Source organism: Leopardus geoffroyi, chromosome A1 (assembly GCF_018350155.1).
Source record: "Leopardus geoffroyi isolate Oge1 chromosome A1, O.geoffroyi_Oge1_pat1.0, whole genome shotgun sequence".
Classification (NCBI taxonomy): Eukaryota; Metazoa; Chordata; class Mammalia; order Carnivora; family Felidae; genus Leopardus; species Leopardus geoffroyi.
The window spans coordinates 162,872,951-163,005,711 of NC_059326.1; the positions used below are offsets into that span (position 1 = coordinate 162,872,951).

General features: G+C 35.5%; 1 protein-coding gene and 1 non-coding gene across 5 annotated transcripts; both read right to left on the minus strand.

Moving 5' to 3' along the window:
- Positions 1-25,364: 25,364 nt before the first annotated feature.
- Positions 25,365-110,278, minus strand: SLCO4C1 (solute carrier organic anion transporter family member 4C1). 4 transcript variants are annotated; one of them, XM_045499435.1, is made up of 13 exons: positions 109,820-110,278; positions 106,143-106,406; positions 66,654-66,836; positions 55,724-55,820; positions 53,571-53,692; positions 50,508-50,626; positions 48,349-48,493; positions 47,797-47,992; positions 41,832-41,985; positions 38,074-38,264; positions 36,426-36,490; positions 34,798-34,935; positions 25,365-25,669 (listed from the first exon to the last, which is right to left on the minus strand). In XM_045499435.1, the coding sequence occupies exons 1-13, from the start codon at positions 110,163-110,165 to the stop codon at positions 25,512-25,514; spliced, it is 2,178 nt and encodes a 725-aa protein (XP_045355391.1). In that variant the 5' UTR covers positions 110,166-110,278; the 3' UTR covers positions 25,365-25,511. The 4 variants fall into 4 exon arrangements, with proteins under 4 accessions (XP_045355391.1, XP_045355401.1, XP_045355412.1 ...); XM_045499445.1 differs by lacking the exon at positions 109,820-110,278 and adding an exon at positions 109,086-109,232; XM_045499456.1 differs by lacking the exon at positions 109,820-110,278 and adding an exon at positions 107,611-107,723.
- Positions 86,015-86,121, minus strand: LOC123581527. Its single transcript, XR_006703788.1, has one exon. It is a non-coding gene; the product is annotated as a U6 spliceosomal RNA (small nuclear RNA).
- Positions 110,279-132,761: the final 22,483 nt, after the last annotated feature.

Sequence of the window (132,761 nt, forward strand, 5' to 3'; positions counted from 1 at the left end):
AATTGTTCCTCTACTCCAAAATGGTGTGGTACTGTTGGAGTTGACAGATAGAAACAGACATAGAATAAATATATATATATCCAAATGTGTGAATAATGGAAAGAAAAGATCTTACAGAACTCCATGTGTGGTAGAAATAGTCTGAGCATTCCACATGGTTTCTCATATCACAGTATTATTCTTAAAGTGTCTTTCTTATTTTTCACTTATTGTATTATTATTCACTTATTCTATTATTATTCACTTATTCTATTATTCACTTATTCTAGATCATTCATTTTCATGATGTTTCACTTAATTTATTTGAGAAAAAGAGAACGAATATTTACATGAATCTTTTAGCATTACTGGGAAAAACAAAGTAACAATCTACTCTTAGAAGTGCCTATTTATTAGCATTTATTTATGCAAATAGGAAAATAAAGGCAGGTCATGTGTAAGAAGTGCCTCGTTTGTTAAATACCTCCTGATTTATATTTTTCTCTTCATAAACTTCTTTCTCCTTTCAATCACTATATACCACTAGGATCTCAAGAAAGGAAATAGATAAATATCATTACAGAAAGGAAACACTGATTTAAGGAAGATCCTGACAGAAGACATCTTGGAAAACAGCTGGGGATGACAAAAAAAAAAAAAAAAAAAAAAAAAATTGACATGTTGAACAATCCCAAAGAGAATACATTACCAAGTTATCAGAATTAAAATTGTTTGAGTTGCTGAATTTGAATGAGTTTACTGTATTATAAATTCATATAGAGAGGTTGGCATGGAAGGACATGAGAACTGTGCTAGCCTACAAGGTCATAGCATTGTAAGAAAAAGCAGATAAATTATAGGAAGTAAACACTATTATTTGAATACATAAATATCAAAACATAAATATTTAGCCCTAATACATGATTTCACATAATGGGTTTATTATTCCTAGAAAATTTATTTTGTGAGGAAAGGATGTTAGTCCAATGCCTTACCTCATAATTCTTCACCCTTTCTACATATTAATATGGGGGGGGGGGAGGGATGCAACTTTTCCCCTTTAAAACAAAGGTTGATGTTAGCATAATACGAGCCTCTCTACTTCCAAATTTCAAATGATGAAATGCAAATTTTGGAATACCAGGAATGACCAAAAGGATTTTTGAAGCATGTGACTTCAATTAAAGCTAGATGATACGTTAGGCTGGGAGAGAAAATTTGATTTGGTAAAAGCAGCTTCTCCACCCTCAGTAAGCTTGTCCTTGCTTTTATGACACTTAGTAAGAAGGCACTTTACCTTTGTTTTTAGATTAAGTACGATTTGTCCGTGTTCCTGATGGCTCTCCGGTGTCATCTTTGTACTGTAGCGATGTTATAGAAGAAAACACAGAGCTGATCCATATCATTTTGAAGGCAATCTTTTTCTACCTATTGATGGGCCAGTTTCTAAAATAGTATAACTGAAGATGGAGATTAAGCTCCATTTTCCTAGATGACTCTCATAAAATATCAATGACAGAGACAAATAGCAAGAATCTGAAAGTATGGCAGTATTTTACAACTAGAATTTTTTTTGCTTTTTTTTTTTTTTAATTCTGAAGTTTTTCTATTAGGATGTTCCTTTAAAGGCTGAATCAATGATGTCAAGAACTTTTCAGAAACCCCATGCTCTGGATTTTGTGATTACAATAAAGCTTTTGCACAGATGCCTGCTATTTATTTACTTATTTGTTTTGCGACACAAAGAAAAGTCTCATTCCTGAAAGCAGAGATGCTGACTTGATTTCTCTAAACTTAGAGAATTAGAATATTGTGAAAATGGAAAAAAAAAAAGATCTCTGGATCCCCAAAGTTACAGGTAACAAATAGCGTATGAAAGAACAGGGCCAAATAGTCAAAACTAAGAATGAATAGCATATTAGTATTACAGTAATTATTACAAAGAATAATATATAATTATGATTAATTAATACCATATTTAATTACATAAACCCATATTTCTTCTCATAATTTCATTCTAATCGAAGGAAAGGCAAGTGGTATGCAAGTATCCAGGCTCCGATCTATGGATACCCCTAACAAATCCTTTAAATCTCACCATTAAATAAAAAATAGTAACTGCATTTAAGAGCTCCTTTTATTTATGGACATAGTTAATTAAAAATAAAAGAGTACCCTTAATTGAGAACTCCATTTCCTAATATTTATTCCTTTGAACCACCTAATTCCACAGAGGATAATGTGTATAATCATGAGAGAAAAAAACGACAAATCATCAGACCTTTATTTTTAAGTTTGGTAATTTTCATGAAACTTTGTTCTCAGGCATAAGGAAAAACAAGTGAGAATATTTGTATTCTCTGTAGTTTACCCTTTTCCAATTTCAAGGCTTTAACCGGATCTTTAATTTTTTTTTTTTTTTTTTTTTTTTTTTTTTTTTTTTTTTTTTGCTAAAAGAGTTTTGCAGGGTAGGAAAACAAAATCTGCTTGAAGCCAAATCTTTGCTCTGTTTTTTGAAAAACATCAGTCTAGTGAAAACATTATTTTAAGTGTGATGGGGAGTGGGGGGAGAGGAAGAGACAAATCTTCTAGAGGGTTATGACCATTCATATTGGGAAGTAAGCCAAAGGAAAAAGAAGTCAAATTAATGCAGTTTTCTTCCCTCTGAGAAGACAGCAATCCTGAAGAGTATTTTAATCCTTTTTTCAACATTTTCCCACCTCTTCATATTTGCCAGCAGTGATAAAAGCCAAGAGAATGCATTGAAAGGGTGGTAAAAAGGTCAATTGAAGATTAGAGGAAGATAAAGAGGCATCTGGGGATAAAGTAGCATTTCTATTTCTCTTCTAAATTCTCTGACAGTGGCAATGCTGGGCCAGTAAACTTTGATGTGATATAACTTTATTTCTGATTTATTTTGTGAAGAGAAGTAAAAGTTATAAAAGGTAAATAGTGATTACAACTGATTTATTTATACTGCTGTTTCTTTCGTTTTATTTATCAGTGGGAAAAAAGTCAAATGTTGTCAAACAATGTAGATGATTTCCTATGGTCTTCTACTTACCCAGGGCTTCTGTTAGTATTCAGTAAATTTTATGATGCATGTTATTATTTCTAAGTATTGAAACCCATTTCCTGGACTACGTTTAGTTATAGGTTGTTCAGAACAATCATTTACTGCATCTAAACCTGCCTCAAAAAGATATTTTGTGTGTGTGTTGTTTGCAGGGAGGAGAATGAGGTTTCATGTTACTGTACCTAAAGTGTATTCTTTCATCATTTTATAGTGGTTAATTTGAATAACAAAGTCATTTAATCTTCTCAAATCTCCATTTCCTCATCTATTAAACTCACCTGAAAAGGTTGTGTGGACTCAAGAATTTAACATAGGTGAAGACATTTGGACTGGTTTTAGGAACATAACAGGTTCTGAATATATCTGATCTGTATTGATTTCGTTAAGTGCCAAATATGAGATAATTTGAATGCATGTAAGGATATATATGGCGTGTTCTGTACTCTACTTTTTTTTCATTTTTTAAATTTATTTACTTATTTTGAGAGACAGAGAGAGCATGAGCAGGGGAGGGGCAGAGAGAAGGAGAAAGAGAATCCCAAGCAGGCTCCGCACTGTCAGCATAGAGCCCAATGTGGGGCTCAGTGCAGGGCTCAAACTCTGGAACCTTGAGATCATGACCTGAACCGAAATCAAGAGTTGGATGCTTAACCACTGAGCCATCCAGGTGCCCCTGTACTCCATTTTGGAGGCACTTTTTATACCTAGGCCAGTAGCAGACCAATAAGATATAACCAATAAACTTTTTACATTTTAGCATTATGTTTCTGACGATGATTTGGGAGAGGTCCCTTACGTTAATTCCTGTCTGAACCATCGGGAACCTTTCTACCAACTGTTTCAGCACTGACTGAATGGTCAGCAACACCAGCACTATTGACAATACCGGAAGACTCAAAGTTAATTGGGCTAGCAGTCTGCTTTTGTCCCATGGATCGACTTCCCCCATGCTTCTCTTCTCCCCAGTTGTGGCACTCCATCATGATTTTAGTCATGACCTTTTTTTTATTGCTTAGGAAAAAATTACTAACAGGTCATGGATAAGCCACATAGAAAATAGCAAGCTCATAATAAATACGCCATGGAACAAAATGACTGGCAGATAATGCCCTGGTATAGGAACTAGGTGGATAGAGGACACATTTACTAGATTTGTGTGACAAGGAATGTAATTTTTATGATTTGTTTAAGGCAGAGATTTCCACATCTTCTTTAAAAAAATAGACAATATGATAAAAGAAATGTATGTTTTATGCTAGCACTATGAGGACACTTTGACATTTCTTTCCATTTTCTGACAGCTGTTTTTGCAAGTTTCTCTATAATATTTCCATAAATCAGTAGCTGAGTATATAAAATTATGCAGTCTCCATAAAATCACAGAAAACCTTCCTTAGGTAACTAACTTCAATATTTTCAAAGTCTTTGTTTTATATATTTTAAATGTTAGCTTAAAATGTTGGTTTAAATTATAAGCAATCAACTTCCTGGCACTTTCAGCAGGTTCCATATATGGGTGAAACCTGCTCCCATGACTAGAAAATTCCCTCAGGATGCCAGCAAGTAGGGCAAAGGTCTGTGAATAAGCTCCCTAGGATGTGCTGAGGGAATGTGGTTGGGCATTGACAGTATCTTAGTTTAGTAAGAAATTCTAGAGTCCAAAGATTTATGATTTGAATCTGTGTGACCTTGAGGCAAGTAATGGAATAAGTATAGTCAACAAGAAGAGCAATGTGTAAATCCAGTTTTGGTAGCGCTGAGTATGTGATTCTATTCGGAGAATCAGAAACGCATGTCTTGGACTTGAGAACTGACTCAGGCAACTTATATACAATATAAACAAGAAGACAGTTGGGAACAGGAGAAAAAAATGACATCCAGGAGGCAAGAGAAAAAAAAAAAAAAAGAACAAGCTTAAAGTTTAAAGAACCAGATATTTAACAAAATGTCATTTGTATTGGCATTAAACTAACAGCATTATGCTAGTTTTGCAATATTGGAATTTTTTATCCAAGATATTTTGCCTTTCACATTGATTTGGAGATGTACCAAAGTTCATGGAATATTTGGTTTTGCAATATTAAATTTTCACCTATCACTGATCTAAGGGTGGCTATATGAGGAAATGTACAAACTAATATTTACAAAAGTAGATATAGTTCCCCAAGACCTTAGTTTTCAAATGTTGAAGAATAAATTATTCTTTGACTTTCAGAAACAATACCCTCAGGAAAGCCTGAGAACAAATGTAAAAAAACTGAAGTCAAAACTAAGTTCAGGGCGCCTGAGTGACTCACTTGGTTAAGCATGTGAGTCTTGATTTCAACTCAAGTCATGATCTCTTTGTTCCTGGGATTAAGCCCTGCATCTGGCTCTGCACTGACAGTGTAGAGCCTGCTTGGGATACCCTCCCCCCCCCCCCCCGCTCTCTCTCTCTCTCTCTCTCTCTCTCTCAAGTAAACTTTGAAAAAAAAAATTAAAAAAAAAAACACAAGTTTTATCTTAGTTAATTCTGAGTGATTAAAAACAAGATACTTCATTGAAAACTAGTCTGTAATCTTACTTATTTGTACACACTATCATATACCCCAGATTTTCCCTTGCCTTTGTTCAATATTAATGCTGTTTTAATATTCACAAATTCATAAATAACATAAAATAACACTATCACTGTAAAGTTAGCCATTGTTGGGATTGCACATGTTACTGTTCCAGGCAGGGTCATAGTTCAGGTCCAAGAGCCTCGTATTTGTGACTAGAGAAAATATGATGGAATACAAGCATGTCAGAAAGGTACTAGTAGGAGGGAAGAGAAAAAAGACTGCGGGGTCCTTTTTGGGAGATCCTTCAGGCTTGTTATTTCTCGTGGTAGCATCTTAGCAACATTATGAACTTTTTCTTTTATTAGTTTAATTTTAAAGCTTCTGATATATAGATATTCAGTGAATTCAGTACATGATTTCTCATTTTCTCAATCTTAAAGCTTCAGACTTGATAAAATGAAGGAAATTTTCAACTTTTAATGTTTGTGGGCCCACCCTGCTCAAAAGGGTCTCAGAGGAACCATACTTTAACAGTCACCCAAATCAACAAAACCTCAAAGCACGGACTCAGTTTCTGCCCAGAGTACACATTGAACATCTGCTTCATTAACAAATAACCTTGGAGGAAACATTCTAAAGATAGGAGTAAAACCTCCCTAGTTCCCACAGGATTGGAATCATGCAGTCCTGCATATATTAAAAGCTTAAGATAAGGTCTGTTACTTTCTGCAATGCCTTTTGATTTGTAACTCTTTATGTAAAAAGTATATATAACCCTGAATGGTCCTTCCGTGGAGCACTTTCTTCTTTGTGAATGAAGATCGTGTATCACGGGCAGCGGTCCTAACTTGGACTTGAATAAAACTCTTTTACTTTACCTTTAATTTTTTTTTAAAAAGGTGTATTCATTTGTATTGACAGACTGCTTATCAGTAATGGAGAAATAATGATTACTTTGATTTTCAGAGTACTTTATTGTTGTTTGTACACAGACCTTTTTAATTCACAAAGCTCTGTGGAGCACATAACTCTTAAGGCACACATTGACCTAAAATTTATTCCATGTGAATGACTCACAGAGTCTGCCTTTCTGACCAACTCCTGATTGTTTTAATGCCATAAGCTGCCTGTATTTAGTTTTCAACAAAATAATGTGCTTCTGAGCATAAAAATGAAGTATTCTGTTCCCAGAATACTTCTACTACTGTGGTCAAAAAAAAAAAAAAAAACTTTACCTAAAACTCAAGGTTTGATTTCCTCTATGAGAAAAAAAAAAAAAAAAAGAAAGAAAGAAAGAAAGAATATGTGTGTGGGTGTGTGGACACTGAAAACTTGGAGTTATATTTAACCATTCATAGCAAATGAATCTAAAACACTTTTTTTTTAAATAAATGCTGGCAAGCATTGAGCCTGTATCCATACAAGGTAGAAAAAACTTGGCAATGAATCAAGACTTTTTGCATTCCCTTGTCTGATTACATTCTTCATTGTTTAGCTAATTATTCTGGCATCATGTGCAGACACAGAGTCCGTGTACATTCCATATTTTCAGATAAATCCCAAATCTCAGAAATCAGGACTTTGAACAAAGTCTTCAAACAATGGGCTTCCCTTTGAGATATATCAATTCCTGTGCATCTTTTTCATAAATACATGCATGAAATAGAGTGAAAGATGATATGCTATCAAAGGTGTATCAAAGTTTAAGAAATTGTAACTGAAGGGGGGCGCCTGGGTGGTTCAGTCAAGTGTCTGGCTCTTGATTTTGGCTTAGGTCATGATCTCATGGTTTGTGAGTTCAAACCCCACATTCAACTCTGCACTGACAGGACAGAGCCTGCTTGGGATTCTCCCCTCTCTCTGCCCCTCCCAAACTCACTCTCTCTGCTTTTCTGTCTCTCTCTCAAAATAAAGAAATTGTAATTGAAGGAAAATTTTAGTCATTCCACTAAAACACCCACAAAACCCTTTGTAAGTCTATGTTATTCTCCATGAAAATAGTTTCCCTGAATAAATCAAAAGGTTTTAACTTTAATCTTTATATAAGTAATACATACATAGAGTTTGAAATGTCAAACAGTGCTGAGATCTTAATAAAAATAAGTTCCACTAACACTGACCTCTTCACCCCACTCCCCCACACATATACCAACCTACTGACTAGAGATAACTATTTTCAAGTTTGTTTTCTGTTCCTTATTATTTACTAGTTACTAAATAATATTATTTGTTGTTAATTCATTGTCAGTTTTAGATAGTATCCACTAATTTCTTATTAAGACAGGTGAAAATATATTTTTTATTGAAGTAACATTAACACACAATGTTATATTAGTTTTAGATGTACAACATAATGATTCAACAAATCTATCCTTATGCTAAGCTCTCCACAAGTATGGCTACCATCTGTCACCACACCACACTATTACAATACTATTGACTATATTCTTCATACCATACCTTTCTTCCTCATAACTTAATTCGTTCCACAACTTGAAGCCTTTACCTTGCACTCCGCTTCATCCATTTTGCCAATCACCCTCCAAAATATCATATTTCTTACGTATTGCCCTCCATTCATTACCTATTGTAATAATTTTTATCCAACCTGTATTCAGTCATTTATTACTTGTATTATCACATGCTTCTAAAATAAGTATTATAATTATGCTTCTATTTATATCAATCTTGGTGGTGGTGGTGTTTTCTGGCAATCTGTCCCTTCCCTTCCCTTCCCTTCCTTTCCCTTTCCTTTTTATTTGTATGTTACTTATTTTTGAACCTTGGGCTGTTTTATCCAATATTGTGGCCATCAGTGTCTAAAACACATTATTAGATTCTATTTGCCAGGCTCATGTTTTCAGTTCCAGCCTCATAAGTAACTATGCTAAATTTTGTATGTTTGTATCCTTCAGCTCAGCTCCTCATCTCTTCCTTCCTCTTTGACTAGTTATGGTCTTCACTGGTTAAATTTTGCTGGAGAATTTATTTCCCTTATTCCGATTATTTTTGAAATATCCAGTTGAGGCTATTAGAACCTATTGTAACAAAGAATTTTGAAACAACTCAGGAAATGTAAACAATTCAATTAATCAATTTATCAATAAATATTGATATTTAATCAATATCAAAAACCTCCTTGATATTCTGTGGGAGAGAATGGGAGAAATTTGTTGGACATGTTCAGGTGTATAAAATAATAAGAATAATAGAATCTTTCTCTTTAATTATTAAAACATACTATCAGATGCCATGGGAAGCATTTTTCATAGAGAAGCATTGGGTAAAAAAGCTGTCAGTTCTGAATAAACATTAGGATTCTTATTTAAATCGACATGTTTAGGGGTAAGCCTCAGACATAGCATTATATAAATCATTAGGCAAATCTAATGTGTGAGCCAGGTATGGAACTTGAGACAAGAACCTGGGTTTGGAGATCAGTTATACTACTCAATTGTTATTTGACATTCTTAAATTGGTTTAGTTTCTTCATCCCTAAGAAAACTGTATTATCTATATCTTATAGTTATGTAAAAATCATATATGAAATCTAAAATAATGATCACTTTTTCTTGAGAATAAACATGTACCAGGCGCTAAACTAAGTAGTTTTACATATAGCTTTTAATAGGCATTCTAACAGTACATGGCAGATATCTACTTGATCTAAATATAAAAAGTAGAAGCTTAGAGATGTTGAAAGTGTCACTCAAGGTCACACAAACAGTATTTTAGGAAATGGTTTTCAAACACTGCTATGGTCACTGAAGAACTTAAACTCTTAGATACTATATTGGCAATAATAGGCCCTTAAGAAGTACTGGCTATTTTAATTTTATTTGGAGAGGCCAGCTGGGTTATTGGCATTCTTGGCTAAACTTATCACCCTCATAGACTGTGAAAAACTCTCTGGAAATGCCCTCTATTCCAGACAAATAAAGGGCCCTCATGTTACACTAGCAGTGTTTCCTCAGAGGACCTCTCTGCCAACCATTGAATCTGAATGAATCTGAATCTGTTCCAATTCAGAAGGACAAGCTCCTCGGTCAAGTTCTTAACTGTAAAACAATAGAAATGATCTGAATCACTCCTAATGGGGCAAGTCATCTAAACTCTCTGAGCCTTAATTTAATAGAAAATTTAAAAATGAGGTGTGTCTAAATGATTTTACTTACTCAAAAATTCCATCTAGTTTCATGATTTTCCATCATTTTTATCACATTATTTTTTCTTTTCTGTCTTACTATTAAGAAAAAGTATGCCTCACAGAAATTTTAGAAGTTATATCAGAGATCCCTTGGTACCTACGTGTTGACATTCAATTGATGCATTTAGGTACAACATTGTCTTATCAACCCTCAGGCTGACACACTTCATGAATGATAGAATGAGTCATACACTTATTATTTCACTATTCTTCAGTGTGATTTAAAAATATTTTTTAACTTTTATATTGCACAAAATAATTTCTCATGGAAGTGTGATTGAAAGAAGAAAGTTCTAAATGAAAATAATAATTTCGTAACTCAAAATTGGAATCACACCTGCATTAAAAAAAAAAACACAAAACACCTGCAATACTTCCAAGTGTTGATAAACAATTCTACATTATTTCTGTTTCTAAAATTAATTGGGAAGTAAGACATCTGAGATTAAAAAATACAGTATTTTTGAGTAGCATAGTTCAAGAGTAACCCAATGTGAAAAAAAAAGCTAGTTTTTCTGTTCTGATTTCTACACCACACCTCCTTATAACTGAATTTTCATATTGTATTTCAATAAAAACAGAATATGGAACTGAATTGGTTAGTCTTCCTGACATAAGTACTTATTACAATATTTACTCGATAAGAAAACTTAATAATATAGTATTGCCGGAGTCCAGAACCTACTTTGCAAATTAATTCCTACCTATTATAAACTTGAAAAACCCAGTCTTGGGGCGCCTGGGTGGCGCAGTCGGTTAAGCGTCCGACTTCAGCCAGGTCACGATCTCGCGGTCCGTGAGTTCAAGCCCCGCGTCGGGCTCTGGGCTGATGGCTCAGAGCCTGGAGCCTGTTTCCGATTCTGTGTCTCCCTCTCTCTCTACCCCTCCCCCGTTCATGCTCTGTCTCTCTCTGTCCCAAAAATAAATAAACGTTAAAAAAAAATTAAAAAAAAAAAAAAAAAGAAAAAGAAAAACCCAGTCTTTTTTCTCATATAATTTATAAAAGACATGAAAATTATGTGCACTTTTTTAAAATCTTAGAATTTTGTTGGGGCGCCTGGGTGGCGCAGTCGGTTAAGCGTCCGACTTCAGCCAGGTCACGATCTCGCGGTCTGTGAGTTCGAGCCCCGCGTCGGGCTCTGGGCTGATGGCTCGGAGCCTGGAGCCTGTTTCCGATTCTGTGTCTCCCTCTCTCTCTGCCCCTCCCCCGTTCATGCTCTGTCTCTCCCTGTCCCAAAAAATAAATAAACGTTGAAAAAAAAATTAAAAAAAAAAAAAAATCTTAGAATTTTGCATGTCATATTTGGATGTAATTTAACATTTTAAAATATTTTATTTTATTTTCAATTTTGTAAAGATACATCATTTGAAGTTGTATAATTTCCTTCAAAATTTCATTTGTCTAAGAGATCTTGTTCTTTTCCCTATCTTAACCTCATATACTTCCATTGGTATTCCATGTATGTTATTTTTTGTTATTTTTTTAATGCTCTGTAATCATAATTTGTCAAACAGTCCTGCAAAGAGAGTATCTTTCATACTTTTTAAAATTATTATGTTCTTCCACGATTACTACTGGATGATTTACAATGTCACTCTAATCTATCTTTCTTTTTTTTTGTTTGTTTTTCAATCTATTTCACCCCTCCTCCACACCTTCTCTCTGGAAACCACCTGTTTGTTCTCTGTATTTAAGAGTCTGAGTTCGTCTTTTTTATTTGTTTTGTTTCTTAAATTTCATGTATAAGTGAAATCATATGGTATTAGTCTTTCTCTGGCTTATTTCACTTAACATTATATCCTCTAGGTCCATCAATGTTGTTGTAAATGGCAAGATCTAATTCTTTTTTGATAGTTGAGTAAGATTCCATTATATATATATATATATATACACATACACATATACATATATATATATATATATATATACACACACATATATATATATGTATATATATGATATTCCATGATGTCATATAATTTTATATACATATATATATATATATACATACCACATCTTCTTTTCTATTCATCTATCAGTGGACACTTGGGTTGCTTCTATTTCTTGGCTATTTTAAATAATGCTGAAATAAACATAGAAGTACACATATCTTTTTGAATTAGTATTTTCATTTTCTTTGGGTAAATAGCCAGTAGTGGAATTACTCAATCATACACTAATTCTATTATTAATTTTTTGAGGAACCTCCACAAGTTTTTCACTGTGACTGCACCAATTTACATTCCCACCAACAATGCATGGGGATTCCTTTTTTTTCCACATCATCATTAGCACTTGTTATATCTAGTCTTTTTGATTCTAGCCCTTCTGACAGGTGTGAGATGATATCTCATTGTGAATTTGAGTGGCATTTCCGTAATGATTAGTGATGTTGAGGATGTTTTCATGTGTCTGTTGGCTATCTGTATGTCATCTTTGGATAAATGTCTACTCAGTTCCTTTGTCCTTTTTTTAATGGGATTGTGTGTGTGTGTGTGTGTGTGTGTGTGTGTATGCATGTGTGTTGAGTTGTATAAATACTTTATATATTTTTGATATTAACTTATTGCACATATCATTTGCAAATATCTTCTCCCACTGCATAGGTTGCCTTTTTGTTTTGTTAACATTTCCTTGTTCTTTCCTTTTCCGTGCAAAATCCTTTTTATTTTGGGTGTAGTTCTGATAGATTAAATTTTCTTTTGTTTCCCTTGATTGAGGAAACCATGTCATTATTATACTGGACTAAAGATTAAATCCATTTTGGATTTGTTATGTGTGTGGTATAAGAAAGTGGTCCAGTTTCATTCTTTTGCATGTTGCCGTCCAGTTTTCCCAACACCATTTGTTGAAGAGGTTGTCTTCCCTAGTGTATATTCTTGCCTCTTTTGTCATAGATTAATTGGCCATATAAATTTAATCTTGTCCTCTTCATGTTCTATTCAAAATTTGTTACTCCTTTGAAATATTTCTAAGATACCAATCTCAGATCTATGAAGTTGAATGACATGGTTTCAAAAATACTGACAAAGAAAACTTTACCTTCTTTCAATTTCCTTCTAAGATCACTCTATGTCCTGAAATAACAAATCTATCAGAAAGACTATATTATATACCACCATGTAAGATTGTCTAGTCTTGGTAACTGATAGACTCATCAAATTCGCCTCCTGTCTGACCAGAATTGCATTCAAACCTAATTAAACGTAGTGGACTGCCATATTATTTTTTTAAATTAAGGAAAGGAATAGTAACTAATCATTATATTCATACACTGGAAATCTATGAGGTTGCTTGAACAGTGGGTTAGATATACCTAGAGAGTTATTGACTATGTCCATGAGATTATAAATGAAAGGTGGAGGGAGGGGGGTGAAGTAGAGCAACGTTCCTTGTAACACAATCGCATTTTCCAGTTTTATAAAATTAAATAGACAAAGATTGAGAAAGGACTAAAGGGATAATAGGATTATTTAATTTGTTTCAACACTCCTATAACAATATTGTAATTTTAAGTAATATGGAAAAATATCAATAAAGTATAATCTCCTGAAAAGAAAGTTCCAGAACCTGACTTGAACACGATTTCTTATATCTTACAAATTTTAAAACTTTAATTATAAAGACTTTTTCTCATAATTCAACCATATGTCTTCTTTGTCAGTCATTTAAAAAAAATTCTTTCATAACACTATGGAAAGTAGAATGAGATATTAAAATTTAGATGCTGAATTTGACTCTCTGGAAAGCCACATGCTCTAAATTTGTTAAAATAATGTGAAAAAATAGGTATCATACTTACCCTAGGCACTAACCTTGTCATTTTTCTGGCATGCCACATAATCCCTGTTAGATTGCTCTTCATCTCTAAAATCAATTTTTAAAAAATAAGTTTCATACCTGCCTTCTAACTTTTAGAACATTGTGGTAATGTTATAGAATACAAATCATTTCTTCAACATATAAAAAAAGTGAAAATGTCTATAAGTATAAATCTATAATGATCATAATCTGTAATGTTTGAATAGGTCAAAACTTGGAGGAGAATTCTGTCTAGGATCATACTCTAAAACAAAGGCCAAAACCTCAGGAAATATAATAAAAAACAGAATCTCCTCCCAACAGAAGGAGACAGAAAGAAACTACAACCGCAAGTTTTCTAAAGTAACCGCTCTAAGAAAACAGAGAGAGAAGAAATATTTTCCCCAGGGAAAATTAAGCCTCTTATTTTCTATTTGTATTTGCCTTTTCTATTTGTATTTTTAAATATTTTTAAATATTTATTTATTTATTAGTGATCTCTACAATGTGATACTCAAACTCACAATTCTGAGATTAAGAGTGAAACACAGCAGGGGTGCCTGGGTGGTTCAGTTGGTTGAGCGCCCGACTTCGGCTCAGGTCATGATCTCATGGTTCTTGAATTCAAGCCCCGCATCAGGCTCTGTGCTGACAGTTCAGCGCATGGAGCCTGCTTTGGATTCTGTGTCTCCCTGTCTCTCTGCTCCTTCCCTGCTCACACTTTGTCTCTCTCTCAAAAATAAATAAAGATTAAAAAAATAAAAGTGAAACACAGCAATATTCGACATCTATTATAGTCCATACAGACTGCTAGCTTGAGGAATTCAAAATCTTAACATTTGAACGCACTATATTCCTTGAGATGATGCCATATCTTTGCAAAGCTAGGTTTTCAGCAGTCACTATGATAAACAGCAAGTACTCATAAAAACCAATGTGGGATAGGAAAAGAGGATGGCAGTGTCAAATCTGATTACAGGTTTGAGAAGTTGCACTGTGTCCAAAACATGCATACATTAACAATTGTGATTAAGAATGAAATAATAATATAAGTTTTCTTTCAATGTGCATGTGGTTTCTGTCAAATAACAAACTTTTAGGTAATAAATATTTATTAAATTCTTGGACCCATTTAGAGATCAAATATAATTGTTAGTCACTTTTTTTTTTAAATTTAGGAGGGGAGGGGCAGAAGGAGAGAGAGACAGAGACAGAGACAGAGACATAGAGAATTCTAAGCAGGCTCCACACTCAGAGTGGAGCCCAAAGCGGGGCTTGATCCCATGACCCTGGGATCATGATCTGAGCTGAAATCAACAGTCAAATGCTCACCCAACTAAGCCAGCCTGCTCCCCCTTAGCCACTTCTTTGGGTGGAGATGCACCATGGAAAAATGACAGACACAGCTAGTTCCTTGTGAACTAAGAAACTATGGGACCCCTGGATCAATACTTAATCTCTGCAAAACTACTGTGCAAGAGAGGAATACAGTACACTCATCTCAATCTTGTGGCTCTTACCTTCATAACTTTAATGAGAGAAAGATATGTGCTGCCACCCACCCATGGAGAGTTAAGTGCAGACTCATTTGAATGAGAATGATTCTGAGACAGACTTTTGATTTAGGATACATCTGGGATGGCACAAAATTTAGGTTTTGTTTACTCTCCCTATCACCAGAATCCAGTGATGTCTTGTCATTAGAATAATAGAAATTATTATTATAATGGGAATAAGCATATGATTCACCTTTATGTGAGCATGAAAATGAATTCATGAAAAAATTACTTATCATCCAAAATGGAAGCATCCACTCCACAGAGGGCCAGACTCCCTGGGCCTAGCAATTCACTGAAAATTGGGGAAGTTCTGACAACACATCCTTCATCAGTTAAACAATTATTAATGTGTTAAGTCTAGCAAATTTGTGACTGGAGAAGACAGTACACTGGAAAAGGCCTGTCTTCAGTTAGACAAGTATAGCCCATTGCATCTCCATTCTTTTAAGGTTTCATGTGTATAGATTGTGTATCTGCAGTATAGCTAATTATCTAGGCATTAAAGAGAAAAGGAGAAGAAAAAGGCAAAAAGGAATTAACCTGTATGCCATTGTATGCATCTGTGTTCTCCTATAAATGCTGGATTCATGAACCATTGCCAATGAAGGTCATTCACTTTAACTGGAATGAAACACAATAGCAATGTAATTTTCTTAATCTCCTGTATGACTTTCCTTCCATGCATTACATTTCCATCCCTCATTTCTTTTGTCTCATTTCATGTCTTCTATTATAGTGGCTTTAATATGCTTACTCCCCAATCTCTTATTGGCCCACATTCAAACCATTTACTGTAGGTAATTAGCTTTACTGTGTCTGAGCCTGTGTTATCTCTGCCTGTTCGGTTCACAGCAGCCTTTTTATGAGTATTCTTCTTATATCAGAATTTAAAAGAGTCAAAATAGGATATGTCTGTTGAGGACATTGTGGCTTAGTTTTTCAGTTTCAAGCAACCAAATGTGATGTTATGCTTTTTTGAGTAAGAACACAAATCATTGACCGATGTGTTGTTTAATTAAAAAATAATAGCTTAAGTCAGACCAAATTTAACAAGGGCTACTATATTACAGAGTCTCTAAATCTAAAATCAAATACCAAGCAACCACAAGGATATGCTATATAAAATATGCTTAGAGAGACTCCAGGGAAAATTGAAATGAAATCAAAGAATTTGCATCCCCTTGACCAAGGCAGCCTTAACATTTTTCTCAGCCTAACTAACCATTAGACAAGCTTCTTTCTGACTCTAGGTCCCTGCCCTTACTTTTCTGAGAACATTTCCTTTAGAAAACTGGTCAGTAAATCCTTTCCCAGCCCCTTTGAAATGTAAGTATTTTTAAAAGCTTGCCTATTTTACAACCTAAGGATGTCTTTCTCAAGACCTGGGAGCCATCTTTTTGAAATGTAGTTATCAAGAAAAAGAGCACCCTTATCCTCATTTCCCCCCATTTTTGTGGAAGGACAGAAGCCTAACTTCCGTGGACTCCTTGATCTCAGTTGTAAAACTTCCTGTGATGAAGTTATTATTTTACTTATATTTGGAATCTAAAAACAAAACAAGTGCACAAACCACAAAAACCCAGAAACAGAATCATAAATACAGAGAATAAACTAGTGGCTGGTGGGGGGAGAGAAGGAGAGATGGGTAAAATAGGTGAAAGGAATTAAGAGGTCCAAACTTCCAATTATAAAATAAATAAATCATAGGGATGAAAAGCAGAGCATGGGGAATATAGTCAAAAATACTGTAATAACATTGTAGGGTGACAGATGATAACTATACTTATCCCAGTGAGCATAACTTAATATATAAAATTGTTGAATCACTATGTCATACATATGAAGCTGGTATAATATCGTATGTCAACTATACTTCAATTAAAAAAAGAGAGAGAAATGTTTACTTTTCCTTTTGTAAAAGCCAGTTGCCAAACACAGATGGTCTATGATCTTTGTCTCACCCCCACCTTTTATTTTTATTTTTTCAATTTAAATTCAAGTTAGTTAACATATAGTATGTCCAAGTATTGCTTTCAGGATTATTGGTTTCAGGAAAATTTAGTGATTCATCACTGGCATATAACACCCAGTGCTCATCTCAACAAGTGCCCTCTTTAATGCCCATCATTCATCCCAAGAAGTGCCCTCCTTAATGCCTATCACCCGTTTAGCCCATCCCCCCACCAACTTCCCCTCTAACAACCCTCAGTTTATTCTCTGTATTTAAAAGTCTCTTATCATTTGCTTCCTTCTGTTTTTATATTATTTTATTTTCCTTCCCTTCCACTATGTTCATCTGTTTCGTTCCTTAAATTCTACATGAGTGAATTCCTCTGACTTATTTTGCTGAGCATATACACTCTATCTCCATCCACGCTGTTGCAAATGGCGAGATTTCATTCTTTTTGATTGCCAAGTAATATTCTTCTTTATCCATTCATCAGTTTATGGACATTTGTGCTCTTTCCATAGTTTGGCTATTACTGCTATAAACACTGGGGAGCATGTGCCCCTTTGCATCAGCATTTTTGTATCCTTTGGATAAACCCCAACTTTTCAAAACCATACTGCCTTTTGTTTCTGCAAAGTTGCATTCAGACTGAGTTCTAATCTCTCTTCCTTATTATAACAACCTGAACAAAGTCTTCCTTTCCTGTTTAACTTCACTCAGTGCAATTTTTGCTTTGACACATTAATGCCTGATAATATTGTTTTTAAAAATATTCAAAACCATCAGTTTTATCTCATAGCTTTTCCCCAAGGCTTGCTCTGGTCAATGAACTGGGTGTTGCAGAGTTGGAAAGTGAGAATTCAAGAAAATAAGCATTTTCATTTCCAGTTTATATTAACAAGTTATTCATTTCAAATTATTATATTATCATTGATTCATGAGAGAAATGTTTGAAAATAAAAAGTAAGCCAGGAAATGAAACTTAATATTTGATCATTCTTGATTTTTCCTTAATTATCTCTTGACAATACACAAAGGTAATGGAGAAATAAAAACATGGTCTAAATCTAGACCTGGCATTCTATTTTATTCTGCTCTCATAGTACAACCCAATACATATTTACTGAAGAAATTTAAAACTGTTTATATGTTATCCTTTCCTTTAAATTACAACCATTGTATGCAATATTTCTTGTTGGTCTATGGTGAATTGTTAAGATGAGGATTGTTTATGGGTTTGGAGTAGGATAGGTGGCGAGTTTAGAATGCAAAGGCAGGGGAGTCTAGGAGTCAACTGGGTATAGCCACTCATCAAAATGGAGAAAACAAGAGAAGGAAGAAAGGAGGTGGAGGAGGGTGGGAAAACAAGGTATTTGGTGAGTTCAGTTACTGACAAATTGAGTTTTGATGCCTGTGATTTAGCCCAAGAAAGATGTCCACTATAAACCCGTATATGGAGAGGCAGATCAGGGCTGGCATTTGGCATTTTGAAGGCATGAGGGGAGAGAAAGGATTTCCTACAGAAGGGAGAACCTTGAACTCTTCAGATGTGAAAGGGATGAAAGAGAGCAGAGATTAATATTCTACAGAACAGAGGGAAATTGATTGAGCAAAGTCCTGAGAAAGAAGTTCAGGGGGATTCAGAATGGATGAAGGAACGAGGTTGGTAGTTTACCTTGAAAAATGAAGATGTCTTTTCCACTGAGCTGAGATGAAAGACAGATACATGTTAATCTGAAAGCAGGATGTAAAGAGATGTGAATAGAAACTGAGAATAGTCCTATTTAATAGTCTCTCTCTTCTCTACAAAGTAAAAAGCAGTATTACCTATGGAAAAGAAGGTTAGATGCTTCTAATCAGGGCTTCTAAATGTCTGTTCCATTAGGGAGATAGCTCTAACTAAACCAGTTTGGGCACAGAGCTGTGCAAGTCACTTGTGATCAGGTATTGCTTTGTAATATCACATCAATCCATCACTTGCTAAACCATTAACACAGCTGTCACCCTCCTGCATTAAAATCCCAGACAGAGTTGTTGAATCGCTTCCATTGTGTGTTCTGGAACCCATTTGAACCCGCCATATTATATTTCTTTGTAGATTTACTGACTGTAAGCACTGGCTTGAGAAGGGGACAGGAGAAAAGGGACTATATTTCTGTATTAATTATCAGTGCTATGCCTGACACCAACTCTTCTACAAAAAAAAATGCCTGGTGATAAAAACAAACTGTATTTTAATATGATTGATTAAATACAGTTCTATTTACAAATGTCCCTGAGTACCCGAAAAATAAATATAGACAAAGTGCCTCTCTGTCTCTGTCTCTGTCTCAATCCCCCCTACCCCCACCCCCGGCATCTTCCCCAATTTTTGGAGCTCAAAACAGCCTGACATTAAGTAAAGGATCAATAAATGTTTCTGGAAGCTGAATGCTTTGACTTTTGGCTTAAATCTTGAATTGCTTTACTTGTTAACTTTTTATATACTTATGCTTTACTTTGCCATTTGGATGTTAAGTTTTTGAGGAGAGAAACTCTAATCACAACACAACATGTTAAAGCCCCAACTAGCAAAAAAAGAAAACTTTGAGAGAGGCAGTTTTATAATAAAACTATATACATAATACATTTGGCTAGCCAAAAGGGTTTGGGAATATAAACACACTTGAAATCTCCTTTCAACAGCAAGTACATAATAAGTACAAGAACACATTTTCAGATTCATTGTTTTCAGATTCATTTTTAAAATTCTAGTTTGAAGTGGTCTTATAGAAATCGATGGGAGGAAACCCCAGTATAATAGTAGGAAATGTTAATAATTTTAATATGTAAAAAATTCATGCTTAGCAATGGAAAGACAGCCTCATCAAAATATTGATTTTTTTTGGCATTTCTTTTCTAAGTTTTTTAAGGATTAATTCTAAAAAGAATTAGAAGATAATTTAAATAGCTATTTGCTATTTAAAAATAAAATATAGATTAATATCAAAAATTCACTCTTGGTCTATATCTAGAGAGAAAAACTGTTAAATTGGAAATATGTATCATTCTATTTCTAAATGAGAAAAGAAGTCAAAATAGCAAAAGTTGAATCCACCAATGATTCTCATTATTTACCAGTTTCTCTTCTAACTGGAAATCCTTCCAATGATTTGTAATGAGAAAACAATTCTGGAAAAGTTACTAAAAGGATATGAACAATGATAATGAAAAAAATGCAAATGAAATTTTTACCAAAGAGCCAGAAATACTCCAACAACAAAAAGGTTCCTAAAGCAAAACACTTTTTTTTACTATTATAGTAAAAACAACACCGCCACCTTCTGGTAAAAATATAAATTGCAACCTCGGAAGGGATTTTTTTGTTTAGTGCTCAAATTTGCTTATTTACTAACTATAACTTCAGAAAATACAATATTTAGAATTGACAGATATTGGATAATTCCCATAAATAAAAGTTGTGTTTGGGGTTTAAAAAAATATCTACGTAGTTAACCTCAGCATACCAACAATAAAAACAAAAGCATGAGACTTGGAGCCACAGATACCCAGATTCAAGTTCTAGTGCTGACACTTACTAACCTTTTGGCCTTGAAAACTTAATTTCCCTGGGCTTTAGCTGTCTCACCTAAGAAGAAATTGATAAGACTGTAGTGAGTCAAAATGTGTAATACATCTAATGCATTTCCTCATATCCAACAGATCCACAGTAAGTAATATTTTCACTAGAACTATCTGGTCTTTTCTTTTTTCAGTTTAAAGTGTTTTGTAAGCAGTATTACCCAAATGGCTTTGCTGTTTATAATTTTCCGACTTTCAAACTGCTTATCAAAGACATATGGTAATTATCTTTACACCATTCACTCATATAAAAGGAAAGCCAATAATAGATCTATTTAATCAATTGAAAAGCAGGACATATATACCACAAAGAAAATAAGGAAGAAAGTTCGTAAAGTGATTCATTTTTTCCTTTTCTTGGGCAAGCTTCTACTTTGCTGACAACTAGCAAAAAGATATGCCAGAGTTTCTGTAATTGGGAAGCCAGATGAATCAGCTGTTTCCACATTCTTTGGAAGAATATAGCTAAGAATATAGCTATATTCTATATATATTAGAATATAGCTAATAGAATGTATTTTCAAGAATATAGCTAAGGGGCATGTACCAGGAAGTCTTTGTTTTATGTCGGTCAGTGCCTTTACCATCTCCATTGAGCTATATCAATTCTCTATTTTCCTTATCAGAATTTATCCCATTACATCACCATATGCTGCCATGCACTCAACCCAACTACTCTTGGATCTCTCCATGAAATAATCCCGTAGTAGGTGTTATGTCCACATTATTACTGAAATAGTTCACTAATGCAGGAAAATAAGGAATCTAGTGATGTTCTCTGATTTTTTTATTTCTAAAATCAAGAGCCTTTAGAAAAATTTAAAAACAAGTAACTCTCTCCATTGCTTTCCAACTTTCTACCACCCTTTCTTCCCCAACTCACTCTACCCCATCCCAGAGAGCACATGCTTCTAGAAAAAGCCTCAGTAGGGGCGCCTGGGTGGCGCAGTCGGTTAAGCGTCCGACTTCAGCCAGGTCACGATCTCGCGGTCTGTGAGTTCGAGCCCCGTGTCAGGCTCAGGGCTGATGGCTCGGAGCCTGGAGCCTGAAGCCTGTTTCCGATTCTGTGTCTCCCTCTCTCTCTGCCCCTCCCCCGTTCATGCTCTGTCTCTCTCTGTCCCAAAAAAAAAAAAAGAAAAGAAAAAGCCTCCGTAGTATCTCAACTCTCAGCAGTTTCCAGCACTGATTACACTTTAGAATAAACTAGGAATTTTTAAAAATTATTTTGAAAGATGCAGAGGGAGAGAGAGAGAGGGAGAGGGAGAGAGAAAGAAGGGATAAGCAGGGGAGGGGCAGACAGAGAGAGAGAGAGAGGGAGAGAGAGAGAATCCCAAGCAGGCTCTGGGCTGTCAGCACAAAGCCCAACTCAGGGCTGGAACTCACCAGTGGTGAGATCATGACCTGAGCCAATATCAAGAGTTGGATGCTCAACTGACTGAGCCACCCACATGCCCCAGAATAACCTAGGAAATTTTTAACAAAGCAAACTTAATCAGACCTGGATGGCACTTGAGATTGTTAATTATTAAAGTTCCACAGGCAACTTCCATTTTAGTCATTGCCAACCACTCAATCCAAACTCTAGTCAGAGACTGAGTTGACACAGAATCTGAAGCAGGCTCCGCGCTATAGGCTGTCAGCACAGAGCCTGATGCGGGATTCAAACTCACAAACCAGAAAATCATGACCTGAGCCGAAGTCAGATATTTAACCAACTGAGCCACCCAGGTGCCCCCCATAGATTTGGAAATTCTTACCTTCAGATGTTATGAGTGCAGCTATTCTGCCGAGGCTTCTGCTCTGTGTATTTTGGTCCCTAGGCTTAAGCCAGGAATTTCTAACTTTGTTCCTTTCCTCCCTCACCATATTGGGATACATACTCCATTCTGATTGGACTGAACTAAGAAAACATCCAAATAGGCAGGAGACACTAGCAAGATCCTCTTAGGGAATTCTCTATAGACTTGGAAAGACACAACAATAGTTGGCTTTTCAACACTGTTTCTAGTATCAATTCTTTTTGCAAATCAAATATATAGTAAAATGCACCATTTTAATATGTACAGTTCAACAATTAAAAAATATATATATACTACCATAACAGAGAATAGTTCTACCATGCCCTTTTGCAGATGTGGTACTAATTATTTCTTTAATGCTAATTTGCTGGTTTACATCATCATTCTATGGATAGTTAATATGTTAACATAAGATAAGCTGGGTAAAGCTTATAGGAGAATTGTTTGTACTATTTTTACAGCTTTTCCTAAGTCTAAAATTATTACAAAATAAAGCATCAAAAAAAGAAAGTCAAATTAAATCTGAAAAGAAAAATTTAAATGCCAATTATTTGAGGACGATTTGTATAAGCTGTTCATTTTAGCAAAAACACTAAAATGTTTTGATACCATTTACCCATGCAGTTTTTAAAAACAAATTCTTTTATTTATTTTTGATCACTCACATGTAATGTGTAAGTTAATGTTTATTGTTTTGGGTACAAAAAAAGGCCGAAAAATACTGACATATGCTGCAGTGCAGGAAAAGGACATTACCTCTAAAATTAATGTCCAATCTGATTTCTTTAAAAAAATAGTACTGAGTGTTTTGATAACCCAAGAGGACTTACATATAAAACCTTCACACATTACTTTTGCAGTTTCAGATAACTGACAAGCAGCCATCTGCAACTGTATACTACTAACGTAAATCTTATGTGTCCATCTGTCATCCATGAAAACTGTAATATGGAACAATATTTTAGCGTGTATTTCATAGTGAATGCGGTTTATATTGAATTAAATACATCTCTTGAGATACCAGAAATCACTGAATTAAATTACATTCACCAAGTTCAAAAGTACACTTATTTTCCCTTTCCCAACCATCAAATGTGTGTATTCATAAACAGATATAAGACATACTGCAAAATCTATGCCAATTAATAAGGTTAAATACTTAACAACCTAATACAAATATTCTCATTTTTAAAGAGATACATATATACATTTTACATAATTAAAGAAAATATTCAAAGAAAATATACAATTTTACTTATATTTTTCTCCAATTTACAAAGCTAGATCAATTGTATACATTCTTTCCATACATAAGAGTGTCTGGAAAGTTACATTTTTATGTCCTACAATTAAGGAAATCTAAATATTAAAAATAAGTTTTAAGACATATATCCAATTATGTACAAAAATAACCACAGGTCAACTTATAGTTTCAAGTTCACTTTAAAAATCATACAAACTGTGAAAAAACAATACTATGAAAAAATTTTGTTCTTAAAGTAGCATACCAACACATATAATCTAGTTGATCCAAAAGTATAAATAATGGTTATAAATTACAGTAGTGTCTAAACTGCCCTGTCATAAAAGGAGGTATTCTTTGTAAATATGTGTAAGAGTCTGACTTCATTAAAGTGCCAAAATTATTTTCACTTTACCCATTTTCATTAAAAAGTTTATAAAAATGTATCATCTTATAAAATTGAGCACACTGAATGCAATGTAACCCTTGATAACTAAAAATCATTATGAATGCCAATTATTAAGTGACTTGTTCATCAAATATATGCATATATAGGGTGATTTCTTCTTCTTCCTAAATTAAGTATTAACTTCAACATTTTTCTTAATCTGTTATTCACAGATCTATTTCCTCCATATTCTGAGTAGACAAAGTTGGCTTCAATCTGAGCTAAAACAAATGGAGTTTATAATGTTATATGTGAAATACTTTATCTTTCAAATAAATGATCAGTAGAAAAGTGGAGTTTAATGTATTAATCAAACAACATTAATACAGGCCCACTATCAGCAAAGTACTATTTTAGGTGCTGTAAATAATATACTAGGTGATAAGTTTTTAAAATGAGAAAAATTAAATTACTGAGTATGTAAATACTGATCAACAGTTTATTAAGAAGTCTTTTCAAAGAAAGCCAATAAAATGTACCTAAGTCATTAAAAAAAAAAAAATCTTTTCACATATAATTGGCACTTTACTGAAGTTGGTATTTCTCCCGGAAGACATATAATTGGATAATACTATTATGGAATCACAAAAGGAATAAAAATAAGAAAAATAAAAATAAGAAATAGTAGCAAATTACTTCCTGCAATTCTTGAGTTAAAATGAAAATATGTAAATATAACGCTATTCCTGGATTCACTGTATACTGGGATACAAAGAAGATAATCAACCTATGTTCTAATAGTTCAGTAACCTTTTGTGGGACAGACTAGTGTATATAAATTTAAAAACAAAGTAGCTGGTTTTAAATTCATGAGTTTTCAAGAATAGTTCTCAAAAATCATCACATGAACTTGGTTAGTTTAAATTTTTATACCATAAATTTTGTAAATAAGCCCCAACTACTGGTAATGATAATTAAACTAAAACAAGTTGCAAGAAGAACAGAAATATCACTTTGTTTTTAAGATATAAACTTTTAACTAATCACTGGATTTTTTTCTAGTTTAGTTTATTAGTTTTTTATTTCACACCCGTACAATGGGAAGTGTGTGTGTGTGTGTGTGTGTTCTGAGGTTTTTGGTGGGTTCTGAAGGCACAAGTCTGTTTCTTATATTAAAACAAAAACAAACACGTTCATAAATATACAGGAAATGCATTTAATTATAAAATACCAACTTTTAAAATATGATTGTCCATATCGGGTGGATAATGCTGCAATGGCAATGTGAATTCTTACAAATGAAGGCCAATTTTCCGGTTGTAAAATGGTCTCCTTTTGCTATTTCACCCTTCATTTCCTGCATTGCTGAGATCACATTCTACTGAAACAGTCACAACTGCATTCTGACTCTGAAATGATACATCTGTGTCTAATGGTGGCGGCTTATACAAAAAGATTGCGCACCCATTGAAGAAAATGGTGATAATTTTACAAGTAACACCTAAATATAAAAACAAAAATTAATCATGCATTTGGGTCTTTAAGTATTACAAAAAATTAATTCTCACTGAAAAATTCCTCATGAATAAAACTACTTTAAAGAAGAGCATTATTTACATTTCTATATTTTAAATTTTAAAAGTTTTACAAAGAAAGGTGATATTCTTCAGTAAAACATTTCTATACAACTCAATGAACTAGTCTTTATTTTCTCTTTTTTTTTTAAGTTTATTTATTCTGAGAGAGAGACAGAGAGCACACATGCAAGTGGGGGAGGGGCAGAGAGAGAGATGGAGAGAGAATAGCAAGCAGGTCCCCCACTGTCAGTGCAGAGCCTGACGTGGGACTCAATCTCACAAAACAGGAGATCATGACCTGAGCCGAAATCAAGAGCTGGATGCTTAATCGACTGAGCCTCTACTTTCTTTTTAAACAGTAAAATGTACGATAACTGTTCTTTTCTTGGTTATGCTTGTACATTCTTATAAAATAAGTATTACAGAGAATTAAATAAATCCATGTTTCATTTCTAATTTTATTAACATTGTATGTATAAAAAATTACAAGGAATGAAGCCAGTGACAAAATATAATAGCTTACTATATCCTTGAACCTAAGTAAGTTGTAGAATTTTCATGTCCATGAAGGAAAACAATTCTTAAAATAAAAAGCCTCTGGGCCTCTTAGGAGAAAGCTTCCATGAAATAGATCACATTGAATACTCGCCCAAATTTAAGTATCAACTAAAAATATGAAACAGATTCACTTCACAAATTTTGTTCTCAAAGAACTCTGATTCTGAACTTGGCTACATGAAGAGAAACTATTTCTGGCCAGAGTATAAGCATTTAAGTCACGGTTGAATAAATTAAATGACCTCATAATGTAGTTTTTACAATACCTAAATGTATTAGCCACTAGTATTTTATTCAAAACGCATATATGAAAAATAGGAATTTTCGCTGAACTATGCATTTATAGAATTACATGTAGGAAGAATAATTACATAGGTATTATTGTCACAATGTTTTTAGAAAATTTAAAGGTATGTATGTTTTGGGGAAAAATTCTCATATTCATCATAGAGTAGGAAAAGGAACAAATTCATTATCTGTACCTTTTGGTTAAAAAATACAAGCATAACAAATTACATAATTTTTTAAGCATAAAAACACAGGGAATAAAAATGTTTAACAAGTAAAAGTGGTGGAAAGATTAATTTTGCCTAGTTAATATTTATTCTCCTATTATATTTTTGAATTTATGTATTTATTTCTTCAGTGGGCATTTTATTATTCTGTCATTATAAATTCAGACATCATTCTTTAGGTTTAAACACATTGAAGCTTAATAAGCTATCCTGATACATATACCAAAATAAAATCACAGTCACAACAAACTGCACAATATGTAAATATATACGTGTGTGTGTATTGTATCTAGGACTTCTGAATTTTTTTATTGAATTATACTGGCATAAGATTTGTATTAGTTTCAAGTATATAAGAATACTTTGATATTTTTAAACATTATGAAATGATAACTACCGTAGGTCCAGTTACTGTCACCACATAAAGTCATTACAGTATTATTGAACATAGATCCTATGCTGTACATTACAACCTGTGACCTATTTTATAACTGGAAATTTGTACCTTTTATTCCCCTTCACCTATTTTGCCTGTCCACTCCTTCCCTCGCCTGTGTCAACTACCAGTTTGTTCTCTGTATCTACCAATCTGTTTCTGGCTTGTTTTGTTTCTTTTACTTGTTTGGCTTTTTTTAGATTCCACATATAAACAAGATCATATGTGATTTGTCTTTATCTGACTTATGTCATTTAGCATAATACCACCTAGGTCCATTCATGCTGTCACAAATAACAAGATTTCATCCTTTTTATTCCTGTGTAATGTTCCACTATATATATAGACCACATTTTCTTTATCCATTCATCTATCAATGGACACTTAGGTTACTTTCATATCTTACCTACTATAAATAATGTTGCAATGAACATAGGAGTACATATATTCATCAGATTAGTATTTTCATTTTCTTCAAACAAATACCCAGAAACACTCAGAAGTAGAATTACTAGATCATATTTAGTTTAGAATTAATAGATATATTTTTAATTTTTTGAGGAACCCCCACACTATTTTACATAGCGGCTGCACCAGTTTGTATTCCTACCGACAGTGCATGAGAGCTCCCTTTTCTCCACATCCTCACCAACACTTGTTATTTCTTCTTTTTGATAATAGCCATTCTGATAGGTGTGAGGTGATAGCTCACTGTGTTTTTGATTTGCATCTCCCTTATGATTAGTGATGTAAAGTATCTTTTCATGTGCCTGTTGGCCATGTGAATGTCTTCTTTGGAAAAACGTCTATCAGATCCTCTGCCTATCTTTTAATCAGGTTGGTTGTTTGCTTTTTTGTTGTTGTTATTGAGTTGTATGATTTCTGTATATAGTTTGAATATCGACCCCTTATTGGACATCTCATCTCCAAGCATCTTCTCCCATTAAGTTGCCTTTTCATCTGTTTATAGTTTCCTTCACTGTACAAAAAAAGTTTTTTAGTTGAATGTGACTACATTCCCTTTATTTATTTTTGCCTTAGTTTCCCTTGCCTGAACTCAGAGATCCAAAAAACTACTGTTAAGGCTGCTGTCAAAGAGCTTACTATGTTTTCTTCTAGGAATTTTATGGTTTCAGCCCTTACACTGAAGCCTTTAATACATTTTGACTTTATTGTTGTGTATGGTGTAACAAAGAGGTCCAATTTCATTCTTTTGCATGTAGCTGTCCAGTTTTCCCAGCACCATTTATTGAAGAGACTGTCTTTTCTCCACTGTATGTTCTTGCCTGCTTTATTGTAGGTTAATTGAGCATATAAATATGGGTTTACTTTTGGGATTTCCTTAGTGCAATTGAAAAAGTTGTTTTCTTGATTTCTCTTTCTCATAGTTTGCTATTAGTGTAGAGAAATGTGACAGATTTCTGTATACTAATTTTGTATCCTGCAACTTTACCTAATTCACTTATTATTTCCAATAGTTTTTATGGTGGACTTCCAATACTATGTTGAATAAAAGTGGTGAGAGTAAGCATTCTTATCATGTTCCTTACCATAGAAGAAAAGCTTTTATCTTTTTACTGTGGAGTAAAATGTTAGCTGTGGGTTTGTCATATGTGTCCTTTATTTATTGAGGTATGTTCCCTCTTTACCTACTTTGTTTAGAGTTTTTATCACAAATGGATGTTGAATTCTGTCAAATGCTTTTCCTTCAATTATGGAAATGATCAGGTTTTTTATCCTTAATTTTGTCAATGTCATGTGTCACACTGATTGGTTTATGGGTACTGATGAACTCTGCATCCCTGAAACAAGTCCCACTTAGTCATGGTTTATGATCCTTTTAATATACTGCTGAATTAAGTTTGATACTTTGTTGAGGACTTCTTCATTTATGTTCATTAAGGATATTTGCCTGTAATTTTCTTCTTTGCAGTGTCTTTGGTTTTAATACAAGGATAATGCTGGGCTGAAAAGGATTAAGTATTAACTCTTTAAATGTTTGGTAGAATTCACCTGTGAAGCCATCTGGACCTGGACCTTTGTCTGTTGGGTATTTTTTGATTACTGATTCAATTTCATTACTAGCAATTGGTCTTATTCAGATTTTCTATTTCTTCAAGATTCAGTCTTGGAAGACTATTTTTCTAGGAACTTATTCATTTCTTCTAGGTTATCTAATTTGATGGTGTATTATTGTTCATAATATTCTCTTATGATCCTTTGTATTTCTGTGGTGTCCACTGTAATTTCTCTTCTATCATTTCTGATTTTATTTGTTTGGGCTCTCTTTGTTTCTTGATGAGTTTAGTTAAAAGTGTTGATTTTTGTTGATGTTTTCAAATAACCAACTCTTCATTTCATTGATCATTTTTATTTATTTGTTTGTTTATTTATTTATCTCTTATTTCACTTACTTTTTCTCCTGGTCTTTATTATTTCCTTCCTTCTATGAACTTTGGGCTTTGTTTTCTTTTTCTAGTTTCTTTAAATGTAAACTTAGATTGTTTGAGATTTTTATTGTTTCCTAAGGCCTGTATAACAATGAACTTCCTTCCCTTTTACAACTGTTTTTTGCTGCATCCCCCAAATTCTAGAACATTGTGTTTCCATTTTTATTTATCTCAAGGTATTTTTTTAGTTTCTCTTTTGATTTCTTCTTTGATCCACTGGTTGTTCAGTAGCATGTTTTTATTATTTTTATTATTTTATTATTTTATTTTAATTAATTTATTTTTAAATTTATATCCAAGTTAATTAACATATAGTGCAACAATGATTTCAGGAGTAGATTCCTTAATGCCCCTTACCCATTTAGCCCACCTTCCCTCCCACAACCCCTCTAGCAGCCCTCTGTTTGTTTTCTATATTTAAGAGTCTCCTATGTTTTGTCCCCCTCCCTGATTTTATATTATTTTTGCTTCACTTCCCTTATGTTCATCTGTTTTGTATCTTAAATTCCTCATATGAGTGAAGTCATATGGTATGTGTCTTTCTCTAATTTCGCTTAGCAAAATGCTAATTCCATACATATAGTTGCAAGTGGCAATATTTCATTCTTTTTGATTGCTAGGTAATACCACATCTTCTTTATCCATTCATCCATCAATGGACATTTGAGCTCTTTTCATACTTTGGCTATTGTCAATAGCATTGCTATAAACATTGGGGTGCATGTGACCCTTCAAAACAGCACACCTGTATCCCTTAGATAAATACCTAGTAGTGCAATTGCTGGGTCATACAGTAGTTCTATTTTTAATTTTTTGAGGAACCTAAATACTGTTTTCCAGACTTGCTATACCAGTTTAGTAGCATTTTTTTTTAAATCTTCACATATTTTGGAGTGACTGGGTGGCTCAGTCAATTAAGTATCTGACTTTGGTTCAGGTCATGATCTTACAGTTTGAGTGTTCGAGCCTGATGTCAGGCTCTGTGCTGACAGCTCAGAGCCTGGAGCCTGTTTCAGATTGTGTGTCCCTCTCTGTCTGCCCCTCCCCAGCTCACTCTCTCTCTCAAAAATAAATAAACATTAAAAAAAATTTTAATAGAAAAATAAATAAATAAATCTTGACATATTTTGTGAATTTTCCAGTTTTCTTCTTGTAACTGATTTCCAATGTAATACTTTTGTGGTGAGAAAACATACCTGATATGATTTCAGTCTTCTCAAATTTATTGCAACTTGTTTTGTGACCCTGCATGTAATCTATTCTGGAGAATGTCCCATGTGCACTTGAAAAGAATGTGTATTCTGCTGTTTTGGCATGGAATGCTCTGTAAATATCTTTTAGGTTCATTTGATATATTTAAGGCCATACTTACATTATTGATTGTCTATCTGGATGATCTATCCACTAATGTGAGTGGGGTATTAAAGTCCCCTACTATTATTGCATTACTATTTCTCCCATTAATACTGGTGATATTTGCTTTACATATTTAGGTACTGCTATGTTAGGTACAGAAATGTTTACAAATGCTATTGGATTGATACCTTTACCATTATGTAATGCCTTTGTCTCCTGTTCCGGTCTTTGTTTTAAAATTTATTTTGTTGGAGGGGCATCTGGGTGGCTCAGTCAGGTAAGTGTCTTGACTCTTGATTTTGGCTCAGGTCATGACCCCACAGTCCATGAGATTAACCCCCACTCTGGACTCAGCATGGAGCACAGAGACTTTGGATTCTCTCTCTTTCTCTGCCCCTCCCCTGCTCATGCTTGCTCTCACTCTCTCTCTCTCCAAATAAATAAATAAGTAAATAAATAAAGTCTATTTTGTCTGAAGTAAGTATTGCTATTCCAGCTTTCTTTCTATTTTTATGGAATGTCTTTTCTATCCCTTCACTTTCAGTCTGGGAGCTTATAGTAGCATATACAAGGGTCTTGTTTTTTATCCATTCAGCCACTATATGTCTTTTGATTATAGAATTTAATTCATTTACATTTAAAGCAATTACTCATAGGTACGTACTTACTGCCATTTTGTTAACTGCTTTCTGGCTATATTTGTAATCTGTTTCTGATCCTTTCTTCTTCTCTTTTTCTATTCTCCTGTGGCTTATTTTCTTTTATTTGTTTAGATTCCTTTCTCTTTTCCTTTGTGCATTTACTATAAATTTTTTTACATGTGTGGTAACCATAAATTTCACATATAACATCTTATGTATATAAGTCCCTTTCAAGTTGATGGTAACTTAATTTTGAACACATTTCAAAACTTTATACTTATACTCACATTCTCCACATTTTAGATTTTTGATAACACATTTTACATCTTTTTACTTCATGTTTCCTTAACTAATTACACATTTTAAATGAACTTTACTATTTTTATCTTTTACCCTTAACACTTACTTTATTAGAGGTTGATCTACTATCTTTATTATTTATTTACATTTACTGGTGAGATTTTTATTCTCATGTTTTCTCATTCATTAGTGTCTTTTCTTTTTAGCTTAAGAGAAGTGCCTTTAATATTTCTTGTAAGGCCGGGTTAGTGGTGATGAACTTCCTTTAGTTTTTGCTTATATGGAAAACTCTTTATATCTCCTTTAATTCTAAATGATAACCTTGCTGGCTAGAGTACTCTTGCTTGACAGTTTTGTTTTTTTTTTTCCTTTAAGGTTTTGAATATGTCATGCCACTCCTTTCCGTCCTGTGCAGTTTCTGCTGAAAAACCTGCTGATAGGCTTATTGGGTTTACCTTATAGGTAATATATTTCATTCCCTTGCTGCTTTTAAGATTCTCTTTTATCTTTAACCTTTATCATTTTAATTATAATTTGTCTTGGCGTGTCTCTTTGGGTTCATCTTATTTGGAACTTTCTGGGATATTTGGATGTTGATGATCCAGATGAACATCCAGATGATCCAGATGTTGATGAATCTTCCCTTTTCTAGATTAGGGAAGTTTTCGGCCATTATTTCTTCAAATAACTTTTCTGGCCCTTTTCTCCCCTCTTCTCCTTCTGGGGCCCCTAAAATGCAAATGTTACTCCACTTAATGTTCTTCCAGAGGTCCCTTAAGGTATCACTTCTTTTAATTCTATTTTCATTTTGCTCCTCTGAGTGTTTTCCATTGCTGTCTTCCAGATCACTGATTCATTCCATTATTTTGTCCATTCTGCTGCTGAAACCCTTAGAATATTTTTTAGTTCAGTTATAAGTTATGTCTCATACCTTCTTATATTTTCTACATTTTTCTTGAAGTTCTCGCTATTCATCCATTCTTTTCCCAAAATTGGTGAGCATCTTTATGATCATTGCTTTGAACTCTTTATCAGTAGGCTGCTTATCTCTATTTCCCTAAAGTCTTTTTTTCTGAGAGTTGCTTTGTTCTTTGGTTTGGAATATATTCCTCTGTCTTCTCATTTTGCTTATCTCTCTGTTATTAGTCTATATGTTTTAGGTACAATGACTACCTTTTTCAGTCTTGAAGTCGTGGGCTTGTGTAAGAGCTGTTTCATGTGGCCCCAAAACACAATCTCCCCTGGCTACAGACACAGGCCCCCAATGGATATCTTTTTGTGGGCACTAAGTGCCAGCTGGCTACAATAGGGACACAGCTGCTTTATGGGGTAGGTAGGGCTCCAGGTGCTTGGCCAATCCAGTTTTGGCTTGGCAGCCATATGGATAGGGCAGTGGTTAAGGTGTTTGCCTGATCCAGTTGGAGCTTGTCTGCTACATTGGGAGGGTGACGCTCAGGAAGTTTATCTTTCTAGTTGTGGCTAGATCTCTACAGTGGGTGAGTAGAGTACTGGGAATTTTCTCAGCCTGGTTACAGTGCAGGGTGCACAAACATGACCTCTGGTGCTAGTAGACGAGAGGGCACAGAAAATGACATTCAAAGACTGTCACCACCAAGTTGGGATGAAATTACAAAAATGGCACCTACCAGGGCTTCTGTCCCTGGATAATGTCACCGCAGGTTCCTGCCTCTCTAGCAGCCACCTTAAATTTAGTAAGTGGGTCTTCTGTGCTTATAGTCTGGGTGTTTTTCAATCTGTTGCTTTTGTGCTGGATCTCAGGATGAGTGGGTCTGCACATAAGTCCTTTAAGAGTGGGATTTCTGTTCCCTATAGTTCTGTGATTTCTTGACCTTAATCTCATTTATTTTCACAACCAGATGTTTTGAGATCTTGTCTTTCCAGTGCCAGTCCTCAGGGTCAGGGTGCCTACTGTGCAGCACAATCCATTCACTAGTTGAGGAACTGCTCTTTATTTTGGGGATCCCTCCCAATTGTGGAGTTACTGTGTCTGGGGTGAGATCCTCAACAAGGCCATGTCTCTGCCTTTCCTACCCTACTTAATGCATCTCTTTTGTCTTTTGTTATGGAGTGCTGTGTCGAATGCTAAGATCCTTTTTAGAAAATTATTCTACATGTAGCTATAAATTTATTGTGTCCATGGGAGGAGATGAGTTCAGGGTCTTCCTATGCCACCATCTTGAAACCTCAACCTCTATTTTTAATTTAAATATTTTAATATTTTAGGTTGTTTTTAAATTTTTAAATTTTAACTCTTGCAAAACACATGCATTGGCGTAATCAATCTTCTGCAATCTTAAATGTCATTTATTGCTTAACCAAGACTATCCAAGATGGGCTACCAAAGGCAAAAAGGGTTAAACATCATAGCTGACCTTTTAAACTATAAAAACATTTCTTAAAACATGCCTCCGAGCCAAAAGATACTTCCCTACCTCAGCTCTAAGTACTTTCCAAAGAGCAGGTATCTAGATGACAATCATTCCAGAGTTTTTCAGAATTGTCTTTTATCTTTTTGTCAGACTTTCAAAAAAATTTTTGACAGAAGTTGTTTTAAAAAATTACATGTGATTTCATGAAAGGTAAAATGTTATTCTCTTCTGAGACTGAGCCTAACAGACTCATTAAAACCTTTCATCACATGCTGTGTTAACTGATCTCTATAGGATACCCCAGTATCATGGACTAATAAACATTATAAAACTTAAGTAACAATAAGATTTTTTTTCTTTTGACATTACCAATTTAACCTAAAGTTATCAAGAAATCACCACTTACTTATGGCTACTAGCATGTAGGCCATCTTGATGTTATCATAAATCCAGCAAGCGCCTCTAGTTCCACATTCATTAATATCCCACAGAATACATGTGCTGTCTATTGTGATACCAAATATAATTGGTCCAGGTATTGTGCCTAGAAGAATTGTATGTGAAATACACATCAGTAAAGATTATAGCCTACAGTTAGAGATTTTTATATACATGGTTATACATATATTTTATGTAAATAAGACTAGGAATTAATCTGCACATATATAAATCAATCAGTTCATGTACAAGTAATAGGGGTATAAAGAAACAAATAAAACATTCTAAAATAATTATATAATTATTATATACTTCTAATCAATTCAAAAATTCATTTTAATAAGAATATCTGGCATGCATTAGGCTAACATTTAGCTAAGTAAATATTTTAATTCACTGCTTTCCTAATTTAACGAATATGTTTGAAATTAGCTATTTTAATTTTAAAAAATCAAAATTATTGATGCACAAGTGCTAAACTACAGTATATGTGTTATGTGCATGTGCATGCATGAAGAGTGCACATGTGTATGCACACACATGCACATACATATACATTCATACTAACATGCTTAGGAATACTATCCCAAAAACACCCCCTCCCTCGCATGAAGTCACGAGGCTCTAAGCTGCCACATCTTTAGGAAGTTTCCAACTGTTGCAAATCAAATACATGAAGTGGTATTTCTTAGACAAAGATTTCAGTTACATCCAGTCTGTTTTTTCATGACCTGAAGCCTGACAGAGTCAAAATAGCACTGGATTGAGAATAAAGTTATCACTTTCCTATTCTCATTTTCACCACAAATTGTGTAACCCCGGGCAAATCCCTGAATCTCCCAGAACCTTAATTTATTCACCTGAAGATGGGAAAGTTGGTTCAGGGGATTTCTAATGCTCCTAACTTTTGGTTTTTAGTTTTAAAAATGATCTTTACATTATGGGTATAATATTGTGGGAATAATCATACACACATATAATTATATGTATAATACAGTATTTCTGTCCTTCTGTTTCTTCCTACATCTGGAAACTTATGAAATTTTCTATAAAATCTTTCTTCCATCAATTCTTAACTAGCCACAATATGTATGCCAAATTTTAATTGAAATTTGTTAACTCATTATTTTTCATTGTTAATACGATATAATTATGCCCCAAATGGAGATCAATGCTGGGAGAAAAGGAATTGCAATAGTTATAAATATGATTCTATCATAATTTATGTTGATAATAGGTTTTTACATGAATAGGAAAAATTTATGTATTTTACTGTGCTCAATTAAAAATGTGTTGATGATCCTATGTTATATTTATAATAAATATGATACACTCTTTAAAGTTATATTTGTAACAGAACTGGAAATGACAGTTAACCAATCAGGTAGGTTAAAGAGTAAAGTCATTATTTTCTTATGTGATCTGTAAACAATACTACATTTCAAATATTAGAAAACAACTTTCTTCAATGACAATTACATAGTTTTCCATGGCATTTAAATTATTTTCTTGGCATATCCCTTAAGTTAATTAATCAATAACGCTAATCAACAAAAATAACCAACAGTCACCAATGAATTAAGAAAAATGGCATACCAACTAATCGAAGCAGCATTAACTGTATTCCCAATGCTAGGGACCGTTGCCTCTGATTAACACACCTAAAGATATCAAATACGTAATCGTTAACTAAAAGTGGTCATATAGTATATTTGCTCTTAAAGCCAATTTATTTTTCTACCAGTTTAGCATTTCTAGATTAAGTAAATGTTATGTGCATGAAATAAACAAACTATTTGTAACAGCTTATACAGAGTTGAACTTTTCTGGAATTATAAAAGAAGAAAAATGTTACATGAACTAAAACACTACAAAACACCAAAAAGAATCAAAGTTTGACAAATATATCGAATATGTATGCATTGAAACAAATGTAAAAAAGAAAGCACATGCATTGATAAGACTTGTTTTTTACTATCCCTTAAGTCACAAGTCACATGACTTAAGTCACAAACAAATAAATATTACTCTAATTCTTACTAAGTTTTGAGACAGAAACCATACATAGGGGATAAAGTACTAATTCAGGTTTTGTAAAACAGTTGTTGAGGCTCGATCTGATTCAACAATGATTCTTTAAGTAATGACTATCAAACATGAAATGAGACATGATACTGGCACACAAGAGACAGGAGATAAAAGAGATCAACTAGTTTTTAAAAACAAACATGTAGTTGAAAAGTTTTATAGATAATGTTCCAAAAATGAAGTTTTAAAAAATCGTTTTCTCGGTTCTCTAAATAACTCCAATTTCCACATAGGATAATGTTATCAGACTATTTAATATTTGCAGACAGAATCTCCAAAATTTCCATTGGACAAAAAGTATGTGAAAAAGTAATGAGTATCAGGGAACAAAAACTGAAGAGTAAAAAAACTAGAGGTTGTTAGGAAAGACATAGAAAGACTGATGAACTTATGAAAGGGCAGATTTTTTTATCAAAAAAAATTGATAAGTATTTTTATCAAGTGTTGTGAAGGAAAAAGAGCAAATTGAAAGCTCAAAACACTGCCAAGAGCCATGTGGCATCTAGCTTCTCATCTAGTAGAGCATTGTTTAGAGAAGGTTGAATATCACTGCACCTACTATATGAGGTAGAATTCAGGTCATTCTGATTCTGACATATGCGGGATACTCTATATTTCCATCATACTCAAACACGGTTGAATAGCTTAAACTGAAGCCTGATGAAAGAGTCAGAGAAGCTAAAGTCAAGTATATTCCAGATAGGCAATATTAAGACACTTTCACATACATGATCACATTTAAACCTCATATATCTGGGGTTCAATGAAGTAGCTTTTCCAATGTCATAGAAGTAACAATGTTATAAGAACTGAATTAGTTTTAGAACCAGTGGTCAATATATGAACCAAATGAACCTGAGTCTATTTTCTTTACACTCAAATTGTCTTGGGGCGCCTGGGTGGCGCAGTCGGTTAAGCGTCCGACTTCAGCCAGGTCACGATCTCGCGGTCCGTGAGTTCGAGCCCCGCGTCGGGCTCTGGGCTGATGGCTCAGAGCCTGGAGCCTGTTTCGATTCTGTGTCTCCCTCTCTCTCTGCCCCTCCCCCGTTCATGCTCTGTCTCTCTCTGTCCCAAAAATAAATAAACGTTGAAAAAAAAAAAAAATTTTTTTAAAAAATTGTCTTAGGGATGGCAAATTTCACAATATAATACATACCTTAGGATGGACACAGTTATAGGAGTACCAGCCATAAATGTAAAGATAATTGTAGCAAAGAAAATGCCAAGGAATATGGGCAAATTTGCACATCGACTTTCACATTTTCCAGCTTTAGCTTCAGAAATAAAACTTGCCGAAGTAGGAGTTATTTCTGTATTCCTTGCAATACAGGAACAATTGTAATATTCCTACAAATATTAGACATGATGATATTGCACGTGCTTATCTTGAAAACATATTTTATCATTATATGTTAGGTGATTTACAGACATGGCAATCATTTTACACAATCTTAATCTTTGAACAACAAATAATGCTACAAAAGAGTAATTAACTCTTAAGAGATTAAGTAAGTGAAAATAAAGGACCACATTTATGAAGTAGAATCATCTGTATTTGAGTTGTGTTCACTGCTTCAACTTGTAAGCTATTACTGACTCTTAACTTATAAAATAAATGGACAAGGATATACCAATTATCTGACCTCACCTTCCAGACTACTTTTAATAAATCATATTTGTTCAAATTATTTTCTTGCTTTCTTTTCCATTATAGAAGGTAAAGAAGCACACTATCTACAATAGTTTGAAAGGACAAACACTATAATTTTAACAAATGTCACCGCAAAATTAACTAATATATCACAAGTCTCTAGGAAAAAAAGATGTTGCTTTCAAGTAAACAACTTTACTATCATCTTCTGAACTTTCTGTAATTGCTTTACTAAAAGCAAGTTCTATCCCTTCTAAGATGACATATTTATGACAATGATAAGCTAGAAGTTATTGTTTCATTATCCTAAAGGCTATTTTATATATAAATATATAAGACTAACTATTTAATATATACTTACATATAAATTAATAATACGAACTGTTGGAAGGTAACATGTTAAAAGATTACAATTATTACTTTTGTAGGAAAGAAATTCAGAGTTTAGGGGTGCCTGGATGGCTCAATTGGTTAAGCTTCCGACTTCAGCCTAAGTCATGATCTTGCCATTCCCAAGTTCAAGCCCCGCATCGGGGTCTGTGCTGGCAGCTCTGAGCCTGGAACCTGCTTCAAATTCTGTGTCTCCTTCTTTCTCTCTTCCCCTCCCCCATCCTCACTCTGTCTCTCTCTCTCTCAACAATAAATAAACATTAGGAAAAAAAAATTCAGAGTTTAAGAAGTTTGTTAGGCATAATTACTTTTTAAATGTTTTTTTTACAGCTCAATTGCATTCTTACTATAAATCTTTTTCCAAGTTTAAGCCTCAATAAAGTCATAACAGAGCCATAGAAGTCAAAGGGAAATAGTACTTTTTTTATTCTAAAGGCCAGAGACCTTTTTTGAGTGCTAAAGCTAATCTAAGGCCAGTGGTACTGACACAGGATATCCAAATATGCAGATGACACTCCCAAAATGGAATATTACATACTCAGCACCTGGATATATCAAATAACGAAGAAATGTAGCCTTTAAAATTTTAAGAGAAAAGTATTTTCTATCTTGATGAAACTGTATACCTCTCTTAAATAAAAAAGTATACAATTTTACCTGCAATATACCTAGCTCTTACTCAACATTTGCCTTGTTGTTTGGGTCAGTGTAAAAATATAAGACTAATATTTCTGTGAACAAATGTGCATAGGTATTTACTGTATTATTATCAATGCACTTTGCCTATCTGAAATATTCCATAAGAAAAAAAAAATCCTGTGAAAAAATGAGTTGTGACATGGACCAGATAGACATGAAAAGCCAGAACAAATAGAAAATTTGTAAGTCAAAATAACTTGCTTTATCTAAACAGTCACTAGAAGACAATTTGCTATTTAAGATGGAAATTACAGTACTTGGGGAAAAATATAAACATCAAATTAATCATATCAAAATAACCAATACCACTTCAAGTATGTTCTGGGTATTAAAGTTTTTTTTTTTTCTTTTTTTGGTTTCCTTATGCAGGATAATATTTGTGTCTAACATTTTTAGTTATGGGAGTAAAAATCTACAAATATCTTTTTGTTGTAATCTACTGATTAGAGTTATTCAATAGCCCTTAGCAATCATATTTTATACACAAGAAAATGTTACCTACATACCTACCTCTGAAAGTAATAGTTACCTATCATTCAGATACTTCTGATTCTGTAACATGCATCATGCTCATTTGTGGAATTTGATCCCTTATAAGTAACACAAACACCTAATTTTCTCAATCTGTTTTAAAACTAAAGGAAGCCCAGATGTCTACTAGTTTGAAGGCATGATAACCCTGAGACCTGAGATCTTAAAAATCTTCTGGAGGCCATTTATTTTTCATAGGTACTTTATGGTAATGATGTAGTTTTATCCCATGGATTAAAATTGCACATATGGTACCCCAGTCTGTTAGGTCTACTATGATTCACCACAGATATTTTTTTGACACATTTTTCAATGTTCTTAGATGATCGTTTTAAAATCTATAAGCTAGGTAATATGGAAAAAAAATGTACATTGTTCCTCACATTCTCACACACCCTGCAGGAAGATCAAATCCTAGTATGTTCAGATAAATTTCTAATGTATTTATTACACACAAAATCATTAAAGACATGTGTACATGTATATGCACACATATATTTATGTGTGTGTTTATGAACATATAAATGCATACAACCACACACATACACACGCAAACACATCCAAGTTGGCTTTAGAAGAAATCTGAAGTAATTTTATAGATTCTTTCAATTAGCTTTTTCTACTTATTTATGTATAAATATTTTCTTACAATCTTAAACTTATCTTTAGATGGTAAAAGAAATGCCATTTCACTAGTCTACATTTCAAATATTCAAGATTGTACTGTTTTGTCATAATTGTTATGTATCTTACTCATTGTGGTCTCTTATTTCACAGTATATATTTCTCTCAGATCTTTTTAAAGTTATCACATTACGTATTAATCCATAACATATTATGTACTACTAATAATCTGAATGCTATTTTTCCCCAAACTCTTAAATTTAGCTAAGATGAAATCTTTAGATTATAGATATAGTATAATAAAATTCTATTGTATCTTCTTAAACTATTTAGCTGTTTAAAAAAATCATATCTAGGTAAAGTAATATGCATTCTAACCTAGAATTAAAAGTAAATTTGTATTTGAGAATTAATGATTTGGGGCATTTTAAAATGAATCTGTGGTGCATCAAATAAGAATAATAAATATTCTGTTTCTAATATATACACTGTAATTAGTAAGAATAGAAGTTCCCTGACTTCTAGGGGCATAAAGCATGGTTGAGAAAATAACACAATGTAAAAAGGTAAATAATATTTCATTACTATAATAGAAGTGATGTAACAAGATGTAGGTGATTAACTGCCAAATTTATTTTTCAACATTTAATGCACCTGAAATATAAAGGAAGAAGAGTCTTTTCCAGCAGGAGTGCTTAGGGTCTTTAAAAACAAAAAAAATGTATATATGCATACACACACACACAATTAAGAACACTGTGCATGAGCTCTACCCTCTTAACAAATTTAAAGTGTGTAATACATTGTTGTTGACAATACATACAATGTTGTATAGCAGATCCCTAAAGTTTATCTATCTAACTTGACTGAAACTTTATGCTGGCTTCTGAATGAAGGAGGTGGGCCAGCAAAGGAAGAACAGACAGGTACTACATAACTCCACTAGAAGGACAAAGAAGGTCATCCATAAATGTACAAACACACTACCTCATTAAGGTAAAGCAGAAGACCCAAATTACCTTTGGCTGTCTTTTTAAAAGAGAATTTTTACAACCTGCAAAGCAGGGAGAGAAATACTGGACCCCATCTCCTCCACAGACAGGATAATAATATGACTGAAGGCAGTTACAATCGGCATTACAAGGAGCAGTCAAGTTTCCCAGTTCTCCTGTCCTGTCATCAAGAAATGAAATGAGGCAAATTATCTATATTGTAACTTTTAATGAACAGTTCAGAAGCATTGTTAGATCTTGCCCTTCAGTCATTTATTTACTCACTCAACACATACTTAATTACTGAATGAATAAAACAAATCAAATGTCTGCTTTTTCACACAAAATTTAATTTCTTGTGGGAGAGAGAGTCAGCATAAACAATACTTATATAATACAATGTGTCTCAGTGATAAGAAAAACAGGCAGAGTAAGCAAATAAAGCAGGGTTTCTCATTAGGTACTACATTATTCTTTGAAGGGGTAGCAGGGAGGGAGTGCTGCCTTTGTGGATTATAGGATGCCTAGCAGCATCCCTGGCCTCTACCCATTAGATGCCAGTAGTATGCCTCAGTTATGACAACAAAAATGTCTCCAGACATTGCTAAATTTCCCTAGAGTGTGGAAAATTTTACATCTACAAGGATGAATAAAATAATGGTATTCAAAATACTCATACTCATTTTATCAGTGGGAAAACTAGGGCCCAGAGAAATTAAGCTTTCTATCTTCACCAAATATTCCTGGTTCCCAGGCTCAGTTTTGTTCCATGCTGCCTTTTAATAGGATGCAATATCTTTGATAACATCGTTATGTTATCGTTAGGGTTACCCTAACCAAAGATACTTCTCCAATCCCTGTTTGTTCATTCATTCAACCAATAAACATTGAGCAAATGCTAGGCCCTATGCTAGGTATCAGGAATACAAAGCTGAGTAAAGTAGTTGCTGTCCTCAAAGATTTCACAGTCTAGGAGTAGAGATAGATACAGAAAATTATACACTAATATGGTGAACATGGTTACAGGTATTTGCAAAGTGTACTTTAGAAGCACTGAAGGACAGGGGCGCCTGGGTGGCTCAGTCGGTTGAGCATCCGACTTCGGCTCAGGTCACGATCTCGCGGTCCGTGAGTTCGAGCCCCGCGTCGGGCTCTGGGCTGATGGCTCAGAGCCTGGAGCCTACCTCCGATTCTGCGTCTCCCTCTCTCTCTGCCCCTCCCCCGTTCATGGTCTGTCTCTCTCTGTCTCAAAAATAAATAAATGTTAAAAAAAAAAATTAAAAAAAAAAAAAAAAGAAGCACTGAAGGACAAGCTGAAGTTTAGGTGAGAGTCTTTAGGAGCTACTACCTGAGAAAGTCTTAAAGGATGAGTAAGAGTTAGCTGGATACATGGGGAATGTGAAGGGCACTTCAGAAAAGCTGGTACAAAAGCATAAAGGTGAGATATAGCTTCCTATATGGACAAATATGAATGATGTCTGAGGCAGTGAGTGATCAGAAACATAGTTGAAGAGGGGTCAGAGACCAGATAATTGAGGGCCTTATCGACCTGTTAAAAAAACAATGGGTTTTAACCTATTTTTGAAAAGGTAATCAAAGTATTTTTACACTGGAAAGTGACACTGTCAAAAGCACATCTTAGAGAAATAATGCTAGGAGTGATGCAGAGTATAAATGTGAAGGAAGGAGACCAGTTATAATATGCCAAACAGTAATTTATGACAATCGACAATATATAGGAGAACCAAAATAGGACATTTGATTAAAGGAGACAGATTTGGGAAATATTTTGGCTGATTCTGGATGTAGAATCATCTAAAATATTGGGGGTAAGATTTGGTGTTTGAAGATGGGTATAGGACAAAAGAGTCAAGAAACTATTATTAGAAAAATAGTCAATGCTTGAAAAGTTTATTAAATGCTCTTAATATATACATATTGTTTTTAAAATACATAACACATTTTAAATTTCCTGAATATTTAAAATATACACGTATATAAACACACACACCCATACCACATACTGTCTAACTTGGTGTTTTGGTAGAAAAAGAGAACTAGTTTGGGGAGGACATGATGAATGAGGTTTTATACATACTGAAGTTTAAGAGTGTCAGAATTTGGTGAAGAAATATGGCCTGGAGCTAGATATCTAATATCGTTTGCATATAAATGTGGCTGAAACCATGATAATGATAAGATTAGCCATATAAGGAGCATAGAGCAAGAGAGTAGAGGTCTCAAGTGTCCATTTATTTCATGAATACATAGTAAGCTCCAATATTGTGCTAGACTCTACTCAAAGTGATGGAAACATATCTAAAAGAAATAAATAGAAGAAGGGAGGGAGGAAAGAAGGAAATGGAAAAGGAAGGCAGGCAGGTAGGGCAGAAAGAAAAGGATAATAAAATCCCTCCTCATCACCATGAAGCTAACTTCCTTGCTTTCCACTGCAGGTCAAAATCAGTAAATGAGTGATTTATCTAAGGATTATAAGAGAATAACTGCTATGTTGGAAAATGATATTTAAGGGGTAGGTGGAGAATAAGGAGTCAAGAAAGAGTAAAGGAGAGAAAACAAATTGGAAACAAATCAGTGGAAGTTGGAAGAAAAGGTGATCAAAGAGTGAATTGTAAATAATTCATTACTCTGCCTGGAGTCTCTTCCTCTAATCAATTCCATAGCTAGATTTCTTTATCAAGCACTATTTTACCCACAAAAGGAACCATTATAGTCTATCTACAACTAGCTTACAATATAGATACAGAAGTAAGGTGACTACAGAAATACTACCCCTTCAATTCTAGAAATGGCGTCTACACATTTTTAAACTTAACTTTTCCAACGTAAAATTCTCACACTATCAATATGTGATTACTAAGAACATGAAGGTGTATGACAGTATGATGCAAACTTAAGTAGAAACAGAGAAATGTAGCATATATTCCTTTTAGTTAAGTGTATATAAACTACTTAAGCCTATATATTTTATAAAGGTTAATTTCATGAGGTAAAGGGGAAACTATTATTAGAAAAATAGTCAATGCTTGAAAAGTTTCTTAAATGCTCTTAATATATACATAGTTTTTAAAATACATAACATATTTTAAATTTCCTGAATATTTAAAATATACACGTGTATAAACACACACACCCATATATGTGAGCAACACATTTATCACAAATAATAGAATTTAAATGTCAATTTCTTATTTGAATCCCAACTATTCTATAATTATGTCTCTACTGTAAGGAAAGATTTCCCTAAACCTATCATAACATCTTAATAGGTATGCATCTTTAAGGTGCTGCAGATAAGTAAAGCAATTCTCGCTATAGACCAGATAGAGAAAAAATACTGTGTGTACTAACTACAGTATTTCATATTTCACAAGGTTCTAAGTAGAAAGTAAAACACAAATCACAATTATCAACACTGATTACCAGAACAAACCCAGAGTCAAGGCAATATGAGAACAGTAGGAAGCTTTAATAACTAATATATTTCTAGAAATGACAGTCTGCTTTCAATTGTTGTGTCCACATTAAACATTTAATAATAAATTAATGTAAAATATTACAAATATTAAAAATATCCTCTGAAATGATTAGTATTGTTAATCTTAAGGTTTTTTTTTTAAGTTTCATTCATTTTTGAGAGAGAGAAAGCATGTGCGCATGCACAAGTTGGGGAGGGGCAGAGAGAGGGAGACACAGAATCCAAAGCAGGCTTCAGGTTCTGGGCTGTCAGTGCAAAACCCTAATGCAGGGCTCGAACCCACAAACGGTGAGATCATGAACTGAGCTGAAGTCAGATGCATAACTGACTGAACCACCGAGGTACCCCAATCTTAGGTTTTTAATATATATTATTTAACAGGATTTTAAATGAACCTATCAATAAGCCTAATTCATTAATTCATAGTTACAAAGCTGTGTTTAACAACCATAACTTCTTTTTCCTCCTAACTAACAAGGTATGTTTTGTGCTTCTTAGTCTGTTTCTCTTTCCATATACTACTTTTTTTTTTTTTAATATATGTGTTTGTTGGATGAGGCTATAGTGAGTAAACTATCTACGGTATGGACATTTTAATGTGCAGTGTACAGAGCTAACATGAAGAATTTGAGGGGCACCTGAGTGGCTCAGTTAAGCGTCTAACTCTTGATTTCTGCTCAGATAATGACTTCACAGTTCCCGCGTTGGAGCCCCATGTCAGGCTCTGCACTGACAGTGTGGAGCTTGTTTGGGATTCTCTCTCTCCCTCTCTCTCTGCCCCTTCCCCACTCAAGCACATGGGTGCACACTCTCTCTCAAAATAAATAAATGAACTTAAAAAAAAAATAATTTGAAGCCACAGAGGAAAAAAAATTGACAATGTCTCACCTATTCTGCGACATTAAACTCCATCTCCATCTCCATTTATATCTAAATAAATACACACAACTCAAACTGACACCTTCCCTCTTGTCTTCCCTTCTGATTAGGCAAAGGACAGCTTATCTGGTAGGAACTCTTGTTTAAGGTAGAAAATAGCAAATAGATTCACATCCACATCATTCATCTTTCAAGGTAATTAAACTAGTGGTAAACTATCCAGAACTTTCTGTTCTAAAAGGAATATACAAAAAAACAAGTGGTTTCTCAGGATACGTTTGGGTAAAGTTTATAGGTGTAAAGTCAGGTCTGCAGTACTTACCTGTATCTACCTTTCAACATTTCCAGATATTTTTTCATTTAGGAACATGACCTAAGTCCCATTGGAACTGGTTCCTGAACCTACCAGCCTTTACTAGGCATTTATACCTAACATACTCCCTCTGCCTTTCCCTCTTCTCAAATTTTTAACTCTCATAGCTTTTTTTGTACCCTTAAAAAATATGTAAACCAATTTCTCTGTTATACCATGAAACTTTTTCTGAATCTAATCAAAGGATACTGAAAAGCTCTCCTTCTTTTGAATTTCATAGCCCTTTGTGTGTCTCTCATTACCTAATACATTGTTCATTTACCGTTTTTTTCCCAATCACTCCTGCTACATTGCAAACTCCTTTAGAGCAGGGATTTTTCAGCCAGAGGATGTAGTAAAAAGATGTTGAATAAATGTAATAGAGGTGAACTTAACATTGCTTTAGAATGCTCAGCATCTCATTAATGTAAAAGAATGACAGCAACTGCAAATCACAATCGTTACTGGCAAACTCATCCAACAAAGTACATTCTATTTAGGTTACTGGAATGCCATACTCTACAGAACTGTGGAGTCCTTGACCTAGAGTACCATCTCCCTTACCAGCCTCAAACACATTCAGTGAAACAATTAAAGCAACACTGCAGGCTATGAATGCACCACTATGCAACATCCTCCTGCCTGATCCGCGAATTCATGCCATAGGATTTCAAAACTAAACATACAAGGCAAAAGTAAACATACAAAGATAAAATGGTCATACCAGTTACAGGTGGAAACATGTTTACAGGTCATAACAAGAAGTCATTTATTTCTTTACAATAACCATGAACTTCTAAAGTGGAAACAATCATCATTAGTATAACCTAGGACTAGCTTCATTTTATCTGCAGACTATTTTCAACCCCCCTAATACACTAATGTCACCATACAGACATCTCCATTTTTAAAGATTTAAATCAATAGCAACATATGAAATTCTCCCTAGGATGTGAATCCTTTCAGGGCAAAGATTCTGTTACTTTAATCTTTGTATCCCTGAACATAGTTCAGGATACATTGCCCAGGATAGAATAGTTGAGTAGTTACTCCTTAACTGCTCTCCAGATAAACACCCAACATTTAATAAGATGTCAAATTATTTAAACCAGCAAAACAAGAAAAAAAAAAAAAAACCTTACATCTTCTTATATACGAAAAAGCCAATTTTTCATTATTTTATTCAAGAAAGCATATACTTGAAAATACACACACAGCTTTTACTCTCATATCAATATCAAAAAGTACTGAAATATATTTACCCATTATATGATTCAGACACACCGGCAAAAGGCTCATTTTCACAGTTGGCATAAACAAATACAAAACTCAGCACAAGCGCAACTAAAGATGTGAGCAAAGCAAACTTCATTGTGTTTTTACATGTCATTTTGAGTTTTGAAACAAGTACACCACCTAAAATCTGACCAAGAGCAGCTCCAGGAATTAAAACAGCCCCTGATGAGAAAGAAGACACAGAGAGTGAGAAAACATACAGGTGTAGTCAGTTACCATGACAAATTGGGAAGCATCAAAAACAAGCACCAGTACTATTTTAACACATGAATGCTATCATGTGATTTATAATGTTTTGAATATTAAGATCAACAAATATTCTCTTTAGCTATACAGCCTCTGTATTTTGTGTTCATACAACAGACTGTCTATTAACAGAAAATCTGAAACTTTTATCAAAATCAGTAGTTTAAATTTCAAGAAGTGGCTATCCAAAATGATATATTATTCTAATAAAAATTTAATGTAGTAAAGTAAAATTATTAGATTAAATCTGAACAAAGAAAAAAATGGTTTACCTCCAAGGGTAGCTGCAAAGCTGGAAGACAATCCAAATTGATTTTCTATAAATTTAGGTAAAAATGTAGCAAATCCAGTAGTAATTAAGCCTTCTGAGGAAGTTGAAAAAACTAAACACATAAAGACAGTATTCCTCATCAAATTCTAAAGAAAAAATATAGTTCACCAAATGAATAATTATGATTATACTGCAAAATGTAACATTAAAATGGCAGCATGATGAAATGGCAAATTTTTAATAAACACAGTATAACTATCTATAAAATTTCAGCATTTCCTCCAGCATAAAAATGAAATATTAATAGCTTGATATATACAACATTGAGAAAATTTATATGTGGAGCACCTAGAGAATTGATAGGTGATTGATTCAACAGTAGGGTGACTGTGCCTTTATCATATGCAAAGGATGGGGTAAAGGAGGTAAAAGCCAGGTTGGAAAGGTTTTCTCCAGTATATGATAAACTTCCATACATTAAATCTACCCCTTGTCTGATGTTTTGAATTCCCATGTCTACTAAATGAAGAACTTGGTTATAAACACAGATGAGAATGGTCTCTTAGTATCAAATTTGTATTGTTCTATGAGTAAAGGACTCACTAGTTAAGAAACTTAGTTATAGAGTTCAGCAATTTTAAATAGGTGGATACACTGCTGGACTTCTCAGAATCTTAAACTATCCGAGGAGAGTACAGAGATTAATTAATCTAATATATCTGCCCACAAAGTGAAAACCAAATTATACTTCTGGAATATTAAGTGAAAAAAAAATTTAATTAAATCAAGCAAAATACACACACTCACAACCACTCACAGGAGTCTTGAAGAGGCAAGGCAAGAGAGTTAGAAGTCAGATCCAGATGATCTAACTTAAGAATAATAGTAGTGACAAAAAAGAGAAAAGTACCTGAATGAAAACATTCAATAATTTTTAAAAATAATAATGGCAGAAAACATTTAAATCTTCAGGTTTAAAAAGATAATGGATTTCTAGCAAGAATTAATGGGGAAAAAAAACACATACTTAGGCATAACCTAATATATTGCCTGAAATCAAAGATAGATGGAAATAAAAATGAATCATACTGACTTGGATGGAACTTCTCAACCACAACACATTTAACTAGAAAAGAGTAAGATAACATCCACAGAATTCTGGGACTAAAAGAGTATGATCAGAAAAGGTCCATTTAATCAGAAATATCATTCAGTATTCAAGGATACTTAGATGCTACTCTGTCTGAGGAAAACTAGCAATAAAATACTGAATCCAGAGGGATCTGAATCAGAATTGAGACCTCAAAGCATGAAACCATAAGAATAAAAAAAAAAGCAGTAATATACATAAAAATGGTAATATACATAACAATTTATAAAATAAATAGAAATATATGACATAGAACATAACTACTACAAAAGAAAATCGTTGTTGGGATTAAAAATCATGAAAAATGTCAGAAAAACACAAGAATGTGCCTGCATGGGAGGGAATAGAGTTAAAAGGTAAGATAAATCAATTAAAAACATTTCAGGCTTTCATTTAAGGAGGAAAATGAAAATGATTGAGAAGGAAATAATTTCAAATCTTGAAAAGGTAAAATTACAAACTCCTGTATGCACAAAACTTCTATGATGCTAAATGAAAGAATGTTTTTCTGTGCAAATACAACAGAACAGACCATAACACTTGTTTCTTTAATCTCAAATTCAAACCAAGTAACCACTAACTGCCACCTATTTCACAAGGGAAAAATACTGGTTAGACATTCTCTAATATATATTTATAATTTAGTGATAACTGATCTATTACATAAAGGAAGTGGCATGGAATAATGAACTATAGTGCTAAAGAGAAACCACTGAATATTGATATTGTCATTAAGACAACTCATGTTCTTTCAACCATTCTATCCTGGAATAGTTCTCATTTACTCAAAGCATAATAAAATTAAATCTGAGGAGTTATTTATTTATAAGAGCTAGAATTATAATAAGTAAGCAAAAATGCATTGTGAAAATATGTATATATATACTTATTTATATGTATATATAATATAAATATCTACCTATATATGTAGAGGAGGGTGTGTGTGTGAGAGAGAGAGAGAGAGAGAGAGAGAGAGAGTGCAAGCATGTATGTGTATAGTGTTATTTTACCTTTAAGGCAGCTGGAAAATCTTTAAAGCTTGTTCCAAAACTCTCCTCGGTGTCTTTTAAGGAACTACTCTTATCATGGTGAGTCTGGGAAATGCTTTCACCTTGAATTTTTGCAGTACCTAAAAAAACAGTAAATGTACTTCTTCTATCACTTCATTCTTCATTTTTTTAATGCTGACTTTTAATTTTTTTTAAATTTTTTATTCTGAAGTTAGTTAACCTACAGTGTAGTCTTGGGTTCAGGAGTAGAACCCAGCAATTCATCACTTACATATAACACCCAGTGCTCATTCCAACAAGTGCCTTCCTTAATGCCCATCACCCATTTATCCCACCTGCCCCACCCCCATCAACCCTTAGTTTGTGCTCTGTATTTAAGAGTCTCTTTGGGGCGCCTGGGTGGCGCAGTCGGTTAAGCGTCCGACTTCAGCCAGGTCACGATCTCGCGGTCCCTGAGTTCGAGCCCCGCGTCGGGCTCTGGGCTGATGGCTCGGAGCCTGGAGCCTGTTTCCGATTCTGTGTCTCCCTCTCTCTCTGCCCCTCCCCCGTTCATGCTCTGTCTCTCTCTGTCCCAAAAATAAATAAACGTTGAAAAAAAAAAAAAAAAAAAAAGAGTCTCTTATGGTTTGCCTCCCTCTGTTTTTATCTTATTTTTCCTTCCCTTCCCCTATGATCATCTCTTAATTTTCTCAAATTCCACATGAGTGAAATCATGTGATATCTGTCTTTCTCTGACTGCCTTATTTCGCCTAGCATAATACCCTCCAGTTTCATCCATGTTGTTGCAAATGGCAACATTTCATTCTTTTTCATCACTGAGTAGTATTCCATTCCAGTGTGTGTGTGTGTGTGTGTGTGTGTGTGTGTGTGTATACATTGTGTGTGTGTGTGTGTGTGTGTGTGTGTGTGTGTATATATATATATATATATATATGCATACATACATACCACATCTTCTTAATCCATTCATCAGTTGATGTACTTTAGGGCTCTTTCCAAACTTTGACTATTGTTGACAGCACTACTATAAACATTGGGGTGCATGTGCCCCTTCAAATCAGCATTTTTGTATCCTTTGGATAAATTCCTAGTAGTGCAATTGCTGGGTTGTAGGGGAATTCTGTTTTTAATTTTTTTGAGGAACCTCCACACTGTTTTCCAGAGTGGCTACACCAGTTTGTATTCCCACCAACAGTGCAACAGGTTCCCCTTTCTCCCTTTACTTGCCAATACTTCTTTCTTGTTTTGTTAATTTTAGACATTCTGACTGGTGTGAGGTTGTATCTCATTGTGGTTTTGATTTGTATTTCCCTGATGATGAGTGCTTTTAAGCATCTTTTCAGGTATCTGTTTGCCATCTGGATGTCTTCTTTGGAAAACTGTTTATTCACCCCATTTTTTCACTAGATTATTTGTTTTGGGGGTGTTGAGTTTGGAAATGCTTACTTTTTAACTGACACACACTTCTACAAGTTTATAAAACCATAACATAAGAAGCCAGTTCCTCTGTCAACAAAATTGCACAAACATTTACGTATATAATTTTTTCTGAGAGCTAGAATTATTACTATCAGCTAAGGAAGTTCCAACCAGTCTAAAAATTAAGATGAGACAATTCTGTTCCAACGATATATTTATCCTCTTTATTTAAAAATATCTCTTAGGGGCGCCTGGGTGGCTCAGTCGGTTAAGTGGCCGACATCAACTCAGGTCATGATCTCACAGCCCGTGAGTTCGAGCCCCACGTTGGGCTCTGTGCTGACAGCTCAGAGCCTGGAGCCTGTTTCAGATTCTGTGTCTCCCTCTCTCTGACCCTCCCCCGTTCATGCTCTGTCTCTCTCGGTCTCAAAAACAAATAAACGTTAAAAAATAAAATAAAATAAAAAAAAAAATAAAAATATCTCTTAAATTCTTTTCTTCTTTTTGAATGGCTCTCTTTTTCATCCATTATATATTAAACAATGTATGTTCGAGGTTCTTTTACTCTCTTAAGTTCTTTTTTTTTTCATTTTTTTTTGATGTTTATTTTTGAGAGAGAAAGAGAGACAGAGCACGAGTGGGGGGAGGGCAGAGACAGAGGGAGACATAGAATCAGAAGCAGGCTCCAGGATCTGAGCTGTCAGCACAGAGCCCGACATGGGGCTTGAACCCACGAACTGTGAGATCATGACCTGAGCTGAAGTCGTACGCTTAACCGACTGAGCCACCCAGGTGCCCCTACTCTCTTTAATTCTAACATGCTTCACAGATGAAGTATTTACCATGTATTATCATGTCTCTTTGATTTTTAATAATGGTACTGTGAATAAATCTGAGAAAACAGTCAATACATGGAATTATAAGTTGGATGGCCTGGGGTAGACAGGAATCAGTGAGACCAACTACTTCTACTCTGCCAACTTTCTTTTGCCCATTCCCAAAGTTAATCATCTACCTTTTACATGTAATAGAAACAACTATTTAATCTTCAGCCTAGAGAAAAATACTTTTATAGATAATTTGAACTACATGATTATATAGAAGCAAAGTTTTCCAGAGAAGGGGAATGGATGGATATTCTTTTCTATTAATCTTTTCTTTTTGGACAAACTGTCTAATATTGAAATATGGTGAAAAATTAGTATACTACAGCATTACTTTTATGACAATTGGAAAAAAAGTACTTGTTCTCTCATCAACAAATAACATCAATGATTTAAGGCAGATTACTTATTGGGTAGTGAGTAACTGAATACATACTAATAGTTTGAAAGATACTTGTACTTTGCATATACATAAAGCAAGATTCCAGACAACACACAGGAAACAAATTTAGTTAAGTATATAGTAAGAAAGTGCCTATGTACAGTTTTATTGATTTTATTACCTGGAAATAAAGGAAAATCATAAGTATTAAGATTGCTACCCAGTATTTCTTAAAGACAAATGTTCAAAAGTTTGCATAGGCAGACAACTGAAATTCTATAGAACAATGAATTTTCTAGGATTCTTATCAACTATACAAAAAGCAACAGTTGGCCTAGAATTGGAATAAAACTCTTTGATTTTAACAAAAATGAATACCTGGTAAATGTTTTGGGAAGCATAAAAAAGGAATTATCAAAGACCAAGCAAAGAGCCAACACAGAAGAAATCCAATCCACCACGCCCCCAGCCATCGTGGATCATCTTCAGTAATATCTATGCTATACGACAGAAAAACAAAATGTAAAAGTCAACTTTACCTTGTTCGCTAAAATTTAGTTATGATAACTATACTTTGTAATTCAAGTACATATATAGGGGAATATTATTACAACATTCAACATTTAAAGCAGAGTCACTGTGATGAATCAGACAACAGAAAGCAGGCATAAATGAAAACTATAATAATGGTTTACAAAGTATATCAAAATGGTACTATGACACAAAAGTGTAAAATATTTAAGAGTAAATATAAATATGCTAAATATATGAAAGCATACATAGAATTTCTAAACTACCTAATTTGGCTAAGTTTTTCTTCTCAACTATATTGAATACATCTTATAACAAATCACTGATCTGTGTTAAAAGCACATACACTGTGTCTTAAGGCATTCACTTAAACATAAAATTCGTTTTATTTATTTATTTAATTCGTTTTATTTATTTATTTATTGAGGTGTAACTGGCATACAATATTATATTAGTTTCAGGTATACAATATAATGTGATATTACCATATATTACAAAATGATCACATTAAGTCTAACATCTTAGCTGCAGAAGTATTTTTCTTGTTTTGGGAACTTACAAGATTTACTGTCTTAGCAACTTTCCAATATTCAGTACAGTATTACTAACTATAGTCATCGTGTTGTATATTACATCCCATGACTCATTTATTTTATAACTGTAAGCTTGTACCTTTTGACTCCCTTTACCCATTTCACCCATCCCCCACCTATAACATATAACATATCCAAATGGTAGCCACAAATTTGTTCTCTGTATCTATGGGCTTATTTTTTTGTTTGTTTGGTTTTTTTTTTAGATTTTACATATATATGAAATCATATAGTATTTGTCTTTCTCTGTCCGACTGTAAAGTTCTTCTTAATTTCTTAAGTTTTATAACAGTTCCCATCATTTTAGATCAAGATATTTCTGGGGCTCCTGGGTGGCTCAGTCAATTGAAGGTCCAACTCTTGATCTCAGCTCAGGCCTTGATCTCAGAGTCATGAGTTCAAGCCCCACACTGGGCTCCATGCTGGGCATGGAGCCTACTTAAAAAAAAAAAAAAAAGAAAAAAAAGGTTTCCCTCCCAAACACACCATTACTACAACTCATGTAATTCTCCACTGAAATTTAAAACCTTTCTTAAAAACCCAGCTCTCTGTTTCAAGGACTTCATCTGCACATCTTCTTATATAGTTTCTAAAAATTAACCTGGGACTAACAGCTCAAAGAGCAAAACACATATCCATGAGCACATTTTCTATTCATTACTCACAGTCACACAAAGGATTGCGTGGTTTTGATTCCTAGTGGTAAAATGAGAAAATATGGACTCACCAAAGGTTACTGACTTCTCTATATTCCGGAAAAAGAGAAGGTAACTCAGTGGTTAAAAGGAATATTTGGGAGTCAAAGGTCTACCTGGATTTATGTCTTAGCCACTTAACAACCTCTGTACATCAACTACCTTATAGGATTACTAAGAGAATTAAATGAAGAAGTATGTAAAATAATGTAACACACAAAACCTATAAAAAACTATAGAAAATAGTATGGGATAAATAAATATTACCTCTTATTATCCTCTATGGCCACAGCTGAAACCACACAATTGCAATTCTTATGACCATATCAAAGCTACTACAGCACTTAGTTTGAGAATCATAGACTTTTGAGACTTTTCAGGCTATCTACATCCAGCTAAATCTACTAAAAGCACAACTAATTTTGATTAAATTCTTCATTCTGAGCAATGCATGAAGTCCTAGAGGTGTATTTTGAAAATTTTCAGATGACTATTAAGCATCCGTATTTATGAATAAATTTATTATACTAAGGGGTGGTATGGCATTAATTCATGAAGCGCAGATAAAGTATTATATAAATATTGTGTGTATTCAGTTCTGTTTCCTGAAAAATCCCTCATGCTATCTGAGGAAATTCTTTGAAAACGTTCTATGATGTTAACATTATTAAAATAAAATAAACATATAAAAGAGAAAGAGATGTCGCCTTGCCTTTGTCCCATGTTCACATCAATGTACATGCTTAGCAGCTGTCCTCCCAACACATAACCAATAGCAGGGCCTAATACTGACATAGAATAGCCAATTCCTGGAAGAACAAAGACATTGAAGACAGTCAACTGTACAATTGTGCTTTGAAAAGCTTACAGCAGTGAAGACAAATATTTTACACTAGAAAAATCATGAAATGATTAGAATTACACCAAAATTACACATTTTCAGTAAAAAAATACCATTGAATAGTACTTATCAAGTCAAACAGCTTAAAAAATATTTTAAAAATAAATATAAAACATTTTAAATATAAATATTTATGTAATTCAGTGTATAAATTGTTAGACTGCAATAATCGCAATAAATCTAACAACTATAAATTCATGGAAAGTTACATTACGTTACTTGGTGGCAGAGGTAGTGCATCTACTACTACCCTTTGTGGATGGTGATATTAGCTACTGTTCACAATTCTTATGGAAAAAATGATGTGAAATGAGAAGCCTTTTCTATTGTGTAGACACTCCAAAAGCAATCTGTATTTTGCACTACAGCAGCTGATTTTAAAACCTGGATCTGGTCATTAGTCTGTTTCATAAAAGTAAGCCATTAATTTAAATTCCTGCACTTGAGGAACAGGGAAGATGGCGGCGTAGGAGGACGCTGGGCTCACCGCGCGTCCTGCTGATCACTTAGATTCCACCTACACCTGCCTAAATAACCCAGAAAACCGCCAGAGGATTAGCAGAACGGAGTCGCTGGAGCCAAGCGCAGACGAGAGGCCCACGGAAGAGGGTAGGAAGGGTGGCGAGGCGGTGCGCGCTCCACGGACTGGCGGGAGGGAGCCGGGGCGGAGGGGTGGCTCGCCGGCCAAGCAGAGCCCCCGAGTCTGGTGGGCAAAAGCGGAGGGGCCTGACGGACTGTGTTCCGACAGCAAGCGCGACTTAGCGTCTGGGAGGTCATAAGTTAACAGCTCTGCTCCGAAAGCGGGAAGGCTGGAGGACAAAGGGAGGGAGAGCTGCTGAGCCCCCGGACGACAGAGCTCAGTTTGGTGGGGAACAAAGGCGCTTGCCAGCGCCATCTCCCCCGCCCGTCCCCCAGCCAAAATCCCAAAGAGAACCAGTTCCTGCCAGGGAACTTGCTCGCTCCTCGCAAACACCCAACTCTGTGCTTCTGCGGAGCCAAACCTCCTGCAGCGGATCTGACTCCCTCCCGCTGCCACAGGGCCCCTCCTGAAGTGGATCACCTAAGGAGAAGCGAGCTAACCCTGCCCCTCCTGCCCCTGTGCACCTTGCCTACCCACCCCAGCTAATACGCCAGATCCCCAGCATCACAAGCCTGGCAGTGTGCAAGTAGCCGACGGGCCACGCCACCCCACAGTGAATCCCGCCCCTAGGAGAGGGGAAGAGAAGGCACACACCAGTTTGACTGTGGCCCCAGCGGTGGGCTGGGGTAAGACATCAGGTCGGACTGCGGCCCCGCCCACCAACTCCAGTTATACACCACAGCACAGGGGAAGTGCCCTGCAGGTCCTCACCACGCCAGGGACTATCCAAAATGACCAAGCAGAAGAATTCCCCTCAGAAGAATCTCCAGGAAATAACAACAGCTAATGAGCTGATCAAAAAGGATTTAAATAATATAACAGAAAGTGATTTAGAATAATAGTCATAAAATTAATCGCTGGGCTTGAAAACAGTATAGAGGACAGCAGAGAATCTCTTGCTACAGAGATCAAGGGACTAAGGAACAGTCAGGAGGAGCTGAAAAACGCTTTAAATGAAATGCAAAACAAAATGGAAACCACCACAGCTCGGATTGAAGAGGCAGAGGAGAGAATAGGTGAACTAGAAGATAAAGTTATGGAAAAAGAGGAAGCTGAGAAAAAGAGAGACAAAAAAATCCAGGACTGTGAGGGGAAAATTAGAGAACTAAGTGATACACTAAAAAGAAATAATATACGCATAATTGGTATCCCAGAGGAGGAAGAGAGAGGGAAAGGTGCTGAAGGGGTACTTGAAGAAATAATAGCTGAGAACTTCCCTGAACTGGGGAAGGAAAAAGGCATTGAAATCCAAGAGGCACAGAGAACTCCCTTCAGACGTAACTTGAATCGATCTTCTGCACGACATATCATAATGAAACTGGCAAAATACAAGGATGAAGAGAAAATTCTGAAAGCAGCAAGGGGTAAACGTGCCCTCACATATAAAGGGAGACCTATAAGACTCGTGACTGATCTCTCTTTTGAAACTTGGCAGGTCAGAAAGAATTGGCACGAGATTTTCAGTGTGCTAGACAGAAAAAATATGCAGCCGAGAATCCTTTATCCAGCAAGTCTGTCATTTAGAATAGAAGGAGAGATAAAGGTCTTCCCAAACAAACAAAAACTGAAGGAATTTGTCACCACTAAACCAGCCCTACAAGAGATCCTAAGGGGGACCCTGTGAGACAAAGTACCAGAGACAACACTACAAGCATAAAACATACAGACATCACAATGACTCTAAACCCGTATCTTTCTATAATAACACTGAATGTAAATGGATTAAATGCGCCAACCAAAAGACATAGGGTATCAGAATGGATAAAAAAACAAGACCCATCTATTTGCTGTCTACCAGAGACTCATTTTAGACCTGAGGACACCTTTAGATTGAGAGTGAGGGGATGGAGAACTATTTATCATGCTACTGGAAGCCAAAAGAAAGCCGGAGTAGCCATACTTATATCAGACAAACTAGACTTTAAATTAAAGGCTGTAACAAGAGATGAAGAAGGACATTATATAATAGTTACAGGGTCTATTCATCAAGAAGAGCTAACAATTATAAATGTCTATGCGCCGAATACCGGAGCCCCCAAATATATAAAACAACTACTCATAAACATAAGCAACCTTATTGATAAGAATGTGGTAATTGCAGGGGACTTTAACACCCCACTTACAGAAATGGATAGATCATCTAGACACACGGTCAGTAAAGAAACAAGGGCCCTGAATGAGACATTGGATCAGATGGACTTGACAGATATATTTAGAACTCTGCATCCCAAAGCAACAGAATATACTTTCTTCTCCAGTGCACATGGAACATTCTCCAAGATAGATCATATACTGGGTCACAAAACAGCCCTTCATAAGTTTACCAGAATTGAAATTATACCATGCATACTTTCAGACCACAATGCTATGAAGCTTGAAATCAACCACAGAAAAAAGTCTGGAAAACCTCCAAAAGCATGGAGGTTAAAGAGCACCCTACTAACGAATGAGTGGGTCAACCAGGCAATTAGAGAAGAAATAAAAAAATATATGGAAACAAACGAAAATGAAAATACAACAATCCAAACGCTTTGGGACGCAGCGAAGGCAGTCCTGAGAGGAAAATACATTGCAATCCAGGCCTATCTCAAGAAACAAGAAAAATCCCAAATACAAAATCTAACAGCACACCTAAAGGAAATAGAAGCAGAACAGCAAAGACACCCCAAACCCAGCAGAAGAAGAGAAATAATAAAGATCAGAGCAGAAATAAACAATATGGAGTCTAAAAAAACTGTAGAGCAGATCAACGAAAGCAAGAGTTGGTTTTTTGAAAAAATAAACAAAATTGACAAACCTCTAGCCAGGCTTCTCAAAAAGAAAAGGGAGATGACCCAAATAGATAAAATCATGAATGAAAATGGAATTATTACAACCAATCCCTCAGAGATACAAACAATTATCAGGGAATACTATGAAAAATTATATGCCAACAAATTGGACAACCTGGAAGAAATGGACAAATTCCTGAACACCCACACTCTTCCAAAACTCAATCAGGAGGAAATAGAAAGCTTGAACAGACCCATAACCAGCGAAGAAATTGAATCGGTTATCAAAAATCTCCCAACAAATAAGAGTCCAGGACCAGATGGCTTCCCAGGGGAGTTCTACCAGACATTTAAAGCAGAGATAATACCTATCCTTCTCAAGCTATTCCAAGAAATAGAAAGGGAAGGAAAACTTCCAGACTCATTCTATGAAGCCAGTATTACTTTGATTCCTAAACCAGACAGAGACCCAGTAAAAAAAGAGAACTACAGGCCAATATCCCTGATGAATATGGATGCCAAAATTCTCAATAAGATACTAGCAAATCGAATTCAATGGCATATAAAAAGAATTATTCACCATGATCAAGTGGGATTCATTCCTGGGATGCAGGGCTGGTTCAATATTTGCAAATCAATCAACGTGATACATCACATTAAAAAAAAAAGAGAGAGAAGAACCATATGATCCTGTCAATTGATGCAGAAAAGGCCTTTGACAAAATCCAGCACCCTTTCTTAATAAAAACCCTTGAGAAAGTCAGGATAGAAGGAACATACTTAAAGATCATAAAAGCCATTTATGAAAAGCCCACAGCTAACATCATCCTCAACGGGGAAAAACTGAGAGCTTTTTCCCTGAGATCAGGAACACGACAGGGATGCCCACTCTCACCGCTGTTGTTTAACATAGTGCTGGAAGTTCTAGCATCAGCAATCAGACAACAAAAGGAAATCAAAGGCATCAAAATTGGCAAAGATGAAGTCAAGCTTTCGCTTTTTGCAGATGACATGATATTATACATGGAAAATCCGATAGACTCCACCAAAAGTCTGCTAGAACTGATACATGAATTCAGCAAAGTTGCAGGATACAAAATCAATGTACAGAAATCAGTTGCATTCTTATACACTAACAATGAAGCAACAGAAAGACAAATAAAGAAACTGATCCCATTCACAATTGCACCAAGAAGCATAAAATACCTAGGAATAAATCTAACCAAAGATGTAAAGGATCTGTATGCTGAAAACTATAGAAAGCTTATGAAGGTAATTGAAGAAGATTTAAAGAAATGGAAAGACATTCCCTGCTCATGGATTGGAAAAATAAATATTGTCAAAATGTCAATACTACCCAAAGCCATCTACACATTCAATGCAATCCCAATCAAAATTGCACCAGCATTCTTCTCGAAACTAGAACAAGCAATCCTAAAATTCATATGGAACCACAAAAGGCCCTGAATAGCCAAAGGAATTTTGAAGAAGAAGACCAAAGCAGGAGGCATCACAATCCCAGACTTTAGCCTCTACTACAAAGCTGTCATCATCAAAACAGCATGGTATTGGCACAAAAACAGACACAGAGACCAATGGAATAGAATAGGAACCCCAGAACTAGACCCACAAACGTATGGCCAACTCATCTTTGACAAAGCAGGAAAGAACATCCAATGGAAAAAAGACAGTCTCTTTAACCAATGGTGCTGGGAGAACTGGACAGCAACATGCAGAAGGTTGAAACTAGACCACTTTCTCACACCATTCACAGAAATAAACTCAAAATGGATAAAGGACCTGAATGTGAGACAGGAAACCATCAAAACCTTAGAGGAGAAAGCAGGAAAAGACCTCTCTGACCTCAGCCGTAGCAATCTCTTACTCGACACATCCCCAAAGGCAAGGGAATTAAAAGCAAAAGTGAATTACTGGGACCTCATGAAGATAAAAAGCTTCTGCACAGCAAAGGAAACAACCAACAAAACTAAAAGGCAACCAACGGAATGGGAAAAGATATTTGCAAATGACATATCGGACAAAGGGCTAGTATCCAAAATCTATAAAGAGCTCACCAAATTCCACACCCGAAAAACAAATAACCCAGTGAAGAAATGGGCAGAAAACATGAATAGACACTTCTCTAAAGAAGACATCCGAGTGGCCAACAGGCACATGAAAAGATGTTCAACGTCGCTCCTTATCAGGGAAATACAAATCAAAACCACACTCAGGTATGACCTCACGCCAGTCAGAGTGGCCAAAATGAACAAATCAGTAGACTATAGATGCTGGAGAGGATGTGGAGAAACGGGAACCCTCTTGCACTGTTGGTGGGAATGCCAATTGGTGCAGCCGCTCTGGAAAGCAGTGTGGAGGTTCCTCAGAAAATTAAAAATAGACCTACCCTATGACCCAGCAATAGCACTGCTAGGAATTTATCCAAGGGATACAGGAGTACTGATGCATAGGGGCACTTGTACCCCAATGTTCATAGCAGCACTCTCAACAATAGCCAAATTATGGAAAGAGCCTAAATGTCCATCAACTGATGAATGGATAAAGAAATTGTGGTTTATATACACAATGGAATACTACGTGGCAATGAGAAAAAATGAAATATGGCCTTTTGTAGCAACGTGGATGGAACTGGAGAGTGTGATGCTAAGTGAAATAAGCCATACAGAGAAAGACAGATACCATATGGTTTCACTCTTATGTGGATCCTGAGAAACTTAACAGGAACCCATGGGGGAGGGGGAGGAAAAAAGAAAGAAAGAGGTTAGAGTGGGAGGGAGCCAAAGCATAAGAGACTGTTAAAAACTGAGACCAAACTAAGGGTTGATGGGGGTGGGAGGGAGGAGAGGGTGGGTGATGGATATTGAGGAGGGCACCTTTTGGGATGAGCACGGGGTGTTGTATGGAAACCAATTTGACAATAAATTTCATATAATAGAAAGAAAGAAAGAAAGAAAGAAAGAAAGAAAGAAAGAAAGAAAGAAAGAAAGAAAGAAAGAAAGAAAGAAAACATTAAATAAATAAATAAATAAATAAATAAATAAATAAATAAATAAATTCCTGCACTTAGTGAATCTTCCACTTTAACTTGCAGCAGAATTAAACTAACCTTATTGCTCTGATACTTAAATTTTTGCCATACATAACATTTAAATTTTTACCAAAAAAGATGTGTACATTAGTATCTTCATATATTACCACTTTCTGAATTTTTTATTAATTGCTGAGATTCTCATTCTCATATACAAAAGAACAAAATATAACATATTCAAAGCTAAGCATGTGTCAATGGCAAAAATGACTTATATACTTGACCAAGTCTCCAAAGTAGAAGCCATGCAAGATGATCTGGAAACATATAAGAATTCTGAAGGACCAGAGTCAAGATTCTGAAGAGGGACATCTAAAAAAATGGGACTGATTTTTTTCCTACATATAGTGGCTGATTCTACAAGAGACACTGGGGGTTAGCAATCCTTGGTAGTGTCTGGGAAGGAGGGAAACCAAAGTTGTAGTTCAGGGCCCCTAACTTGGAAGTTATTAACTTCCTCTACCCTACATTTTACATTGGCACCTAGGAGGCTATACTCTAAAAGTAAGGGTGAATTACAAATAGACTTGCTCACAAAGTAAATACAGCTTTGCTTCAAATAAACTCAACCTGCGAAGTCAGATAAAGGGCATCCCAGACTGCAGTGTTCCCAAATATATCAGAGATTGGGAGTTTATTAAAAGACAGAGTGGGGTTTGGAGAAAAGTGGTACAAGTATAAAACACCTTTGTCAAAGTGAAATGAAAGAGATCCACAACAGATTCCTCAGAACTGAAGATTACCAACTGGAAAATACAATTAAGTCAGTAAATATTTATCGAGAAGCACAAAAAATAAAAACAAAGGATAAAAAATACAGAAAAGAGTAAGAGATGAAGAATGCATTAAAAAAAAAAAAGGCTTGGGGTGCCTGGGTGGCGCAGTCGGTTGAGCGTCCGACTTCAGCCAGGTCACGATCTCGCGGTCCGTGAGATCGAGCCCCGCGTCGGGCTCTGGGCTGATGGCTCAGAGCCTGGAGCCTGTTTCCGATTCTGTGTCTCCCTCTCTCTCTGCCCTCCCCCCCTCCCCCCCCCCCCCGGTTCACACTCTGTCTCTCTCTGTCCCAAAAATAAATAAACGTTGAAAAAAAAAAAAAAAGGCTTAGCATACATGTAATTGGAGTTCTAGGAGAGGAGATAATAGGAAAGAAGTTATATTTAAATAAATAATTATAGGAAATATCCTAAAGCCAATGAAAGTACAAAACAACATGTAAATCCAAAACATGTAAATCCAAGTCATATAAATCCAAAACAAGTTAAATAAAAGGAATTTTGCACCTATACACATCATATAAGTAAAACTGAAGAAAATCATATCAAACAGAAAAATCTTAAAAATGCAAACATATATAAGAAACATTGGAAGTGAAAAGACAAAGAAACAGTATTTTTAAAGTACTGAAAAAAAAAATCAACGGTCAACTAGTTATCTATTCCCAGTGAAAATATTTATCAAGGAAAAGCGTTAAAAAAAATTTTTACTTAAAGAGTCCTAGAACCTTTGTGATAAACAGGAATGTGATAAAAATATCAATTAACTTCAGAATTTCATAATATCAAGTTTGCATATAAGGTCATTAGTAGATGAACAGTAAACGATATTGATAAAAGGAGGAAATTGATAAAAGCGAAGAAATGAAATAATACACATTAAATTATCAAAAAGAAAGAAAAAAAGGCTAAGAAATAAGAACATAGAGCAAATATGTTTTGCACATGATAAGATGAAAGATTTAAACACAAAATATCATTAAATGAATTAAAAAGTTGGAATTAAAGAACAAAGATTGTTAACCCAATGAAAGAATCAAAGAAATAAGGGAATAAAGGGTGAATGGCCTGGAAAAGATTGTAAGGATTGAGATGTTACATTAACTACTTTTTTTAATTCACTCTAAAAGGTAGCAAATTTTGATTGTTTTCTTTTTGCCCCTTTTTGCCTTGTTATGTATAAAATTTGTTTCATAGAATAATGTATGCTACCAAAAATAGATACTGTTTTAAAAGAAAGAAAGAATGGAGGAAGATTTTGGAAATGGGGAAATAAAAAGAGATAAAAAGCATAAAAAAGGAAGTTTTTCACACAACAAAACTTAAATACCCACAAAAATACTGGTTATCTGAAATTGAAAAAAAAAATCAGGTATATAAGATACTATAATTAAGTGTTCATATTTTCCTTAACATAAAAAGATAAAATGTGTTTCCCAGTTTTGTTACTTCTGTTGTTTTCCTTTGCTCTCAAAAATTACCATTTGATAAATTCCTACAGTATAAGAAAGAGTTAACATAGCAGGCCTGTGACTGTTAACTTTAGAAAGACCTGTCTGCAAGGCTGGCCCTTGGCTGGCATTTGGGATTTATTTAACTGTCCAGAAGATTGCCACCATTCCCTAACTAATTAGGGTGCCTGCCTGACTGCACCTACACTGTACAAACAATATTGTTTTGCTGACCACTTGTATTCCTTTTAAGAGTCTAGAACTTTTAATACATGCAAGGCAAAGGGTCCCTACATGATCAACCCCCAATAAAATCCTTGGACATTGAACCTCTAATGAACTTAACTGGTAGAAAACATTTCAAACTCCTTGCTGGCAGAACCAATTGTGAACTGTCTGGCTCCACTAGGAGGAAGCTAAATCTTCGAAGCTTGTACCTGGTTTTTGTCTGTACTTTTCCCTTTGCTGATTTTCCTTGGCATCCCTCCCTGTAATAATTCACAGCTATGAATATGATTATATGCTAAGTCCAGAAAGTTCTCCCAGAGATTTATCAAATCTGGGACAGTCCTGTGGGCCTCCACTCTACCTACCGTGTTTAAATAATTTTTGAAAAACTTCCTAATTTTGTGTTACTAACACATGAAGATTAAAACTGTTTTATGAGAATTATTGATCAGAAGAGGACTTCAGAAAGGAAATATGCTAAACTGAGGAGTGAAAAGCATCATTACTAGCTAATTGAAATAAAAGCATTACTAATTAGTAAATGAAAGAGAAGCTATACAGATCAGCTAGAACTTGTAGAGAGAGACAATGAGACTTTGCAGAGACCAACACAAAACAAGTAGAGAAAACAACTAGAAGTGTAGTGGTTTCCATATTAAGGAAGAGCCTAAGTAGGTTTAATAGTCTCCATCAGGGCTGCTTTGAACATACTTGACTTCCAGTTACTATAGCAATAAGTTCTTGTTATACACCGAATGTTTGTGTCCCCTCAAATTCCTATGTTTAAACCTGGGATGTAGGTTTCCAGTGTGATGGTAGGAGGTGAGATGTTTGGAACTGATTATGTCATGAGAGCGGAGCCTTCACAAATTAGATTAGTGACCTTCTAAGAAGATGCCCCAGAAAGCCCTTTCTTACCTGCCATGTGAGAACACAAGAAAAAGATGGCTGTCTATGAACCAGGAAATGGGCCTCACCAGATCCTGAAACTGTGGGTACCCTGATCTTAGACTTTCCAGCCTCCAGGACCATGAGAAATAAATTTCTGTTGTTTACAAGCCAACCAGTGTATGGTATTCTGTTACAGCAGATTAAAAGAACTAAGGCAGCCCTCTATATTAGAATAAGAAACTGATAAGATGAAAACTTACAGAATGTGAAACACATTAATTTGATGTAAGGCCACACACAGCCTAGTAAACTCTACCTTACAAGAATATCACAGAAGGAATTTAAGAGAAACTTACGCTACCAAAAATTAGGTTCAGCACTGCCTTTCCCCTCACCCCCCCTCCCCCAGCCACCAACCCAGAATTGAGCCACACATAACCAGGATTAGTCTGAAATGAAAAGTCCACAGAGTTCTGGGTACTGTCTTGTGGTTTCTTTTGTTGACTTTAGTTAAGTCCATAAAAGATTTAGTAAATCAGGTAGAATGGCCAACTCAATCTCCCCACCCTGTGTAAATTAACCTGGAATTCAATTAATCCAGACAGCCTACTCCTTGGATGGCAGTTCTAGGAGGGCTGGCATGCCCGGAACAGGATATAGAGCGGGATGTCAACAAAACTCATAACCGCATTCAACTGAAGGACATGTGTCAGTAAACAATCAAAAAGAGTAATATTGCTCTATCTAATATTTATGGAAATTGAATAGAAATGCCTATGAAATTACAACTTTTCATAAGCATTATGTTATGCTTTTACTTATCAATTTAAAAAGCAATGAAATGATACTGAAACATTTATTTTATAGAGAAGACTTACCTATGTAAAGAGAAGATTTGTGTGTGGGCACAGAATCATCAATAAAAGCTGTTCCCAGGGTATAAAGAGGAGTTCCTCCTGTTCCCAGCAAGAGTTGTCCCAAGATGAACACATACAAGTAGTTAGAAAGTGAAGAACTTGAAGAGGTACAACTGGTTCCATTCCTTGTTGCTGAGCAAGTATCTTTGGGGCAAAAAAATTAAATTGTGAATTTACAGAAATTTAATTTATCTATCTGTCTTTATAAATCAGACTTGCCTAACATAACCTTCTTAATTTCTTTCAATCACTTCACTTTATTTTTAAAATACATATATTACTAAAGAACATTTATTAAATATTATGTTAAAATATAGAAAACAGAACAAAACTGAGAAATATTACTTTAAAAATCATAATTCACAAAGTTTGGGGTAAATTAATGTAAACACAATTGAAGCATGTGGCGCCAGGGAAGGAGTTTTCAAATTAAGAAAAAAAAAAAAAAATTAGCCTTTATTTTTCTTTCCAAGTTATAATACAGTATGAGAACCATAATGAATTCATCAATCAATACCTTAAACACATGTGAAAAGTATACTTAGGTTATAGTATATTTTGGCTAAAACAGTAATTTCTCAATGTTTACAGCAAAGCCATAATATTTGAAGTTATGTCTAATTCTTTATTGTAGCTTGAACTACTTTATTAAATTTATTTTTTGAAGCAAGCTTTGGCTCTAGAGGATATTCTTCTGAATATCATCAAAGGAAAAATGCTTATCTTTAAGATTTGATTAAAATCTTAAAAATCACACTCAAAGACTGGATATTATAGTAAATCTAGATTTCCTAAACTCACTGGATAATATTAATGAGCAATGATGCTTGTTAAAAATACATTCCCAGCCCAGGACACCTGGGTGGCTCAGGTTGTTAAGCATCTGGCTCTTGATTTAGGCTCAGGTCATGATCTCACAGTCATGGCATCCAACCTTGCATAGGGCTCCCCATTGAGTGTAGAGCCTGCCTGGTCTCTCTCCTTCTTTCTCTCTACACTTTCCCTTCTCATGTACTCTCTAAATAAATAAATAAATAAACATTAAAAATACATACACTCCCAGCCCTTTCCCTTTGAATCTGGTGTAATATCTAGGAATCTGCATTTTAACAATGGCCTTAGCTAATTCTATTTTCACTTCCTTAATATCAGATCAAGATTACTTCCGGAATGATGTAAGACCCCCAAAGCACCAATCCTAAAGATTCTTTAACTGATTCATGGCCATCAAACTTTCAGATGCAAATTTTATGTATAAAATATTTTATTTTATTTACTTATTTATTTATTATTTATTTATTTATATTTGACAGAGAGAGAGAGGGAACACGCACACAAGTGCGGAGAGGAGCAGAGGAAGAGAGAGAGAGAGAATCTTAAGCAGGCTCCATTCTCAGCTTGGAACCTGACCATGGAGCTTTATGTTACAACTCTGGGATCATGAGAGAAGCCGAAATCAAGAGTCAGATGTCAACCGACTGAGCCACCCAGGTGCCCTTGCACAAAATACTTATTTTTTTTTAATGTAAAATATACCCTATAATTTTGTACATATTCAGATTATAAGAGGTTGATGAATATTCAGGCCGATAATTTGTATCTATAACTGGGCTAAATCTGCATTATTTGTGTTACTTCCTTTGCCATGTCAGATATTTGAACTGTGATTTCTGGTTTCATCATTCACTTTCTTGGAGGTAGTAGATTAGACTAAGAATAATCTCATTATTTGATACATTGCAAAATTGAACATACAGGTATTTCTTATTATTTTTCATATTTTTTTATGATAGGTAAATATATTTTTTACTAATCTGGTAGGTATTTTGACCATGTGAGTATTCTCTGGGGTTTTGGTGTTTGTTTTTTTCCAGAAGAAGTAATACATGAAGTTTCAACATGTTTGTTTAAGTAAATTTTAAATACCACAGAAGATCAAGAGAAAGAAAAAATTCTCCCTTCCCCCACCTGTCTCCACTTTATGATCTTCCATGTAACTCGGAGGGAGGTAATGACCTTTGTTAACAGCTCCTTTTATTTTTTTCAGACACTTTCTCACATATTCACATGTTTCCTATCCATTTACTGTTTTTACACAAGTACAGTCATACTAAACATACTACACCTATACTCAACAACTTCCAATTTTCACTTACATCCTGGACATCTTTGAAATTTAACTGTATTTAAATGTCTTTGTTGGTACTGTCATAACATTCCATAGCATAAATGTCTTCTAATGTATCTACTTAACCCACAATTTACACTTAAAAATTAATAATTAATAACACATACTGGGGCACCTGGGTGGCTCATTCAGTGAAGCGTCCAATATCAGCTCAGGTCATGATATCGCAGTTCATGAGTTCAGTTCCATATCACACTGTCGGCTGTCAGCACAGAGCCTGCTACAGATTCTCTGTCTCCCTCCCTCTCTGCCCTCCCCTGCTGACACATGCTCTCTCTCTCTCTCTCTCTCACTCAAAAATAAATAACATTTAAAAAAAATAACACATATTATTATATTATAAATATATTTAGGTCATTACAAACATGTTGTGATAGGTATTTTTATAATTTCCTTGGCATATTTATGCAAGTCTATATGGAGTAGTTTCCAAAAAGTGGAACTGCTAAGTCAAAGTGTATAAATATTTGTATTTTGATATTGCCAAACTATCTTATCAAAAATTTAAATAAATATGCAATCATACCAGCAACACAGCAACATCTTCCATAATAAAATTAAATTACTACCAATCCCACTGGTTAAAAAATATCAAACACACATGTTTTTTTCAATTTAATTTTTAAGGTCATCAATAAGCATTTTTTATTTTATTCGTCACTTACATAGTTTTTCTATGAATGTTTCAAATACACTTTCGAGGTCCTAGCTTTGATATTTGCCTTATAAAATCTTCCCTTCTCCAAGATAATGTACATAGTAACATGATTTTATCCTAACATTTTACAGTTGACCTGAGAACGATGCAGGGGTTGGAGCACCAAACGCTGCACAGTTAAAAATCCATGTATAGCTTTTGGCTTCCCAAAACTTTACTAATAGCCTACTTTTGACGAGAACTCTTATTGATAAACAGTTAATTAACACATATTTTGTATGTTACACGTATTGTATATTATTTTCTTACAGTAAAGTAAGCTAGAGAAAAGAAAATGTTAAGAAAGCCATTAGGAAGAGAAAATATATCTCCCGTACTGTACTTATTGAAAAAAAACCTGTGTGTATAAGTAGACTCACACAATTTAAACTCATGTTTTTGTGTTTTTCAATTGTATTTTTAATTCATATGTAATATAGTTTAGTGGGAAAAGATAGAGATGCAGCATTCTGTTGGATTAACCAAAGAGAATCTCTTATTAAAGACACTCAGTTTTATGTCACTGATCTTTGCAGTCTTTCTCTGGCTCAAATCTCTTGTAATTACTTCTGCTCTCTAAGCCTTGAGATATCAATATCTCAGCCCAGCTATAACCCATTTCACAGTACTGCATAAAAGACTCTTTAATACTTAACATTTTCTTTTATCATTTTCCCCAAGTAAACAAGGCCAAAGATCTACTTATGAACACTACTATATCTAATATACTATTCTATTATTTCTGAATAATTTATTTCTAATTGCTTTTCTTAGAATTGATAAAAAGAAATGACATACTAAGCCACAGAAAGGCATGGATGAATCTTAAATGCATATTGCTAAGTGAAAGAATCCAGCCTGGGGAGGTGAGGTTAAGATGGTGAAGTAGTACGTGGTTGCCTCATCCCTCGAACACAGCTAGATAAATATCTAATCATTCTGAACACCCAGGAAATCTATTTGAAGACTGAGACAACAAACTGCACAACTAGAGGGAAAGATGAGGCTACAATGTAGAAGGCAGAAGGTGTGGAGATGTGATTTAGGGGAGAAAAGGATCATGGGTGCCAGGAAAGACAGGGGAGCCCTGATCATGGAGAGAGGTGAGAGCCTGAGAGATTGGAGGGGGGTGGGGGGCGGGTAGGAGGAGAGCAGTGTACAGGGGATAGCACAAGAAAAACACTTCCCTAAAAGCATGGGCTGGGAAAATGAGAGGGGCTGATTATTGTGAGTTTTTTCAACCGCGGAGCTCAAAATTTGGAGTTTTAGAAGTCTCGCTGTGGGGGTGTGGAGCCTGGCAAGGGAAGATGTGCCCCTGTGAAGAAGAATGGAGGAGGCCTGGGAGTAGACAGCACAATCTGAGGAACCCCTGGGACAAACTGTGAGAAGACAGTTTTTGCTTCTTGAAGTGTATCTGGGAGAGATGTCATTACTTCTCAAGGAACGAAAGAGACAGCAGGCTCCACTGCACTGTCTGGTTCCTTAGCATAGGGGAAGAAACACCTGCTAAGGGTGGCAAACTTGGACTGTGGTTTTTTTTCTGCATTTTATAATCTACATTCCTGCCTATGGGTATGACTGCACTTCTGGAACAAGCTGGCACCCTCCCCAGTGCAGCAACCCTCCCTGAGAGGACCAGCACAGGTCCATGCCATGCTGGGTCGCTAAAGTTTGGAGTTCTAAAACTCAGTCAGTGTGCCTGAGATAAAACACAGGTGCACTGCACTGCTGGGAAGGCAGACAGTCCAGATACAGACAGGGTGAAGCTAGGGATTTGAGGGAAGCCTGGGAGACATGAGGGAGAATGTTTGCTCTTCTGTAAAGGCTTCCTGGACAATGGTGGGATCGAGCTCCCCTCCCTGGGGAGGAAGGAGAGGGCTGGCACCATTTCTCTCACCCACCCATCAGCATGGACTGACTTTGTGGAGCAAAACAGCACCAATAATGAAGACCTCAGCCACTACACCAAGTCCCACACCTCTGCACTCTGCAGGTGCTTCTTTACTAGGGCAAGTGTGCCTGAGAACCAAAATAGTGGGTCCTTCCCCCAAGAAGACCAGCACAAACTTCCCCCCACACACCAAGTCAACCGACCACAGAGTGCTGCAAAGTTTCAGCTCTAGTGGAAATAGGATATAGTCTCTTTTAACAAGCAGACCAGACAGAGCACACCTAGTTAAAACCCGCCACACTCTGGACAAGATCCAAATACTTCCCACTGCAGGCAAGGAAAACCCTGCAGAAGACTGCCCTAAAAAAGAGCAGACAAAACACAGCAGCAGAGTCCACACAGCATACACTAGAGACACTTCTTGAAGCACCAGGCCCTAACAGTATATGACCTCTTCTTCACAAAGGCATTTTTGTCAGGAGCAGAAAACACAGCAGGTTTTCGTAACACAGACAAGAAGACAGAGACCTAGACAAAATGCTAAAATGCAGGAATTCATCCCAAAAGAAAGAATAATAAAAGGTCACAGCCAGGGATCTAATAAAAAAAGATATATGTAGAGGTGCCTGGAGAGCTAGATCAGTTAAGTATCCGACTTCAGCTCAGGTCATGATCTCATGGTTCGTGAGGTCGAGCCCCACATCACATTCTTGGCTGTTAGTGCAGAGCCTGCTTCAGACCCTCTGTCTCTGTGTGCCCCTCCCCGACTTGTTCTTTTACTCTCTCTCAAAAACAAATAAAAACATTAAAAAAAAAAACAAATATAAGTAATATGTCTGATCCAGAATTTAAAACAACAATCATAATGACACTAGCTGGGCCTGAGAAAAGCATAGAAGACACCAGGAGTCCCTTACTGCAGAAATAAAAGACCTAAAAACTAGTCAGGCCTTAAAAAAAAAAAAAAAAAAAAGTTATAACCAAGATGCAAAATCAACCGGATATAATAACCACAGGGTAGGAGAAGCAGAGGAATTAAGTGATACAGAAGATAAAATTATGGAAAATAATGAAGCTAAAAAGAAGAGGAAAAGAAAAACACTGGATCACAAATGTAAACTCAAGGAACTCAGCAAAGCCATAAATCATAATAACATTCCTATCTTAGGAGTCCCAAAAGGAGAGGAAAACAGAAGAGAGCAGAAAGTTTATTTGAGCAAATTATACCTGGATATTTCCTTAATCTGGGGAAGGAAGCAGACATCCAAATCCAAGCACAGAGACCTCTCATTAAAATCAATACAAGCAGGCCAACACCAAGACATACATAGTAAAATTTGCAAAATATGGACATAAGGAAAAGTCCTTAAAGCAGCAAGGGAAAAGAAATCCCCACCTTACAAGGGAAGACATATAAGGTTAGCAGCACACCTATCAATAGAAACTTGGCCGGCCTGAAGGGAGTGACATGATATATTCAACATGCTAAATGGTAAAAATATGTAGGCAAGAATACTTTACACAGCAAGGCTGTCACTCAGAATAGAAGGAGAGATACAGTTTCCCAGACAAACAAAAACTAAAGGAGTTCATGACCACTACACCAGCCTTGCAAGAACTGTTATAGGGGACTCTTTGAATGGGGAAAAAAAAGTGACAAAGACTACAAAGGAACACAGAAAATCGCCAGAAACAATGACTTTACAGGTAATACAATGGCCTAAATTAATATCTATCAATAATCACTCTGAATGTAAACATACTAAATGCTCCCCTTAAAACATATAGGGTATCAGAATGGGAAAAAAAAAAAAGATCCATCAATATACTGCCTACAAAAGACTCATTTTAGACCTAAAGACACCTGTAGATTAAAAGTGAAGGCATAAACAACCATTTAAAATGCTAATGGACATCAAAAGAAAGCTGTGGTAGCCCTACTTATATCAGACAAACTAGATTTTAAACCAAAGACTATAACAAGAGATGAAGAAGGGCACTATATCATAATAAAGGGGTCTATCCAACAAGATCTAATAATTGTAAATACTTATGCCCCCAACTTGTAAGAACACAAATATAAAAATCAATTAATCACAAACATAAAGAATCTTATTCAGTAATAGTAGGGGATTTTAATACCCACTTACATAAATGTAAAAATCATCTAATCAGAAAATCAACAAGAAAACCATGGCTTTGAATAACACACTGGACCAGATTGACCTAACAGATACTTTCAGAACATTTTATCTTAAAGCAGCAGAGCGTACACTCTTTTTGAGCGCATATGGGACATTCTACAGAATAAATCACATACTGGGTCATAAATCAGGCCTGAATAAATACAAAAAGACTGAGATTATACCATGCATATTTTCCTACCTATGAAACTTGAAGTCAACCACAGGAAAAAGTTCAGGAAGACCAAATACATGGAGATTAAAGGACATCCTACTAAAAATGAATGGGTTAACCAAGAAATTAAAGAAGAAATTAAAAAAATACATGACAACAAATGAAAAATGAAAACACAATGGTCCAAAATCTTTGGGATATAGCCAAAGCAGTCATTAAGAGGTAAGTATATAGCAATATATAGTATATAGCAATATAGTATAAAGGTCTATCTCAAGAAGCAAGAAAAATATCAAATAAATAACCTAACCTTACAACTAAGGGAGCTAGAAAAGTAGCAACAAATGAAGCCTAAAGCCAGCAGAAGAAAGGAAATAATGAAGATTCGAGTAGAAATAAATAATATAGAAACAAACAAACAAACAAAAAACAGTAGAATAGATCAATGAAACAAGGAGCTGGTTCTTTGAAAAAATTAATAAAATTAATAAACCCCAAGCCAGACTTATCAAAAAGAAGAGTGAAAGGATCCAAATAAATAAAATCACAAATGAGAGAGGAAAGATCTCAACCAACATCACAGAAATACAAACAATTATAAGAGAATATTATGGAAAATTATATGCCAACAAATTGGCCAATCTGGAAGAAATGGATAAATTCCTAGAAACACATAAACTACCAAAACTAAAACAGGAAGAAACAGAAAATTTGAACGGATCGATAACCAGCAAAGAAGTCAGTGTAATTAAAAATCTCTCAACAAAAGTCCAGGGCCAGATGGCTTCCCAGGAGAATTATACCAAACATTTAAAGAAGAGTTAATACATATTCTTATCAGTTTTCCAAAAAATGGAAATGGAAGAAAAACCCAAACTCATTCTACCAGGCCAGCATTACCTTAATTCCAAAACCAAAGACCCCACTAAAAACGAGAATTACAGGCCAATATCTCTGATGCACACGGATGCAACAATTCTCAACAAGATACCAGCAAATCGAATCCAACAGTACATTAAAAGAATTATTCACCATGAACAAGTGGGATTTATTCCTAGGTAAAGGTGATTCAATATTTTCAAATCAATCAATGTGATACACCACATTAATAAAAGGATAAGAAAAAAATGATCCTCTCAGTAGATGTAGAAAAAGCATTTGACAAAGTAAAGCATCCATTATTAATAAATACCCTCAATAAAGTAGGGATAGAAGGAACATACCTCAGCATCATAAAGGCCATATACAAAAGACCCACACCTAATATCATCCTCAATGGAGAAAAACTAGTTTTCCTCCACAGTCAGGAACAAGAGGAGGACATCCACTCTCACCATTGTTATTTAACATAGTACTGGAAGTTCTAGCCTCAGCAATCAGAAAACAAAAAGGATAAAAAGGCATCCCACTGGCAAGGAAGATGTAAAACTTTCACTGTTTGCACACAACATGAAACTCTATGTAGAAAACCCGAAAGACTACAAAATATGCTAGAACTAATACACAAATTCAGTTAAAATCACACGATACAAATAAACATACAGAAATATGCTGCATTTCTATATACTAATAATGAAGCAGCAGAAAGAGAAATCAGGGAATCGATTCCATTTACAATTGCACCATAAACCATATGATACTTTAGGAATAAACATAACCAAAGAGGTAAAAGATTATCCAGACTCTGAAAACTATAAAACACTGATAAAAGAACCTGAAGAGGACACAAAGAAATGGAAAAACACCCCATGCTCATGGACTGAAAGAACAAATATTGTTAAAATGTCTATACTATCCAAAGCAATACATACATTTAAATGCAATCCCTATCAAAATACCCCCAGAATTTTTCACAGAGCTAAAACAAAAAATCCTAAAATTCGTATGGAACCACAAAAGACCCTGAATAGCCAAAGCAATCTTTTAAAAGAAAAGCAAAGCTGGAGGCATCACAATTCCAGACTCCAAGCTATATTACAAAGCTGTAGCCATCAAGACAATATGATACTGGCATTAAAAAAGACACATACAGATCAATGGAACAGACTACAAAACCCAGAAATGGACCCACAACTATATAGTCAACTAAGCAGGAAAGAATATCCAATGGAAAAAAGTCTCTTCAGCAAATGGTGCTGGGAAAATTGGACAGTGACATGCAGAATAATGAAACTTGACCCCTTTCTTACATTATACACAAAAATAAATTCAAAATGGATGAAAGACCTAAATGTAAGACAGGAAACCATCAAACTCCTAGACAAAAACACAGGCAGAAACCTTTTCGACCTCAGCGGCAGCAACTTACTCCTAGATGTGTCTCTGGAGGCAAGGGAAACAAAAGCAAAAGTGAACCAATGGAACCTCATTAAGATAAAATGTTTCTGCACAGTGAAGGAAACAATCAACAAAGAAAACTAAAAGGCAACTGATGGAATAGAAGATATTTGCAAGTGACATATCTCATAAAGGGTAGTATCCAAAATCTATAACTTATCAAACTCAACACCCAAAAAACAAACAATCCAGTGAAGAAATGGGCAGAAGACATGAATAGACATTTTTCCAAAGAAGACATCCAGATGGCTAATAGACATATGAAAAGATGCTTAACATCACTCATTGTCAGGGAAATACAAATCAAACCTACTATGAGATACCACCTCATACCTGTAAGAATGGCTAAAATTAACACAGGAAACAACAGATGTTGGTAAGGATGCAAAGAAAGGGGAACCCTCTTACACTGTTGGTGGGAATGCAAACTGGTACAACCACTCTGGAAAACAGTATTGAGGTTCCTCAAAACATTAAAAATAGAAATACTCTACAAGCCAGCTATTGCACTACTAGGTATTTACCCAAAGGATATAAAAATATTGATTCAAAGGGACACATGTACCCCGATGTTTACAGCAGAATTATCAACAAGAGTCAAATTATGAAAAGAGACCAAATGTCCACTGACTGATGAATGGATAAAGAAGATGTGGTGTATACATATACAATAGAATATTATGCAGCCATCAAAAAAAAGAACGAACCTTGCCATTTGCAACCACATGGACAGAGCTAGATTTTATTATGCTAAGTGAAATAAGTCAAAGAAAGACAAATACCATGATTTCATTCAACTGGAATTTAAGAAACAAAACAAACAAACATAGGGAAAGAAAAAGAAAAAAAGAGAGGGAAGCAAACCATAAGAGACTCTTAACTATAGAAAACAAACAGGATTGATAGACGTGGGTGGGAAATGGCCTAATGAGTGCTGGGTATTAAAGACGGCACTTGTTGTGATGAGCATCTAAGTGATGAACCCCTAAATGATACTTCTGAGCCCAATTTAACTCTATATGTTAACTAATAAGAATTTAAATAAAAATTTGAAAAAAAAAAAAAAGAAAAGAAAAGAAAAAGGGCATTAGAAAAAAGTTAGGGAAACCTGAATGAAGTATGGACATCAAGTAATAAGTATAAACATTAAGAGATGATATATCAAAACTAGTTCATTAATCATTAAAAATATAGCATACAAAGTAATAATGATAGGGGGAAATTGAGGCACCTGGGTTGCTCAGTCCATTGAGTGCCTACTCTTGATTTTGGTTCAGGTCATATTCCCAGGGTTGTGGGATGGAGCCCCATGTCAGGCTCCATGCTGAGTATAGAGCCTGCTTAAGATTCCCTCTTTCCCTCTGCCCCTTTCTCCCACTTGCCTTCTCTGTCTCTCTCTCTCTCTCTCTCCCTCTCTCTCTGTCTAAAATAAAGTTTAAAAAATAATAATAGAGGGAAATGGTTGTGGTATATTTGGTATATTTGGAAATTCTCTCATACCTAATACTACCTTCACAATTATTCTGTATATCTAAAATTGTTCTAAATACCAAGTTTAGTAAAAAAAAAAAATTACAATTACAACTAAAGCCTTACACTTTCATAAAAATTAAAAATAAAAATATACAGCAACAATATTAATTAGGCAGATAGTATGAGACATGTAAGAATAGACAGAAAAATGTAGAAGAGACTTTAATATTCATCTTTCTCAGTCCAAGAGTGAAAATTATTAAAAATAAGCAAGGATACACTATAAACACGAAATGTTGGCTAACTTGACAATAGATTATATTTAAAATAAAAATAAAAATAAAAATAAAATAAGCAAGTATAGATAAGACCTAAACAATATTATCAGTAACACTGCATGTAGGAAAACATGTCAAATTCTATACTATGATGAAATTTTGTCTTCTATTTTTAGGTCCCAAGGACAATTCTAAAAAAATTGACCATATTTATGCTATAAAAATATTTATATACATTCCAAAGAGTAAATAACAATAACATTCTATGACCAAAATGAAATAAACTAGAAATTTATAATGCAATAGAAAATGAAAATGCACATAGAAAAAGTTGAATTCAAAAAATTTAAACTTAAAAAAAATTTTAACTCTTAAATTATTTTTGGATCAATAATTTTGGAATTATGAAAATGCTCAGAAATTATGATATGAAAAAAAATAGATCAAAATTCATATTCTACAACTAAAGTAGTACTTATAGGAAAGCATCTCATTCAAACACAACAAGAACCAAATAGAAAAAGGAAAATAAAAATTAAAAATATATAAAAATAAGTCACACATTCTGAGTTACCCCCAACACTCATACTACTGGAGCAACATGAGCTTATGATAGAATATCTATGGAGGAAATAAAATGCAAAAGAATATCTAGAAAAAAAATACTAAAAAGGGAATACAATGAGGAGGACCCTCTAATTAAAGCAATAAAGAATTAACAAATGACTAGAAATATGATTAATGAAATAAAAAATGTTAATAAAAAGTAAATCCTTTGAAATAAGCAATAAAATAAACCACTGACTAACATAATGAAAAAGCAGAAATTACAACTATACAAATACACGGAAAAAAAAGAGGAAATGAACTAAAAGGAGATGACTTTTTAAAATTCACAAGAGACTACTTAGAGCAAATTTCTAGCAAATATATTTGAAAAACAAGAAATTCTGAATGGGATCAGTTTCTTTATTTGTCTTTCTGTTGCTTCATTGTTCGTGTATAAGAATGCAACTGATTTCTATACACTGATTTTGTATCCTGCAACTTTGCTGAATTCATGTATCAGTTCTAGCAGACTTTCGGTGGAGTCTATCGGATTTTCCATGTATAATATCATGTCATATGCAAAAAGCGAAAGCTTGACTTCATCTTTGCCAATTTTGATGCCTTTGATTTCCTTTTGTTGTCTGATTGCTGATGCTAGAACTTCCAGCCCTATGTTAAACAACAGTGGTGAGAGTGGGCATCCCTGTCTTGTTCCTGATCTCAGGGAAAAAGCTCTGTTTTTCCCCGTTGAAGATGATGTTAGCTGTGGGCTTTTCATAAATGGCTTTTATGATGTTTAAGTATGTTCCTTCTATCCCGACTTTCTCAAGGGTTTTTATTAAGAAAGAGTGCTAGATTTTGTCAAAGGCCTTTTCTGCATCGATTGACAGGATCATATGGTTCTTCTCTTTTTTTTTTTTTGTTAATGTGATGTATCACGTTGATTGATTTGCGAATGTTGAACCAGCCCTGCATCCCAGGAATGAATCCCACTTGGTCATGGTGAATAATTCTTTTTATATGCCATTGAATTCGACTTGCTAGTATCTTATTGAGAATTTTTGCATCCATATTCATCAGGGATATTGGCCTGTAGTTCTCTTTTTTTTACTGGGTCTCTGTCTGGTTTAGGAATCAAAGTAATACTGGCTTCACAGAATGAGTCTGATCCCATTCACAACTGCACCAAGAAGCATAAAATACCTAGGAATAAATCTAACCAAAGATGTAAAAGATCTGTATGCTGAAAACTATAGAAAACTTATGAAGGTAATTGAAGAAGATTTAAAGAAATGGAAAGACATTCCCTGCTCATGGATTGGAAGAATAAATATTGTCAAAATGTCAATACTACCCAAAGCTATCTACACATTCAATGCAATCCCAAACAAAATTGCACCAGTATTCTTCTCAAAACTAGAACAAGCAATTCTAAAATTCATATGGAACCACAAAAGGCCCTGAATAGCCAAAGTAATTTTGAAGAAGACCAAAGCAGGAGGCATCACAATCCCAGACTTTAGCCTCTACTACAAAGCTGTCATCATCAAGACAGCATGGTATTGGCACAAAAACAGACACAGAGACCAATGGAATAGAATAGAAACCCCAGAACTAGACCCACAAACGTATGGCCAACTCATCTTTGACAAAGCAGGAAAGAACATCCAATGGAAAAAAGACAGTCTCTTTAACCAACAGTGCTGGGAGAACTGGACAGCAACATGCAGAAGGTTGAAACTAGACCACTTTCTCACACCATTCACAAAAATGAACTCAAAATGGATAAAGGACCTGAATGTGAGACAGGAAACCATCAAAACCTTAGAGGAGAAAGCAGGAAAAGACCTCTCTGACCTCAGCCGCAGCAATCTCTTACTCGACACATCCCCAAAGGCAAGGGAATTAAAAGCAAAAGTGAATTACTGGGACCTCATGAAGATAAAAAGCTTCTGCACAGCAAAGGAAACAACCAACAAAACTAAAAGGCAACCAACGGAATGGGAAAAGATATTTGCAAATGACATATCGGACAAAGGGCTAGTATCCAAAATCTATAAAGAGCTCACCAAACTCCACACCCGAAAAACAAATAACCCAGTGAAGAAATGGGCAGAAAACATGAATAGACACTTCTCTAAAGAAGACATCCGAGTGGCCAACAGGCACATGAAAAGATGTTCAACGTCGCTCCTTATCAGGGAAATACAAATCAAAACCACACTCAGGTATGACCTCACGCCAGTCAGAGTGGCCAAAATGAACAAATCAGGAGACTATCGATGCTGGAGAGGATGTGGAGAAACGGGAACCCTCTTGCACTGTTGGTGGGAATGGCAATTGGTGCAGCCGCTCTGGAAAGCAGTGTGGAGGTTCCTCAGAAAATTAAAAATAGACCTACCCTATGACCCAGCAATAGCACTGCTAGGAATTTATCCAAGGGATACAGGAGTACGGATGCATAGGGGCACTTGTACCCCAATGTTTATAGCAGCACTCTCAACAATAGCCAAATTATGGAAAGAGCCTAAATGTCCATCAACTGATGAATGGATAAAGAAATTGTGGTTTGTATACACAATGGAGTACTACATGGCAATGAGAAAGAACGAAATATGGCCCTTTGTAGCAACGTGGATGGAACTGGAGAGTGTGATGCTAAGTGAAATAAGTCATACAGAGAAAGACAGATACCATATGGTTTCACTCTTATGTGGATCCTGAGAAACTTAACAGAAACCCATGGGGGAGGGGAAGGAAAAAAAAAAAAAAAAGAGGTTAGAGTGGGAGAGAGCCAAAGCATAAGAGACTGTTAAAAACTGAGAACAAACTGAGGGTTGATGGGGGGTGGGAGGGAGGGGAGGGTGGGTGATGGGTATTGAGGAGGGCACCTTTTGGGATGAGCACTGGGTGTTGTATGGAAACCAATTTGACAATAAATTTCATATATTAAAAAAAAAAAAATGAAAAACAAGAAATTAATTCCCAAGACCAGATAGTTTCAGAGATCAATTTTGCCAAAACTTCTACATACCTAATGCTATTTAAATTATTCCAGAATATAGAAAAAGGATTAAAAATTACCAAAATATTTTTTAAGTTATTCATTTATTTTGAGAGAGAGTGAGAGAACGAGAACATGAGCAAGGGAGGGGCAGAGAGAGAGGAAAAGAGAATCATAAGCCGGCTACACACTGTCAGTTGTAGAGCCTGATGCAGGGCTGGATTTCAGGAACCATGAGATCATGATCTGAGCCGAAATCAAGAGTTGGACACTTAACCAACTGAGCCACCCATACACCCCATAAATTACCAAAATACTTGGTAATATTGATACCACGTGAAAAAGATCAACAACAGCAGAAACTAATAGACCAATCTCATCTCTAAGTATCAATACAAAAAAATATATTAGCAACGAAATCCAGCAACATATTAAAAAAAGGTAGCATGACTCTTTAAAGATGCATGCTTTAGAAATTTATTAAGAAAATTTAATATATTAGATCTAATTAGAAAACTCAACGATCACTTTCATAGATTTTAAGTAGACATATGACAAATGTCAACAACAAATCACATAATCAACATAAAACAGGAATAGATATGTCTCTAACATGATCAAATAAATATATGGGCATGTAAGTATGGATATATACATGCATATGCATATGCACATACATACTACTAAAGTCAGAAGGAAGTAAGACAAGGATACTCACTATCTTTGCAACTTTTCAATATTGTATTGTGGGGAGAAAGAACCTTGAGGCCTATGATCAAGGATCAAGAGGTAAAACTAACTCTATATGCAGAAATTACAAATTCTTTCAGGAACAGTGAAAAAAATCAATGGAAAAACTACTAAAAACAGTAAGAACATTTAGGAATATAAGTTTATTTATAAATATAAAATTAATATATGAAAAGTCAGTAAGTATCACATGTTCAAGTTGGATAACGTGATAGAAGAAAAAACAATTTACAAGAGAAAAAAGAAACCAAATACACCTAAATAAATGTGAACAAGCTGTATGAAGACTACTGCCTACCTAGAATCACAGTGAAGCAAGTGAGGTGGGGCAGAAAAGTACAGTTTGTCACAGAGGTGAGGTGCCACAGAAAGATTCTAAATATGAACAGCAATCTCTGTATGTGGGGAAAAAGGTAAAAGCTCAAAAATTTACGTATGAGGAACATCCATCTCAACTAGAGAGAATCCCTGCTTGTCCAGAACAGGGTTCCAGTTCTCCTACATAAAATATGTTAAGCAAGAACTCCAAGATGGTCCTCTGAGAGTCCCCATCGTAATTCCTGGGACCGTGAATAGGACATTACTACATCTTTGATTACGTTACAGTGGCAAAGAGTTTTTGCAGAATAAGATTATTAATCAATTGATTTTGAAATAGGAAGGAGATTATCTGCTTGTGCTCGATCCAATCATATAAGCCCTCTAAAGCAGAGGTCTTCTTCCTCTGGCAGCAGCAGCATATGTCAGAAAAATCTAAAGCCAAGTAGAGATTATACAAGCTGCTGCTGGCTTTAAAGATGAAAAGGACCAGGTGCCAAGGAATGTGCAGAGCTTTTAGCTGATAGAAACACTCAATGATGATTGTCAAGGAAATGGAGATCTCAGTTAAACAATTCCAAAAAATTACTTCACAGTAATTACTTCAACAGTTTAATGATTACTTCATTACTAATTACTTCAACAGTTTAATGAGCGTGGAAAGGGATTCTCTCTAGAGCCTCAAATGAGAAGGTAGTCAGCTGACACCCTGAGTTTGAGAGTCTGATCAGAGAACCCAGCTCAGCTGTGCCAAACTCCTGATCCATGGAGATAGTAAGATAATACATTTGTGCTGTTTCAAATTTAGTTTGCATAATATGCTATGCAGCAATAGAAAACTAATACAAACATCTCATAAAAAATTAGCCAAGGAATAATTTGCCTCATTCAAACGTAAATAATAAACAAAGAGGAAAAGCAAATGACATGGCAAAATAGTCTCCGGGAGAATGTCACTATGATGTAGATTTAAAAATTACCACATTGCCATACTTTAAAAGTGATGACAACATGGGGCGCCTGGGTGGCTCAGTCCGTTAAGCGTCCGACTTCAGCTCAGGTCACGATCTCGCGGTCCGCGAGTTCGAGCCCCGCGTCGGGCTCTGGGCTGATAGCTCAGAGTCTGGAGCCTGCTTCCTATTCTGTGTCTCCCTCTCTCTCTGCCCCTCCCCCGTTCATACTCTGTCTCTCTCTGTCTCAAAAATAAATAAACATTAAAAAAATAAATAAAAGTGATGACAACAATTGCTTCTTTTTTTTTAATTTTTTTAATCTTTTTTTTTTTTTTTTTTTTTGAAAGAAAGAGAGAGAGAGAGAGAGTGCAAGTGGGGAAGCAACAGAGAGGCAAACACAGAATCCAAAGGAGGCTCCGGGCTCTGAGCTGTCAGCACAGAGCCCAATGTTGAGCTCAAACTCACGAACCATGAGTTTATGACCTGAGCTGAAGTCAGATGCTCAACCAACTGAACCACCCAGGTGCCCCAACAATAGCGTCTTAAAAGCAAAAGCTGAAAACAGGGATCTAAACTTTTTTCTTTAAATGTTCATTTATTTTTGAGAGAGACAGACAGAGCATGAGCAGGCGAGGGGCAGGGAGAGGGAGACACAGGATCTGAAGCAGGCTCCAGGCTCTGAGCTATCAGCACAGAGCCGGATGCAGGGCTCAAACGCAGGAACTGAGAAATCATGACCTGAGCCAAAGTCAGACGCTTAACTGACTGAGCCACGTAGGCACCCCTGAAAACAGAGATTTAATAAGCTCATAAATGTGATGAATAAGAGAAGTGGAAAAAAATGGGCTGAAAAAACTCAGAAAAAGCATGAAACAAAAATGAAAACTACCACAGAAATAAAAGTACATCAAAATGGGCAAAAGAAAGAATAGCACTATGAGAATCACAAAAAGACAGAATATATATTTGTGACTTGAAATATAAACAAAATTAAGTACATAAAAACTAAGACTTAAAAGATTAGAGAGAAAATTATAGACATGAGATCCAGACAAAGAAAATCAAACATGTGCATAATCAATCAGAATAGGAAAAAGCATCTACTCTGAGGTAAAACTTAGGAAACTTTCCCGAAATAAGTGAAGGCCGATCTCTAATTTAAAATGGCATAGAACATCCAGGAAAATTTGATGCAGGGCTTTTAAGACATTCCCTTATGAAGTTACTGGATTTTAAAGATAAAGAGAGACAAGTACAGTCAAGAAAAAAGATAGTCACTTATGTAGAGGGACATGAACAACTTTGGTTGGCATCAGACTTCTCTAGAGCAACATTAATCTCATAAAGCAAAAGAATGATAACAAAAAGTAATCAGTGAAAAATAATGTGACTCACAAATTTTATACTCAATCACTCAAATATAAAGGCAAAAGACAAATATATAAACATATTTCAAATCTCATAGAATTGACCTTTCCTGAAAAAAAACAAAAACAAAAACTACTAGAGGGTACATTTCAGCCTACCAAGAAATACTGCATTCTGAGAAGCCATGGAGACCTGAAGACCATTGCATCATAAAATGTTAAATAATTTATTAAATTTCACTTGTAATAACATAGGTTTAAAAAATAGCTAGGTTTACCTATTACGTGAATTCTGCAGTATTATTAGTTGAGGTAACTACTTGAACCTAGAGTTTCAACATCTATTGAGAAATGAAAAAATTTCTGACAAGCTATTTCCAATACTAATTTAAAGGCATGTGATTTGACAATACACCACAAGAGGGAGCGCCTATGCTGTTTATGAACATAGGGAGTGTTCCCAATAAAGCTAAGGCTTAGAATTTCATTTAATGGACAAACCAGCGTCCACTCCTGCCCACTAACATATGCAGAAGCTAAAGGCAAAAGGTAAAAAGAAAACGTATATATCAAGATAGGTGTAAGTTAAATATTAAGCTCAGCCCAACCCTTATCCCCACACAGAGGCCCAAAGCTTACTATCCCCAGGCATTTATTTACCTTCCAAACCTTGAAGTTAAGAAACCATGTTTTCTTCTGGGCCCATCCTGCTGCCAGGGGTAGGGCACGATGCTGCAGTTTGAGATGAGATTTCACTCCCCCAGTCACATTTGGGTTTTTGTTTTTTGTTTTGTTTTGTTTTGTGTTTTAATTTTCAGGAGGTGCTCCTGAGAAGAAACATAGTTTTATAGGGAACCTGGTCTGCCCAATTACCTGCATTAGGTAATCTGAGGTGGCTGACTTTAATCAAAAACAGCCTCTCTTTCTCCCTTCCCGGGGAATGACTACAGTTTTCTCCCCCAGCTCCCCTTCCCATCTCCCAGCTACTGCCCTAAAGAAGGAGAAAGGACTGTTGCTTTTGTTTAAACCTGCCCAGGCCCAAGTCTCTAATCAGCATCTTCTGGCCTAGAGAGTGTAGATCATCCCCATATGCCTCTCCTACAACCTCTTTTCACTAATCCTACCACCAGTCTTTCAAAAACCTTTCTTTTTTTTTTTTTTAAATATGGAACGCTTCACGAATTTGCGTGTCATCCTTGCGCAGGGGCCATGCTAATCTTCTCTGTATCGTTCCAATTTTAATATATGTGCTGCCGAACCGAGCACCAAAAACCTTTCTTTAAAAACATTTCTTTAGGGGTGCCTTGGCATAGTCAGTTAAGCATCCAACTCTTGATTTCAGCTCTGGTCATGATCTCACGGCTTCATAAGCCCTGCATGGGGCTTTGCGCTGGCAGCAAGGAGCTTGCTTGGGATTCTCTCTCTCTGCCCCTCCCCTACTTGTGCTGTCTCTGTCTCTCTCAAAATAAATAAACTTAAAAAAAAAGTTTATTTAAAGAGAAAAACAAGTTAGCTTTGAGTCTGTGTCTATGATATGGGTCCCTCTATGCCCAGGGCTAAGGGCAGCTGGTGGCAGAAGACCCAAGAAAGGAGTAAGAAAAATACTCTTCCTGAATATGAGGAACCCATATTCTAAAGCCCTCATCCAACTGATGTAGGAACAGGAGATGAGCCAGGTGGCACCAGGGACTTCTTAGGGTGCTATTGTTCATAAACGTAGAAGGTGGGTGGCAAACAGTTGCGCAAGGAATCTCAGACAATTCAGGACTCTAGCTTTGTGGGAACTGAAAAGATGACAAAGCCTTTGCCTATGTAATCAATCTGCCTAGGATGCCAGACTGCTCACTCACCTCCTATGGGAACCTGAGTCAAGAAAGTGATTTTCAAAAGCAGCTGTAACAGCATCTATATCAAGATGCTGTAAATAGAGAGAACAACATACTTTTATTAAATTACAATTAGGACACAGACCACAAAAGTATTTTCATGGTGCAGATGAAAAGTGTGAACACACATTACATCATGAAACAAAGCAGTTATTTATCTGAAGGAAGACAGCAAAGTGGAAATGAAATAACTTAGAAATGTGAGAGAAAGAAAGCAGAGATGAAACATGAGCTGGCAGAGCTCAGGAAAGAGAAAAATTAAAACCCCATAGAAATGAAGATAAAATTGAAAGGGCCACAAAGGTGAAGAGACTAAAAAAACATAATAACAGTCATATAGTATAGAAATGAGAAAAATGAGAGAAATAAATGATAAAGAAATAGAAGAAATGTTAACTGTATATGGTGGTCAAAAGAGATCACATATACACATAATTTAAGTACCTGAGGAAAAAAACAATGTCATGGAATAAAATACTCAAAGATATAATTTAAGAAAATGTCCCAAAAATCTAAAAATATGTATGTAAATCCATATACTTCAATTTCCATAACTGGGTGCCAGAGAAACATGACATGAACAGTCATCACCAACATACAGCCTGGACTGGACTTTGAAGAGACACTCCAAATTGCACAGATGTATGGACTACTGAGAATATTCTTTCTAGAGAATACCAGCAGTCTACTGTATATCAAGTGTCACAAACACTTGTAAATGACTTCAGAATACAGGTGGCCAGAGGCTACTGAGAACAATATAAGAATGGATAAGAAATTTAAAAATGTCAGTGATCAAATTATGAATGTACAAATGAGAAACACTTTAGTTATGAATATGATAACTAACATATAGACCTTTCACTAAAATGAAATATATCCTAGGGGCACCTAGGTGGCTCAGTTGGTTAAGTGTTCAACTTTGGATTTTGGTTCAGATCATGATCTCACAGTTAACAGTCCATGAGATCTAGCCCCACGTCAGACTCCATACTGACAGCTCAGAGCCTGCTTGGGATTCTCTCTCTCCCTCTCTCTCTGCCCCTCCCCCACTTGTGCATGCATTCTCTCTCTCGAAATAAATAAACCTTTAAAAAATAAAATGAAATATATCCTAATTTGCTCAGATTATATTGCTCAAGAGGGAAAAAAACGAAATAAATAAATATAGTTATACTTATGGTGCTTCTCAATACTCAAAGCTTTCACATACATTTCCTAACCTAACCTTTATAACTTTCTTTAATCATTTTATAAATGAGGAAACTGAAGCCCTAAGTCACATTCTATGCATAGTCAGATTTTTCTAATATAACCCAGTACTCCAAGTATAATCTTCTAATCCCCCAATGTATTCTCCGTGATCTCTAAATTACAATTTAATAAACTGAACCATCACCTAGAGAATTATAAAGCAAGATTTCCCAAGTATATTTTATGGAACCCTAAGCTTCTGAGAATTTCCATGAACAAAAGACTTCTATGGTCAAATCAGTGAAGGAAATATTCTATTATTACACCCTCCTCTTAGAGAGTACTAAGCATGCATTTATACATGATATGATAAAGTTTTTCACATGTCATATATTCAAGTTACTTTTTTCTCCATTAATGTATAATATCTCACAGAATGTGCTTAGAAAACACACTTTTGAAGAATGCTGGTTTCAAGTATCACAAAAGGGTCAAGTAAAACAAAACAACCTTACGTAATTAAATTTTTAATTTAACACTTGTATAGATAACTCACAGAGTTAGTTTTATCAGTGATCACTTAATGACTCCTGTTGCCAAAATTTAGGATTTTGCCTTTCACCTTCTTTCTTACTACCCCTCTCCTTTGAAATGAACATCCAGAGTCACAAATGTAGAAACTGAGAAGATGACTCCAAATCTCAATTTTAACCTTCCAGCATCTCTTATGCTCTAGAACTGTATTTCTAATGCCAGATTTCCACCTCATGTGCCGAAAACAAAATTCATCACCATTCTCAAAAAAACACATTCTCGGGGGCGCCTGGGTGGCGCAGTAGGTTAAGCGTCCGACTTCAGCCAGGTCACGATCTCGCGGTCCGTGAGTTCGAGCCCCATGTCGGGCTCTGGGCTGATGGCTCAGAGCCTGGAGCCTGTTTCCGATTCTGTGTCTCCCTCTCTCTCTGCCCCTCCCCCGTTCATGCTCTGTCTCTCTCTGTCCCAAAAAAAAAATAAATAAACGTTGAAAAAAAAAATTAAAAAAAAAAAAAACACATTCTCTGCCTGACTTTCCAAAAACTGTTTACAACATCTATTTTCTAGTCAAGTTTAAAACATAAAAATCATTCAACATCATATCCGTTGCCTAAAACGACCACACCATATGCTTTTCAGCCTGAAACTATACACATTGTTCAAGTCCAGTTCAAATTCCACTTATTATTAAAAGTTTTCCCGAGTTGGCCAAAGGAAACTTTTTCTTCATTTACTATCTTTCTTCATTCAGTGACAATGAACCCTGAAGTTTTAAGTTGCACCAGGTTCTTGCTTATCATGCCTTACTTATGTTTGATCTTTACTTATGTTAACAGCAATAACAGTTATATTTACTGAATGGTCATCTTATGCAAGATCCTTCCCTATCATGTATTATCTAATCCCCAGAAACATCATATGGAGGAAATACCGTTACTTTCCACATTTTACAGAAGAGAAAAATCAGGACTAGATTAACTACTTGCAAAATCTCTAAGACTTAAGAGCCTAACCTTTTAACAGATTCATCTCATGGTTAATAATGACATAAAGTACAATTAATTGGTTACATAAATAATTTGGGATGTAAATTCAAAACATTTCTGTAAGGGTTTCTATCAAAATAAAACAAAAGCAAAAACTTCTAATATAATTTCTTACAGTCAATCTACTTATCTTCTCTAAAATACAAACCCCTGAAAAATAGAATCCAACACACTATGAATCTAATAAGAATGACCACAAATGCATAAAACCTTTGTAAAACATTAGAAAATCCTATGTATAATCTTTACCAAGAAATCTGAAATGTCTTAAAATAAATATATTGACTTTAAATTGTACAAAATTCTGGGGTGCCTGTGTGGCTCAGTCAGGTAAGCTTCCGACTTTGGCTCAGGTCATGATCTCATAGTTCGTGAGTTCGAGCCCGCCTAGGACTCTGGGCTGACAGCTCAGAGTCTGGAGCCTGCTTCGGATTCTGTCTTCCATGCTCTCTCTGCCCCTCCCCCACTCACACTCTGTCTCTCTCAAAATAAATACATATTTTAAAAATCTTTAAAAAATTATACAGAATTTGTATGGATCTATGATTCTGAATAAATTGAAATGGGAATCAAAAGTTTACCTCTAAAATCAACCTATCTGAAAGGTTTTTTCTGGAGAATTTATGTCAAAACTCAATCAAAAACAATCAACACTTTTGTGTTGTTTAAACTATTCCAATATAGAGAAGAAAATATAAACTTCCCAATTTGCTATAGAGTATTAGCACAACCTCATTTCAAACAACAGTCATTTGTAAGGAGGAACTTTAAATCAAAATATTTTTAAAAGACTAAAATTAGAAAATATGTATGGATATTTTTTATGTATCAGGTAACACTGCAGTAGAATACAGACAAAAGGAATAACTGAAGGAAATTTAACTTTTTTTTATAGATATGGATTGTTTTATGGGGTTGATTCTTTACAAAGGAAGACTTAAGGGAACAAACAGGTATTAACACCACTAGGCAGTTACCAAAACACTGCAGAAAGTGCATCTTAGGTTAAGGCACATACCAACTTCTGCACCAACTCTGGTGGGAAACACTCCAGGAAAATAAACACTACAACCTCTTTCTTTCCAATATGTAAACTCCCACTGGCTAAACCCAACTAGAAGCCAGAGGGCAAAAGTGCTATAGTCCATGGGGCTTCTTCTCTTAAACAGGGTGATAAAATGAATGACAGATCTCAAAGGACAAAGGATATACACCACTGTCCATTCTTTTTTTTTTTTTTTTTTTTTGGTTTCCTAGTATCCATTTTTATCTTTGTCCAGATGAAAAACTGTAAAACAAGAAATCCACAAAAACCTATCAGCAATACATCATCCTGGGGTAATACCAATCCAGTTATTCTCCCACCTGAAATCAACACTGAAATGTTGGTTATCACCAGTAGTCTTCACATAAGGTGTCAGAGAAAAACACGGGCAGTAGGATAATTAACAAGATCTATAGTACTTCGTTTTATAGCTGGTCAGAAAGCCTGAGATGACAAACATCCCTTCCTTTCCTGTCATCCAGGCTGTGTTCCCTTTACTTCCTTCCTGTAACTCAACAGGCCTGAGATATTACATAGCATCTACAAGTCTTCAGCTGTTTTATCTCTGTTTGCTTGCCATAGTTATCCTTTTAACAAGTACTATTAGGTATGGGAGTGTTAAGAGTCACCCAACTGAATTCTCTCAGTCCGAAATACATTTTCTCGGACACTGTATAGAAACAACCCAATTTCCCTTCCCCTTAGTAACTAGAACCTATCATTTCTGCCAGTTCAGTGACCATTTTCTCTTCCTGTTGATTATTTAATATAAATAGATAAAATATAATTAGGGTACATTCTCAGCTTTAACTTTAAAGAAATAATGACTGTGTTGTCTGATAGAAGCATGAATCCTTTGGGGACTAGGACTCCACGAGTCCAAGGCAGAAAGCAAAAATTGCATAAATGGATTTTTACAGAAGAGGCACTAATCCTTTGCCACTCCTTAGATCCTTACCCTATACATTCTGGCTATAAAGGATCCAGCAAAACAGAGTGGTTTCTGCCTTATTCAACACATACACCATGTTCACTAGGGTAGAAAATTTTATTCTGCAAATTATAACATAATAGACATCATTCCAGTAAATCAGTGATTTCTGGGTTTAGGGTACACAGGAAGACACACTGGTGAGTTTCATGAGCAGGAGTTTGCTACCATACTTCTTTTGTTGCAAATAAGTTTCTTTGTCAGAAATGATGTTGTGTAGAATATAATAATAATGAATAAGGCATTTCATAAGTCAAACGATGTTGAGTGTCGATAGAAGCACTGAAGGGCAGTGAAAAGAAGTTCATATATAGAATATATAGTTACATCAGGCAGATAATTTGCAACAAGGAGAGATATATTTTAACCACTTCTGGGTATACTGGTTGCTCTGGGGAGTATTGGCATATCGGTAGCTCTCAGGACTGAGCCCCACAGTTGGTAAATTAGGCAATCCATATGCAGTGGGGGTAGATAGATCAGTCTTGATGAGGGAAAGGCATGTTTTTGAATCCATGCTTATACCATGATGGGTACTTTCTACATGGGACAATTCCACAAGACACTGAGTGACATTCACTCTACAGACCATCTTTGTTCCTGATTGAAAACCTCTTCCACAAAGCATACCCTTAAGTGAGCATTAACAAGTAACAAAAATATCTTTACATTCACATACACAGTAATAAAAACAAGTAGCATACAAATTTGAGATGCCTACCTATATGGTTACTTATGCTTTCCAAACCTACTTGTATCTACCATTTCATTTAATAACAAATACTTCTTCACATGTCTAATTTTATGATTTGTTACAGTAGAAAACACATACCTCATCATGGGGAGTTCAGGTCATAATCATGCTTATGTCTAACATGCCAGCATCTAGTAGCAACCCGAGTTTCTTTTTTTATTTTCAATGTTTATTTATTTTGAGAGAGAGAGCGTGCACACCCGTGGACAGGCATACCCCTCCCCCCCCCACACACACACACATGTGCATGGGGGAGGGGCAAAGAGAGGGAGAGAGAGAAGCCCAAGCAGGCTCCATGCTGTCAGCGCAGAGCCCGATGCAGAGCTCAGTTTCATGAACCATGAAATCATGACCTGTGCCGAAACCATCAACTGAGCCACCGCCCAGGCACCCCAAGAGTTGCTTTTCAAATGGAGAACACTGTAAGCAGACAAAAGTGTGGTCTTACTACAAAAACCTAGAGGCCTCACTGTGGAGGCCTGTCAGAGGCTCCCTACATCCTCCCTGTCTGCTAAAAACGATACCTATACGTGCTGCAAGAACTGTACCTTGTTTAAGTTCCTAGTCAATTCTGGCAACCTTAGACATTACCTAATAAATACATTACATTAATGTATACAAATGAGGTAGGTGAGGTCTCCTAAATCCCAAAAAGTATACCAAGGGCTATTCAAGTGCAGAATGTACAAGGTGCAAAGTGGATACCACAACATGGCCCAGGCCCTACTGTCATGGTAAGCTGCTGATGTCTTTGTGGCTTTTCTCTAGCATACATATACTTTACTAAGGCTTCTAAAATATTTCAACTAACCAAGTCCAATTAGCTTAATACCATCAGTATAAAGTTCAGCATGACGTTCTATGGGATAGTATTATGATCACAGTACCTCCAGACCAGAGTTTCTCAACCTTGGCACTAGTGACATTTGGTGCTAGATAATTCCTTAATGTGGCAGGGGCTCTCCTCTAGGCTTTGTGGGATGTCTATCGGTGTCCCTGACCTCTACCCAGTGAGGCCAGTAGCACCCACCAATTCAGTCATAACAATCAAAAATGTTTCTAGAAATAGAAAATTGGCCTCAATTCACAACCACTGCTCCAGATCACATTATACCAAAGAGCAAGACGACATATGTAGTAATCACATAAGACAGTGGTGGTGTATTCTTGTTCCTCCACAGAAAAGCAAGCTATCTTGATTATCTGTGCAGTTGAAAAGTGAAAGAAAATATTTGCCACATCAAGAAATACATATAAGATGTCAGGCTCTATGTTGATTTGCTCCAGAAAAGGTATCAAATCTGGAAACGTGGCTAGTAGTATTATGTTTACTTTATGATTTAAAGTAATAAAAAATAAAATCAAAATAAAGTTATAATTAGTATTATGTTTACAGTGATCTAAAGTCATTTTCCATGACCTTACCCTACATTTACACCAAATTCATAAAAAAAGTGAGAATGTGGTAGGAATCACCACACCTACAACTTTCAGATCTTTGATGGTATCACTAAACTTCTTAATTCCCTTAAGGAATAGCATTACTTCTGGTTTACTATCTCATTTAGGGGCTTCTAATTATTTCTTCCTACCATAAGATCACTCAATCCACAGGTCAGATAATCAATGTGGGGATTCTACCAGTTAGTGTATCTATTACCTTTCTACATCCTAAGACTAGAGACAATTACAGGATGAGGATCTCACTGTGAGAGCAGTTTTGGACCAAGTCTATCATTGGACCTCTATTAAGTCCCATTCTTAACAGTGGAGCATGGCACTATCCTAGAACTCCAGAGATCAGATCAGTTCAGAGCCATTACCTAATCACCTCCAGTGAGTATGAATACTGCCATTCCCCTTCAACACTGGATAAGAGGCTTTAGGATGGGTTTAGGGAAAGAGAAAGCATCATATACTTCTGGCTTTGTTGTAAAACTCTTCAAAGAGATCTAGCCTCCCTCTCAATAATGAACTCTGTGTCTGTAAACTAGATTAGGTCTGGGAATTGGTAAAAGGGTTGTGAAGCCCTACAGTATTGACTCAGATTGGGTTTCTTCCCATGAGACTTAGAATTTTCCCACTTATATATGTCAACTCAGTCTCTGAAACTTGTAATGGGGATTGGAGCCAACCTTGTCTCTGAAAGTCAGCATATCCCCTTAGCTTCTATCACTCTAGGATCTGGATGGGCAAATGAGGAATATCCAGTACAACTTATAAACTACAGGTCTTTCTATATTTGTAAAAAGCAAGGGTTACAATAAGAATATAAGATTCAATTAAATTTCATGGCAAAAACCCTGGGTGTTAATTCAATTTATTAAACATTGACAGAGTAGCTAATATTTTAGCTACTGAAAAAGATGAATTATGATCCCTGCATTCTCCCCAGAATTCAGTCTAATGTAGTAACAGTGTAATAAAGTAATAATAGACAAAAGAAAATTAAGCATAAATGCCAAAAAATGAACAGGAAATATCAGAATTTAACAAATTAATATGAAGAATGGATAGAAATCATAGATTAAAGATAGCAATAAGTGAAATTTAAGTGAAAGTAAATAACATTAGGACTGGAGAATATACTTCAGTTTGAAGTAACCAGAATTCTGTCACAAAGATTGTATCCTGAAAAATGTCATATTTAGCAAAAACAAAAGACCAATATGTCCTCTTCTTAATACCACTGAGTCAATTTTAGAAATTCAGACAAAAGGTAAAATAGTTTTTATTATAGCAACTTATTAACTGCTTTTATAAAATTGAAATTGTAAACATGACCAGATTGATGAGAAAATGGAGATAATAGGAAATACAATCTCTGAAAAGAAAATGGCATGGCTATAGATAATTTTTCAATAAAGAAATGTTTTTCACATTATGCCCAAGGACCCCATGAACAATTTAATTCTATTCAAGATCCTTAGAATTATTGCAAGAAAGAAATACAGTAAGTTTGTTTATTCACTAACTTTCTGAAACAGTTCCTTCCTCCCTTCTTCCCTTTCATGTGGCAGGCTCTCTTGTGCATTATAGGATGTCCCTTTCCTTATTCAACAAATATCTGCTGTCTACCGTATGCCAAATGATATGCTGAACAATGTTGCGAGCTTGTGCTGAAACTCTTTTCAAGTAACATAATTTAATATCCTACAGAGCTTTACGGGACATTGCCTTTCTGCCTCTTCCAATAACCCACATAACTGACAGTAATGACATTGTGGGTGGCCAGTGGATATCTGCCAAGTATTTTGGATGGACTGAAAGGGAACAGTAAGATTAGAACTTTAGAGTTGGAAGAGACAACTGCTTCGCATTCAAATCGTATAAAAGGTAAAATTCAGAAGGCCTTTGTGAGCAACAAAGATCAATTAAAACAGACTGTGACATGGATAAAAACAAGGCTCTGGCCCCATTGTTGATATCATTAAATGGATTAATGTGGCACAAGGAAATACTTTTAAAATTTTTTTTTCAACGTTTATTTATTTTTGGGACAGAGAGAGACACAGCATGAACAGGGGAGGGGCAGAGAGAGGGAGACACAGAATTGGAAACAGGCTCCAGGCTCTGAGCCATCAGCCCAGAGCCCGATGCGGGGCTCAAACTCACGGACCGCGAGATCGTGACCTGGCTGAAGTCGGACGCTTAACCGACTGCGCCACCCAGGCGCCCCAAGGAAATACCTTTAATTGGAAAATACAGCCTACATAAAAGTACCTAAGGATATGACTCTCCCATTAGTCTGACAGGCTTACTTAAGTCCAGAGAGAGGCATGCGTTTAAGAAAGATACGCTCTATAACAAAACTAAAAGTGTGGTTATTGGCACATATACCTGAATCAATTAGATAAGAAACTAGTTTGAAACCATTACGTCGTACCAAATGAACCACCAGCCCCTTCTCAGAGAGATTATGACTGAATGAGTATTAAAATGACCCTTAGTCCCAAATTTTATAGGTAAGAAACCGGATGACACAGATTCTAACCACCCAAGGAGTATATTCTCCATTTGCCACCTTCAAATATAGCCAAAGATGAGAAAAAGGACCAAGAGAGAACACTGAGCCCCTCCCAAGAAGCAGGTTTACTCAAGGAACAAGCATAACATCTTCCCAATGGGATTTTAGGATTTCTCTGAACTAATGACATCTATGTATTTTCCCCTTTCCAACCAGTAATGATTACTGTGACAAATACATTTCTTACATGTTTGGAGTATTAAAGGGGGGGGGGGGGGAAACAGACACTGCTAATGCTAATGGGAATATAAAGAGTCAAAATTCAAAATGTGTCACAGACTTAAATGGAAAATGGAAAACTATAACACTTTTTGAAATAAAAAAAGCAGATAATCTTTAGGATCTAGGACTAGGCAAAGAATTCTTAAACTTGACAACAGAAACATAGAAAGAAAAACTGACAAACTAAACATCAAAATTAAAAACTTCTGTTCTTGTGAAGAACCCTGTTAAAAGTAGGAAAAGACAAACTATACATTGGATGAAAATACTTGCAAATCACCTATCTGACAAAGACCTATGACTTAGGATACATAAGTAACTTTTAAAATTTAACAGTAAAATATAAACAATCCAGTTAGAAAATAGGCAAAAACATAAACAGACATTACACTAAAGATAAGTAGGTGGCAAAGGAGCACAAGCAAAGATGCCCAATATCATTAGCCATTAGGAAAATGCAAGTTAAGGCCACAGTGAGATTTTATTGCAACCTATCAGAATGGCTAAAATAAAAAAATAATACAGCACCAAATGATGGCAAGGATGAGATCACTCATACGTTGCTCATGGGCTATAAAATGGTACAGTCACTCTGGAAAACAGTTTAACAGTTCTCAAAAAATAAATAAGTAAATAAAATGACATAGAACTACCACATGACCCAACTGTTTCACTCCTGGGCATCTATCCCAGAGAAATGAGAACTATGTTCACACAAAAATACGTACAAATGTTCACAACTTTGTCAGAGCCAAAAAACAGATGAACTCAGATGATCTTTAGTAGGTGAATGATTAAACAAACCATGCATGGTACATTCATACCCCGAAATACTTAGTAATCAGCAATAAAAGGAATTAACAATTGACAAACACAACCCAGATGAGTTTTTAGAGAATTATTCTGAGTGCAAAAAGCTAATTCCAAAATGCTAAATTCTGTAAAATGATCAAACGGTAGTAAAATCTTTAAACAAAAATATGTAATCAGGGGGGCACATGGGTGGCTCAGTAGGTTAAGTGTCTGACTCTTAGTTTGGGCTCAGGTCATGATTTCATGGTTCATTAGATCAAGTTCCACAGCAGGGTCTGCAGTGCTGAGCCTGCTTAAGATTCTTTCTCTCTCTGCCCCTCCCCTATTCATATATACACATGCACTCTCTTTCAAAATAAATAAAAAAACAACCATTAAAAAGACAGTTATCATGACGTAGTTTATAATATGAAAATTTTTCAAATATAAATATTCAACTCTGTGAGAATGGTTAAAATTTAAAATGGAACGTTACGTAAGAATAAGAATGCTCAGAGGTTGCCAACTATACACAGTATTATATTAACTCTTCAAGAAATAGGCACACTAAAACATTAACTAACATAGTCCCAAAGTTGTTTCCCTTGAGAAAAAAAGTAATAAAGAATTGGGTTTTTTTCTCTATTTCTTAGTATTATCCAAATTATCTGCAGTGACCAATAGAACTTCTCTAACCAGAAAAATATGCTAATAAAAAAAAAAAGAGGACTGATTAATAAGTTATCTATGAAATGAATATAAAAAGATAAATACTCTGCAACTATTTTTAATATATAATAACTAATATATATTCTTAAAGAAAAAGTAGATATCTATAAATTCAAAATGTTTCCTTAAAATGTACATTTGAATGCATATGGGTAAATGTGATGTAAGATGTACGAATATTAAGTGTGTGGATGTGGTTTATGCATGAGTGTGTGTTAATGACAGTGTAATGTAAATGTGTGTATTATGTGTGAATGTGAATACATGTATAAATGTATATATATTAAAAAGGCGAAACAATATTAACAGTGGGTAATCTAGGTTCTGGTATGAAAAATTTTTTATTTCCTTCCTTTTTTGTTCCATTTATTCCATTTTTTTCCTTTTATTCCATTTCTTTTTGTTTTTGTTTTTGTTTTGATCTTCTGAATGGCTTGCCAAGGATGCATGATGTTTAAAATCAGATAAAAATTAAAGATATTTAAAAGGGGTATTTCGACTATTTAAAAGCTAATATTTTGGTATACTATTTTGAGTGAATCCAATTAAGATGAGCTACACCAAATAAATCTATTTTCTTATCTCCTAAGAATATAATCCTGGACACTTGTCTAATTAAAACCCTCTCTAATACATGATTTGGAGGTATTAAGCCAAACTTTGGATATACATCAATATCAAGTGACACCAACAAAAAAAAAAAAAAAAAAAAAAAAATAGCTACCGTATTGAAAGATTTTTACTTGTTCATAGGATTTTGTATCTACCATTGCCAATAACTAAACAAACCAAGATAGGTAGTTTTTTATATTAATATAGCTGTTACTTAATTAAGATGAACATCATTATTATTCATTGCTACTAATTAACGAGCACTTACCATGCACCAGGCACTGCCTATCACTGTATGTTTATAGTCTCCTATGAGGTAAGGGTTACTGTCATCACCAGGATTTATAATAAAGCTTATAGTATAGGGCCACATAGTGTTCAAGGAAAAATTTAAACTCTGTTTTGTCTGACCCTAATATTCTTGCTGTACTGCATACTTTCACTCATGTGTTAATAATATTAAAATAAAAGGGAAAAGATACTTTAAAACACACATTGGCTAATTTGTTCATTTTTAATAACAGTGACTTAGAAAATAGAATTTCCTCATTTCTTTGTTGCCACAAACCACATTTTTACCAACCTGAGGAAGCTACAAAAAGCATTGCTTAACTTTTGCCTCCCATACATTATACTGGTTAGTTACAACTATGCCTATGGTCAACTTGAATACCTTATCAGAGCATTTCCTTTTATTTTATACATGAAAACAAATAAGGGTAATCACTACTAATAGTCTATCAAAAAGCAATCCCTACATTTTAGAATCACCTTGGAAGCATGGTAGCTACATAGGGACATCAGCAGTTCAGCAACTAATTAAGGCAAAACCAAAAGTAGAATATCAAAGCATTTTGTTACTATTTCTGAATATGCTTCTCATTTTAGCTTCCTTTTTCACACTGCAAATTTTTCAGATCCCAAATCTTACCCATAAAGATCATCTATGCTTTGCTTCTGATAACACAATTCTTCCCATTTCAGTGGCCAAAGAAAGAGAAAATAACCCATTACTTTTAGGCCAAGTTTATGGCAAATGTGAGCAGAGAATCCCAAACTGCCTATCTGACATTATTCTTACTGCCTTCTGTGGAAGGTCATGTCATTAGATTCCTAATATGCCTCCATTGAAAGGATCGTTTATTCATTAACGCACGTGACAACTCAACAAACCCTTCTTGAACACCTACAATGTATATCACATGCTGTTCTAGTGCTGGCAATAATGAATTTTATAAATTCAACCATGGCTTTCAAAATGACTTAAGACAGCACAGAACAGATTTTCCTAAAGCCTGTTCACCAAAACACTTACCTGGAGGAGAAAACATAAAATGAACAGAAGCAGAGTAAACAGGGCAAACATAACAATGGTCAATAAGTTCAGAACTGCATATATCACGTGCCCAAACTAAAGATTCACAAAATGCATTAACTCTTTAATGATGCAACAGAGATACTCCTTAAGTTTCATTTTCCCAACTCATTGAACCATGGAAAGTATTTTTAATATATTCTTAACATCTTCAGAAACTGCTCTGCAGATCATACTTTAGGAAATGCTGGGACATTATATTCCTTTGCTCAAAGGCATGGATTTTAAAATATCTATCTATCTACAAATTATAGCTGTGAGCAGGCAGAACTGAGTTTGTTGCTAACACCTCATTGACACATGCTTTCCTACTTAATTTTCTCTGTTGGTTTCCTCTTTTTCAGAAACTTGGTCATTTGAATTTCAACCAAACTGGATACCTTAAAGGATCTGGTATTTCATGATGGATGTGAAACTTCTATTTCAAAGGAATTTATAAAGCAATAATACTGAAACGAAAAGAAACCTCTGTGCCCACACAGCTTTACAGAATAATTAAGCGTCAAGATGGACATACGTTTCCCCAAATGGACTGATAAAATAACATGAGTAATTTTAAAATCCATAAATTCCTGAGTCCTACCCAGACTTGCTAAATCAGGATCTTCAAGAGGCATTAAATAACAGTAGCAAGCATCCAAGGTAACTCATATAATCTAGGAAGTTTGGGGAAGCCCGAAGTGCCTTGTATGTGAAAAATTGTGGTGGTTTCATCTGGAGCACTGATATCCTAAAAGTTAGTTCTAGCTCTTCTATTGTGTGTATTAAATTTTAAAATCTTTGAATCATCTGCTTTATTATATCATTACATTTTCTAAGATATCATCTTTCCTTTTTTAATTTGTTATAACAAAATTGAAATATAAGAAAAATAAAACTGATTTGCATAAGGAAGAAGGAATATCAAGAAAGAAGAACACTCAGAGACCAAGCAAAATTAAAGCATACTGTATTAAATTAGTGATGGTAAAACTATGGTAAGTGATGGTAAGTGATGGTAAGATTCTTGGCCCTATGTCTTCTCCAATCTCATCAAGTATTTCATGTTTAAAACAAATCCTTATGAACACAAGATAAGACAAACAGTAACTAAAATTAAATCACACTGAGTCCCACGCTAGTCATTTTCCTAGTTCAACATTTTAAAGTCACCTTGCATAACTAATGTTCTTTTGTATAGAATTCTTCCTAAAATACCAATCTAAAACATTAGAAATTTAATGCTATAATAAATGGAAAGTGTTGAGAGCTACCTTTTTCTGAGAGAAAGGAATGGAAAAGAGAAACATGAAAATAATATAACTTAGGAAAAATTATCCAACTATGGGTCAGTAAAGAAAAAGAGCTTTACTGGATTTAGTAATTACTTCTCTACAGTTTCTAAGCATTTACTAATGACTCCTTCCCAAAGGCTCAAAGAGACAAAGAGATTATTTTGCTTAACACCACTGAATTAACACTCATCAGTAAGGAATTAAAAAATGCCTGGATGAAAACAAAATGTTATGTTTATTTATATCATTTTTAAATATTTGAAAGTTATATTGAAATACATCATAACAAGTTAAAATATATAAAAAGTGAGTGTCAAATATTATGTACTTAAGAATATTTTATGACACTATTCTATTTTCAGGTTAACATATATAAAAATTAGGCCTGAGAAGCATTTCTCTTAATTTTAATTCTTCCCTTTTTTTGTATCCAATAACAACCAAAACTTCCCTTTCATAAATGTTATTATCTCTGAAGTCAGATAATCGCTTAGGTTTTCATAAAAGCTTCCCTTAAAACAATACTTTCCCAAACTTACTTAAATTTATTTTTTACAAGCTGTTTTCAAACACACTATTCTACCGTTTGCTAACCCTCACCTTCTTTTGTGTTTTCCTCACACCTGTGGAAATTGTACATGTTTATCATATTTCACATTTTGTCTTCTTCTACTTACAAACTATATTATGTTACTTTAATCTCCTCTTACAGGGATGATCTCATTCAAAGGGAGCCCCGACTTGCTCTCAAGTTCAAAAAACAGCAACAACAAAAAAGCACACAAAGGAATATGCTAATTCTCTCAATGTTATATTACCTAAGAAAATTGTACATTCCTTGGTTTCTAATTTATTTACAGAAAGTTTTCAACTCTTTTGTATCCTTTTCCCACTTAAATCTCCTTTTCTTCTACACTCTCCTTAGACTTGGACAAATAATTCCGATTTTTAGTTATGGAATCCAAAATTTGCAAAACTGGTATAATTCACTTGAACAGACAAGTTATTATGTTTTTAAGAAAGTAAAGATCATTATAACGGGCTATTTGAAACTGGGGAAGAAATGATTTAAATTCATAAAGATAATTCTGTAATATGTAAACACTTAAAAAATAAACTCAACAAAATATTTAAGTTATCCAATATAGTTAATAAACCCACTATGAGAAATAAAAAATTGAAAAACATTAAACAACGCATGAAAAATATTAGTTTTAGTTATTATTGATCTACCTACGAAATCACTATGAAGTCATTTCACCTCATGTCCTAAGGTTCTACACTGTGATAGAAGGAATTTATGATTTCTAGCATCCTTTTTGTTTCTAAATGCCTGGGTTCCTTTAGATATGTCATGAGATTTCAGTCCTGAGTTTTGTATCTGTTTTATTGCAAACACCTATACATACACACAAATATACCACAAAGAAATCCCTATTAAAGAAAACCTTCAAGGGAAAAACAATGCAAAAATTCACTAGGCATTTTTGTATACTCATTGTGGGGGAGTAACTGATATACCCCTTCCTAAAAGTCAATGTGGCATTATCTATCAGAAATTAGAATAAGGAAGCCCTTTAAACTCAATATTTATACTTCTAAGAATGGAGACTAAGGAGTAACTCGCACACTTATATACACATGTATGCTCAAACATATATACGGCAACACTGGATATATAATATGCAGTAAACACTTAAGACTAAACCTGATTTCTTGATTTCCACGCCTACTTCTGTTCTACATTCTAGTCAATAGCCCCAGTTGTTCAAGCCTAATATTATGAGTCATTATTCATTCCTCTTTCATAATTAATCTACCAAAAAAATCTTCTCTTTTTCCTTGAAAATCTATGGAAAACCAGTCACTTCTCTAGATCTCTACTGCTACCAACCCAGTCCAACCACCTTTCTCTCTCACCTGAACTAGTTGGTAAAAAAAAAAAACTAACTCTTGGATGATTTTCTACCATTTACTCCCCATCCTTCAGAACAAGAGAAGCCAAAATTATCATTTCAAAATGTAAGATGATGCACATCCCTATGAAAAACTTTCTCATGACTACCCACTGCACTTAAAGGAAAATTGAAATGCTTCATGTTGGTGTCTAACTGCCTCTCCAAGTTCATCACATGTGACATTTTCCATTGCTTTGATCACGCTGGCCAAAGTGATATTTCCTAAAACCTACCAAGCTCTTTCCTGCTCCAAGGCCCTTAACCATGTTCTTCTCCAGTCTGGAAAGCATCTTTCAAGGCCAGTTCCTTGTTATCCAGCTATTATTATAACAGCTTTCCTTTGCCCTTTTATACACTATTTCTTCATATTATTTGTTCCTTCATACACTCACCTTAATCTTCAATTATCTTGTTTATTTATCAGCTTTGTATTTCTTCCCACTACTACATAAAACCCTGATGGCATGAAACTGTTTCAATGCTATTATCTCAGCACTACGTACAGTCCATATCAATAAATATTTATTGCATGAATGACAGAAGATAAGAGCAGCCTGAGTTTTTGTTTTCATTTGCCAATGATAAGCTATTATTTAAATTACGAATCTTAGTTTACACTAAAAACTTCACACAACAGCCAATTCCTCTATCTAATCTACTTCAATTAAAAGAATAAAAAACATCAATAAGACATATCAGAAATAATTTGGTGAAAATTTGCATAGTACACTATAACAAACTAAAAGTTTGTGATCTGGCAATAGCAATCTTCTTGGCTTCATCTCTGCTGCCCACCCACACACACACCTTAACTTGTGGCCGTTTCCCATTGAGAAATATAAATTGGTCAGATTAACTGCAATTCAAAGTGTGTATGGCAAGGGATGAAGCTAAGAAGACTGGTGAGGACAGATCAGGCTTATGTACTGGAACAGGTGTTATGTTTTAGTTTAGAGAGTCAGATATTTTATCAAAGTTCATATAGTTTAAGAACAAGTAGGGCATCTGATCAACTGGAAGAATGAGGGATTTGATTCAGTACAAAGTTTGGCAAGTAAATTCTATACACACAATAATATTTTTACTATCATAAAGTCAGTACCATGTTTCTTTTGTGACTACAATTAAGATTTTACCTTACTGTTAAGATTTCAATTATTTTTATTAAAGCCTAGTGTATACATTGTTCCTAAAACTACCCCCAGTGAAATTATGTGAAATTGGCCTTACGCAATCTTTTCCATTCTTAGATAATGTACTAGAATCTATATAAGTGATCTTTCCACTGATAACATGTTCTCCTTATCTCATTTATTCCAAACTCTACCATGCTTTAAAAACATGGTCTTTGGTCCTATATGCTTGCATATTCTATTTTTATTTCCAAATGAAGTCTGCTAACCTAATTAGTACACTCCTAAAACCATGCTATATAATATGTACTTAACTGTTAAAAATATTTTCCTATTTGTTATCATTCTATAATTAGGAATTTGGTCTTAGGAAATGTCAACATTTTAATATTAATTTTCAATATTAACATTTCACAAATGTAACAACTTTAACTTTTTAAAAATAATGCCTGTATCGCAGCAGTCCCCAATTCTCCTTTCTTCTTACTCTAAGGCTTTTCTTCACTTACTAACTCCTGAAAGCTAATTTTATAGCCCTCTTCTTCTCAATATTTACTATTAAAAGTCCCTGGAAGGACAAAAAAATGTTAAGGTCTTCATCAGCACATCCCTCTGGCTCTATCATAATTGTTTTTCCACTAAAACTAAATCTTTGGGGAGCACCTAGGTGGCTCAGTCAGTTAACCAGCCAACTTCAACTCAGGTCATGATCTCATGGTTAAGTTCAAGTGCCTTGTCAGGCTCTGGACTGACAGCTTGGAGCCTGCTTTGGATTCTCTGTCTCCCTCTCTCTCTACCCCTCCCACACATGTGCTCTTTCTCTCTCAAAAATAAATATAAATAAACATTTAAAAGAAAACTGATTCTTTGGAGGAAAAAAGAGGTAGAAATACAATAATATTTCCTTTTGAGCCTTTCAATAATGTACTCTTTCATCTAACTGGAGCAACACATTAGATAAGTCATGAAGTTCTGTGTCTCTAAACTACAGTCATAGACATACAGCTAGCTTCAGTTCTTAGGAAAAGCTTCAGTTCTCCTATAAATTTCACCTCTCTTTACCTCAAGAATCAGGAATCAACATGTCCAGGGTGCAGAGCTATAAGCACAGAAATGAAACCAAAAACGGGAAAACTATAGATCTTAGAACCCCAATGAGATTACAAGTGCACAGGAAAATTGATCACTGCTTTTTGAGTAGGACTGTGTGTAATATGGGGAATGCGTATCGGATGATTAACAACTTTAATAACTACTGAAGGGATGAATGATGCAATCTATTTCTGCAATCTCCTACTTCACACAATTCACATCAAAACAAAGCATGGGGCGCCTGGGTGGCGCAGTCGGTTGAGCGTCCGACTTCAGCCAGGTCACGATCTCGCGGTCCGGGAGTTCGAGCCCCACGTCAGGCTCTGGGCTGATGGCTCAGAGCCTGGAGCCTGCTTCCGATTCTGTGTCTCCCTCTCTCTCTGCCCCTCCCCCGTTCATGCTCTGTCTCTCTCTGTCCCAAAAATAAATAAACGTTGAAAAAAAAAAAAAAAAAAAAAGCAGTAAGCAGTAGAGGAGACTAATCCTTTATCATACTTACCTGTACAAGTAAGTTGCAAGATAGAAGTAAAGGCCTTGTTTTATAGTACTTCTTAAGTTAAAACATAAATAAATAAATAAATAAACAAACAAACAAATAAATAAATAACACAACAGAGACTTACCTTCAAATAGGGACCCCAATTGGTATTTTCCACTAAAAAATTTTGGCAGTGAAAATACAAGTGCTCCCAGTCCTATCATAAAGGATGCAAATGCAAGCCACCTTGGTTTGTGTCCTCTTTCACCAAAGAATGACACAAATAAAGACAACGCACAGAATGAGATATCATAGCTTGATGATATCAGGCCCGTCAGGGAACTCTTCATTTCATAGCGCTTCTCAATAGTGGAAATGCTAATATTTACGAGGCCATTTACTACAATACCTAAAAGAAAGAAAAGAAGATTTATGTGCATGATTTTTATTAACTTTACCATACAGATTATGATTTTCAACAAAATGTACTAAAGTTTGATTGTGACTAAAGTGTGGCTGTTCATTTATTTTGATTTTTTTTTAATGTACCAATTTCAAAAGTCTCAAAGTTAGCAACTCAAACGTACTTCCTTACAAATGAGTTTGCTTTTAAATAGTATACTCGTGAATTTTCAGATGTTAAATAAAATTGATGCTTACCACATACAAAATGTAGCTGACTTCATTTTTCTTTATATGACAAATAAAAAGTCAGACTGGTAAATTCTCATGAAGCCAGTTTGCTACAGAGATTCCAAGAGTACCACACTCTCATGGACTTCATTCAGGAAAGTAAAAAAAATTACAGGTGACTCCAGAGGTCATTAAAGTAATGCTCAATTGCTTCCAAGGTTGTTCAATTATTAGACATATTTATATATAACTAGAGTTCCTTGCCTTAGTCTTAAGAAAGGTGAAATTGAGCTCTCAAACCTCCTTTCTTCTAACACTTTTATAGACCTTAACGTTACCATTTAAAAGGTCCTAGAGCAAAACTAAACACACAGCAAGAGTGTTTTCAACAATGGCATTCTAAGTCATATGCAAAGTAAGCAAACAAAAAAAGCACACTCACTCTGGTTATTACAAGTCTGATGGAAAAATATAAGGTAAACAAGGAAAACTGGAAATCCAATTTTGACTGACTTAGCAAAAAAGTCTTGTCCAGATACAGATTAAATTTACAATTTAAACATTAATATAAATTGAAAATAAAAAACATCTGATCAAATTACAAAGTTTGAAACTAGATAACCCCTTTTACTTAAGAGGATACCATGAACTGTTTTCATTTGTTAATTAACAGAGTATACACAAGCCATGATTTCTACAGTTTCTTTAAATTTTGCTTAAGACTGTAACTGGAAATGTGTTGCAATACAGTTGATATAACAAGCTTTAAAAGTCCTACCATTAAACTCATTTTACTTTTATGCCAGCTTAGTAAGTCAAAAACCAATTTACAATTCTTAAAATTTCAAGGTGAAGTATCTAATGAACCTAGGAATGACATGCTTATAAGGAATCTGAGAATATGAAAATTTCCCTAACCAAAAATCAACTCCTCCCCAACACCCCACTTCCAAAAAAAATCAACTTCCCAGCACACTTACCATACTGATTAAAAGTCAGTCATTAAAACTCATTGCCTTTATGGTAAAACTTCTCTGAAAAAGTACATTTGTAAACTCTTGTAGAGGCATAGCACTTTAAGCGTATGAATCCCACTCTGATTTCTATGCTACACAAGTTCTAAGAACACTGCTTTAAAAAAAGAAATTCCCAGAAATATTGCATACTGTATCTCTCTATTGTATATACATGAAGATAGGAAGCACATTAGGTGATTAAGTGCTATGAGAAGTCCTGTTTATGATTGAGAAATTCTAGGTTAAGTCAACTAACCTGACAAGTTTGGACTTTTATGGTTTTGGGTTTTTTTTTTCCCAAGCACTTCTTAATATACCATGTAAATGGTCCTCCCAAGGATCATGGCTGAGAAACATGGTAATAATTCAAACTCAATGGCAATAATTCAAATTTAAACTGAAAAAAGAATTTATTGGATCACCTTCATCTAGGATTATGCTTCTTAAATTGGGGACCTCTGGGTAGATGTAGCTCTAAGCCGAAACTGACACATTTTTCTAAGAGTGCCAATAATATCTGATAAATATTTTAAACAATATTTTATAATAGATGTATGTATTCTGGAATAAATGATGTATTCTGGAATATAGAAATTTCAGCCTATGTTTTAAGATAAAGCAAGAAATTTTACTTGTGTCCAACTTCTTTGAACTTTGCACTCCTTTGGCACTGAAGTGCGTCAACAGAGATTTTGGACAACTAAGATAAAGACACTGAGAGAAGGTGAACTAATGAGAAAAGCAGAAACCAAAATAACTTTTTAGCGCAAAACAACCTTTGACAGAAGAGCTGCAGTTGACTTGCAATCAAGGTATACTCACTTAACACCTAACATGTGCAAAGCCAAGGGGCAAGGAGCTCCCTTCAGACAGGGGAGTGGGAACAAGAATAGGAAGATTATATTTAGATTTACTCTTCGGGGGGCGCCTGGGTGGCGCAGTCGGTTAAGCGTCCGACTTCAGCCAGGTCACCATCTCGCGGTCCGTGAGTGCGAGCCCCGCGTCGGGCTCTGGGCTGATGGCTCAGAGCCTGGAGCCTGTTTCCGATTCTGTGTCTCCCTCTCTCTCTGCCCCTCCCCCGTTCATGCTCTGTCTCTCTCTGTCCCAAAAATAAATAAACGTTGAAAAAAAAAATTTAGATTTACTCTTCGGTTAATCTTTAAAAAAGAGCAATTTCCAACCCCCCCCCCCCGCAAAAAAAAAAAAAAAATTTCTTGGATTGCATTTCTTCCAATCACCCTTGGATGGCCTCTTTACAAATACTGTGAAACTAGGACTCAGGTGACCCAAATATACCTACACCAAATTCTAACTAGCCTTCAGCATTTCCTTCCTCTACCTTAAGGCCCACCTCTCTTCAATGTGTGGGTCACCTTGGCGTAACTTCCTGTTTCTTACACCCCCTGTGCCCCCACATTCCATGTTGCGGCTGATTTTACCTTCCGCAATCTTTCTTTCCGGGGAGCCATTCTTCCTCTACTCTCCCACTCACTCCTCCAAACCAGGCTTGCCCTGCAAACTCCTAAGGGTATAAACCTGGACTTTATCAGGTAACTCCCAAGAGAAACTGAAAGAGATCCTTAAACAAAACAGATACTGCACAACTCTTTTATTTCGAAAGCCTCGCCCTTCAACACCGCCTCGAGCGTTTGCTAGCATTCACCTGTGCCTACGTACGGCTCAAACTCAATATCCTCAACAAAACATGAATGCTGCTAACCTATTCAAGCAAGCTTGAGAACTAACCTACCCTCATCTAAAAGTTAATCCTTCCCTTGCAGAAACAATGTAAAACAAAACAAAGCAAAACAAAACAAAAACCTCCTTTTAACGAGGGCTTTAGGAAAATAGATGCTTTTGTGGTATAGAATGGATTCCCCGAAGGGCAAACCGTTCCCAAAGGTTCCAGTCATTTCCACCCTCACTAAACAAATCGAATGGACTCAACTGAGGTTAAACACGAAAGATAAAGAGCCCTTAGGGCAGTTTCAAAAGTTGCTACAAAGGAAAAGCTAAAATGCGGAGGCCCGGCCCTGCTGACGCCTGTGGGACGCTTCAGGACCCCGGGCCGGGGCAGGCACTGCGCATCGACTAAGCGGAGCGCGCGCACCTGCCGGGTCCCTCCGCGCCCCGCGCGGGGCCAATGCCCTCTCCAGCCGGCGCTGGACTTTACCTTGCGTGAGGGCCAAGAGGCAATAGAAAAGCAGAAAGCCCTGGGGTGTGTTGCAGGGCTGGAGGCACTGCGGTTGCAAGTTCCCACACCCGCAGGGTCCCTCCTCAAACTCGGGCGGCGACTCTGGCCTGGACAGCTCTTGGGAAGCAGAGGGAGCCGCTGAAGGCTGGGGTGCCTCCGGTGACGTCTGGGACTCCGCGGGCTCCTGTGGCTTCGAATTCGGTCCCTGGGATTTGATGGCCAAGTCAGAGACTTCGACGTGAGAGGGCGATGCAAACAAACGGTGCGGGGTGTCCGGGCTGGAGGCGACGAAAGCCGGGTTCTCGATGCCTTTGCTGCCCTTCATGGTCAGGATGGGTTCTCCCAACTCCAGCGCGTCGGAGCGGAACAAAAACCCAGTTCCCCTTTGGAACCTCCCCTGCGCAGGTGGCAGCGCCCCCGTGCGGAAGATTTCCCCCCTCCGTGCAGGAGTCTCTCGGGGCCGCCGCCGCCGCCGCCGGGACCTACCTCCAGGAGCTCGCAGTCGCCTAGGGCAAAGGGCGCGGGCGCCTGGCTGGCAGCTGTGTGATTCGCGCCAGGCCGCGCCTCACCTGTTGCCGCCCGGGCCAACCGGAATGCGAGGCGTGTGCGTGCGGCCAGGACGCCGCCAGGTGACCCGGCGAGGCCCTTCAGCCGGCCTGGCTGCTTCCTAGACCCCGGGGACAGGGAACTAACCAGAGCTGTGAGAGTCTGGTGGCCGTAAAGCTCCCCCTGGGTGCTGACAGGAAAGCTGTAAACAGTTGCGTCAGGAGATCGTTCCAGAAAATATCCTGCGTTTTACTTCCTTTACTAGGTTCGACTTCCAAGAATCAAGCAGCCATAAGTACAAGACTTTGGATTTTGAGCATCTTGGTGACACTTTTACCTCTCATCTGCCCTGGAAACAGAAATCCCCACCAGCCACCTCCCCATTAAGACCTGACCGCCATAAACGTCACAACATAACCACCTTTTTGGTTTGACTTCCCCAAAACTGAAGATAACAGAAATTAGGAAACTTTAAAAGCCTATATATGATATTCTTTCTGCTGTATATTTCATATCTAAGATCAACAATGATGATATTCATGTAATAATTTCTACCTGGGGAATAAGTTAAAAACACACACACTTTGAAAAATCGAACACCATTATGCAATAGTAGTTAAAGTTCATTCTTGTATTCATTTATCAAGAAACGGTGGTTAGGGAAGGCCTCAGTGAGTTTGAGCAAAGACCTGAAGGAGATAAGGGAGGGAGTCCCTTATGTTGGTAGAATAGAGTGGCTGGGGTGAGTGACATGGTTGAAGAACAGGAGTTGGGGGCAGGTAAAGGGGTGCAGATGAGGTGGGGGAGAAGTGAATGGGGCCAAATTTGGAGGCCATTATAAGGACTTTGGCTTTCACTGTGAGTAAAATAGGGAAGGTTGGAACCAAGGAGTGACATGATCATGTCATGATTGGGTTTTCAAAGGATCCATTCTCTCTCCCCTTCTGAAGATACACTAATGCATCCTAAAAATATTTTAAACAAAGACATTTTTAAAACTATATCAAGATCTCAACATGTTTATCTTTCCCTAAATTAAATGTTTATTGCAATAAGGAACATAATATAAATCACACACACATATTTGTTTTTTGCTCTATATCAGGGCTACATACACAGAACTGTTAAGTTTCATAAGAATACAGAGTATTAAGAAACCCACTTCCTCAAATCTATTGCTGATAAAAAAAAAAAAAAAAAAACTTCAAAACAATGTGTCTAGACTACCTTTAGCAAAGTTACCAGAGTTCTCAGATGTTACTAGATACTATACTTGCTATATTATATTGTTTGCAACACACTAAGGGCCCTTTCATTCAAAGATTACTTCAGGGGGTGCCTGGCTGGCTTAGTGGGTAGAGTATGCTACACTTAATCTCAGGGTGGTAAGTTCAGGCCACACGTTGGGCACTGAGCCTACTTTAAAAATTAATTAATTAACTTTTTAAAAATTCCTTAATTATGAAAAACTTTTAAAAAAGATTACTTCACTAAAATTAATCAAGCTCTGTCAACTTTTAGAGAGATTTTCAAGTTTTGCTTTCTTAATTTAACACTAAGGTAATTGCCTGTCCAAGAAAATACTTCTAGATTCAGTACTAATACCTCCTGAATAGCAATGATAGGTCATATCCAAGCATAGCCTTAGTTCCAGAGAAGAGAATGCAGTGATGGAAAGGTTACCTCTCATCCTAAAACAAGATGTGTTTAGGGGTGCCTGGGTGACTCGGTTAAGTATCAAACTCTTGATTTCAGCTCAGGTCAATGAGCCTGGCAAAAGGGTCCACACTGGGCTTGGAGCCTGCTTAAGATTCTCTTTCTCTCAAGCAGGAAAAGACCTCTCTGACCTCAGCCGCAGCAATCTCTTACTCGACACATCCCCAAAGGCAAGGGAATTAAAAGCAAAAGTGAATTACTGGGACCTTAGGAAGATAAAAAGCTTCTGCACAGCAAAGAAAACCAACAAAACTAAAAGGCAACCAACGGAATGGGAAAAGATATTTGCAAATGACATATCGGACAAAGGGCTAGTATCCAAAATCTATAAAGAGCTCACCAAACTCCACACCCGAAAAACAAAGAACCCAGTGAAGAAATGGGCAGAAAACATGAATAGACACTTCTCTAAAGAAGACATCCGGATGGCCAACAGGCGCATGAAAAGATGTTCAACGTCGCTCCATATCAGGGAAATACAAATCAAAACCACACTCAGGTATCACCTCACGCCAGTCAGAGTGGCCAAAATGAACAAATCAGGAGACTATCGATGCTGGAGAGGATGTGGAGAAACGGGAACCCTCTTGCACTGTTGGTGGGAATGCCAATTGGTGCAGCCGCTCTGGAAAGCAGTGTGGAGGTTCCTCAGAAAATTAAAAATAGACCTACCCTATGACCCAGCAATAGCACTGCTAGGAATTTACCCAAGGGATACAGGAGTACGGATGCATAGGGGCACTTGTACCCCAATGTTTATAGCAGCACTCTCAACAATAGCCAAATTATGGAAAGAGCCTAAATGTCCATCAACTGATGATGGATAAAGAAATTGTGGTTTATATACACAATGGAATACTACGTGGCAATGAGAAAGAATGAAATATGGCCTTTTGTAGGAACGTGGATGGAACTGGAGAGTGTGATGCTAAGTGAAATAAGCCATACAGAGAAAGACAGATACCATACAGTTTCACTCTTATGTGGATCCTAAGAAACTTAATAGAAACCCATGGGGGAGGGGAAGGAAAAAAAAAAAAAAGAGGTTAGAGTGGGAGAGAGCCAAAGCATAAGAGACTGTTAAAAACTGAGAACAAACTGAGGGTTGATGGGGGGTGGGAGGGAGGGGAGGGTGGGGGATGGGTATTGAGGAGGGCACCTTTTGGGATGAGCATGGGGTGTTGTATGGAAACCAATTTGACAATAAATTTCATATATTAAAAAACAAACAAACAAAAAAACAAACAAAAAAAAAAAGATTCTCTTTCTCTCAGGGTGCCTGGGTGGCTCAGTCGGTTAAGCGTCTGACCTCACCTCAGGTCATAATCTCACCACTCGTGAGTTCCAGCCCCGAGTCTGGCTCTGTGCTCACAGCTTAGAGCCTGGAGCCTGTTTCCAGTTTGGTGTCTCCCTCTCTCTGCCCCTCACGCACTCAGGCTCTGTCTCTTTCTCTCAAAAAAAAGTTAAAAAATTTTTTTAAAAAATAAAAGATTCTGTCCCTCCTTTGCTTATAGGCTCTCTCTCTCTGTCAAAAAAAAAAAAAAAAAAAAAAGACGTGTTTATTTCTTCTAACTATAGTCACTAAGCTTATTTAACTTTTTTTTTGTTTTTGAGAGAGAGACAGAGAAACAGAATTTTATTTATTTATTTATTTATTTTAATTTTATTTAAATTCAAGTTAGTTAACATACAGTGTGATCATGGTTTCAGGAGTAGAATTTAGTGATTCATCATTTACATGTGACACCCAGTGCTTATCCCAACAAATACCCTCTAATGCCCATCCCCCCACACAATACCCCTTCAGCAACCCTAAGTTTGTTCTCTGTGTTTAGGAGTCCCTTCTGGTTTGCCTCTGTCTCTGTTTTTATCTTATTGTTGCCTTCCCTTCACCTATGAGAGAAGGAGAGAATCTTAAGCAGGCTCCACATTCAGCGTGGAACATGATGTGGCAGCTTGACACCCACAATCCTGGGATCATGACCTGAGCAAAAATCAAGAGCAGGACATGAGCCACCCAGGTGCCCCGCTAAGCTCATTTAAAATGGTCTAGAGGAATGTTTTTCAAATACTACTAGTTCTTCTTCTTTTTTTTTTAATGCTTATTCATTTTTTGAGAAACAGAGACAGAGCACAAGACCGGGAGGGGCAGAGAGAGAGGAAGACACAGAATCTGAGGCAACCCCGGGCTCCAAACTGTCAGCGCAGAGCCGGACGAAGGGCTTCAACTCACAACCATGAGATCATGACCTGAGCCCAAGTCTGCCGCTTAACCGACTGAGCCACCCAGGCGCCCCTAAACACTATTTCTTTTTTTTTTTTTTTAATTTTTTTTAATGTTTATTTATTTTTGAGACAGAGAGAGACAGAGCATGAATGGGGGAGGGCCAGAGAGAGAGAGGGAGACACAGAATCTGAAGCAGGCTCCAGGCTCTGAGCTGTCAGCACAGAGCCCGACGTGGGGCTCGAACTCACAGACCATGAGATCATGACCTGAGCCGAAGTCGGACGCTTAACCAACTGAGCCACCCAGGCGCCCCACCTAAACACTATTTCTTAATGAGATGAACTAGACACATGATAGGTACTAATTTGTGAAAATTTTTGTTTCAATTATATACACTTTATTTACTGAGATGAGGGATTGAGATTGAAAGTACATGTATCTTACTGGAAACAGACATACATCCTGTTGCTTGTTCCCTGACAGTCTAGACTGGCGGAGAACATAGGGAATAAGTAGAAGTAGGAAATATTTTTTTGTTGTTATTTTATTTGAGAGAGAGGGAGAGTGAGCACACCAGCATGCACATGTGAGCTAGGGAGAGGGGCAAAGGGAGAGAGAGAGAGAGAGAGAGAGAGAGAGAGAGAGAGAGAGAGAATCTTACACTGGCTCCAAGTTCAGTGAGGAGTCTGACTCAGGGCTCAATCCAAAGATCCTAGGATGATGACCTGAGCTAAAACCAAGAGTCAGATATTCAACCGATTGAGCCACCCAGGCCTCCCAGAGCTATCATTTTTTAAATATGTGGTAAATATTATTCCATTATTAATGTTTACTAGAGCAGTAGCTATTATTATCTACATTTTACATATTAAGGTATCTATATTCCAGGAAATTAGTAATTCTCCTAAAGCCATATAGCAAATAAATGGCCTGCCACTTATTTAGGACTTGAACTCAAAGTTCTCAGCCTGATATCCTCCCTGGTCTTTGCATTTTCTCCCTTTGAATTTCAACAGCCTATCACTGTCAGAATGTTTGCTAGCAATTCTAAGAGATCAACAGTCATGTAATCTGATGTTGATAAGGCTTAGAAGACTAATTCTGCTCTGAACTGCAGATATTCAGATTTTGTAGATATCCAAGTCAGGCTTGATATGGAATCCCCCTGGCCCTTCTAATGTAAAAAGTTTTCACAGAAATGGACTTAAAATGATGTCTAAAGGTGTAAATGTACATATGATCACCATTTCATCTATGAAATATGAAATAATTTAAACAACCAGCAAATTTTGCTTTGATGAGATGATTAAACGGTCATGGCTTAACTCTTGCAGCTTTGAATTAACAAATTCAAATTACACCATCAAAATCAAAGTAGCATACTCATTGTGCACTTAAATCCATACTGTGTAAGGAGAGATCTCCACTCTTGAAGTGCTGGAGAGTAGAACTTTTTTTAAAGATTAGCGAAAGTGCTATTGCTTCATCTTAAATACATCTTGCTCTTACTGAAAGTGTTATCAACACCAATTTCCTGTTCCCTTACATTCTTTGTGCTGCAATGATGGAAGGAAGGGGGTTCAGGTTTGCAACAAAGACAACAAAACAAAGCAAAGCAAAAAAAATTTTAATAAATTTTGTCTCTTGTAATTCTGTGGAAAGTTACCACTTTTTAATTCTTTTGTCAATCTAGGGTAAATCTAGTGAGCATAGTCAAAATACACCACGTTAAATTTCAGAAGGTAATGAATAAATTGCTATTCTTTTAATGGATCTCATTTGCTGTATTTTTAAAGGGTAGAGAGTAGGATAAAGAACAGTATCCAAATTTTATAGTAAAACTCCAACAATGGACACAGGAGCAGGTGTCCCTGCCTATGGATCATTCTCTGGAATGTGCAGTAGGTTTTTCCTTCAGGAATTAGATGAACCAAGATGAAGTGGCTTAATGACAGAAGCTATCATGATTATCTCACTAACTCCCCTTGCTCTGATTCCATACTTAAAAGAAATCTAATCATTATATTTTGGCCTTCCATGGAGATATACCTATAGGATGGAAATATACTTAATACCTATTTTAAGTATTTTATCATTTTTTATGTGTGCTTTTAATAATTTATTAGTTCCCTTCCACTCGCAGACTAGATGTAAATCCTTTAATAGTATGACACTATGTGGCTCACAGAATATTAAAATACCAGGGTCTTGAGAAAGCCTGAATACAAAGATGGTCAAGTGCAGATATTGTTGAAGTAATTAAAAATCCAAGTATTAAAGACTTATTAATAACACTGGATCTTATATTTATTAAATAAAAGCAAAACACAATCTAAGTGATTTTCTTAGTATTCTTCATTCATCTTTTCTTTTTTAAATGCTCTACAAGATGTATAATTAAAAATAACAAATTATATCTAAGAAAAATTTAATGCTGAACTAGATTATTTTTAATACTATTTTATTACAGTTGCACAGAAAAATATATTTATGTTTAGAAGAAATTGCAGTTATATTTTCTTTAGTAATGCTAATAAATAATTAAGAAAGACATATATCCATGAACATAGATGATTATAATTTTTTTAAAAATGTGAACAGTTAATACTATAATCCCATGAGAAAGCTAACCCAGTAGGCAGTGAAAATGTACTACTAGTGTAAAATTTACAATGTCAAGTTAAGCTTTTCACTAATAAACAATTATTATTATAATTTACTCAAAATACTGTTAACTCCTACTACAATATTTATGATACAAATATCACAGAGATAATATAGTTGGATTTGTATATATCAAGAAATGCTTTAAGCTAAAAGAAATTATCCTACAGTAAATGAATGATTAGGATAATATTCGAAAACATATTTATTTTCTACTCAAGATCTGATTTTGATGCCAAGAAACAGTCTTCAATGTTATGATTTTATAGAATATATATAATCACAATGTCATCATCATGACAAAATGCCAGCTTTACTGAGTGGAAAAACAGCCATGCTGCCACTCTTGATGGCCGTGTCATTTCCACAATTTAACCTCTACTGTTTCTTAACAAAGGAAAGTAGATGATGAAGGTTATTAAAATTTAGGTTTATAGAACTATAAGGGACATCAAGATGTCATTTGTTACAGAAGCCTGCTTCTAGGAAGATTAATGTCAAATACACCCAACAGTTCAACACAATCAGAAGCAGGAAATAGGCCAGTACAAGGTAGATTGATAGCCAGCACAATATGAGGAATTATTACATATTCTTTAATAGTAATCTTTTTACAATGTATTAAGAGTTGGTAGAAGTCTAGTGTGAGGTTGATTGAGCTAGCAGGCTGTAATTAATTAGTAAAATAATTTAATTGTAAATACAAATAAGAGAGTTCATGAACAGAGTTCAAATCATTGGACATAAATAAAATAAATAAAAATCTTTATAAAATCTTACATTTCTACTTTACAACTTGTGAAAATCTCAGAGCATGTTCCTAAAAGACAAGAATGAAGATTTTATATCCTACAAAGGAGCTTTGAAAACCGAGGATTACTTAAGTGTGCATAAGAGAAAATTCACAAAATCAAAGTATCTTCTTTGTTTGAAGAGAAGATAGAAAGATCTCCACACTTCATGGGGTGCCTGGGTGGCTCAGTTGGTTGAGCCTCCTACTTCAGCTCAGGTCATGATCTCACTAAGTTTGAGCCCCGCATCGAGCTCTGTGCTGACAGCTCAAAGCCTGGAACCTGCTTCAGATTCTGTGTCTCCCTCTCTCTGTGCCCCTCCCCCACTTGCATTCTGTCTCTGTCTCAAAAATAAACATTAAAGAAAAAAAAAAAAAAGATCTCCACACTTCAGCTTATCAGAGGAGATGAAAATTTGATGGGCTAGGAAAATAAAAGAATACCAAAAAGCTATAAGAAGTAAAACTTCTGAGGCTGTGGTGAAACAAAGGCAAACTTTTTAAAAAATGGGCATTAAAAGTACAGCCAGTTGAAGAGACTCCCACTTTCACACGAGATGAAATAATAGAGGCCAGATTTAACTTCTACTTGAAACACTCAAAAGAAAAAAAAAAAAAAAAGAAAGAAAAAAAACATATGAAAGAAAAAAAAAGGTTTTCAAGACACCAGATTTCAGGTAATTAAAAAAGTGGTCTCTAAGAGATGGGAAGCAAACCAAGTGAGCAGTTTACTGCCTTGACAGTTTTTAAGTGTGGGAAGGGTGGGGCAGGATGTGAAATCCACAGAAAATCCAGCTGACTCTGAGTTGGAGACAAAATAAAGGTCCAAGGACACCAAGTGGCTAGAATGTATAGGGAAGAATACTGGAGAGGAGAAAGCTGCACAGATTTAATGTGCAGAGGGTTCCCCCAAGTATTCAACAGAGTACAGATAGCACATTCATATGAAGAAACCATCCTAGTCCAGGGAAAGAATCATATGAAGGTATTACAGAGACAGTGCCAATATTTAGAAAAGAAAGTAAAATAAAGAAGATTTTAGACATTAAAAATAAAAAAAGGAAAAGAAAACTGAAATAATTTAATACCCAGAACACCTACTCAAATGTTAAAAGAAATCCTTCAGGGGTGCCTGGGTGGCTTAGTCAGTTAAGCTTCCGAGTTCGGCTCAAGTCATGATCTCATAGTTCGTGGGTTTGAGCCCCATGTCAGGCTCTGTGCTGAGAGCTCAGAGCCTGGAGCCTGCTTCAGATTTTGTGTCTTCCTCTCTCTCTGCCTCTCCCCTGCTCACACTCTATCTCTCTCTCTTTCAAAAATAAACATTAATCATCCGGATGGCCAACAGGCACATGAAAAGATGCTCAACGTCACTCCTTATCAGGGAAATACAAATCAAAACCACACTCAGATATCACCTCACGCCAGTCAGAGTGGCCAAAATGAACCAATCAGGAGACTATCGATGCTGGAGAGGATGTGGAGAAAGGGAACCCTCTTGCACTGTTGGTGGGAATGCAAACTGGTACAGCCACTCTGGAAAACAGTGTGGAAGTTTCTCAGAAAATTAAAAATAGACCTACCCTATGACCCAGCAATAGCACTGCTAGGAATTTACCCAAGGGATACAGGAGTACTGATGCATAGGGGCACTTGTACCCCAATGTTTATAGCAGCACACTCAACAATAGCCAAATTATGGAAAGAGCCTAAATGTCCATCAGCTGATGAATGGATAAAGAAATTGTGGTTTATATACACAATGGAGTACTACGTGGCAATGAGAAAGAATGAAATATGGCCCTTTGTAGCAACGTTGATGGAACTGGAGAGTGTTATGCTAAGTGAAATAAGCCATACAGAGAAAGACAGATACCGTATGGTTTCACTCTTTTGTGGATCCTGAGAAACTTAACAGAAACCCATGGGGGTGGGGAAGGAAAAAAAAAAAAAAGAGGTTAGAGTGGGAGAGAGCCAAATCATAAGAGACTCTTGAAAACTGAGAACAAACTGAGGGTTGATGGGGGGTGAGAGGGATGGGAGGGTGGGTGATGGGTATTGAGGAGGGCACCTTTTGGGATGAGCACTGGGTGTTGTATGGAAACCAATTTGACAATAAACTTCATATATTGAAAAAAAAACAAAAAAACAAAAAAAAACAAAAATAAACATTAAAAAAATTAAAAGAAGTCCCTTAAGCAGAAGGAAAACGATACCATGTGGAAATAATGATTTATACAAAGGAATAAAGAGCATCAAAAATGAGGGGATGTAGGTTAAGTCTGATGGAGAAATATATATGATTTTTAAGTTATTTCTATATCTTTAAAAGATAATTCACTGCTTAAACAAAAATTTAAAAGTATTGTGGTACTCTTAAGTCACACTTAAGTTTACACTTAAGGTAAAATGTATGAAAATAATGTGAAGTTCATGTAAAGAGAAATGGAAGTATATTATTGTAAATACTTTATATGTGAAAAAATACACGTCTTATATGTGAAGTGATATCATGTCAAAGGTATAATACTCTAATGACTTATAAGTACTAAAGCAACCAAGAGCCAAGAAAGGAAAAAGTGGAACCCAAAAAACATTCCATTAATCCAAAGAAGGCAGACAAGAGGGACAAAAGGAAAAAAAAATGGATAAGACAAAAAGAAAACATGTAATGAGGTGATAATTTAGACTAAACTATATTAATAATTACATTAAATGGAAATAGGGTAAACATTCTAATTAAAAGGAAAAGATGGTTAGATATGATATAAAAAGCAAGAACCAATTAAATACTGCCTACAAAAAATACACTTCAAATATCAATGCTAATAGGCTATACATTGAAAATGACACTAATCAAAAGAAATCTGGAATGACTACATTAATAACAGTCCAAGTAGACTTCAGAGCAAAGAATATTATCTGAGATAAAGAAGGTTATTTCCTTTTTTTTTTTAATTTTTTTTTAACATTTATTTATTTTTGAGACAGAGAGAGACAGAGCATGAACGGGGGAGGGGCAGAGAGAGAGGGAGACACAGAATCGGAAGCAGGCTCCAGGCTCTGGGCCATCAGCCCAGAGCCTGACGCGGGGCTCGAACTCACGGACCGCAAGATCGTGACCTGAGCTGAAGTCAAACGCTCAACTGACTGAGCCACCCAGACGCCCCAAGAAGGTTATTTCCTAATGATAAAGGGGTAAATTCACAGAGAGGACTTAAGAATCCTAAAAATCATGCACTCTAAAAACAATGTCAAAATTGACAAAACTAATAGAACTGCAAAGAAAAATATTTTTGCAAAACAACAATTATACCAGAGATACATATAATTGATAGGATAGTAATAATTGATAGGATAGAAAATCAAAAGCGTATGGTGGACTCAAAAACATTATCAACAAATTGGACCTGACACTTATCAAAACTTTCACCACCAACAAAAGACTACACATCTTTCAAGGTACACATGGGACACTTGGGACAATTACCAAGATAGACCAGATCCCGAGCAATGGAAAAAATCTCAGTAATTTTAAAAGAATTCAAGCTATACAAAATATATTCTTTGATCACAAGGGAATAAATTAGATATCAGTAACAAAGATATCTGGACAATCTCCAAATATGTAAAAAAAAAAAACAACACCTCTTAAATAACCCATGGATCAAAAACAAAATCAAAAGGAAAAATAGAAATTATTATAAACTGTGTGAAAATAAAAACAAAACATCAGAATTTGTAGGATACTACTAAAAAGCAGTACTTAAGGGAAAACTTACAATATGCCTAGAAATGAAGAAAGTTCTCAAACCAGTGGCTTTAATTTCTATCTTAAGAAATTAAAGAATGAAAGGGGCGCTTGGGTGGTTCAGTCAATTAAGCATACAACTCTTGATTTTGGCTGAGCTCATGATCTCCTGGTTTGTTGGTTCAAGCCCTGCATGGAGCACTGTGCTGGCAGTGTGGAGCCTGCTTGGGAATCTCTTATCCTCTCTCTCTGCCCCTCCCCTGCTCGTGCTATCAATCAATCAATCAATCAATCAATAGAAATCAAAAAGTGAAGAACAAATTAAATCCAAAGCAAATAGAATAAAGAAAATAATACAGATCAGAGAGTAGGTTAATAAAATGGAACCAGAAAACAATAGAGAAAATTAATGAAAGTAAAACAGAGTTCTTTGATAAGTAAATTTCATAGACCTCTAGTGAGACCAGAAGAAAAAAAGATGAAACACAAATTGCTAACATCTGAAACATGAAAGGTGGTATCACCACAGATTCTGCAGACATTAAAAAGATACAGTGATAAATAAAATATATATATATAAATAAAATATATTTTAAAATAACTTGGGGCACCTGGGTGGCTGAGTCTATTAAGCATCTGACTTCGGCTCAAGTCATGATCTCACAGTTGGTGGGTTCGAGCCCGCGTTGGGGTTCTGTGCTGACAGCTCAGAGGCTAGAATCTGCCTCAGATTCTGTGTCTGCCTCTCTCTCTGCCCCTCCTGCACTCACACTCTATCTCTCTGTCTCTCAAAAATGAATAAACATTAAAAAAAATTTTAATAACTTTATGCTAATAAATTTGGCAATATGGATAAATTGGACAAAATCCCTCTAAAACAAATTACAAAAGATCTTTCAAGAGGTAATAGGAAACCTAAACAACCTATGTCTATTAAAGAAATTGAATTTGCAGTTAAAAATGTTTCCACAACCTCAGACCCAATGACTTCAGTACTGAATTCTACTGAGCATTTAAGGGAGAACTAATACCAATTCTACACAAATTCTTTCAGAAAATTAAGGATAAGGGAACACAATCCAACTCATTCTGTGATGACAGCATTACTCATCATTTATCTGAATTTCACCATAGCATCTATCAAAAATTATCTTGTATTCTTGTGGATAAGACAAATAAGTGTTGGGCAAATGACAGTACTGTTAGTACAATTAGTACAGTTGAAGTTGACTGATCCTTTTTGATTAAATGACTATGGCAAAACAGCGAGTAAATAACAAATTAATGTCATCATAGAGTGTTTCAATAAAGCGGAGAACATTTGGTAGGATAGACTATCAAAAATTCCCTGAGCCTAAAGCAACGTGTAACAATTTCTTTCTGGCTCATGGAAGGTTCCATGTGGATTTTCCTCTTCCGGAGGATTTCCTGGGAAGTTTTCCTTCAAATAGTGAACTCAGGGATCCAGGTTCCTCCCACTTCCTAGTTGTCTCAGAGTTCTTTGCTTGCAGCAAGTCAAATGGGGAGAGACTGCAGATGTTTGTACTGCATGTTTCTGGCCAACACTGAAAGAGATTATATGGCACTTCTGCCTGCACCCCACTGACCAGAACTCAGTCTATGCTCTACCTATATGCTAAAGGGCTCAGTATGTGGTTGTGCTGTATTCCCAGGAGGAAAATGAAACAGTTTGGTGAATATATAGCATTGTGTCTGCGTAAATATTATGAATACTTTATATAACATCATTAGGATCCATGAGCTAAATTGTTGATCCTTTATCTAATAAGACGACATAGATTATTAAAAATTCTGTGAATCAACTGAAATCAAACTGAATTCAAAAATAGGAAAAATTTAACTGAACATTAACAAGTTAAAATATGAATCAAATTTATATGAATTTAAGAGACATGGAATCCAGTTTAAGATTTTTTCTCTACTTTCCATCATTCAGACTATTCTGAAATATTTTATTCATCTCTAATTGTTATACCAAAAGAACAAATGACTAATGAGAGCAGGCCCATGAATAATGTAACTGATGTGGAAAGAAAAATTGAAATTTCTCACATAAATATTAGTTGAAATAACTATGAAAGTTGATCCTGAAGGAAAGATATAGGGTTAACAACATAGCTGACATAAAATATTTGAGTGGGGCTATCATTTGAAACAGAGATCAGACTTATTCTTTATGGTTCTTGAGATTAGCACAAGGACCTTGAAAGTAGAAGAAAAATGTGGACTCAGAATGAAGGAAAACCAGTTGATTGAGCATCCGACATCAGTTCAGGTCATGATCTCACAGCTTATGGATTCAAGCCCCACATTGGGATCTCTGCTGTCAGCACAGACCCCACTTAGGATCCTCTGTTGCCTGCTCTCTCTGTCCCTCCCCTGCTCATTCTCTCTCCCTCTCTCTCAAAAGTGAGCATTAAAGAAAGTAAAAATAAAAATAAAGGAAAATATTTATAGAGAAGTGGTTCTCAATAGGTCACCCAGGATACCCAGGGGAAACCTGAAACCTTTTCGAAGGGTCTTCAAATTCACAACTATATTCAAAATGATATGAGGGTGCTATCTGCCTTTTAGATTCTCATTTTCTCATGAGCCTACAGTGATGTTTTTCCAGAGGCTACTTGACACATCATATCACAAAAGGAAGACATAAGAAAATCCTATTAAGCCCGCATAAAAGATTTGAAAAAAGGTAAAACCATTCCATTCTCACTATAATTTTTGAAAATATATTTTTCTAGCTTTATTGAGGTATGATTTACAAATAAAAATTATACATATTTAAAGTATACAATATGACGTTTTGATATATGTATACACTGTGATATAACTATCACAGTCAACTAATTCACATATCTACTGTCTTTCACATGTTATCTTTGTGTGTGTGTTTGGGTGTATGAGGAAAACACTTGAGATCTACTCTCAGCAGATTTTTAGTATCCAATACATTATTATTAACTATAGTCCCTGTGGTGTATATTAGATCTCCAAATGTACTTATGTTACAACTGAAAGTTTGTACTCTTTAAACAACATCACCCTTCCCCCACTCCCCCACCTCCCAGGTCCTGGTAATAAACATTCTACTTTCTATTACATGAATTGAACTGTTCTGTTTTGTTTTGGATTCTACATATAAGTGAGGTCATGAGGTAGTTGTCTTATTGTGTCTGGCTTATAATTATTGAGGCTTACAAATATTTATGTTAATATGTAATGAGCTTATAGCTATTCAAAATTAATTATTAAAATGTTTCATTTTAATTTCTAATATGATAAACATAAATAGATATATCCCACATAAAAAAAAGCTCTTTGCAATCTTAGTAAGTGCTGAGAGTATAAATAGGTTCTGAGACAAAATAGTTTAAGAACCATTGAATTAAAGCTATATAAAATGGGAAAATGGGATAGACTAAATAAAGTAGCTTGAAGCCATTGAAGCCCATTCCAAATCTGAAACACACTGATGCTAAAAATCTGTAATTATCCATTAAGAAAATACTGACAGGAACATAAACTTAGTTAAAATGTGTTTATCAAACATCTACTTAGTGTCAGAACCATAATTAGAATTAGAATTCTGTTATCTTCCCACTAGACAATTTTTATTCCTTCCCCTGATTTTATTCCCATAGTTTAGCAATTATGTTTACCTCCAGGCTTTGGCAAGGCAAATAAATGGACCATGTTCTATTTTAACTGGAACCATTCAAGAGTTCACTGGCTAAGATGTTTGTTGGTTGTAACTACCTTCATAGTACTCCTTGACTGAAGGGACGAAATATTTCTCAGGTTTCTATATACTGTGTACGTGGGCTCTTGTTCCCTACATATGTCTCAGGTATTCAAAGTACATGTTAGCAAAGAAAGAAAGCTGGGATGTGAGTGGAAAGTAAGAAAACAAGAATAAAGCCAGATGAGAATACTACATACTTTTAAGGTTATTCATGAAGTGGAATAAGTCACAAAACAGTAAGGCATACACAATTGTACACCAACAAATATTTACCCAAATAATGTACCTGAATATAAGAGGTATATTGAATAAATGCCACACAAGACTTACCAAAGTGTAATAAATCAATTAAGTATGGTATGCTATAAGCATGAAGATACTGTAAACATAAATACTAATTGGTTACTATAATGTGTGTGTAATAATATTCAAGCATCATTGTTGGTATCAAAGCTTTGTAATCATTTATGCATTCTTTTATAATGTCCATAGTTCAGAAACTTATACCTATATTTCCTTGCAAAAAAGGAAGAAAATCAAGAGTAAAGGCAAATATCTTAAAGGTAAAATTCAAGGTAAAATTCAAGCAGTAAGATAAAATTGCTGATGGGATACTTGGAATGACGCAAGAGAGTTTTCCATCAGCCAATAGGAGTCCCTATGCTTGGCTGTCCCAAGCATAAACACTATGGATAATTTTAATAGTTCCCAAATATATTTGCAGTTATTATCTAAATATTTAAAGAGAATGGGACCAAATTATTATAATTCCTCGTTCTTATATAGTAGGTATAGAAACATATTTTTTTTTAATCCTAGAAAAATAAAGGCCAGTATACCATTTTAGATGTTTTGAAGAGAATGGATTTGATCAGAGTAATACAAAGCTGGCATTATCATATAATTTTCACCTCACATGAACGGTGTATGGAACTTCCTTGCACTATTACAAGTTTTCTGTAATTTTGCAATTAGACCAAATTTGTAAAAATAAGATCTTGTTGTTACCTTTCATAAAACTCTCCAATGCATTCCATCATACTTAGAGTAAAATAATGTTTTTCTCACACCCTTCAAAGCCCTATCTATTTTAGCCCCTACCTACCTCCAACATTATTTCATAACACTTTACCCCTTGCTAAATATACTTTAGTCATAAGTTTCTCCTATTTCCTTCACATAACAAACTCTTCTCTGCTTTGTGGCCCTTGAACTTGCTATTCTCTCTGCCTAAGATGTTATTGTCAGGATCTTGTAAAGTTGATTCTCAGCAGTCTCAGGATAAATGTCATCTCAGGAAGGCTTTTTCTGTTGGATTGAGATCATCACACACACACACACACACACACACACACACACATTTTCTATCACCTTGTCCTGATTACTTTCCTTATATCATTTATCACAATTCACAAATATTTTCCTTAACCTGTTTATTATTATCTCCCTCCTAAACCAGAGGAGTTTTGTATTTTCAGTTCTATCAGAATAAGGGTTCAACAAACATTTATTGAATGAATCAATTTGAAAGAGAGCCACAAAATAGTTACCACTGTATAATAATAATAGCTATCATTCACTTTGACAGCAACGTGTTAAGTCATTTATGTGACTTATGTATCCTTACTTTACCTACTACATCTTTACCTTACCTACCACTGTAGCCCCATGTTACCCTTCATAGTATGATATGCAGCTTATGAAATGGCTCCCAATAAACCCTATCTCCTGGCATTTAACCCGTTATGTCATCCCCTTTCCTTGTGTGTACTGTCAAGACTTAGTGACTTGTCTCCAACAAACAAGATATGCTAAAACTGGAAGGAATGAGATGATAAAAAGGGAACTCTGCCAGAGTGAAACCTGGTGCATACAAAATTGACCAAATTATCAAGGTCAACAATAGTAGCAATACATAATGACATCATGTATCCATGATATCATATCCATGATATGATGCAATGGAAAGGGCAAATCACTTTTGTGTTATCTTTCCCTTAATGCAAAACTTCAGTATAATCATGAGAAAATATCAAACAAACCCAAATTGGGGGACATTCTACAAAATAACTACCATTTCTTCTAAAAAATGTCAAGATCATGAAACACAAGGAAAGAATGATCACAGAGCAAGGAGACTAAGGAGATATGATAACTAAATGCTATGTGACATTCTGGATTGGGCAGTGGAACAGAAGAACATAGGTGGAAAAACTGGTCACCTTTGAATAAAGTTATAGTTTAGCTTTTTTTTTTTAAGTGATGAGGGGTGCCTGGGTGGCTCAGTTGGGTGAGCATCCATTGATTTAGGCTTAGGTCAGGATCCCAGGATCATGGGATCAAGTTGCCCACATAGGGCTCTATGCTGATGTGGAGACTGCTTAGGATTCTGTCTTTCTCTCTCCCTCTGCCCCTCTCCCTTGCTCATGGTCTCTCTCTCAAATAAAAATTAAAAATAATAAAAACAACTTTTTAAAAAGTGATAAGATGTCACCTTTCTGCCAGAACCACCATCTTCCAATAACTCACCAAAATGCCCAACACAAATGGGAAGAGGAGAGGCACCCATTATATGTTCTATAGGCCTTTAGAAAACATGAAGTTGTTCCTTTGGCTGTGTATGCACAAACCTACAAGAAAGGTGGTGTAGACATCAAGGGAATGGGCACTGTTCAAAAAGGAACATCCCACAAATGTTACCATGGCAAACCTGAAAGAGTCTACAATGTTACCCAGCATTGAGTTGACATTGTTGTAAACCAGTTTAAGGGCAAGATTCATGCCAAGAGAATTAATGCACGTATTGAGCCCATGAAGTATTCAAAAAGCCAAGCTAGCTTCCTGAAGCCTGTGAAGGAAAATGATCAGAAAAAGAAGGAAGCCAAACCCATAGGGATTTGGGTTAGACTGAAGCTCCAGCCTGCTCCACCCAAAGCAGAAAACTTTGTGAGAACCAATGGAAAGGACTGAGCTGCTGGAACCCATTCTCTATGAATTCATGGCATGGTAAGTATAAAAAAGTGATGAGATGTCAATTCTGAGACTAGGCTACAGAAGACTGTGACTTTTATTTTGCTTGCACTTACTCTGTGGCTCTTCTAGCTTGCTGTTCTGGTGAAGCAATGTCCTTGATGTGAGCCCACATAGACAGGTCCACGTGACAAGGAACTGAGGGCTGCCTCTGGTCAAAAGCTAGTGAGTCGCTGAGGCTGTTGGTCCAACATCCCTTAAAACACTGAATCCTACCAACAATCATATGATGGGGGGGGGGGCGGGGTGATGTCACTCAACAGCTGAGTAGGGAGTCTGGGTCACAGAGCTCCAAAGGGCAGCAGCAGCTTGGATGTTTTACACTACAGGGTTTATTTTATCTATGGCTAGCAGATGCTGGGCATTGTTTTCCATAATATGCAAAGCAATCAGGCTCAAAATGGATACAAATCTGTTTATTTGGGCTATGCTAAAAACTTTGGATGTGTAAAAATTTTAGTTTGGCACTGGTGGCCTTTGGGCTAATAGGCCCCAGACCTCTGTGAAGAAATAACCTAAGGGCCACCTTTGGTTAATTTATATAACAGATTCACACTAAAGTTCATCTATAATTGACTGAATCAAATGGCAACAGCTTGCCTTTAAAATTTCTAGACTATGATAAAATCATAACTTTTAGTTCTCTGACAAATTGAACTGTCAAAGAAATAATTGTTCAGACGTATGAGAGTCTCAAAGTTCTTTGAGAAAAATATTGGCTCCTTGGGCCAGGCATTACTGCTACAGACTCCGCCTCAGGCACATTTATGAAAAGGTGGGATTACCTCTTAGCAAAAATAAAACATCTTTAATTTCGATAACTGCATTTTATTTGGCTACTGACCATTGTTCATAAAGAATGTATGGCTTTTTAATAAGATACCCAGTATACACAGTCTTCCTTTTAGTCACTAGCCAGAGAGCACAATTTGGAATTGTAAATCTTGTGTGCTAAAAGTACAGGTGGGATGTAACAGTCCAAAGGCAATGTTAGCCATGAAGTCTTGTAAATTTTGTAAACTCTTTAAACCAGGAGTCTAGAAATCAAAGAAACTTATTTCCTGATATTTACTAAGCTATAATTTGGTACATGTATTTGTTTTTAGGATAAATTATGTCATTTTGCAGTAACAAATTACCACTCAAATTGTGATGGCTTAACATAATAAAAAAATGTGTCTAGCTTCACTACATGTTCGATAATGACTTGAGAGTGTTTGCTATGCCATACAGATATACTCTGTGGCCCAGCTTGACTGAGGATCTACCATGTTGTAGCTGTACCATCTGAACCAAACAAGCAGGAAAAAAGAATCTGATCTGAAAGAGCCCATTTCACTTCTGCTCACCTTTCACTGGTCAGAATGAGTAACATCTAACTTCACAGAGACTGGAAAATTTAAGTGAGGCGAGGGAATAGAATATTTGATGAATATTATCTCGATGACAGTGTCATTCCTGTCTTTGAGGTCTAATGAGATAGGTGGATTAGTTTCCTCTTGCTGCTTTAACAAATTACCACAAACTAGTAACTTAAAACAACAAAAATTTATTATTTTACAATCATGAAGGCCAGAAATCCAAAAGGGGTAGGATTATAATCAAGGTATTGGCATTTCTTGTCTCATAGCCCGCTTCCTTCTATCTTCAAAGCAAAAAATGGGCAGTTGAGTCTTTCTCAATTCACATCATTCTGATACTGACTCTTCTGCTTCTGTCTTCCACATTTCAGGATCTCTGTGATTACAAGATACCTGGAAAATCCAGGATAATCTCCCTATTTTAAATCACCTAATTAGAACCTTAATGCCATTCTCAACCTTAATTTTCCTTTGCCACAGAACATAACATATGCACAGGCTCCAGAGATTAGGAGATAGATATATCTGAGGAGCATAATTTTGCCTACTACATAGGATATGAAAAATACTTGGGCAGTTTTGACGTACTTGCTATTAAAGATAATGCTTATTGGGGCGCCTGGGTGGCGCAGTCGGTTAAGCGTCCGACTTCAGCCAGGTCACGATCTCGCAGTCCGTGAGTTCGAGCCCCGCATCAGGCTCTGGGCTGATGGCTCAGAGCCTGGAGCCTGTTTCCGATTCTGTGTCTCCCTCTCTCTCTGCCCCTCCCCCATTCATGCTCTGTCTCTCTCTGTCCCAAAAAATAAATGTTGAAAAAAAATTAAAAAAAAGATAATGCTTATTATGTTATGCAATGACTTTTATATAAAATTCACATTTAAAAACCTTAAGAACTAATAAGCTTCCTTGTATTAGTTCATGGGAATGAAGTAACACAATATGTTTTTCTTTTAGTCTTAGAGACAAGGAAGAAGAAAAGTAAATTCAGTAATACATTGCCATACACATTTCAGTATCAGTTTCCAGAACAAGTAAATCCTGTTTTCCTAGATAGTCCTATAATTTATTTCTCCTTTAAAAAAATGCTCCCTGCTGCCTCCAATGTTTTTAGAAGCAAAATGTATTAAGAATTACATTAATCAAAATAATAATAATAATGTCAGCATGGTACATTGAAGAAAAATTATAGAATATGGAATGCAAATTGAAAGGAAAATAAATATGGAACATCATTCTGCAGAAAAACGTTTTCTTATATTTTATTTATAAAAATATAGAGAGCAAGGCCTATATATACTTGGAAGAGAGAAAATTTAGAGAAATAAAATAGAATCCCTTCCCTCAAGAAGCATAACATTTATTTAGTGTGGCAAAACCATACACATAAAGGCATAACTAGCTACAGCTACCATGAAATAAACAGAACATTGTCTTAAAGATATATGAGTTAAAGAAGGAAGAAAAGAAGGCAAAAAAAAAAAAAGAGGCAGAAAAAGAAGGCAAAAGTAACTTTATGGAAAAAAATATTCTAATAGGTCAAGAGTAAATTTTTTATAATATATTTTATTTTTTAGAGCTGTGTTTTAGGTTTACAGCAAAAATGAGAGGAGGTACACTGATTTTTTATATAAACCCTATCCCCTGTCCAACACATGCATAGCCTCCTCCATCATTAACATGCCTCACCAGAGTAGTACATTTGTTACAACTGATGAAATTACATTGACAAATTATTATGAAATTCATAATTTACTTTAGGTTTACTCTTGATGTACATTTCATGGGTTTGGACAAAATTTTAATGATATCTATACACCATTAGAATATACAGAGTAGTTTCACTGCCCTAAGAATTATCTATGCTCTATTTACACCTCTGTCTCCCTTAACGTCTGGCAACTATTCACCTTTTTACTGTTTCCATAGTTTTACCTTTGCTGAAATGTCATGTAGTTGGAATCGTACAATATGTAGCCTTTCCAGATTAGTTTTTTTCACTTAGTAATATGCATTTAATTTCCTCCATATCTTGTCATGGCATAGTAGCTCATTTTTTTTTTTTTTTAGCACTGAATAATATCCCATTGTCTAGATGTACCAGTTTATCCATTACCTACTGAAGACCAGATTGTTTGCTTTCAAGTTTTAGTAACTATGAATAAATGTGCTGTAAACATCCACGTGTAAATTTTTGTGTGGATATAAATTTTCACTCCTTTGAGTAAATATCAATGAATGTGATTGCTGAATCTCATGGTAAGAGTGTGATTACTCTTCTAAGAAACCGCCAAACTGTCTTCCAATGTGGCTGTACCGTTTAGCATTCCCACCAGTCATGAATGAGAACTCTTGTCGCTCCACATTCTCATGAGGATTTGGGGATGTCATGACTTCAAATTTTAGCCATTCTAATAGGTGTATTGTGGTATCTCATTTTAATTTGCATTTTCCTGATGACATATGATGTGGAACATCTATTCATATGCTTATTCGACATCTGTATTTTTATTTATTTGTTTGTTTGTTTTGGTGAGATATTTGCTCAGGTCTTTGGCTCATTTTTTTTCAATCAGGTTGTTTGTTTTCCTTATTGTTGAGTTTTAAGAGTTCTTTTATATTTTGTATATCAATCCTTTATCAGTTATTTTGCAAATATTTCCTTCCAGTTTGTGGTTCATCTTCTCATTGTCTTTTGCAGAGACAATAAATTTTAATTAAATCCAGCTTACCAATTATTTCTTTCATGGATGGTGCCTTTGATATTTAATCTAAAAAGTCATCATTTTACTCAATATTTTGTAGGTTTTCTCCCATGTTGTCCTCTATGAGTTTTGTAGATGTAAATGTAAAATGTTTGCATTTTACATTTAGGTCTGTGATTCATTTAAAATTAATTTTTGTGAAGGGAATAAAGTCCGTGTCTAGATTCATTTCTTTGTATGAGGTATGAGGATATCCAATTGTTCCAGACCATTAAGTGAAGAGATTATTTGCTCCATCATATTACATTTGCCCCTTTGTCAAAGATAAATTGAATATATTTATGTAGATCTATTCCTGGACTAGTACGTTCCAT

Coding starts and splice junctions, on each gene's coding strand:
- SLCO4C1 (XM_045499435.1), bottom strand. CDS start 110,165: ATGAAGGGCAGCAAAGGCATCGAGAACCCGGCTTTCGTCGCCTCCAGC. Junction 38,265..41,831: donor TTTTAAAAAGACAGCCAAAG/GTAATTTGGGTC, acceptor TAATATTTGTAG/GAATATTACAATTGTTCCTG. Junction 25,670..34,797: donor CTACATGCTAGTAGCCATAA/GTAAGTGGTGAT, acceptor TTTTATATTTAG/GTGTTACTTGTAAAATTATC.